The sequence below is a fragment of the Hippocampus guttulatus genome, chromosome 1 (genome assembly GCF_054856545.1).
Source record: "Hippocampus guttulatus isolate MCC_2025c chromosome 1, RoL_Hgut_1.0, whole genome shotgun sequence".
Taxonomy (NCBI): domain Eukaryota; kingdom Metazoa; phylum Chordata; class Actinopteri; order Syngnathiformes; family Syngnathidae; genus Hippocampus; species Hippocampus guttulatus.
The window spans coordinates 19,113,934-19,232,293 of NC_141261.1; the positions used below are offsets into that span (position 1 = coordinate 19,113,934).

The 118,360-nt window shown below is 41.7% G+C and overlaps 6 protein-coding genes across 19 annotated transcripts; 3 read left to right on the forward strand and 3 right to left on the reverse strand.

Moving 5' to 3' along the window:
• Nucleotides 1-4,187: 4,187 nt before the first annotated feature.
• Nucleotides 4,188-18,669, forward strand: LOC147210806 (dipeptidyl peptidase 4-like). 3 transcript variants are annotated; one of them, XM_086116738.1, is made up of 28 exons: nucleotides 4,188-4,323; nucleotides 4,464-4,682; nucleotides 5,497-5,638; nucleotides 7,994-8,081; nucleotides 9,246-9,344; nucleotides 9,460-9,551; nucleotides 9,756-9,830; nucleotides 10,825-10,877; nucleotides 10,956-11,028; nucleotides 11,183-11,303; nucleotides 11,671-11,825; nucleotides 11,981-12,078; nucleotides 12,157-12,286; nucleotides 13,498-13,536; nucleotides 13,622-13,720; nucleotides 13,810-13,880; nucleotides 14,516-14,569; nucleotides 14,651-14,763; nucleotides 14,845-14,892; nucleotides 14,971-15,069; nucleotides 15,390-15,459; nucleotides 15,534-15,728; nucleotides 15,802-15,856; nucleotides 15,935-16,034; nucleotides 16,933-16,991; nucleotides 17,061-17,133; nucleotides 17,683-17,756; nucleotides 17,832-18,669. In XM_086116738.1, exons 2-28 carry the CDS (start codon nucleotides 4,618-4,620, stop codon nucleotides 17,922-17,924), a joined length of 2,433 nt encoding a protein of 810 aa, XP_085972864.1. In that variant the 5' UTR covers nucleotides 4,188-4,323; nucleotides 4,464-4,617; the 3' UTR covers nucleotides 17,925-18,669. The 3 variants fall into 3 exon arrangements, with proteins under 3 accessions (XP_085972864.1, XP_085972863.1, XP_085972865.1); XM_086116737.1 differs by having other exon boundaries at nucleotides 14,651-14,892; XM_086116739.1 differs by lacking the exons at nucleotides 4,188-4,323; nucleotides 4,464-4,682; nucleotides 5,497-5,638 and adding an exon at nucleotides 7,798-7,912 and having other exon boundaries at nucleotides 14,651-14,892.
• Nucleotides 18,670-20,791: 2,122 nt separating this feature from the next.
• Nucleotides 20,792-23,659, forward strand: LOC147210807 (uncharacterized). Of its 2 annotated transcripts, XM_086116741.1 has the most exons (6): nucleotides 20,792-20,957; nucleotides 21,048-21,145; nucleotides 21,229-21,357; nucleotides 22,243-22,362; nucleotides 23,190-23,336; nucleotides 23,405-23,659. In XM_086116741.1, the coding sequence occupies exons 2-6, from the start codon at nucleotides 21,057-21,059 to the stop codon at nucleotides 23,427-23,429; spliced, it is 510 nt and encodes a 169-aa protein (XP_085972867.1). In that variant the 5' UTR covers nucleotides 20,792-20,957; nucleotides 21,048-21,056; the 3' UTR covers nucleotides 23,430-23,659. The 2 variants fall into 2 exon arrangements, with proteins under 2 accessions (XP_085972867.1, XP_085972866.1); XM_086116740.1 differs by lacking the exon at nucleotides 20,792-20,957 and having other exon boundaries at nucleotides 21,039-21,145.
• Nucleotides 23,660-25,601: 1,942 nt separating this feature from the next.
• On the reverse strand, nucleotides 25,602-63,140 carry LOC147210808 (sodium-driven chloride bicarbonate exchanger-like). 3 transcript variants are annotated; one of them, XM_086116745.1, is made up of 27 exons: nucleotides 62,225-63,137; nucleotides 59,280-59,309; nucleotides 43,190-43,271; nucleotides 40,087-40,230; nucleotides 39,852-39,993; nucleotides 38,838-38,998; nucleotides 38,452-38,640; nucleotides 38,098-38,186; nucleotides 36,690-36,847; nucleotides 36,508-36,595; nucleotides 36,115-36,261; nucleotides 34,426-34,526; nucleotides 33,774-33,948; nucleotides 33,320-33,453; nucleotides 32,984-33,229; nucleotides 32,705-32,810; nucleotides 32,149-32,310; nucleotides 31,942-32,055; nucleotides 30,983-31,144; nucleotides 30,654-30,905; nucleotides 30,509-30,577; nucleotides 29,689-29,862; nucleotides 29,412-29,534; nucleotides 29,213-29,277; nucleotides 29,011-29,115; nucleotides 28,513-28,550; nucleotides 25,602-26,789 (listed from the first exon to the last, which is right to left on the reverse strand). In XM_086116745.1, exons 1-26 carry the CDS (start codon nucleotides 62,270-62,272, stop codon nucleotides 28,538-28,540), a joined length of 3,279 nt encoding a protein of 1,092 aa, XP_085972871.1. In that variant the 5' UTR covers nucleotides 62,273-63,137; the 3' UTR covers nucleotides 25,602-26,789; nucleotides 28,513-28,537. The 3 variants fall into 3 exon arrangements, with proteins under 3 accessions (XP_085972871.1, XP_085972869.1, XP_085972870.1); XM_086116743.1 differs by lacking the exon at nucleotides 28,513-28,550 and having other exon boundaries at nucleotides 62,225-63,140; XM_086116744.1 differs by lacking the exons at nucleotides 28,513-28,550; nucleotides 59,280-59,309; nucleotides 62,225-63,137 and adding an exon at nucleotides 50,482-50,760.
• Nucleotides 63,141-65,650: 2,510 nt separating this feature from the next.
• Nucleotides 65,651-74,481, forward strand: LOC147210809 (serine/threonine-protein kinase 24-like). 8 transcript variants are annotated; one of them, XM_086116750.1, is made up of 12 exons: nucleotides 65,651-65,742; nucleotides 66,141-66,288; nucleotides 66,513-66,746; nucleotides 66,848-66,904; nucleotides 67,442-67,550; nucleotides 68,067-68,224; nucleotides 68,455-68,640; nucleotides 68,719-68,867; nucleotides 69,850-69,973; nucleotides 71,024-71,092; nucleotides 71,178-71,314; nucleotides 71,433-73,728. In XM_086116750.1, exons 2-12 carry the CDS (start codon nucleotides 66,253-66,255, stop codon nucleotides 71,518-71,520), a joined length of 1,347 nt encoding a protein of 448 aa, XP_085972876.1. In that variant the 5' UTR covers nucleotides 65,651-65,742; nucleotides 66,141-66,252; the 3' UTR covers nucleotides 71,521-73,728. The 8 variants fall into 8 exon arrangements, 6 of the variants coding, with proteins under 6 accessions (XP_085972876.1, XP_085972875.1, XP_085972879.1 ...); XR_015101526.1 differs by adding an exon at nucleotides 74,347-74,481 and having other exon boundaries at nucleotides 65,660-66,288; nucleotides 71,433-71,599; XR_015101525.1 differs by adding an exon at nucleotides 74,347-74,473 and having other exon boundaries at nucleotides 65,660-66,288; nucleotides 71,433-71,766.
• On the reverse strand, nucleotides 72,314-81,142 carry donson (DNA replication fork stabilization factor DONSON). Of its 2 annotated transcripts, none has more exons than XM_086116747.1 (12): nucleotides 80,655-81,142; nucleotides 79,301-79,375; nucleotides 78,618-78,818; nucleotides 78,373-78,551; nucleotides 77,699-77,774; nucleotides 77,159-77,261; nucleotides 77,007-77,094; nucleotides 75,998-76,135; nucleotides 75,190-75,388; nucleotides 74,774-74,843; nucleotides 74,556-74,686; nucleotides 72,314-74,474 (listed from the first exon to the last, which is right to left on the reverse strand). In XM_086116747.1, the coding sequence occupies exons 1-12, from the start codon at nucleotides 81,048-81,050 to the stop codon at nucleotides 74,334-74,336; spliced, it is 1,797 nt and encodes a 598-aa protein (XP_085972873.1). In that variant the 5' UTR covers nucleotides 81,051-81,142; the 3' UTR covers nucleotides 72,314-74,333. The 2 variants fall into 2 exon arrangements, with proteins under 2 accessions (XP_085972873.1, XP_085972872.1); XM_086116746.1 differs by having other exon boundaries at nucleotides 75,998-76,138.
• Nucleotides 81,143-81,980: 838 nt separating this feature from the next.
• Nucleotides 81,981-91,468, reverse strand: runx1 (RUNX family transcription factor 1). The gene is made up of 8 exons (XM_086107848.1): nucleotides 91,116-91,468; nucleotides 90,016-90,155; nucleotides 89,824-89,934; nucleotides 87,659-87,815; nucleotides 85,540-85,644; nucleotides 84,344-84,592; nucleotides 82,938-83,084; nucleotides 81,981-82,862 (listed from the first exon to the last, which is right to left on the reverse strand). The coding sequence occupies exons 1-8, from the start codon at nucleotides 91,141-91,143 to the stop codon at nucleotides 82,330-82,332; spliced, it is 1,470 nt and encodes a 489-aa protein (XP_085963974.1). The 5' UTR covers nucleotides 91,144-91,468; the 3' UTR covers nucleotides 81,981-82,329.
• Nucleotides 91,469-118,360: the final 26,892 nt, after the last annotated feature.

Here is a 118,360-nt window from a genome sequence, read left to right on the forward strand (position 1 = left end):
CCAAATTCGGATTACCAGTGCTTTAATGGGACAACATATCACAATGTGGGCTACCAACAATGTAAAGAACAACACGTAGAAGAGCCCATATGCGGTCTCTCTTTTTTTCTTTTCTTTTTTGAGACAAAACAAACATAACAAACATCCACTTATATATAATTTCATCTATGAACTGAGCCACAACAAATAATAAATGTACAGAACATAAACAAAACATTTAGGATATTTCAAACTAGTCCTACATCAATTAAATACAAAAAAGCCTAAATGCCCAATAGTTACCAAAAATTGTTTCTTTAAAATTAATATGCAGTGATGAATGACAGAAAGATTGAATATATCACGTTTGTTTGTTATGTAAATATGTTTGAGGGTTTATTTGGCCTATAATGCTCGCAAACCCATCGTAGACACACAAAACAACAGAGATCAGTGATTGCCATCGTTTCGAGCGCCAATTGTACGTCAAGGACAACGCCGTCGTGGATGGGGCAAAGTGAAGCGAACAAATGTGGCAATAGACGCCTCATTGGAGCAAACTGGTGTGACGTACCGGCGTTTCCGCCATGTTGGATGTGGCAGATCTGCTCGTAGACTAAAGCGAGTACTGTAATGGCTTGAACGTCATAGAGCGACAGCCTACAAAATTAATACAGTAACCTGCTCACACACGCGCACACACACACACGCACACACACACGCGACCCTAGTGAGGATGGAGCGGTTTGGAAGATGAATGAATGAATGAAGAATCGAGGTTGCTGGCTTTGACTGTGATGTTCAAATTTGGCACGATTGTGTGAACGTGTGTTAGCAGAACTTGCTCTCCGCGACCACTAGAGCCTCCCCTAGAGCAATTGAACACCGAGTTCGTCAACTTTTGATAATGAAATAATTATTGTCCCCTTTTTTGATGTACCTCTGTTAAGTTATTTTAATAGCTTAACATTTGTTTTTGTATTTCATTTGGGTTTCCACTTATTTGTTCTGGTATGACAAATAATTTTTAGATGTTACTGTTTTGTGTGTGTGTGTTTTCAACCAAAAATAATAAAACGTGACACTTTTACATTAAAATAGAATACTGGTTCATTTTTGTCACTTTTAGTGGGCCAAGACGACATTCAGTATCCGTGAATACTTCATCACTTGGAAGATGATGTGAATCATTTCCAGTCCACTCATGGAGCTGCCACAAGACATTTCAAGATGACGATGGTGCTCCAGTTTCCTCCCACGTTCCAAAAACATGCATGGCAGGCTGATTGAACACACTAAAATTGTCCGTAGGTGTGAGTGTGAGCGCGCATGGTTGTTCGTCTCTGTGTGCCCTGCGATTGGCTGGCAACCGGTTCTGGGTGTCCCCCGCCTACTGCCCGAAGACGGCTGGGATAGGCTCCAGCACCCCCCGCGACCCTCGTGAGGATTAAGCGGTTCGGAAAATGGATGGATGAATAATACAGTGTATGGTTCAAAGTAACAACATACTTCAGGAGATTTTTCTGGTATCTGTACTGTTTGAGTCTGCATTCTTATGATGATGTTTTACTTCTACAGTACTCGCTACATTTGAACACGATTATCCGGACATTCAGTCAACATGGACTTTATTCTTTTTTCAACATCTGCAAGATGACAACCCAAAATAGATGTCAATTAGGATTGACTTATTGATTACTTTCTTGGGGCCGGTACGGCGGAACATGAACAAAAGGAGCTTTAACTACAAAGATGATGCAAGAAATTCAGACAAGCAAGATATTTCCCATGCATGGATTTAATGACAAGAGTTGTGTATTTTTTTATTGTTATTATGAGATCATTTAGGTTTTTTTCATTTCATTGAGAAAGCAAAACAATATTGTTAAATAGAGTTCATTGTGACTCAAAAAAAGGCCTATACACTCAGTACATTTTAATGTCACACTGAGACTTGATGTGGTCAAAATGTCACCTATAAACAGGTTGTACTTGTCCTACAAGGCATGCTTGCATTAGGGAAGATTTGTTTGCAGAGGATGTCCGCTGTCAGTGGAACAAGTTTTGAAAATGGTGGTTATTCCCCATAAATGCAGCACTTTTCTATTTGTTAAGCTTTCAACAGGCTTTTACTGTTGACTGTGCCTAATCATCGCTTCACACCTTCCGGCAGGATGGAAATAGACTTGCATGCTTGCGTGTCTGCTCTGAGGAATGATGCTCTCCTCACAAACGCTTCGGTCACTTTTGTTTAATGTCTTTTTTAATGGTTCATCTATAACTTTTGTAAGGCAAATACAGTGTCCATGATAAGTCTGCACAATCTCCGTTGAAATGCCGCCCTATTGTAAAACAAATTTGACAACAACAAAGCATTTCAATTTTTTTTCCAACAATCATGTCACCTACACCCTGTACAACTCAAATGATTTTTTTTCTCTTTCGTTTTTTTTAGGGAGGGGAAGAAAAAAGAATCAACTGCAAGAATGTGCTTGCGCAACCCTGGTGTGTTTGTGTTTAAAATTAAACAACTAAATTCAAACTCTCGGGTCTTTGTCAAGGTGGATGGAATTATGAAAGTGGCATGAAGTCACATGCCAATTTTAAGACTATGAAAACGGTGTTGCCATGTTGGTCGACCATTTGATTGTGCCTAAAAGTCCGGCATTGCAGCAGATGGACGAGTCAAAAGTCATCTCGAAAGTGGTCAATTGGACGACGAGATGCCAAAATCATGTAATTAGCGACGTCAAGCTTTAATCGGTTCAATCCCTGCTTTAAGCCCAGGAAATAAACTGGATACTGTTGGAGGCGGGGAGGGAGAGGTTGTTGTGGTCACGGCGGGATCCTTTCGCCGTCCTCTGCGTCCTCCAGGTCCTCCGCGTGTTTGTTTGAATTCGGGCTGAGGTGAAGTGTGAAATCAGAGGCTGGAAATGGAGAAGGTCTTGCAAGACGTTTTATCTGAACGTTCAGGACACAAGTGTGATACAAGCAATCGTTGTGGTCAAGGCACAAATGCGCAAAAGCAACATCTCGAAATTTCCCCAGTGTGGGACTAATAAGGATATCTTATCTTATCTTATCTTATCTTATCATAAGGTTCAGAGCGAGGTCACGCTATAGTCAAAGTACTGTATATCTGTCCGCAATGAGTCGTTAAGCTAAACATGTAAATAGCTAAATGATGGCTTCAATACCAATTTGGAGAAGGACTTAGAGAAAAATTTAGAAGTGACAGTAGATTTAAATAAGAAGGAAATGACAGACACAGGCAAAAAAATGTCCAGCAAAAGTTCGGGTTGAAAAAGCTAAAAATAAAAATAAAAAATAAAAAATCCAGTGCCAAGCTCTCAGTGTAGACAGTCAATCTTCAGTGCGTTCTTCTGGATGTAAAGACAAAGGTGCAATGTCTTGCAATCGCTCTTCTACCATCACAAGCGCATACGGAGATCTGACAATGAAGCACGATGTCACCAAAGCACCAAACTTTGTGGTTGCAGGCGACACCCGAACACAGTGTGAAGGCGTACCATCAAAGATATTCCCACTCCACAGTGAATCCATACAAGGTCACCCAGCTGTACCTCACTGACATCATGAAGTTATGGGATCCATACCACCAACATTCAACCGTTGGCAGAAAAATTGGTGACCTCACAGTCTGGGCCTTGGCAGATGGTGGTATCCTATCCAACAGGGGTCAACAACTCCGGTCCAAGAAGGCCCTGGTCCTGCATGTTTGAGATGTTTCCCTCCTCCAACACACCTGAATCAAGTCAATTTGATTTAGACAGCACTTAATCACAGAAAAGTCTCAACCCACAGTTGATCAAACATGAAACGACATCCTCTGCCCTTAACCTCCGGGAGTCAAATGATCAGAATCATTAGCGGGCTTCTGCCGCGCTTGCTGACGAACTGATCATTTGAGTCAAGTGTGTTGGAGGAGGGAAACATGTAAAGCATGCAGGCGAGGGGCCCTCGAGGACTGCGGTTGCTGATCCCTGCTGTACAAGCAGGAGTTTTGAGTCTGACTGGGAACCCGCTTCAGCGACTCGGCATCCCCAAAGAGCCATTCCACTCAGTCCCACTCTTTCCCGCCCAATCGCCAAGAGGTACTTGGCACACAAGGCCGTGAGGTCATATCCGTTGCGGATCATACGGTTCTCCTTTTTCCGCTTTTGCGCCATGTAATAGCCACATATTCGCCTGTATAGCTCTTGTCGCAGAACCTGATTTTCTGGATACGGCAGTCCACAAAGGAAAGTTCAAGTCAGGGAGATGCAAATTGTTTCTGCCTTTGGATTACCGAGGTTTGCCGGATCCGTGGGTAACATTCGAAAGGTAAGAAGGGGGGAGGCTGCCTGTAACGTGAGGCGCCATTTGCACTTTGAGTTTTTTTGTGATGCTTCATGACTTCTTGTCTGCTCATCTGTCCGTCTTCATTCAACACGAACACATTAAAGCCTTTCTCTAATTTGCAGCTCAGTGCTTTGGAGTAAGAGTGACAAAAACGGCGTGCTTTTGTGGCGATTAGTTAAGCCCAGTCCTGTCAAAACCACATGTGGAAGGATACCATTTTTTCAAAGCTGGAGATTGTGTGCAAAGACTTTCAAGAAATTCAACGACTTGCAGGCGATGAGCAACCAAGACTACCACTGGCCTCCCTCATCAACAGACCAAAACGAGAGTTCACGCAGCAAGTGAGTGGTACTTTGGATCGGGTTAGAGCTGTCAAATTACCTGGGTAAGGTTAGACAAGAGACAAAACGAGGTTTATGTTTAGGAACGACTCTGATAGAACTGAAAATGCCAGCTGCATGGCATCTTCTGTCAAAGTCAAGATTTGTTGTGTCGTTAGAATAAGAGATTTTCTGGATGGACTGCTACGCGTTGCCGTGGGAATGTGGCAAAACACACACAATAAACGCGGCAGGACGTCACACAGCATGAGAGGACCAAATTGAGAGAGGGAAAGAAAGGCGGCACAAATGCTTCACGTCACACATGGAGCGCTTTCAAGTTGTGTGCCGCTCTATGAAGTGGTCTTCAATCACTCTTTCATCCAATCTTGTTCCTCCCCTTCCTCCATTCCTTCCTTCCATCCATCCTTCCTCCTTTCCTTCCGCGTTCAATCTCTCCTCCCTTCTTCCTTCCACCCTTTCCTTTCATATGTCATGGTTTTCTCCTGGTTCTTCCTTCCTTCATCCCTTTTAATTCCTTCCATGCCTGCATCCTTTCTTACCTCTCTTTGTTCGCTCTTGGGCCCCAAAAATCTGTACCCGTTGTCTCTCGTTAAAAGTTTGATACACGCAGGGAATATTGGTCCAGTGTCCAGAAAAGCGGCATAGAAATCTGATGCATTATCACCAGATTCTCTTCAATGCAATAGATAGGACCAAGGTGGGGCACAACATTCCAGTGCCCTAATCTGCCTGTCACATCAGAATGTTGTAGCTCTGTCTCCATCGCTGTCGATGAACATCGACATACTGTATGTCTGTGCTCTGTCTCTAGTCATCCCAGCATCTCTACGTTCAGCATTGGCATGCCAACTACCTGGACGAGAAAAGCTCAGAAGCGGTCACGCGCTGTCTGCTGGAATTGCCATTTACTGATTTTAAATGTTGCATCCTTTTGTTGCACTGCAATTTCAAAGGTAAGTTTGCTAAAATTGGTTACTTGCTTGTTTTCATGATGACTTGGCGTGGTGCTCACTAACAGACGTGGATGCGTGTTGCGAGACAGACAGACAGGCAGACAGATGGGGAGGGAGGGAGGTACACCTCTCACCACAAGAGGTCGCTGTTTGTTTTAACAAGGAATCGGCTGCTGCAAACTGTCCTCAGCCAACTAAGTAAAATATCAAAATGAGTTCAAGAAATTATACCAAGAACAGAATTTTATTTTGGGGAGCGTAAGATTATGATTAATTAAAAAAAAACAGACTGCAAAAACCTGTTGACTGGTAAAATCAATTTCCCTCTGGCTTGCATGTAGAGGTAAGATCGGGCCGCCCGAGCCCGACCCGAAATTCTTAAAATGTCAATCATTGGTTCGGGTTCGGGTCAGGTCGGGCTTCTCTCTCGCTGACCGTCAATAGTTTTGGCCACGAGAGACCGTGGTTCGCAAAAAAACAGAAGTCGCCTCATCACAACACGCACTGTACTAAACTCTTGCAATGACAATTCAAAGAACTCCTTCCTGTCTCTGTCTATGATCCACACATCATTATTCTTTTTTGTCTCTCTGCTTCGCTCTCTTATAGTGCCGCGCTAGATTCTCAAGGACGTACTGCTGCGGTGGTTCACGGCCCAATTTTCAACCCGTCAAAATGATGGACGGCCTTAAATTTTCCCCGTCCACTCTTAAAAAAAATACATCAAAGACAGAAAATTGTCGGTAAATGTAACCTCTTCAGAAACAGAAATATAAAAGATGTAACTGTTTATACCAGGGGCGGCCCGGTAGCCCAGTGGTTAGCACGTCGGCTTCACAGTGCAGAGGTACTGTTCAATTCCAGCTCCGGCCTCCCTGTGTGGAGTTTGCATGTTCTCCCCGGGCCTGCGTGGGTTTTCTCCGGGTGCTCCGGTTTCCTCCCACATTCCAAAAAAACATGCATGTCAGGCTGATTGGACGCTCTAAATTGTCCCTAGGTGTGAGTGTGGGCGTGAATGGTTGTTCGTCTCTGTGTGCCCTGCGATTGGCTGGCAACTGATTCAGGGTGTCCCCCGCCTACTGCCCGGAGATGGCTGGGATAGGCTCCAGCACCCCCCGCGACCCTAGTGAGGATCAAGCGGTTCGGAAAATGGATGGATGGATGGATGTTTATACCAGGGGTGCCCAAAGTTTTCGGATCTACTTTTCGATCAACTAACCTCCCGGGATCTATTCTTACCAGCACGCGCGTGCGCGCACACACACACGCACGCACGCCATGATGTGAAACAGACTGAAACTGAGGCATGCGATGCACTTTTGCAGCCTGTTAACTGTCATAGCTCCCACGTACCGTTTTAAAGTGCTTCCCTGGACCCTCCTCGATTCCAATTCTTTGCCCGTGCCCTCTGTGAATTGTACACGAAGGCGGACTGCTGAGTGCTAACAACTTCCGGTGACGTAATCAAAGGCCACCGTAAATTCAAGATTTACCTGCTTTATTTAATTTTTTTAATGTTTTTTTGGTGAAAATGAGACTGATAAGATGATTAGGGTGCAGCGTACACGAACACCAAAAAAATATGTTACTAACATGTACAAAGACACACAAATGGTTGTTTGTTTTTTTTCTCCTCGACACTCTTCGGATCTACTTGGGACCTGTCTTAGATCTACCGGTAGATCAGGATCGACGTAATGGGCACCCCTGGTTTATACAGTCTTGTTTAACTTAGATTTCGTTCCAAAAGACAGGCTTTGTTATCAGAAATCACCCCTCCTCCTCCCGAGTCCTCACAAATAAAATATGAAATGTCGGGTTTGCTTCGGGCTCGGGCCTGCAAATCAAGCTAAGTGATCGGGCTCGGGCCGGTTCGGGTCGAGCTCGATTTTTTAGAACCGATCTTAGCTCTTGCGGTGTTCATTTTTGATAACATGCAAGTTGCATGTTATCAAAAATGAACACCACAAGCACACTTTGAAAAATCTTAGACCATAAATTAACATTATTTGGAAAGGCGTGTAATGAAGTCTCATTTAACGGCTTGAAGAAAATAAAACCTTTGGTTTCTACAAAGTGGATTCAATTTGTCAAACTTTGCTCGGCTGTTTCCGCATTTATTGGCCTACCTTTGAAACCTGAGGTAATATTTAACAGCAAAGTCGGATAGACATCCAACTAACTACTCGTGAGCACTATTTCTTGGCGCCGCGTGCGTGCTGCTGTGACTTTTTGGGACCCGTATTGTTGATTCTTCTTCTTTTTAAAATCATGGTTAGTTAAATGACAGCACGTGCTCTTCTATTAGTTGGCGTTTTACAGGAGGACTGATACATTTTTGCCTCATCTATTCAGGTCTCCATTGCCAAGGTGGTCCTTGGAATTCTTGGACTGGTGGTGGTTGTTGTTCTGATCACAGTGCCAACTGTGATTTATTTAAAAGGTAGGTTTTTTGTTTTTTTAACCCCAATCGTTATTTGAGGATGCGTAGATGATTAAATTTGTCTTTCAAGACCAAACACAGAACAGAAGTTAAAGTTAATTGTTAACATTTACGTATCATCAGCAGTTCCAAGTTGTTTGCAACCTTCAGAAGCATCTATCCTTTCCACTCTCTCTTCCCCCCTGTCGTTTATGGTCATCATCATAAGGATCGCGTGAATATCCAATATCGGAAGATCTTCTTTACTCACCATTGGAACAAAAGCAAAGCAACAGCGCACTTAAAATAAGGCAATAGGAACGGGTCAAATCTGATTTTGTGTCAAGAAGACGGGAATGACATGAAAACCGATGGCACAAAGAAAACATATTGTAGTTCCAATGGTAAAATGACAACAAAACATACAGTTAGAGGGACCACGCACTTAAGATTTTAAAGACACAATTTGGAGAAGACTCTCGAGCGCCTCCTCGAGCAGCATTTCCAACAGGCTGTAAAGTACAAAGTCGAGTCGAGCTATTTGACCGCCGACTGCAAGTCTCCCCCCCCCCCCCCGCCCCTGATCCTTTAGAACAGTTGAATGAGGATTTTATCATTTTTTAAAATACTTACCAATTATTTTACAAGCTGCTGTCAGTTTTAGACTTTTTTTTGTGTAATCATTTCTTTTGACGGTATGTTAAGAGACTTTTTCTTCCGACCATCACGAAAAGTTTCAGAATTAAGAAAAGACATGACACCGGCAAATTTTTAATCTTCACTCCACTATTTTCTGGTTTATGGAGAATGAGGCAAGATGTTAGAACATGAATTAGCATTTTAGCAATCATTTGCATTCTGGAGTGGACAGAAGAATCCTTTTAACTGAAACGGTAAGAGGAGAAAATCAATTCTTCGATACGCATTACCCATAATTTGACCCAAATGTCATGTGATCTTGCTTGATGCTCTACAACATTTCAAGTTTTGCTTAGTTTTCTTGCTACACTAATAAAGAAAGAAGAAACAATGGATGGTGATCAGACCGATACTGTTGTCTTCAGCTCATTCTTCTTCCTTGGACCAGAGCACATTTGCCCACAAGTGTTTAAGAGATCGAGAAGCTTGAGTAACAGTGCAGAGTGTGCCACATCCAATTTTCTTTTTCCTTTTTTTTTCCCCCAGAGGAGCAGATTGAAATCGTGGACAGAAGGACTTTCACACTGGAGGACGTGTTCAACAGTTCCCTCAAACCCAAATCTTACAACATCTGGTGGATCTCCGGTGGGTATCAAAGACGTTCGCCGGTTGGAATTCCAGTGCCAGTCAAATAGAAGCACCACATTTATTTGTTTATTGTACCTGTAATTCTAAGATAATAAGGTCATTTTCTTTGTAGATGATGAGTACCTGCACAGGCGACAAGGTGCCGTCCATCTTTATAATGTCACCACGGGACAGTCGTCTGTCTTCTTGAGCGCGGACACGTTTGTAAGTTATCCCTCTCGTTTTAGCAACTGCTTCCATCAATGTCTGAACGTTTTAGAACGTGTGAAATTAGAATTGTGACTGGTGGGGCCCAGAAACAGATTTGATCTTTCACCTTAGCAAAATTTGGGCCGATCAGAGTCATCCGCAATTGACCCTGTATCAGGCCATTTGCTCATAAAATGTTGTCGTTTCCCATTCAAACAGAGTGAAAAAGGCGCTTCCGACTTTCAGCTGTCTGCTGATGGCAAATATGTGGCATTCATGAGCAACTACTCAATGGTGAGACTCAGCTTTTGTTTCAAGGGTCAACGTCACGACAAAGTGCCTTTGGTGATGTTTATTTTATCTTTGTTTTCAAAATCATAGTGAACATTTTGCGCATACGCCTGAAAAGTAACGTCCATCCTGTCATTCTGCGGTAACGTCCCCTTTCAGAAACCCCCAAGATGTTTTCAATGACATAACGACCAACGTTTTGTCTTCCTTCAGCCGAGGCTAAAACAGTTGCTAATTAGCAAATATTGACACATTTGTTTCCCAGCATACCTGAGCTTAACTTAACCCGTCCACTCTGTTATGAAATTCAAACTATTTTTGTTCAACAGTATACGATCGGCGTGCGAACGAAATCATGTCGCGAAATGAGGGTCGATCGCGTTTTCATTGAACGCTAGCATGAGCCAAGAATGTCCACGTTGTCAGCAAACTCACATATTCATCCATCCATCCATTTTCCGATCCGCTTTATGCTTAAAAGGGTCGTGGGGCGTGCTGGAGCTTTTCCCAGCTCTCTGCGGGCAGTAGGCGGGGTACACTCTGAACCGGGTGCCAGCCAATCACAGGGCACACAGAGACAAACAACCATTCACGCCCACACTCACACCTAGGGACAATTTTGAGTGTTCAATCAGCCTGCCAAGCATGTTTGCGGAATGTGGGAGGAAACTGGAGTACCCGGAGGAAACCCACGGAGGCCCGGGGAGAACATGCAAGCTCACACACAGGAAGGCCGAACCCACGACCTCTGCACTGTGAGGTCAACGCGCTAACCACTGGAGCTACCAGGCCGCCCAAGCTCACATATTTTGCTTTGAAAATCTATCGCAGAAAACCTACCGGTACTTAAAACAATAACTTCAATGAAAAATCGTAACTTTTCGAGGTTTAGATGGGGATTTATCATTCCGCGGGCAACTTGTCGGTCTTCTGACTTGTATGTTTGTTCCACTTGTTTTTGAACATAATGACAACTGCACATTTCCTGTCCGAATAGTTGTGGAGGCATTCATTCACAGCTTCATACTCACTTTATGATCGGGCTTTGAAGTAAGTATGCGGAGAGATTGGATTTTGGATCTTTTTATTACGGTACTTTCTTTTGATACTGTCATTTGGTCACCTCAGCAAGTTTGTGGAACCTTCCTACCTGCCTGAAGAAATCCAATATTTGGCTTGGGCGCCGGCAGGCAACAAACTGGTGAGTGCGACTGAATCAAGTTTGAACTCACGATGTCGGCTTTGCGTGATGGATTAGTGAAACCTTGATCTGCCTTTGCCAAACACATATGTCAGCTCCCAGGTAGAGAGGGATGATTGAGCCGTCACACACTTGTTCTGTTTTGGATTTCTAGGCCTTTGTGTGGAAAAATAATGTGTACATAAAGACCAGCCCAGATTCATTGCACCAGCGAGTGACGTTCAATGGCAAGGAGAATCAGATTTTGAATGGAATTCCAGATTGGGTGTATGAGGGTAAGTAAGAAGTAGTAAGAAATAAAGATGCACCTCCAAATGCTGATTATTTGACAAGAAACAAATTCCATCAATCATGCTTGCATAATGAACTGAGCCATACTGAATCGTAATGCCACTGAATCGAACAGAATTGAATCATTCCACTTTAAAATGAACTGTCCTTGAAGCATATTGCTCCCCATGTATCAAGGTACGTCTGGAATCAACTTCTATTGGAGAGCTGCACATGCCTAATTATTACGTTTGCCAGTTTCTGATGATTTCGGTGACTATTGTGGGAGTTCCGTTTGCCAGAGGCTACTAATATTTATGTCCAAACATGTAGACTTTTATTCAAAACACACATTGTTGTTCCCCCTACCAGAGGAGATGTTCTCATCCAATCAGGGCCTATGGTGGTCCCCAGGAGGAAAATATGTGGCCTATGTTGAGTTCAATGATACAGGGGTGCCCACTGTCGAGTTCTCCTGGTATGGAGATCGTCAGTATTCCCGTACTGTTTCTATCCCATATCCCAAGGTGGGTACCCGTCCATGAGCCGAAACCTTCACGCATATCCAATGATGGCTAGCCATAAAGTCTGAGCCCCTTAACCCTTAGCACATATCCAAAGATGGGTACACTCTCCATGGCCTTCACACCTGATGCCATTTGTTTTGTATTGTCGTCTTCAGGCAGGTTCCCCAAACCCAGAGGTAAAGCTGTTTGTTGTGGACACAGACGACACGAAAATGATCACTGAGGTCCTTGTTCCAGAAGCATTCAAGTCGCAGTAAGAGAACCGACACGGCGCTTAAAGTTACACAATGTGTCGGCTGAAGATGACATTTTGCCATCTCGGAACAATTAGGGAGCATTACTTGGCCACAGTGACTTGGGGGACTGACCAGCGTCTTGCCATCCAGTGGCTAAATAGGCTCCAGAACCACCTCATCCTTCAGATCTACGACCTCCGGGGCTTTACCTGGGAGCCAGTTCAGGTACAAAACAAGTGGCGTGCTGTTTCCACATTCTTTTGAGTATTACCTTACATCTTTACGTATATTTGGTGCCCTGGGATGCAAGTAACCCGATTCTTCATGAAAGAGACTCCAAGCTGTTTCAGGACTATCCCAGTTGAATTTTACGCTCTTGAACAGCAAGAGCGACGTGACAAAAGTTTGACGTGAAAACAAACCACTATCAAACAACAGAGGGCAGCAGAGCGAGTCTCATAGGAGGAAGGTCAAGGAACAGATCAAAACACAACAACAACAAAATACCTCTACAAGGCAAGGAAAGTTACACATGAAAATCACAGTAGTTCTACAAGCATGGGAAGAAGCACAAGTGTATCCAATAGGCAGAAGCATTTTTCCAGCTGACGAGAATGGAAGTTGCGAATCAAAATGAAATCCTGTAGCAGTGCACATTAATTTGATCCTCCAGCAAATCCCAACGCATCACTGGGACACGGGATGATCAATGATGGAATCCAAAGCAAAAATAGGTCCATGAGAGGGACAGGATGAGCAGAGGATGCAGCAGACCATTGAGGACTGGTGAGAAGCCTTGTTGCGTGTATAGACGGAGTAGGCGAAAAAGAACATGCAAACTCATCACAGGAAGGCCCAAGCTGGAATCATACCATGCACCTTTGCACTGTGAACCTGATGTGCTAACCAGTTGACCGCCGTGCCACCCCCCCCCCTACACAATTCAAGACAGACAAAAAAATAGCATCAAGATGGCAGTGTTATTGAACATTATTTAATGCCACTTGAACACAAATGGTAAAACAATGCTCACAGACATATCTTCTTTATCCTCTGCAAAAAAGAAGAAGACTAATATTACTACAGCTTACTGTGGAGTTGTGACAACCGTTTCCATGTATGTCTGTATTAAACTGCCCCCAGATGGCCGAGAGATGTACACTAAAAATAGCAGCACAGAGTCCATGGAATGAAAGCAAAAATATTGCAAAAACTGTTTAACACATTTTCAGAAACTACAATATTATTGAGTGCTATTTTTCTTATGAAAAAACACATCACAAACATTTTTGTATTCTACTATGCTGCCCAGAAAGAAAATCACGGTAAATACATTTCTGATCAACAAAGTGGGATTATAATACCTTGATACTGTTGATGAACAAATATCTACGTGAGAATTATAAAATGAGTTCTCTGTCTTGCTTTTTTTGTAGCATCTGGATGTGAAAAGCACCACTGGTTGGATTGGACGGGTAAAAATTAAACAACTACATGCTCTACTCTGAAACAGAATAATGGAAGACATTTTGAGCTATGCTAACATCTTTTTCTGGGTAGTTTTCTCCATCACCTCCAGTTTTTGCCGAAGATAAGATGAGTTACTACGTGTTGATGAGTGACCCCAAAGGTTACAAGCACATCCATCACGTTGTGGAGGTTGGCGAAGTAGAAAAACTAACATGAAAGAATGTAAGATGGTATTAGAATGATGTTTTGGGGTAAACTATGACAACTTTTCTTTGCAGGGCACCGCAACGGCAATTACCACAGGAGAATGGGAAGTCATTGCCATTCAGAAAGTAACGGCAGATAGTGTGTGAGTCCATTTTGAATATTTGCGGGGCATTTCTACTTGTATTTGGATCCCTGAGGGGAAAAAACTATTTTAGGTGTGTTAATCTTGTTGCAAGGTGGTTGATGTGAGTGAGTTGCTCCTGGTTAGCGCATCTGACACACAGTTCGCCTGTTTGGGGTTCGAATCTTGGCTTCCTGCATGCACGTTGTTTTTTCTCTCCATGCTGGTGTGGATTTATTCGGTCGACTTCTGTTTTCGCCTACACCCGCAACACATGCACCTAAGGTTAATTTGAAGTCTCTAAATTGCGCATTGGTGCCAATGTGAGTGTGAATGGTTGTCTGTCTAGATGTACCCTGCAGTTGATTGGCGACCAGTCCAGGGTTTACCTCGCCTCCCGCCTAAAGTCTGCTGGGATAGCCTTCCGACACAGCGGTAAAGAAAATGGTGGCGGCGGTAGACAGCGCGGTAGCGTAGTGCTTAGAAGGTTTTCCCCACAGACAGTGTTGGGTGCAAATGCATTGCCCATTGGGTGCGAATGTGAGCTGGAACGGTTGACTGAAGAAAAAGAAATCCAAGTGTGATATTTTATATTGATGTATCTTGCAAACCTCTGTGAAGGTTCTTGATACTTTAATATTCATGATTTTCCATAGATATTTCTCGAGCAACCAAGAGGGAGGCAGACCCGGAGGAAGGAATATTTATAGGTAAGGCATTCATGCCATTGTGAGTTTTGTACGTACTTACTTTTAAATGTGCAGCTGATATTTGGTGCGTGCTTGTTGCAGATGGAGCAAGGGAGCAGTCAAGTGCCTGACTTGCAATCTGAGTGGTGAAGTCTGCCAGTATAATTCCGCTTATTTCAGCCAGAATGCGAAATTCTACCTCATGAGCTGCCGTGGTCAGTTCTTGTCTTTTTGTGTCCAATATGTTGATGATACATTGTGTGACATATCATCAAGTTGTTTATTGTTTATCAAAGGTCCTAGTATACCTTACAGCTCCCTCATGGATAACAAAGAGGGCAAAGGTGAGAGCTGCTTGCATAAGGAAAAGAAAATGTATTTATTTATTCTTTTTTTTTTTTACTAATTTATTTTATCATAAGAGCTGAAGCGGTTGGAGGATAACAGCCAATTCACCCGAGGCATTTCTGACATCCAAATGCCCACCATGCGTCGAGGAACTATCAAGATTGCTGGATACAGTGAGTTCATTCAGCTGGGTCTTTTGCGTTCGGCGGCAGTTTCTGGCATGCACATTATGTGCATGGCGACACGCCTCAAAATAAAAAATGACTACAGAAATGTTTTTCCATCGTGTAATGGCATGATGATGTTTTTGAGATTCACTACTGAGGCAATCATACTAATAATTAGCATTATTATCTGGGTTGGTTTTCTCGAATGATTGATTTGTATCTAAATGACTGAATGAAATATGTTAGGGTTCGGTCACTTCACTAAAGACTAAATTGCCCATGGGTCTGATTGTGAGTAAATCTCGTCTTTTTTTTGGTCATGACAGAGCTCTGGTATGAGATGTTTTTGCCACCAGGCTTTGATGAGTCCAAGAAGTACCCCTTGTTGCTGGATGTGTAAGAGTACATCACCAGCCCCGCAAAAACTTGGAGGCAACATCGTACATCATACCACTAATCAACCTTTGCAGGTATGCCGGTCCCTGCAGCCAGAAGGTAGACTTCACCTTCAGCGTGGGCTGGTCCACATACCTGGCCAGCACAGAGAAAATCATCATTGCCAGCTTTGATGGGAGAGGCAGCGGTTACCAAGGCGACAAGCTAATGCACGAAATCTATAAACATCTCGGGTCCTATGAGGTGGAAGATCAGATAACCGCAGCCAGGTAAGGAGGCTGAAGGGTCAACAATCCTTTCTCCTCCTTCTACGAGAAGGCCTTAATTACATTTTTGTTTCAGGGAATTCATCAAAATGGGATTTATTGACAAAGACAGAGTTGCTATATGGGGATGGGTGAGTAGTCAAACTAGCTAATGTTTAAGTCACTTTGCACCTAGTTGGACTCTAAAAAATACATCTATTTTTTGTCAGTCTTATGGTGGATATGTGGCTTCCATGGCCTTGGGATCTGGAAGTGGAGTCTTCAAATGTGGAATGGCAGTTGCTCCAGTCTCCAAATGGGAATATTATGGTATTGTATTTTTCTATTGACATATTTCACATGAAAGTCATCCCCCCCCTCCATTGTAAGGGTTACCTTCCACACCATGACCGCAATAAGCAAAGTCTGTGATATCTACTTAAATACGCCCTAGAAATGTTTTTACGCACGCTTTCAAAACACTGTAATGCAAATGCATTTAAACACATATCATAGATTGAGAAATTCGAGAGCATTTGATAACACAAAAATATTGCACAGTGCACCAGAGCCCTCTATATGTTTACAGTCAACAAATCCTGTTTCTACAACCTAAAAAAAAAAACGTATCATCTCACGATATACATCAATAATCATGCCCAAAGATGTACAGTTTGAGATGAACCCACGTCTGTCACTTTCTGTAGGGGTAAAAAGCAGGACTACAGAGGATGACATTCAATCATTTTTAACTCAAACTAGGCGGTGCTGAAGTACTTCCTGTTTTTGTTGTTCTTTTTTCAAACTTACACCGTCTCAAATTAGTCTGCCTTTATCTCGTGGTCAACAGTTGAATGTCACACAAAACAGGCGAGAGTAACACCAAAATAGTTATTAACTGCACAAACTAAATCCACAAAATAGCAGGACCCTGTGTCCAGAACACAGAGGTGGCATGGCTCAGAGATGGCGTGGTCGTCTCCCAAGCCAGAGGTTGGGAGGTTCAATCCCCGGTCATTGCGACCTTGTTGAAGTGTCCCTGAGCAAGATACTGAACCCCCAGTTACTCCTGATGCTGCGTCATCAGTGGGTAAATGAGGGAGTGTAAAGCGCTTTGAGTACCAAAGGTAGAAAAAAATCGATATAAGTGACTTCCCATTTACCATTTAGATGGAGAGGGGGTTTGCAATACATCAAATATCAACAGCTCACTTTGGGTTCTTTCCAGATTCCATCTACACCGAGCGGTACATGACAAAGCCAGTTGACAATCTAGTCGCCTACACTGTAAGTTTGCATGCACACTCTTCAGCTGTGTAGCTACTGTGTATCCAAATTCAATCCCATTCTGCACAGAACTCCACAGTTACTGCACGGGCCAAGAACTTCCATTCAGTGCAGTATCTCCTGGTTCACGGAACAGCTGATGGTGAGTCATATTACTTAAGGTTATTTAGAACAAGCATGATAGAATAATACTTAGCGCAAATGCCTGACAGCAGAGAGGTCCTCAATTCCACTCTCAGCTCGGGCCATCCTGTGTGGAGTTTGCATGTTATCACCGTGCTTACGTGAGCTTTCCCCAAGTATCTACTCCATCCTTTTCCCACATTCTGAAAATGTGTGCATTAGGTTCATTGATGACTTGAAATTGTCCATGGGTGTGAATGGTTATTTATGTGCCCTGTGATTGGCTGGTGACCAGTCCAGATTGTGGCCCGTTTGTCGCCCAGTCAATTGGGATAAGCTCCACCATAGCCACAAAATTAAAAAGGACAACCAGTATCAAAAATGGATGCATGGATGATAATAACAACAAGTTCATTTTAAATAATCTCCACCCACGATGACCAGACTATTTAAAGGTCTGAATGTGGACAGCTGGGTGTATGATCAAGTAACCACTCTCCACCCCAATTACCTGGACACAATCGAGACTGTATTATCTAACATATGTTTATGTGTTTCCACTTGATAGACAACGTTCATTTCCAGCAGGCAGCTGAGATTTCTGAAGCTCTGGTGGATGAGCAGGTCGACTTTGAGGCAATGGTGAGCAAACTAGTCGTGCTGCCGATATGCGGGATGTCAAAATGAAATTCTGAATGTGTTGATGTTGTCCTTCAGTGGTACACGGACAAGAACCACGCGCTTCCTGGTTCTGCCAATCAACACGTCTATACCCACATGAGCCACTTCCTACAGAGGTGCTTTGCATAAAGTCTATTGGATCAGCACTCCAGAACTGCATACGTTGCACAAGGCGGACTGTACATAGCATGTTTACTTGTTTGGTTGTCTAAATGATTACTGTAATTTGAATGGGGCGGCACAGTGGCCGAACAGTACAGAGGTCATGGGTTCCAATCCTGGCTCCTGGCCTTCCTGTGTGGAGTTTGAATGCGCTTCCCGTGCCCGCGTGGGTTTTCTGTGGGTACTCCGGTTTCATCCCACTTTCCAAAAACATGCATGGTAGGCTAATTGGCTAAACACTCTCAATCACACCTAGGGATAAGATAGGAACAATATAGACTCTAGGTGTGATTGAGAGTGTTTGGTTTTCTGTGTGCCCTGCGATGGGCTGGCAACCAGTTCAGGGTGTACCCTGCCTAATGCCCTAAGACAGCTGGGATGGTCCCCAGCACGTCCCCGCCGTGAGGACAAGCGGTTGAGATAATGGATAGATGGGATTTGAATGGAGGCCAACATTGTAGCAATAATGGCTAAAAACCTAAGAGAAAAAAAATGCACTCCACAACTTGGAACTGCTAATCCGCCCAAGTTAGAAACAATGACTACTTATGTGACCTTCAAATCATTTGAATGCTGCTTTAGCTTGTATTTATGATCTCTGATGTTGCCATGCATGGTTGTCCTTTGCCCAGATACCCTCTTAAGTGGTCTACAATATTGGTGGACATTAAAATGTGACGTATAAACTAAATAAAGGTATTTTTAATCTTTCTATTATTTCAAAATGTTTTATCGTCTGAACATGGAAGAAGGAATAGTGTTTGAAATGTTTAATTGATTGTTGTGTTTTTTACTTACCGCATGTTCTCAGGCCACTCTTTAAAATCAGTGTTCCTTTAAACCAGGAGTGTCAAACTCATTTTTGTCACAGGCCACTTTGGAGTTACGTCTTCCCTCAGAGGGCCGTGATGACAGAAGCCGAATCAACGTTTCATCATCACATCATATTATTACTTGAACACAAAAAAATGGATGGCTTCCTAGTTTTGAAATCAGTCAACTATTTGTTTGTTGTTTGTTCAATTATTGTTCAATTGAGTGTAAACAGGGTAACAAAATTAATGCAAAATCTCAACATTATTTATTACACATGACAATTTGGCATCTTGGTACAGATTCTAGCAGGCATCATGGAAGTTGCCACCCACGATTTACTTTGGCGGGCCACATAAAATGACGTGGCGGGCCGAATCTGGCAGCCGGGCCTTGCGTTTGACACCTGTGCTTTAAACTATGGGTTTTCATCCATCCATGTTGCTGTGCACGGCTCAAAAAATGAACAACACCAGAAGTACAGGATGTGTGGCCTTCAAGTCAAAAAAAAAAAAAAAAGGAACGTGACAAAATGTGAGCTGGAAATGCTTGTAAACAAAGTCGAGGTGTGCAAAAAAAAACATATTTTTGGTCAACTGTTTGAGTCAAGTGAAAGACAATATACACATGACAAATAAGGAATTATCCAAATACATTTTACAAAGATACATCCATTATTTTTACAGTATAGTATATTGCTTCACTTACTTATAGTGCTTGGGCTTGTTGTTTTCGGTATAGGACATGAGTGGAAGTCTTTCCATGCAGCTCGGTGGGTTTCATTGCCATAGGAGGTGTTTGCAAATGCCCCGTTTCCACCAACAAGCCCAGGAACCTTAAGTTACTCATAATACAAAGTTCCTGTGTGGTCCAGGTGGTTGACTTCTCCACCGCAATTCACTGTTCCTGGTAGATAAGAACAAACAAATGAGAAGGATTCCGTATTCATGGAGGTGGTTTTGTGTTACTCACGACTGACACCGTATGGCTCTTAAACATCACTGCAGTTAACAGACAAAATTTAAGACGGGGAAAAGTTCGAGTATTAATGGATATCCGAATCTAAGTTTAAATCATATTGGATAACAGACACTTCCTTTGACTTTCATGCTTGGTTTATGCTCTGACATGCACTATAACCTGCGGGACCTGATTGTGCCTTTACCAAATCATATCCAATGAACTTAATTTACCACAGGTGGACTTGATTTAAATTGGAGGAACCTCTTAAGAATGGTCAGTCAAAATTTTGTAACAATTTTAATGAATTCGAAAAAAAAAAGGTTTTCTTTTTCCCAACACTGTCATTATGGTGAGACACAAACATATGACTTGCCACCTATATGACATACTGTATGTGACTTACTTCCACCTCTGCCAGTTTGAACACATACGCACCCAAGCTCACTCAATGGCATCTTACTCCAAATCTGTTCTCCTGGACTGCACGGAACAAGCCACAGCCCCTCCTTTCCCCGCCCCATCGTTCAAGTCCTGAGCCTTCCTGATCATCTGATAGCTCTGTAAACACAGCCACTCGTAGCATGTTAGCACGGGCCCCGATGTCTGTGACACATGTGACGTCTGCTTCTTTTGACTTTTCGTTAGGGATCTGGCATGACAGAATCTAATTTAGCTACTCTGCAATAGACAAAAAAAAAAAAACTCTCAGTCAAAATGTATGACTTGGTTTTATTTCCTTGACTCCAATTACCACTTTACCCATTTTGTTATGAGAAGTTCAAGGTCAGTTAGTTTCCTTACAGCTCTCTGCAAGATTTATTGCTCGCACTGGCGTAAAATGCCACCCACTCTTCCCATCTGTGTAAACATCTCAAGGATTCTCACTGACTGACTCATTGTGTCCACATCAAAACCCACGCACACGCTGTCCACTGGATATGACAGTAGCCCATTTAAGGATCACGTCCTGCTATCTGTTTGCCAGGAGTGTTCGGCTTATTTGTTTGAACTTCGCACCTAAGGCACCAACTGGCATCACGCCCCACTGGCTTTCCCAACGAGCTGAAACACATTGGAGTAATGGCTCGAGAGTAATTGGCGGGCCGTAAATAGGGCTGAGCCCTATCCACCTGAGCAGATCCACCTTCAGGTATTCAAGAGCTACAGGCAAAGTCGGGAAGTAGTCCAGGAACTATTGTCGTTCTTCTGAAAGAGGAAAAAAAGGTGAGATGCGCTTTAGTCAACTTTTATTCACATATGTTGCAAGCTTTAGAGTACTTACTGTGTATGTGCTCGTCTGGTTCAATGGGACAGGTTGTCGCCATGACAAACATCCGCGCCCTGGCTGGCCTCCTTGCCGTCCTCAGCTTTGTCCAGAGTAGCTGGCAGGTTCCTCTTCATGCAATCTCAAGGTAGAACCCCAACCGGATAGATATCGGGTGAGAATGCATTAGCCTCTGTCTCATTGCGAAGGACGTGTTCTTCCTCCCCAAAGCTCGGAGAGCGACGATGATTTAATGAGGAGACATTCGGAGGGAACGTTCTCCAACGATTACAGCAGATATCTTGAAGACCAGAAAGCTCAGGACTTTGTTCGGTGGCTGATGAACAACAAGCGACCCGGGTTAGTGGTCCATTCCTACGGTTTGTGGCTTGTCCTGATGTGATCATTCATCACTTTTAACCCTTTTATGCACCCTGCTATCTGATAACATGATAAGCTGTCCATTGTAGTGACCACTGGGTTAAGATTTGCTGAATGTAATGGGTGTTCTTAGACCTAGCAAGTTTCAAATATTAAAAAAAAAAAATAAGCAAGTCATTTTTACATCAGATGTCAAATCTACGCCCCAAGGCCTGAGCTGAGTTTCAAACTCACATCCTAACCTGAATGTGTTGCTTGAACTTGACTCCAACAGCGTCACAAAACCAGCACATAAGGTCTTGCTTGATATAAAGAGACTTTTTTTCCCTCCTACCTCACCTATCATAAATGTCATAGGGAATTAAAAAGTCACCTTTTTTTCTCGATGAAAAAAATAGTGCTAAAATATACATTGTATTTCGTATAAAAGGTCATTTTTTCCCAACAGTATAGCCCCTCATTTGCCAGCATTTCTCTTGGCCGCATTGCTTCCAATCAGTACACGTGGACGTCGATTTTTTTTTTTTTGGGTGGTGGTATGTAAATGGCATCTGCCCAGGCATTCCGAATCAGTTATGTAAAATATATCCATTCACCAGTCAGATTCCAAATTTGGCCTTGCAGCTTTTTTCCATCTTCCGATTGGTCAGCCAGAGCAAAATTTATTACAAGCCAACTTCGTCTCGGAAATACATGCCGGTAGCGATCTGCACACACTGTTCCATATCATAATCAGCCTATCCGGTGAGTATGTTTTCTTTCCTTTAAAGTGTGAATGTTTTTGTCACACTTTTAGATAAATATTCATTCAGAACGGATGCAGATGTTCTACTTTACATGGCACCATTTTTTTTTTTTTACTAGCTCCATTGAAAAGCGCCACACCGATGGGACTTACACCAGCGACGTGAGCTCCTACCTCCAGGACCAGGCCGCAAAAGACTTTGTCACCTGGCTCATCATGACTGGCCAGACCCGAAGAGAGTAGGGGCAACTTCCTGCTTCTTTGCATTCCTTCAGTGCCTGATACCACTGGGTCAACACCTTGGCTGCTTTGTCCTTGCCCCGCTTCACGTTTGACCTCGATGTCCCTTTTACCCTTTCCTTGCAATAATAAATCACATGAATGTGTTGAGTGGGGTGAAGAGAAGTTGCATTTTACAACATGAACCAGGCGAGCTAAGGCTTCTTTTACATCAAATAAGTAGCTTCGAACACATACTGTACATACGATATATACTCTTTTTTTTCCCATTGAAATTTAGCAGCTTCCAAGTAAATCAGCTATCAAACTGTAATGAGATGAGTGTTCAGTATACATTTGTTCAGTTTAACAATGTCTCTATATGAAGTCCTGTGACTGACTGGCAACCAATTCAGGGCATAATCTGTCTTTTGTCCAAAGTAAACTGGGATAGGATCCGGCTGCGCGTGAACCTGAACGGGATAACCGATATAAAAAAAGGATGGCTGGTTTGTAAATAAGGACGGTCAAATGAACATTGTTAGTTTTTTTTTTTTTAAATGAAACAGCAGAAACAACTCTTAGAAAGTGCGAAAGTGATTGATTATTTAAATGCATATTTTTAGATCAATTTAACACAATGGGAACGAGACTTAATGCTTCCTTTTGTTTTAAGTTGATCTAAAAATATGCATTTAATTGTCAACAATAATCACACAATTGACATAAAAAAACAAAACAAAACCAAACTAAAAAACACCAGGGGATTTGTTCACAGGCACAAATCTGGACACCCCATGGGCCAGTAATGGACCCGTAATGGTTTCCATGGTATGCATGTACCCAGATGGGCGGTCAAGATGCACGATCGGGGGTTAAACTGGAGAAGGCACGTGGACGGAAGCTTCACCAGCGACGTGAACAAAGTCCTGGACTCCATGGCGGCCAAGGAGTACTTACTCTGGGTCATGAACTCCAAGTCTTCAGGGGAGAGGTAAAGACGACACAGTGACTCAGTCGTAGTTGCCTTGGCCAACCAGCATGATGTTCTGTGTATTCCAGTAAGAGAAGACAAGCCGATCACTGAGGACAAGCTCTCTATGAGGACGACGCAAGAAAACAAATATGAGGAACAGGAAGCCATACAAAAAAAAACAACAACATAAAAAATGAAGATTCTTCCATTGTTTTGAAAGTAACTCCAGAATTTGTTTTTTTTACACATTTAAATTATTTTCTATTTATAAAAGGTACAAAAAAAGTAAAGCTCAGGTATAAACTATTTTGCTCTGCAAAATAAATGTTTTTTTTCATTGAGCCTTGGCATTACTTCTCCTGCACATATAAGAAACCTGTTTTGACACTTTCTTTGTACATTTATAAAAAAACTGAAGATGACAATATATTTTGTTGCTGTATATCACTTCAAAAATTCCAATAGTGTAATCCCTCGTTTATTGCGGGGCTTATGTTCCAAAAAGAACCCGTGATAAGTGAAATCCGTGAAGGAATTGTCTTTACTTTTGACAGTTATTTCCTATAGAATGCAATATGGCAGCGATTCCCCCAAAAATAGGACACAAAATGTCAATTTCATACTTTTTGCCATCTACGGTTGACATTAGTCCACAGTCCCTAAACCAATCAGGATGCAGAACACAATGCACCTTAAAAAAAAAAGCTGGGAAAAAATCCATGAAACATCAAAACTGTACAAAATGAACCTTGTTATAGCGAGGAATTACTGACATATACTGTGTATATATATATATATATATATATATATATATATATATATATATATATATATATATATATATATATATATATATATATATATATATATGTGTGTGTGTATATCTATATCCTCTTTCGAGGAGAATTGTTCAGTCTGCCAGGAATGTGTTGAATTTAGGTCATGGCCACCGATCAATGATCTTATCTTGTCACAGCAAAAAAATATTTCTCAAGATAACCGAACGACTGCTATCTTGAGAAATCTGTAACTCAAGGCACCCCTGTGAACAGATAGATGTAGAAACCACACACTCCTTGGCTAATCTTCAATTAACTTATTCCCAAAGAGAGGAATTTATTCCCTTTTAATGACTCAACTCAACTGTATTTATAGAGCACTTTCAAACAGCCATCGCTGCAAACAAAGTGCTGTACATGGAGCAACTAACATATACAACAGTAAAGCAACAAATCGGTAACAAAGACGGTAGAACGCATTTTGGACCAGCTGAAGGCGCTTAATGGAGGATTGGCTGACTCCAAAGTAAAGGGCATTGCAGTAATCGAGCCGGGATGTGACGAAGGCATCAATTACTGTCTCAAAGTGTTCATGTGAGAGGAGAGGTTTTATTTTGGCCAGCTGTCTAAGGTGAAAGAAGCTGGATTTAACAACGGCATCAATTTGCCGGTCAAGTTTGAAATCACTGTCCAGTTTAATACCCAGGTTTGAGACTGTTGACTTAAGATAAGGAGACAGGGGGCCCAAGTCTACAGGATGGGATGTACAAGGGCCACTGGGACCAAACAGTATCACCTCTGTCTTCTTTTCATTGAAATTCAAGAAATATTTTGCCATTTTGATTTCTTCCAGGCAGGATAGAAGTGGCCTTAATGAGAAGGAGTCTTTTTTGCTCAGTGGGACATAGATCTGACAGTCATCTGCATAGCAGTGGAAGGAAATACAATGTTTCCTTAAGATGGAACCCAATGGGAGCAGATACAGTGAGAACAGCAGAGGCCCCAGAATTGAGCCCTGTGGAACACGAGTCGCAGGGGGAGCCAGATGGCTTCGTCTGGCGAACTACATCCTCCAAAAGCGTCAAGGACACAGTTTCAAAAGAATTTAGCACAGCTGAACACGGAATGTGGACAGAGGGGTCAGATGCGGTATTTGAGACCAGAGTCCTAGCAGTAGAAACCTTATCATTGAAAAACTGAAGGAATCTGTTGCACATCTCGGGTGAAGAATCCGAGCAAGTAGACAGAGGGGGTTTGAGTACAGAATCTATGGTTTTAAATCGTGCACGTGGGTTGTGACGGTTAGCTTGAATAAGGTCCGACAGATATTCTTTTTTGGCCTCTTTTACTGTAATCTGGTAGTTATGCCAGCAGTCTTTCCAAATTTGATAAGAGACCTGCAATTTGTCTTTCACATCAAGCTTAATCAGATAATCTGTTTTATTTTTTCCTGGTGAATGATCTTGTGGTGTTCAAGGGCAAAAATAGACATAGAAAAAAAGAATAACTTCATGTATGTTTATTTAAATGTTTATAGACACTCTTGACTATATCCTTCTCGTTCGGCTGAACAAAACCACAATTTAACAAATTGAAACAGATTACTTCACAATTTCCGGTCAAATTGCCAACCAAATGCAAATGGCGATCATCTCTCAAAGATTAAGGCAAATAAAATACAAATCAAATACACACGGATGCAGTCAAAATATGTGATATCGATATAACTGACTTCTTATTAGTTTGTCGAAGCATAGAGAGAAGCGTCAGACATTGAGGGGAAAAAAACATCTACATCAGAAAAATGCCATTTTTAGTAATATATTAGTAACACTAAATGAAGGAAAATATAGGATGCATTATACAGTGTTAAAACTGTTTAGCACATATTACAGGTTGCCCTTACTTTGCAGAAAAAATATATTATTGCATCCCTAGAAGTACTAAAATCATTTTGAACGCCAACACAACACAGAGGACAGCGTAGGTGCGTGGATGACACTGCTGACAGCGGTGAAGACTTTGGAACAAGCCACTCGAAAGATCAGCAACGATGAACAAAGAAAAAGACCAAGTAGCAAGTAGCCAAGGGAGGCTAAGCTCATGTGCTACCTTGACAACAATGAAGGGAAAACCCCCCCAGCTCTAACATCACCCCCCTCCCCAAAAATATGCAGAATATACTGTATATGAGATTTTATATAATATTACCCCCCTGCCCCCCACAAAAAGAGTTGCTTGAGACACACTTTCCACAGAAATCCTAAATTCTACCATAACGTCCATCACGTATTTAACGATTTTGCTGAGGCAGGATTTTATAAATGGTACAGGTTTGGCGAAACATATAAAATGCAATGAAATAGTTTTCAAAAAGTGTCTTTTTAGTTGGCCCGTTTGTTGCTGGTTTCACACAAATGTGCACTGACTCTTTAGTATCATCGCTGACGTTGTTTCTAATGTCATAATTTATTCACAAGTTGCACACGACACGGATAACAAAAAAAAAAAAACAGTGTATCACACACAGTACAAAGGTGGTGGAGTGTGGCACAGTTTTTTTTTCTCAAAGAATAAAAGAGACAAAACAATGGCATTGTCTGCCAGTGTGTGTCATCACAAACTTGTCTCCCGGTCCAAGCTCTTGTCGTGCCTCCGACGCTTGTGGCGCTTCTCAACTTTTTTGGGTAAACTGGGCAGGTAAGGGGAGAGAAAAAAAAAAGACAACACATTGACATACCAGAAAATGACGTTTTGTTTTGTAAATGCAGAGGAAGGCTGAGGGGAATGGCCAAAGGAACAAATTATTTTGTGATTAAATCGCTGGATAACGCAGCTCCGCTATCATCGCAGTACCAAAACAGCATGCAAACATGCCCCCAAGTGGTTGTTAGCAGAAATGAAGCAATCTGATTGGAGAGCGAGATAGATGAGCAGACAAAGGGGGGGGGGGGGGGGGGGGGGGTCAGATTGTCAGACAGACAGACCGACAGCTAGAGAAATAGATTATAGATACACTTTACCAATTTATTAGATGGGTTATAACCAGTTTTGACAGGGTCAACTTGAAAAAAATAACTTACTTTATCAATGACTTGATTTGAAATGGAATTAAATTAGATTACAAGTAAATTTAATAGTTATACGATGCAGAAAAAGACAACCCTGCTTCACAGAAAAATGACACCTGGTTTTGCCACTTAATTAGAAGTGCACTTTTACACTGACACGGAAGAATAAAATCAGTTTTTCTTAAAAATAAAACAAAGACAACCTTTTGGACTTATAATGTCTTTTGTGGATTTCACTGAACATATATGCTTGTGTTTTATAAACAATTTTGAAGGTCTTTCTAGACTTCACTGAACATGAATTCATTTAAAAATGTACTGTAAATCTCAAATAAAGGCAGTCTTTTAACTTGACATGTTCAACTATTTCCGTTGTAACGCCAAAACTCAACATTATAAAGTACAATGTTTATAAATATAACGATAACATTTGGGGACCACCTGCAGTCCTGCAATCCGGTGGGACTTTCTTTTCAAGATTGAATGCATAATGTGCTGCAATCCATGTTTGTTTTTTGACACAGTGTTATTGCGGCTAGATAACACTCTGTCGACAGCACATTGTGTGCAGCAAAAAGAGTGACTGTATTTCCAGCTTGAAAACGTGACTGACTCTCTCTTCTTCCAACATTATGTGTTATAGTATGGACATGTGAGTCGTCAACTGCACAACTCTTCGAAATGTTGACATCGCTGTCAAGTTGAAGTGAATACATTCTGTCGTGATGTTTTGTGAGATTTGAAGAGTAAATGTAGTCTGATTACTTGGCTAGAAAAAGTAACGTGTTCAATTAGTCGTTACTGGAAAATGTGCACATCACTGTTTATAACCCGGTGACACTGATGATATTTGTTAGCCCATCAATGGCATTTTGCATTGTGTTAGAATTACACAAATGGGCGATTCTTTCTCAGTTATGTTTTAAAACCAACACATTTAATTCTCTTTTTAAGTCTCACAGTAAAACTCAATTTGGAGTGGCAAAAAAAAAGCTACAAGCTTCTTTTTTGAAGAACTGCTGTATGTTGTGAAGTGAAGTGAGTTGAGATCACCGCCACCATGCAACATTTGGATTAGAAATTTTGGCTCACAAATCAAAGCATAAAAAAAAATTGGCCAAGCAACAATTTGGATCTCAACAACTCGTAAGTTGGGTCACTGGTAAGTCGCGCTTCCGCTTTATTCCTTCTAACATGCAAAGGGCAAACATGCACGGGCAGCAGAAGAGCATGCGTGCCCAGGCCAGGTGTGGACATTTTCAAACCAAAAGCATTCATTTGAGATCACCGGGTCAAAACTTGCAGCTATTCCAAACCCTGAACAAACAACGGGACAAGACTCACCTTTGGCTTCTCAGCTTCTGAGAGGTTAAGAAGGGGAGCTGGATAGGTGGAATGAGGCAGAGGGAGGCAATGCAGGACATTCTATATTAGTCTACTGGCTGGACAACCATTAGGACAGGGTTTCTCGTAAGTCATGTCCGCACACACATATATAATTTAAAAAAAAACAACAACAACAACTCCAGGGTGACAAAAGGTTCTGTAAATTCATTACAAAAATGTTTGGAACAGGCTGATAATCAAAAATTAATCTTGTTTGGTTATTTTAATTGTCATAAGAGCAAAGAGGGACACCAATAGGTGTTGTAAAACTAAAACTAAAGCCCAGTTTGTGTGTGGACCAAAGGCAAATAACCATGTGAGTTCAGACACAAACCACTTGAACCTGAAACATAGCATCCCCGCAATTTCCTGGGAGAGATTAAAAAAAATAAACACGGGCAGGTTCACCCAAAAACAATATTCCCTTCTTTTTTGCTGTTGTTTTTAAGGGCATACCTTTTAGCAGCCGGATCCTTTTCCACGGGGTTCACAACCTTCCAAACATTGCCAAAGGAACCTTTCGACATCTCATCGGTGATGTTCACTGTAGCAGGGTCGCTCCTTGAAAGACATAAAGGAACAAAATCATATTTGAAATTACAAAGGTAAGTGTATGGCGATGGTTCTGTGTTTTAAGACAACGTGATCGTGAGCTTACTTGTAGTGGCCTTCAAGTGGAACTTGCACAATGCCTTCTTCTTCTACAATAATACTGTGTTCCTCCTGAGGAGAGACACAAGTGATCGTCAGCAAGAAGTAGTGGTCTCCACAAAAGAGATGAGATTCTGCTTGTGCAAGTGCGTGAATTCAAACTGCAAATGATTTCACATTGTCCTTTTTGGCCAGTATGACTGCACCTCTTGTGCGGCATCTTCTAGCTTCTTTTTCTTCCACTCTGGCATCAAGTCATCCAACCAGCTCAGATCTCTCTTGGTGAAGATGAAGTCCAGGAGCTTTCGGATGAAGACGAGTGCCAAGACCTTGTGCAACACAAATACACAAAACCCACTCGATGTAATATTCAATCACCACTTTTGAATCTGTGTCCACACAAAGGGTAAAGCACATTCTTTTCAACAGTGGACGCTCTCAGGGACAGAGGACTTATTTATGACTTTAAAAAAAAATTGTTACCATCATTGGAAAAACGATGGCGGCTCTTGAGGTCTTGATGACCCACAGCAGCACCAAACAGCTGAGCTGGATGATGGTAAAGAGGTGCACCTTCCTCAGTGGAACGTGGCGAAGGTAAATGAAGTCAGGCTGATGTTTGGCCGGCATTCCAAACAATTTGAGACGGTCAAAGAACTGCCAACAGAGAAGTTAGATACAGCTACTCATCTTTTTTTCAAAAACGTGTATCAATCAATCGGCGCTACCTATGTCCCCATCTGTCTATCTTTCTCTCTAAACCACTAGTTTTCAAACGTTTTACCCCAAAGACCACCTAAACAAATACTATACTCTCCAAGTATCACCATCATGCCCAAAATTAAAATGCTGTCACAACAGATGTTGGAAAAAAGGAGACAGAGGGTTTATTCTAATATCTATTTAATAGTATCATCCATGAGCTGCTGTAAGATTCTGCACACTTTTAACATTGACACTGCGCTTAACAAACATTAAAAAAATGTAATTAAATCATAATGTGGCTAAAATTGAATGCACATAAAAGTATAAATGTTTTAAAACAAACAGTTCCGAAAGGTCGAATGCAAATCCATTGAACTTAAAAAATAAGTCTAACTGAAACTTGGGCCGTGATTCTTTTGCGTGCCAGTGCCACTAGAGGGAGCCTGCGTGCCACCCTTTGAGAACCACTGATGGAGATAATGTTTTGGTGGTAAAGAACAATAACAAAAAAGATGTGACCAATCGGAGTCAAATCATTCGGAGTCCACCGGATTCACATTGTAAAACAAAAAAGGCTGGAAAAACTTCCAAAACTCACCTGGATGCCTCTGAGTGAAGATGCCCCCATGTAGAGAAACACTCCATAAAGCACGGGCATCGGGATGAACTGGAAAAAGCCAGACGAGTAATTTGTGAGGTGTCTATATTTACACAGCATGCATTTAGTTGTTTATTTTGCTGACCTTCAACACAGAGGTCATAAAAACAGAGCAGCCCATCAGGGTGAAGATCATGAGCCCAGTAAAGCGCTGCTCACGGATGCCCAGGAACTTGGGCTGCTCTCCGGGTGCGGAGCATTCAGACTCCAGCTTCAAGCTGTTCACGTGAGAGATAGAAAGCACAGTGGCGGCCACGAACCACGGCAGGCCCATCACAGAGCACACGCCCAGCATCACCCCGACCACGAACAAGTCAAGGTGGTAGCCACAGCCTTTCTGAAAGACCACAGCCAATACCAGAGCATTTTATCCGCAAGTCCAAGCGCTTCTTCTGAAGTCCTTTACAGGCGTACCTTCAGTTTGTGTTCCTTCCTGTTGATGATAACAGCCGTGATTTGTTGGTCCATGAAGATGAGGATTGTGCACAACAGAGCAGGAATGAAGGTGATGATTGTGGTCCACCATGGGTTGGGGCCCACAGGGTTGATAATCCAACTTCGATCATCCCTGGTTGGCTAAAAACAGTCCAGAAAGGAACGAGGCTCTTACTCTTCAGAACAGTATCTTTCGTTTTCTTTTAAGATGTGGGATGATGGTTGCGTGAAAGCGGTGAGTAGAGAGCTGTGGCTGGTGTGCTGAACCCCTGAGATGCACTTCCCCAGTCCTTTTGTGTTGAAAATGTCACTATGCGAGCATTGTCTACGTCACACCATATAGTCTGGGCATCTTCATGCATCTAATTATCTGTTTGCAGGATCCTGTGTCAATAGTCAACTTGAGCACAGATGAGGCAATGTCCGGCTTTTTGAGTTCTGTCGGAAAGGCACACGCAAATAAAAGCCAAATTTATGGTCGCATCTCTGCTGTGACAATTTTGGGGAAACTGAAAGGGATTAAACAGTCAGTTTATGAGACAATAAATGAGAGTGATCCCCAGTCCCACAACGCAGACAGGATAACCAGGAAGACCGAGCGAGACGAGCCATGACCAGTGAGAAAAGCTGACCTAAGGAAACTAGAAAACTTTGAGGACTGCCTCAGAGATGCCCCTGGCATCTCACTGCTTTACCTGTCTGATTTCCATCCACATCAGTCTCCTGATTACAGTTTTCAACTATGTTCTTCAAGAGATTAATATCATACAAGGACTTTGATATTACAAATGATAGCCAAGTACAAGATGGCAAACCAGATGCACCAATAGTAAAATGCACTGATGGTAAAAGGTTAGGACGATGGCAACTTCACACACTTACCGTCCTTGCTTTGAATATTTCATCCAAATTAATTGTGTGGACTGCATAAGACTCACCTTAAACTTGTTGGGAACTTGTAACTTGGGTGAGGGAATGCCCAGAGCGTAGTCAACCAGAACCATGGTCAGGATCGTGATGAAGACTGCAAAGTCACTGATGATGGCCCGCACCTGAAGGCAAACACGGTCAAGATGTTCTTTTAGATAAAAACGGCATAGAATTCCATGTAGCTTAGATCACTAAGTGGCAACGCTGGCACTGGCCTTGGTAGGAAAGTAGCGCCTTGTCTTGAACTCCTTGAGGAAGGCGGACATGAAGACGGTAGAGAAGAAGAGGACCACACACCAGAATAGGACGTCAGGAATGTAAGGGCCGTGGGGACCACAGGCGCTGCCCACGAACTCCCCGTGCAGCTCTTCGCACTCCTACTGGCACCAGAGGGCACGATGAGGATGATGATGGCAAGCAAGTGGATCCATTGAGTGGTAACCTAATCTGCCAAAAGTCTTGCCCGCAAGTTTTGATTTACAATTTAACGGTCTGGTTTCGTTTGCACTAAAAAAATGCAACCATATGAGCTCATTTGACTGTCCTGCACAGGTCAATGCCTTCGGATAAGAAAATCACATTCTTTTGAAGACAGATATTTTTGACACGCAGAACAGTTTGTGGGAAGGCGTGTCTCTCAGTAATGACACAATTAAGAGATCGACTGTCGTGATCCCAGCACTGAGAGTTGTGGTCCTGCTAAAGGAAAAACTATTGGCCGGCTGTAATTGGATTGTTTTGGAAAACCTGACCTGAGATTTTAAAGATTACCTGAACTTCCAACGTGGTCCAGTTGACCTGGGAGGCTGTGATGTTCCTCTCCTCCCAAAACAGCTGGGTTTCATTGCTGGGATCTCTGGGCTCTACACAAGTGCAACTACACCATAAAATGGAGACCATTTAGCTACTTCGAGATGATTCTGAATGATTTCGTTTCATATTTAGAAAAAAACAATCCCAAAGATACAGTTATTTAACCTTTGTTCTCAGCTCAGGCAACCATTGTAGCTCTTCCTTACTTTTAAGGCAACAACATTATAAGGCACTTACGCATACTGTGTTAGTTTCTGAAGGTTGTTGTTTTTATTGATGGGGTAGTGCACGCCCAGGTGGATCAGTTTCTCCAGGGCCTCGTAGATGAATATGATGCAAATCAGGGCGGCAAATGCCTCCTCTGTGAATCGTGTGATGTAACAAACAAGCGAGCTGGCATCTGTGGCCACAAGCAGGAGACAGAAAAAGGACGTCCAAAGGCCTATACAGGCCCTCAGGGAGAGGTAGGAAAGGCCATAGTCCCTGCAAGAGGATATGAAATTCTTCAGAAACGACATGACTTTACCAAATAATTCAATTATGAGGACCGTCAACTCAAAGAAAATGACACACTTGCAGAACTTGAAGAGGATCTTCTCAAACACAAGGACTGGACCGGTGCTGCCAAGGATTGTAAGTGGCTGCCCAGCAAAAAGCGAATAGGCAATTCCAGTCATGGAAGCCCCAAACAAGGACTCGATAGCACTCTGAAAATACAGAAACATTGGTTATGGCTCAAATACTACATTATCATATTGGAACTTTGATGCTAATTTCCTGTTGCGTTATACAGTATGTTAGCATTAAACTAAATTATACGGGTTGATTGAACATTATGGTGTTTAAATATACAACCTTGAATTCTATTTTGCTTCATGTGTTAGTTTTATGGTAAACGTCCCATGAGAGCGATAAAAACGGATGTTTTGATTGTCATCTATTGCGGGTGGGTCTGCAACATACTGCATATAAACCACGATAAACGGGGGTCACTGTATTATTATTATTATTATTTTTATTCTCTTACCACACGTCCTTCGGTAGCCTCACCGAGAAGACCTCCAAAGGTGATGACAGGTGACATGCAAGCGCAGTAAAGGAAGAGGAAGGAGGCCAGACACTGCAGGCTAAGGGCATCAGTGTAGTCAGAAAGGTAGTGAGGAGCCTTCCGCTTGATGTCAAAGATTAAACCGCCAAACAGCCTTAGAGGAGAAAGGTAAGTATAACATTTTGAGCTTGGCGACAGGAAAGAAACTACTTGCCACCACTGCTCAGTTTGCCATGAGCCGCTGACACACTGGCCATCTCAGCCGGTTTTGTCACCAATCTTTATACTGTATGGAAGGTATGCGGGTTGGGTGTTAAATCCAATTCCCCATTTTTTGAGGTAGCATCAGAGAAGGAAAGCTGCCAGTGTGCAAGCCGAGTGTGAAGTTCAACACTTGAGACGCGCTATAGGCCTTTGTATTGAAAGCAATTGTTTCTGTCACACTGACATCCCCGCGGATTTAATTAACTAATTGCGCAAAGCAGGCTGGAAAAGTTACACTTAGGACGCGGCAATGTCCTGCACAGGTGATTTACAAGGCGAAGGAATCGACTGCTACGCAGCTGATGCAACACTTTACGGGGAAAGCCAGAGTGAAAGCGACGACGGTAACGTTCTCTCGTCTACCTACATTCCAGTGCGTTGAAGCTCAGGGCCACCGTGGCCTCCGTGTTCCTCTGACTCAACCAGATCTGTGACTCCATTTGGAAGAGGAGGAATCTTGCGCTTTTCCTGTACGATTAAAAATAGTAGAGTTTTGTTAAATCCAACCTCCACACTTTTTCAGAAGAATGTAGACTTTCAACAGTGTTGTGTTACACTCAAAACACTCACCCGGAAAGCATTCATATTTAAGTGTGACATTGTAGTGGACAATAATTGTGTCACCCTTTGTTCGATGTCACACGTGTCATTGATTACAGGGAGTAACACAGTAAAGCAGTATATTTTGCTGGTTTTCATGCAGCTGGCAAGGGATCAATTTACACTTGATACACTCTTCATATTTTTGCAATGAACAGTTCATCAGAAATGCCGCTTGCCCTGAATGAGAAGGATAAGCAATATAGATTAAGGATGGATTGTCATGATTTTAACTCAACTTCATCATTGTAAGTCATTTACATCCAGCAAAATACATCCAATCATTATATTAGATCCATGTGGGTTAGGCTTTGAAGAAGCGACATTTTGAGCAACTTTGGGTCCTTTGAACGGTGCTATAAAGCTCATTTAGGATTATTTATTGCAGATGTCCTCATCAACATAATACAATACAATACTGGTGTGATCTTACGTTTCAGGACCTCCACGTCAACTCTCCCTGCTTCAAATTAGTTTCATAAATTAAACACTTCTCATAACAGTTGGTCAAGGTTGACCAACTCTCTTTATTTAAAGAGAAGGGTAAAGGCAAAAAAGGCAAAAAAACCAAAACAAAACATTCGCTGTGGCACAATAGAGATTCATGTGAATTCTAACAAAGTAGTGTCTAGTGCCAACAGGGAAAGATAATGATAGCTTGTGCGTTTATTTTGCTATTTGAAATGTTTTTTTTCTTTTTCTGCAATTCTCCATGCTTGTGAATACTCACTACGAATGCATCAATGATGAACCTGTCCAGCCGCTGTGACTTATGTCATACGTACTGTATCAGTATGTCCCGCACCGAACCCCAACTGACTAATGAAAATTGTAACTTGTATCTGAGTATCTTGTGCTGAGGTGTACCAGCGCTTGCTTTTGACAAAGGAATTGCATCAACAGGCAACTGTGACGAATAAGTACTATACAGTGGAAAAGGAGCTTTATCAACCTTTAAGTTGAGTAATTTTCACTTGGCAACACTCCTGCAGAAGTACAATATCTCAAGTACAATATCCCAATCCCCTAAACTTCTACATCGACATGTGTAGTGTCGAACTTAAGGTACATTCATTGATTACGGAAATTTTTTAGTGGTGGTCATCAATGGTATAGTTCAGTGATTCTCAACACGTCTGCCAAGCCATTTACCTTTATTTGGTCCGAAAATTATGATTCATTGATTACAAACAATGTGCCTTTTTTCATCTATCTTAGCCAGCAACATATAGTGACAGGCAGAAAAAAAAGTAAATGCTCTTCCACTATAAAGCAATTGCCTTGTGTAATCCAGTTTTTGTGACATTGTTTGGTTGTGTGCAGTGAGATTTTTTTTTCCTCATGTACCACACGCTGGTAAAGTTTAAATGTAATCCTGCTAACTAACACACAAACGAAACTCGTAACGGGTAAAAACAACACCTCTGCTCTTGCTTTTGTGGGAGTGAGAATTTACCTGAGAGGGCACATTTTTGGGAGGTTCTATTCTGATGGAGGGATCCCATTCCCCAGGGGGTAACACTGTCACCTGGTCCAAGAACTCATCAATACCAGCCACAAGGTCATTTCTGTCTTTGGCTTTATAAGCCACATCGTGAAAAACCTGGGGAGGTAAATAGTTTGGTTGGTATCCAAACACTTTTATTGAGGTTCATTCTGAGGGAGGAAAAGCAACAGCTGGCATTATTGGCTGCACTGAGCAAAATCCAGATGTTTATCATTGCGTGTTGCGCATTCATCCCTTTGGAGCTTGCTTTTTTGGTCACACTTCATAGGACAGCTTGAGCTCAAGGAAGCAACGGAATCTGTCATTATTGCTGCTTCCACATTGCCCGGACCAGAACCTCACCTCGTCAGTCATTAGGGTTGCAATAGACCGTCCAATTTCATGGTACTGCGGACCTTTTCCCAAAGGCCCAAGCAGGATGAAAAGAAACCTGTGGCATGAACAGGGAGTACACAGAGGACAACAGTCAGGGAGTGCGCTGGATCATCTGTCCAAGAAGAAACACAGAGGTCAGCGGGAGGAACCTGGTGGTGATGGGAACCTCAGCCAGGCCACTGAGCAGCACAGCAGGTGCCAGGCGGACGAAGGCCACCACAGGGCGTTCGAGAAACTCCAACTCCCCAACCAGGATATTGGAGGCCTCTGCACCAGGTGGGATCTTCTTCATGAAGTGAAGGTCAATCTAACAAAGCAAACTTTTTAATGACTGATGACATCAGCAGTGGAAATGAAAACAACAGAACTGAATTTAAAACTTTGATGCAGGTTAGGTCAAATCAGCATAGCAATCTCGGCAGAATAACATAGCTGCCTGCTCCACATGTGGCTTGGGTTTACTAAGCCAATGCTCCATCCTGAGCGTGTACCGCACCTCACCCTAAATCAACTGGCTTGAGCTCGAATAGAATACATGACAGATCAAATGGATCGCTGATTGGTTGGCTATAGTGTCTTGGGATTCTCCGAGTGCAAATCCAACCGAATACCTATACACAATCAACTTTTCACCAATCTTTAAAACATTATGACGACAAGCTACAAAACTACCTGAAAGGCACTTGTGAAAGTATGGAACAAATGTTATGTGTCTATATACTGTAAGTCCAGCGTCACAAAGTGAAAACCTTATTAATACAGTATTAAAAGGTATAAATTCTCTGAAAGCTAAAATTAGCCACGGAGTCCCAGAAGACTCAATACTAGGAACAATATTATTTATAAATTGCTTTTAGCAAAGATGATAGTTTAATTTGGAATGATCAAGTTCAGTTTAATTTAGCGAACGCAATAATTGCAAGACCTGACTATCACTATTTGTTCACACCCATAATGCTGCTTCTATATATTGATAATACGTTTCTCTCTGCTGTAGGTACAGTAATTCTGTCTCGAAGAATACTCCTTCCTCCAGGCCAAGCTGGTACAACATATGATTTTACTAGCCACTCATAAACACAACCATTCACACTCATACTAACACCTCCGAGTAAAGTCAGCGCACCTGGACAAAACCCACGCAACATAGTGAGGATGTATTTTCACACTCTAGTTGAATCTAATCAGACAAGGCAGACTGAGCACTGGTTTTGATTTTGTTGGTTCTTTTGTTCTGTTTTGGGTGTGAGGAGTATGGACTTGGACAACTTTATGAAAATCATCTTGGATACCGTCCCTATTGAAACTGCATTATACAGATAACAATTAATTTTATTGGATAAGTGAAAGCTAAAATGTCACTATTTTCAAACTGCAACACAGAACTACGAGTGGGTCAATGATTCTGTAAATAGGACGGTCCTCCAGTTACACGTTGTCCACTTTCCCAGGATAAGCTGCAAAAGTTGACCATTCCACATGGTACCCAATCTTATATCAATAATTTGGCCCGGTCTCACTTTCCACAGATAAACAGCAAAACCAGCGGTGGCTCACCTTGCTGAAGTCGACGGCGCTGTTTTCTCTGCTGACGTCCTGTTTGCCCTCGGTGCTGACTGACTGAGACTGAGATGAAACTGTTTGGCCTGTCAAGAAAGTACTGCTGTCAGGTCAACCAAAATGATGACAAAAACATGACGGTGAAAAGAATGGAAAAAAAAAAACCTTTAGTTTTTTTGTGTTGTGAAAATTACAATCGTAAAACGGGTTATTGCCACAGCGCTTTTAACCTTTAATGGCATTGTAGTAGCCAATAACTAAATCCGACTAATTGTTGCAGTCCTTGTCCTGGGATCTAATTAGTTTGTTTGCGTGAATATTACCTGTGGTGTATGGCGACCACACACTCACCATTCTTATCCATGGAATGAGGCTCTGATTGCTTCTTGCCAATGTCTGCAAAGGAGCGGACAATCGGGATTCGGTTGGCAAGCTTCTTGTGGTTCTGGTGATGATGCTGCTTGAGCAGGGCCTCACGGATCCTCCTCCTGGCATCCTGACCCAGTTGGCCAGATACTTCGTGCTGATCCAGGACCATATCTGAAAAGAAGAGGAAGCTGGGGTCGGTTTTGTTTTACCGTATTTTTAAGGTATTGCCAATTCATACTGCAAGGCAGACTGTGTTACAAGAGTCACAAACAACCTGATATTACGGATGGATATGGAAAGTGCCAAAAATTTGAATCGGTGAGCTGCTCAGCAAATAGTTGAGGTTAGGTTTCACAGTCATCCTTTACCTGCAATCTCCTCCAACGAATTTGCTCTCATGTCCAGCATTACAGTGCCATTCATAATGCAGCTTCGCAGCTCAAATAAACTATGTAGAGACAGCGTGGCCACGTAAGGCTTACTCCATCGCTCGCCGCCATCCTCGACATCCTCCTCAAACTTCAGCCACCTACACACGAGCACAGAGATCATTTCAGCTGGAGCCAAACGATCAAAATCTGGATGAACTTTAGAACTGATAAACACATAGAAGCAGGTTCTTTTGTTAAACTGAGTGATGTTTGCATTTATTTAGTCAGTATTGCGGTCTGAATTGGATTCACGTTAGGATTGTTGGAGACCGCTTTTTCAGGTTGATACCAATACAGGTATTCATTCTTAAGTACTCACCGACAACAATACAGAGTACTGATACCACTAGTACTTTTGATAAATACATTTTGAAAAAACACAATAACAGACAATTATGAACAGTCAGAGATATTTCTTTCTTTTTGACTGTTCTGATTTCACCCTCATTTAGATTGCCCAGTCAGTTAACCACAGAGTTCAATAAATCCACTTGAAACCGCAACTTGTTTATCGACATTTTACACAGCCACAGTATGACACTGTCAGAGATGGGCACTTTACTCTATTTTGCCAGTCCATCCTCTGTCCTTCATCCGCGACCTGTGTACCCTTCCATCATCATACCTCCGTCCTTGTTCATATCATAATCGTCCGCCACCCCTGTGCTTTTAAAGCACTTCCATCACCCCCTTTCAAAAATGCTGTTATTCTCAGTACATGGTGTCTGTACTCGCCCATCCCTAATTAATTCAGATTATTATTTTGGGGGGATTAAATCAAAAAGTTGAATGTTTGTCTGATATTGCAACACCAAACACAACAAGAGGATGACACCGTTTTCTGTTAAAGTCAGCGACAGACAATCACTTCCTGCCATTGTTTGCAAACATCATGAAAAAGGTTTATTGGGATGATAAAAATGGAATGTGGTGCAACCAAAACAGACCCACCTTGCAGTCTCCTTCCATTCTGCATCCTCCCCCTCCCTGAGGCAGATTTCATCCAGCTCAGTGAACAGGGCGTGCGGGATGTGCTCCTCATCGCCATCCTCTGTCCCCAAGAGGAACTGCACCCTCTGGGCTGGTGTGTCTTCTGAAGCAAACGACAAGGCTCCATTTCTGTTAAAACTGCAGCTAGAGTATGTAATCAGTCATATGCAAATCGAATGGAAGGAGGGACACCGACTGTGTGAGGGGGATTCTCGTCCGTCATCAGTCGTGGAGTCCCTCTCCTTGGACCGCTTCCTGTGTCTATGGCCGTGGTGACGGTGGCGGCGATGTGATCTCCGACCCAGAGGAACATGTACCCCAATGTACAGCGTACGGTGACCTGGAGCCAACAAAAGGGAGAGAAAAATACGTCATATTCCAACTACAGACGTTTGGGGAGTGAACATTTAATACTGCAGCCTCCTTGCTCTGGGGATCCCATTAATCCATTAACACCTTACCCAAGAAACAAAACAAACAATTGCAATATGTTTTTTCAGTAAAAAACAGCACTTTGTAATACTGAAAATTATAAAACATATGGTAAAAACCAAAATTAAATATAACGTCAAGAATTCAACAGCTTGTGCATCATGATCAAATTTACTGCGTCTCCTGCTTGTGTGCGCAACTTGGGGCCAGTGAAATACTGCAATCCAGACAAAAATGAAGAAGACTCTCACAACTACTGTAAGTGACTCAGTACTTGCATTGATATTAGTCGTTTTTCACAGAAGATAAAGAATATATGCCTATGTCAATATATTGTTTGTCTACATGTGTAACTGCACTGTTGGTGTTCAAATATCCATTGCTGAAAGCATCGATTTAGTTTTGATAGCACAATAAAAATGTATACAATTAAAAAAGTAGTTCAAATCAAGATGTAAATAGTCTGAGTATTTTTTTTAAATCACATAAGCCTTTCAACAATGTTTGTATTATTTAAAACAGTTATAATGAATTAGGTATAAAAATAATATTTAAACATTAGATTACTTCAACATTAACATGAAGTATGGTACATATTTTACATGTTTTATTCATTTGTATCTAATCTACAGAAGATTTGGCCCATCTGTCCATTTCAAAAAAAAAAAAACCCTTGAGCACAAAATGTTGTCCACCCTTGATGTAAAATGGGTAGTAGCCTGGAATTAGACAGAAAGCGCCTACATTTCCACTAAATTTTGAGTCGAGGCATGGACAAAGTAAAATCCATTTAGATTCAGATTTTTTTTTATATATCACTGACTATACCTTAATAAGTCACTGTAGGCATATTGAGGACGTTGTTATCTGTGAACATATCCAATTTGGAGCTGATCAAAATTAGGATTGGACATTGATATCGATTATTTCCCATGAATGCAGGCTAACCAATAGCACCTCTAGAAAGCCCCCCCCCCCCACACACACACACACATTTTAGCAGCCACACTTGTGCGTGCAGAACTTGCATGCATGCACAAGGTTAGAGTGAAGATAATCTGAGTTGACTGTCTCCCCTTTTTTTACTGCAGTCGAGCTGACTGGCCTGTGCTGCACACCCCCTCCCTCCACCTTTGCCTGGCCCTCAGCTGAGCGGTCAGAGAACTGTGAATGCCCTGTTCTTGCCTCCTGCACCATATGAGATGCTTCAGTATTCAGTCAAATCGAATAGATCTGCATCACAGATTTTAAACATCCATCCATCCATTTTCCGATCCGCTTTATCCTCAGTAGGGTCGCGGGGGTGCTGGAGCTTATCCCAGCCGTCTTCGGGCAGTAGGCAGGGGAAACCCTGAACCGGTCAACAGCCAATCGCAGGGCACACACAGACGAACAACCATCCACACTCACACTCAGACCGAGGGACAATTTCGAGTGTTCAATCAGCCTGCCATGCATGTTTTTGAAATGTGGGAGGAGACCGGAGTACTCGGAGAAAACCCACGCAGGCCCGGGGAGAACATGCAAACTCCACACTGGGAGGCCGGAGCTGGAATCGAACCCGGTACCTCTGCACTGTGATGTCGACGTGCTAACCACTGGACCACCGGGCCGCCAGATTTTAAACATATACTTTTTATTCCAGAATTTTGCACCATTGGTAAAGTACTGTACAGTGGCACCTTGAAACTTGAGTACCCCCATTTATTGAGGCAATTTTCAGATTTTTTTTTTTTTTGCTACCTGAACACAAACATGAGAAACTCAAAGGCTGACAATTAGCATCTATGTGGCAGTTTTGAACCAAATGGTGCTGCAAAACATGTAGACAGGCAATATAAACAACATCTTAATCACCACACTGCCAATTATATCTGACCCTGCCAGATGACGATGAAACCCCCCCCCCCCCATCAATTAGGCATGTCACAGTATTAACTGTATTAAAAATTCCTTGCTATCATTGTGGTCTGGTTTCGTGACATGTATGATCCGTCCATCCATCCATTTTCTAATCTGTTTATCCTCACAATGGTTGCGGGGCGTGCTGGACCCTATCCCAGCTGTCTTCAGGCAGTAGGCGGGGGACACCCTGAACTAGTTGCCGGCCAATTGCAGGGCACACAGAGACGAACAACCATCCGCGCTTACACTCACACCGAGGGACAATTCAGAGTATTCAATCAGCCTGCCATGCATGTTTTTTGGAATGTGGGAGGAAACCGGAGTACCCAGAGAAAACCCACGCAGGCACAGGGGGAACATGCAAACTCCACACAGGAAGGCCGGAGCCGGAATCAAACCCTGAACCTCTGCACAGTCCAACACGCTAACTAGTCGACCACGATGTGATCAGGTCACTGATGATTGACTGACTGGCCCACGATATATTAGTTCAGTGAGCTCGGTAAACAAAAGCCAGCTCTATACTAACTGGGCTACGGAAGGAGTGTACATTAATCTGCCAATTAAAAAATAAAGACAACTAATGTGTATTGAAGGACAGGTTCATTACACAATATTTTACCAAATGGTGTGGGGTTTATTTGTAATCAGCGATGCAAGTAAACTTTTCTAAATGAACATTTGGCACTGATTTGAATCTGCCCTGTTTTTTAATCTAGTGCATCAGTTTTTTGATAATAATAAAAATAATAACAACAGCAACAATAATAATAATAATAATAATAAGGCACTTGTGCTTTGTTAACACAAATGATGTTTTTTTTGCTTGATTGATGAATTGACTGATTGGGTTAATATTTATTTCAAACATGCAGTACAAATTCAATACGTGTACAAACCACTCACTCTAAATTTAGCATTCGCTTCAAAGAATGAGTTTATGACACTGCCAGGGTTGTTACCTTCTAGTTCTTCCTTCTCAAAGTTGGTGTTCAGCATGGAGCGGGTTCCGCCGCGGTCCACCACTGCTTCCTCATCAGTCCTCTGACACAAACATGCACAGACAAGGCTTGGTTCAGGGCTCGATTGGAACTGTATGGAACCTAGAATTGAACATTTTTCAACCTTACACTCTTCTTACAAAGTGGGAAGATATGGCCAAAACTGTACCCACAGTGTGAAACTAGCTGTCCCTAGCTGTGGACATAACAACAAAGCCAGCCAAAGAGAATCCAGTATTTGAAAGCTGCTTTCTCTGCTTCATGTGTTCATGTGATTTTGCTCCGCTACATGTGCACTTCTCGTGCATTTTTTTTTCACACTTCACACTCATCAGTAAGCCATTTATGTTGACAGATAAGATTGTCAGATGAGTTTAAAATGATTTTAAATGTTTTGGGAACATAGTTTGTGGCATACTTCTGGTTTAAAAGATTAATTTGGACAATGTTTTAGGTGGCACAGAGTTAATTACTTGCGGTTTTTCACTAGTCACAGCAGGACTTTGCCTATATCCCCTGCAAATTGCAGGGGTTCATTGTAATAGTGGGCCTTCAGTGGGGACTAAAGTGACCTAATATACCTCTGAAAAGCACCACAATCTTGCAGCAAAATAATATACAAAAGCAAATTATAATTATGCGGGGCATTACAGAGAGACAGAAGCATTTTCCTGCATTTGAGGATGAATACAATTACTACTAAAGCAAGAAACAGAGTTGACCCTTTCCTCTTCCAATACATCAACTCCAAACCTAGACACTCTAATATATTATTTCACAATCAATATTTGCTGTGTCTAATAATACGACTAAAACAACAAACTTTAAATAAAATAACTATTCACAAGTAACGTCTATTATTAATGGACAACATCCGTCCTCTTTTGCATTTCACAGTAAGACAGCTTGTTGAGCGCTGTTTTGCTTTTGCAAAACAGCTAGCAAGGTGTTGCTGCTCTGGCAGTGGCAAATAAATCCTTTTTGAAGGTTCAAACAAGCCTCCCAAGCAATGTACTGGCCAACCTCCAGTATCCTCACAAAGTGTGTAATTTGTTCCCTAAAAAGTCCGTCGTCCCAATCCGTAGCTCTAATCAACCAATCAAAGAACAGAAAAAAGGCTGATATCAGTCATTTGCAAAGGCGAACAGAGGTGAATGTGGGAATCTGATTTGTTAGTCATGTCAGATAATGTGTGTTCTACATACTTGGCCAATAAAGATGATTCTGATATTCGCACCAAATTTTGAAGGCCCTGGTGTAAGTAATGGTAACACAGATGCAAAAAAAAAAAAGAAAAAATCCAACAAACACACAACTGGAATCTGGGCAGCCAAGATGCATGTCATAAAATGAAGAAAACAGACATCTTTAATGTACTCAATACAATTTCTTTTAAGTTATAAATCGATAGGTCAGTGTTTCCGACAGTGGTGAGTGCAAAACAGAAAACTTTGAAGCCCTGATAGCATGCCACTGCGTTGCAAGCATGTAGCATTTGTAGGAAGGCTTTCATATGCTTGCAGCTGCAACTTCACAAAGACAACAAGCAGCCGCTGCCTCAAATGAAGTAAACTGTGTCGGTTTATCGGTCATTGCGCCGTCATTTTAACACAGTGGCCCTTGGTGCCAAATTTTGGCGAGTGAAAAATGTCCAAGGAGGAAATAAAGAACACCACCAAAAAGAAAGCAGTCCAGTTGTGCTAGAGTCCATCCCCTGACAGAGAAATGACATGCATGAGAATATTCACAAGCAACCCCCCTCGAATAATCCTCATTTCAGCTTCCCATCAGGTGCGACGTGCGTCTTTACATCATGCCTTTTCATTTCTGTTCCAGTAGCAACTTGTGACAAACTACAAGGTCTTTTTTAAATTTTATATTTGGCGTTGTGTCCATATACCACAAAAAAGCTTTCATTGTCTCGGGCGCTCATTTATTTGCCACACGCTGAGCTCGACTTAGGCGAGTTGAGTAGAAGCAAACAGCTGACCGCCATGAACACTCGCTGCCGAACGAGGCGAAAGAAGCGACAGCGCAAAACTCCAGCAGGCGCACAACGATGAGATCCAGCCCCATGGGTGACAACTGAACGAAAGCCGGGCTTGCCATTGCCCAGGGAAGGGCAGGATGAGGGCTGGCTCACCGCAGGAGACAGATCGGGCCCTAATACAAGCCAATTCCAATATGACAACAAATATGCAGTATGAATGTCTGCGATTCTTTGTCCTTGGGGTATTTTGATGAAAACATGTTAAGAGACACAGGAACATTTGTCATTAAATATTTAATGTCTCTTTTAAGATATTTATCCGATGCCAAGGGTCAAAGTCAAAGGTCATACACCAATCAACAGTGTACCTCTCTGCTTTGTGAAACAACATAAGTACACATGCAGTACATCGTGACAATCACAGAGTGGCACTTTCTGAGCATCCCACAAATATTAACGGGAAGCACGTCACTCTCAAACACACGGAAGAGCACGTGGATGATGAGCCAGAAGATCAAGTGTTTGGTGAACAGACACAGCAAGTGCCAGTCTCAGTTCATCAAGCCAGTCTCAATATCTCACAAAAAGGTGAATGATTTTATTTATAAAGATTAAAAAAAACATTTTTGTGGCTCTATGTGGGAAATAAAAACTCATTGCTTCCTTCTTAAATCATGAGCTGACTGTGATTAACTACATTTTTTGGAAAGGTGATCTTAATTTTCTTGGTCAAACTCAGGCGTGATTATTACTGCAAGATTTGTTGACTCAACAAGTCATTTAAATATTAGACAATGTGAAGTCAGCTACAAGATCTGATAAAGAAACGTGCCATGCCACGATTTACTGCAAATGAATTAAGCAAAACAAATAACAGACAAAGTGATTGAAGTTTACCAGTCTGGAAAAGCTTCCAAATCATTGCCAAGGCTGCGTAACTCCAGTGAAGCACAATCAGAATACCTTATCGACAAAAACTGTGGTGAACATTTACAGGTTTGGTAGGGCAACCAAAATTACTCCGAGAATGAATTGACGACTCATTCAAGCGGTTACAAAAGAACCCAGAACAACAACCAAAGCCTCAGTTAAGGTCAGCGTTCATGACTCAGCCACTCAACCAGGATCACAGACAAAAAAAACCAAAAAAACACAAAGGCTTGCTTCACATTTACAGCACATCATGCTCCTGCAGCATTGAGTAAACCTGTAAAACGTGTATCAAGTGTTAAACTGTTTTGCGTCTGTACTGTTTTTCCCCTTTGCTTGTATATGTCTAATTACGGAAACTAGGCATTACATATTCCAAAACAACTCTTGTAATAACGACCTACAAATAAATTTGAAACTTGGCAGCTATGCGACAAATACGCCGGTTGCAAGTGGTCCTGACATTCATAATCAATGTGTGTGCAATTAATATTAACATCCACATAGTTAGCTTAGCACTACGGAAAAAAAAAAGAAACATTAAGTTGATCAGCTTCAAATTGGACAACACACATGACTGATCTTATCTGACTATCCCACATTGGGTAGCGTTCAGTTTTTGCTCTGTTCTGTATAATGGTCAGTCATGCTTAATGCATAAAATGGTGCCTAGCAAGGAAATGTTATTCATCAAAATTGTCTTCTGCATGGTAAGTGAAAGACAATCAGTGTGCTAAATACAATTAAAAATAAAGATGTCAAATATATTTCATAATCCGGTTGTTCAACGGTGCTGTTCAACATTTCAAGCTTCATACAATACAGTGCCCTGGGCTTAAATGGATTAATGGACGTGTCGACACATCGACTTTATCACTCTGCAATGACAGTTATAGCTTGAAACCGTTTAACAAGACAGATACCTCACTCAAGCAACAGTGTCTCAAGTGTGCTGAAATATTAAACTAAAAATGGGATCGGGAGCACGGTCACATGGAAAATATGCAAGTCTAACAACTGTAAGCCTTTCTGAAAAGGCACTAGCGAATGCTGGCTAATGAACAGCCTTAAATCCTCATGGAAGCCATTAGCGAATTAGCCAAATGTCCTCCTGCCGCAATGAAAAGATACTGTATTTTAGATAGTGTAGCGTCTGGTCAGACGGCGAAACGGAGGCAAGCGGTGGCTGATCACCAACTACTTCGTTGTGAAAATGAACATCAAATGTTCCAAAAGACCTCCTTATTCAACTAGCCTTTCTCTGAACTATCAGCTGTGGTCTTGGCCTTATGAGTTTTACAAGGTCCAACTGTGTGCAAGGCCAAGACAGTGAGCATGCTTGTGTTCGGAGCTGTGCACAGAGTTGATGGATTGATGGATTGATGGATAGATGGATAGATGGATAGATGGATAGATGGATAGATGGATAGATAGATAGATAGTGTTGAGGAGGGGGAGCTGTCAATTTGCTTTTGGCCCTCCTTGGACACAGGTTCTTTTATCTCTCTATAAGGTGGAAGAAGACCCAACACCACGTCGTCTTTTCTTCAGTTTATCACAACATAACACGAATCGATTCGGGCTCCTGTGAGTCTCAGATTTCATCAGGAAGCCCCGAACAACCACAGTAACACGTATATATAGGCATAGTATGTTAATTATGTTAATTAGGGGCGGGCAGTCCTTCCCCCTATGTAAAAATCAGAAACAAAGAAAGTCAAGCAAAGTTCGATCTTGACATGATGACAAAGTACAGGCTATATCTGCTGGCCACAAATCTTGAGATTAGGGTTCCTCTTCGAGGGCACTCGACACCCTTCAGGGACTTTTACGAGGTGGTGGAGGCAAGAAAACCCTTGGGGGGCTGCTAATTAACCAAGGGGAGATATGACCCAAACTTCACCCTACATTCTTTGTTTTAAGTACTTCAGCAGACGTTTAGGACAGAGACTAGTATCAATAGTTCTCATAGCAAGGTGACATTCCTCAACAATGTTCTCCTACTACTTCTAGAGGAATAATTCCTTAACAATAGATAGATAGATATGTATGTATACAGAGAGAGAGAGAGAGAGAGAGAATGTCATCAAATAATCAAAGTTGACTCAAATCTCATCGCCTTATATCACCTGAGCATCAACTCCCAAAAACCTGAAGTCATTCAACTCCACCTAAATTTGTTGATACAGACTAGCATACGTTTCGAGTGTGACGCATTTGTACTTCTTGTCCCTGCACTAACATTTTTCGTGTGGTAACTCGGTACACCTCTGTACATTACCGCATGTTTCCTACCCAAATCCAAATACTTGTATCATAACCCCTATTATGTAATGACGAGCCAAAATATCCACCCAACAGGCCTGTGTTTCTATTTATAGGCTGCAATGATACTGCTACCTGAACGAAATCTGACAGACTTTGAATGATTAGAAGAAATACTGTGCTGTGGCCAAATAGAAGAATCGAAATGGTGAATTTCTTGAGTGTGCTGCAGGCTTCAGGGAAGAAGAGGGAGCATGTGAGCAAGACTGCAGGGGGAGTCGGGATGGATGGAGTGGAGGAGGGGTGGACCTGCAACCAAGCGTGATTAAGAGACACGCTCACGTGTTTCTGCATGTACACTCCATCATCACTCCAGAAGAATTTTTACGTGCCAGCCAGCCATAATTTCATGACCACTGGCACGATAAAAAGGTCATCGAGTGTAACAGCTGAATCCAATGTTCTGTCTTTACAAAGAAAATAAGGTACAGTTTTGCTCTGGTGGAAATTACTCTGAAAAGATTCCAATTTCAATGTCGCTCTCCTGAAGGTCATGATGTCTGCACATCCATAAGCACACGTGGCTGGAGATCAAGACACAATTCACAATCCACACATGCCACCCATATTCATTTTTTTTAACAGCTGTCAATAAACACTGTATGCAACTTTTTTATTTTCATTGGTTCAAAAAGTTAATCTGGGGTTGCTGCGACAACAACAAAATATGATATTCATGTTATTACTAAGTGATGTAGTATCCAAATGTTTGGCTGAACCGCCAAAGCAAAAATATTTAATTTGGCTACAATTCAATTACGGTACTTTCAAAAAGTAATGTATGATTCATCCATTTTGATTTTGCCAATTTGTGAGGATTGTTGTGCATGCAGTGAACCCGCATCGCCAAACACAACAACATCACTGAACATTCAAGTATTTGTCGGTTATTTCAAACTAATGTCATAACTTGGTTGGCTATTGCCAGACTGTGCTAACATAGCAGCCCTGGTTACCTTTTGTCTTTGACATAAAAATGCTTCGATGTATTCCGCCGCCCGGAGCCATATCGTCATATAGCGGATCTTCACTCACCCCAGCTGCCAAGTCATGGGCAGCTGGAGAGAGTATAATGTGCATTAGCCGCACTGTTACATCACAATCAGTAAAGAACAGCTCACTTGATTAGAAAGCTTTAAGTTGGTTGTTTCATTCCATGCACTCCAGAGAACCAGCTATTTCTCTACAAGCAATTAGAAATGCCTATTTCCATATCATGTGCCCTGACCAGCTGACCTCGGGTCATATATTTCACACATGCTCCTCATAAGTCATCTTTTCCCAATATCATGTAACTCTGGGATACAGGTACAATGCATGACCTGATTTCTGCGGTAAGCTATTCACGGGTGTTCACTGGGGAGTAACAAAATGAAGGTTAAATTACTATTGTGGGAGCTACTTTGAAAGTATAGGGGATACTGCCCTCCAAACATTCACCACAGTTTTAGGCCTACATGTTAAAAAGGCTGGCAACATTATGCAATCTTGAGGAAAATCACCCGAAAGACAAAGCAATGCAAATCTTTTGCCATTCAAACTGCATTAGTGTACATATTCCATACAGGACAATTCTGTGGCTTATAGTTTGCAAAGACGAAGATGGATTATCGGTGGCTGGAAGGGTCTCTGCTATTGGTGAGTGGTTTTAGTTGTCATGGTTTTTCATCCCTACAGATGGTTACCGTGGCAATGATAACTACTGAGAGCATCACTACTTATAAAAACAGAACTATTCCTTCTGTGTGAAAGGCCTGTCAAAACGGTGTAAACACATGAATATTTTTGTTTTCTTCTTGTCCATATATATATTTTTTTTTTTAAATGTTGATTATTATTATTACTATCCCTATAAAGTAACCGGGATCAGTGCAGCAGGTATAAGCCTCAATCTCAGAACAGAACAGACCCATCTGTCAAGCCAAGCTCCTCGGGATCTCTCGCATGCGCGTCGCTTTTCGTCACTTTGGCAAGAACTTTCCGAATAAAATCAATTTCGGGGGCCTACCTGGTCACTAAATATCTTGTTGCAGTCCACCGAGAGCATTTTGGGTCCCTTGGGATGGGACAGGATGGTCGCTAACCACCCTTGTTCTGCGGGCAACGGCAGGATGAGCGGGTCAGAAGGGTTATGTGTTCCACACGGAAAGATGACGTAGCTCGCCTCGACGTCAGCCCGGAATACAAGGAGGCACGCTCACATCCAAAAAAGCCCAGGGAAGAAATGAGGCTCAGCTCAGCTCTGATTCAATCATGTCGCCTCTCATCCAGGGTCAAGTGTTTCTGACTCGCATCCATCCGCCAATCCGCCCATCACCCCCACCCTTCAACAGGGATTAGCGCTGTGACATCAGCGATGCTACCATGATTTGAGCGCAGCTTGTTTCTCTCCGAGCCTGGGAGATTTGTCACCTCACATCTTGGGTCAGGGACTGCACCACAGTTGGAGTCCCAAAAAGTTCACAGAGAGAAAAACAACAACAATCAATGCTGCCTGATACCCATCAGTCTGTACAGCCCAAGTGCTTTTGGATTTTTCATTATAGTACTTTTTTATTTCGTTTTGAGGTTTTTTTTTAAAATTGAATTAGTTGTAATGGGTTTTCAGAGCGAGTTTGTTCATTTTTATTAGTTGTAGTTTTTTTCCCAAACCCCCCTTCATTTGAGTTTAGCTTTTGTTATTTTTTTTGGGTTAATTTTTTGTGTGCGAGATTTAAAAAAACATCACCGTATCTATTGTGTGGTAAAAACTCAAGAAGAAAAAACCCCCTGTAAAATCAACAAATCAAATACAGTACAACAGTCCATAGACTTTGAAGTGCAATGCATAATGCTGCTCATCAAGTAAGATGCAGCACAACCCTCACGTATTAAATAAAGCCAGGATGGTCTCGCTTTCCATCCCTTGTTTGCCAAGTTGACAACTTGGAAAGGTTGAGAAGTATTCCACACCACACACTACAAGTCACATGCCCACTTGGTGTGATCTGTCACTCATAGTCAAATTGGATGGATGGATCGACAGATACAGTAGATAGATAGCTTTACTGAAACCCAGTTGTACTGTACTTTAATTATGAAGCATGACATTCTTTTTCTAGAAATTTTGAAAATATTTTTGAGATGAAAAACTATTTCCAACCACTAAAACCGTTGCTGAACATCCGGCGAACAACTGCACAACCTTGAATGAATCCTGACAAAAAAAAAAAACAACAACAACAACAGTATTTATAGAGCACTTTCAAACAGCCATCGCTGCATACAAAGTGCTGTACATGGAGCAATTTAACATGCACAATAAACAGTAAGACAAATCGGTAATAAAGGCGGTAGAAAGCACCAAACAGTAAAACCAAGAACAAATCTAAGTCATGCTGAGTCGAATGCCAAAGAATACAAGTGAGTTTTGAGGAGGGTTTTGAAGATGGGCAGCGAGGAGGCTTGCCGAATGTTCAGTGGGAGGTCATTTCAGAGAGAGGGACCAGCAACAGAAAAGGCTCGATCCCCTCTGAGCCTCAGTTTAGTTCTTGGTACTTCTAATAAAGTCTGGTCCACAGACCTGAGGCGCCGGGCAGGTGTGTAGGGGCGGATGAGCTCAGAGAGGTAAGGTGGTGCGAGATTATTCAGAGATTTGAAAACAAATAAGAGGATCTTGAAAATAACTCTAAAATGAATGGGGAGCCAGTGAAGGGATGCCAGAGTAGGAGTTATGTGCTCCCTCTTACGAGTACCAGTCAAGAGGCGAGCAGCGGCATTCTGGACCAGCTGAAGGCGCTTAATGGAGGACTGGCTGACTCCAAAGTAAAGGGCATTGCAGTAATCGAGCCGGGATGTGACAAAGGCATGAATTACTGTCTCAAAGTGTTCATGTGAGAGGAGAGGTTTTATTTTGGCCAGCTGTCTAAGGTGAAAGAAGCTGGATTTAACAACGGCACCAATTTGCCGATCGAGTTTGAAATCACTGTCCAGTTTAAGGCCCAAGTTTGAGACTGTTGACTTAAGATAAGGAGACAGGGGGCCCAAGTCTACAGGATGGAATTGTCATGATTCGGTTTAGGGACCAACAGGTGGCACTGTAGGGCTGCCCCGGCAGCTGCACACCTGTTGGTCATAACTAATTAAGGCTTTAAAAGGACTCCCAGCCCGAACACTCAGTGTCGGGTCAGTGTTGCTTCTGTCATGTGTGTTGCTTTTTGCTACTGTCATGTGTGTTGTTGTTGCTTCTTGCTACTGTCATGTGTGTTGCTTTTGCTACTGTTTGCTCTTAGTTTCTGTCATGTTTAGTTCATTGTTATGTTTTAGCATGGGTCATGTTTTTTTTGTTTGATACTTTGGACTTTGTGTGTTTGGGATTTAGTTTTCTTTGTTTTAATACGATTCTTCAAATACACCCTGCTCCTCCCTCCTGCCTGCTTTTTGGGGTCCACCACCACCTGCTACGTGACAGAATGACCCGACCACCTGGACCCCGCAGGTACTAAGGACTGTTCCCTATTCCACCATGTGCCTGGCGGAGCGCGTCTGCGGCCGACACCCTTTCCCTTTTCAGGCAGCGCTGGGGATGTGGCTGTCCTGTTTTCGTCTCGTCAAGCCGCGTCTATGGTGGGCCGAGCCCCGTCCGCGTCTACGTTGAGCCGAGGCTTGTCACGTGTCTGTTGGAGCAGAGTCACATTCACGTCGACGACGAGCTGTGCCACGTCCACGCCCACGTCAGGCCGAGCCCCTGTTCACGTCCGGCTGTTCCATGTCCCCCGTTACGTCGAGCTCCGTCCACGTCAGGCCACGCCCAGCCAAAAGGATTGCCGTTGCTTTTGTTCCTGTTCCCTGGCGAGGTGAAGGTCACCGTCGCTTATCGTTCATGTATTTCGGCGAGGCGAAGGTCGCCGTCGCGTGTGTTCTTGTTCTGCGGCAAGGCAAGGGTTGCCGTCGCTTTTAGTTCCTGTTCCCCGGCGAGGCAACCCTTTTGGACAACTTTGGGACGTCTGGGATCCGTCCCTTGAGGGAGGGGTACTGTCATGATTCGGTTTAGGGACCAACAGGTGGCACTGTAGGGCTCCCCCGGCAGCTGCACACCTGTTGCTCATAACTAATTAAGGCTTTAAAAGGACTCCCAGCCCGAACACTCAGTGTCGGGTCAGTGTTGCTTCTGTCATGTGTGTTGCTTTTTGCTACTGTCATGTGTGTTGTTGTTGCTTCTTGCTACTGTCATGTGTTGCTTTTGCTACTGTTTGCTCTTAGTTTCTGTCATGTTTAGTTCATTGTTATGTTTTAGCTTTAGTCATGTTTTTTTTTGTTTGATACTTTGGACTTTGTGTGGTTGGGATTTAGTTTTCTTTGTTTTAATACACCCTGCTCCTCCCTCCTGCCTGCTTTTTGGGGTCCACCACCACCTGCTACGTGACAGGAATGTACAAGGGCCACTGGGACCAAACAATATCACCTCTGTCTTCTTTTCATTGAATCTCAAGAAATTTTGTGCCATCCAGGTTTTGATTTCTTCCAGACAGGATAGGAGTGGCCTTAATGAGAAGGCGTCTTTCTTGCTCAGTGGGACATAGATCTGGCAGTCATCTGCATAGCAGTGGAAGGGAATACCATGTTTCCTTAAGATGGAACCCAATGGGAGCAGATACAGCGAGAACAGCAGAGGCCCCAGAATTGAGCCCTGTGGAACACCACATGACAGGGGAGCAGTGCGTGACTCAGAGCAGCCAAGGCTGACACAGAAGGTTCTGTCAGCTAAATAGGACCTAAACCACTCAAGAGCACTGCCGCCAATGCCCACCAAGTGCTGCAAACGAGTCAGCAGAATGTGATCCACGGTATCAAATGCTGCAGTTAAGTCCAATAAAACTAGACACACGTGGTCTCCAGAGTCATTTGCCAGGAGGATGTCATTAGAAACGCGTAACAGGGCTGACTCCGTGCTATGCATCGTCTTGAAACCGGACTGGCAGACCTCCAAGATGTTATGTTCATCCAAGAAAAATTTCAACTGCATCTGCACCACTTTTTCCAGAATTTTGGAAATGAAAGGCAGTTTGGAAATGGGCCTGAAGCTTGACGGCACATCTGGATCAAGACCAGGTTTCTTGATCAAGGGTTGGACCACAGCATGTTTAAACTGTTGGGGAACTACACCAGAAGAGAGGCTGCTGTTGATATCCAAGACTGCGCCAACACTCGGGAGAACCTCCTGAAAGAAGTGCGGGGGAAGAGAGTCGCAAGGGGAGCCAGATGGCTTCGTCTGGCGAACTACATCCTCCAAAAGCGCCAAGGACAGTTTCAAAATAATTTAGCACAGCTGAACATGGAACATGGACAGAGGGGTCAGATGCAGTATTTGAGACCGGAGTCCTAGCTGTAGAGACAAATCAGAATACAATTCTCTGCAAACAGAAAGGGTCTGGCTTGTTTCGGCAATCGGCATCGTGTCGCCAGACGCACTTCCTTAGGATACACTGTGCGGGCTTTTACTGCGTCAACGCTCCCTGCACTGAGTCGACGCCCCCTGGACTAAGTGGTGCAGCTTGGACTGTGCCAAGCAGCCGATGCAGTCTAAACTGCACCGGTGCAGTTCACGTGTCAATTAGCAGCCTGGACTGTGTCAACGCAGCCGATGTGTCAATTAGCAGCCTGGACTGTGTCAACGCAGCCGATGCAGTCTAAACTGCGCCGGTGCAGTTCACGTGTCAATCACGTGACGTAATGAAGCAGCACATGCACCGACACGTGGTTTGCTCTGTGAGCCCGGCACATGCGTCAACACATCGGTGTCGCTGGACCCATCACTAACTGTTAGCAAGCACGAGGCGACGGGGTCGAGGGCACACCAAGCCGGAGCGATCGAAGTGTGTCTCAGATCCCGTTTTAGCTTCACGAGCTGACCGCTACGTTTGTCGCGGCGACGGCGGCGGCGCTTCTGTGAAGGGGGCGAGCGAACGCGGAAGAGATTAGCCGGCAGGTTAGCCAAGAACAGAGGTAGCGTCTTTTCACCACCGTCTTGCCAAAATGCGGCCGAATCTCCGACGTGTTGTTGAATCAATAACAACGATCGGCGATCATAAACCAACCGAGACGCTGTTAGGGAGGTAACAAGCATTGCGAAAAGTAAAAAACCCGAAATGGCAGGAGCGTCGCCGAACACACTGGCGTACAAGCGGCCATCTTGGGCATTCAATTCAATTCAAAAAATTTAGCACAGCTGAACATGGAACATGGACAGAGGGGTCAGATGCAGTATTTGAGACCGGAGTCCTAGCTGTAGAGACCTTATCAATGAAAAACTGAAGGAATCTGTTGCACATCTCGGGTGAAGAATCCGAGCAAGTAGGCAGAGGGGGTTTGAGTACAGAATCTATCGTTTTAAATAGTGCGCGTGGGTTGTGACGGTTAGCTTGAATAAGGTCCGACAGATATTCTCTTTTGGCCTCTTTTACTGTGAGCTGGTAGTTACGCCAGCAGTCTTTCCAAATTTGATAAGAGACATGCAATTTGTCTTTTTTCCACTTGTGTTCGGCTTTGCGACACCCCTGCCTAGCTGCGCGGATAATGTCGTTAAACCATGGCTTGGGTTTAGGTTTTGGGAGCACAGTTTTTGAAGGAGCCACCAAATCCAGGATGGCACAGCATGATGAGTTGAACCAAGAGGTGAGTTCCTCTGTGTTCGACGAGGGTACGCAAAGGTTATTAAAGGCATCAGAGAAACGACTAGCAGTGCGAGGGTTAAAAATTCGGCGTTTAAAACTAGGAGCGGCAGATTTCACAGCAGCATGCGATAAGACTACGTCAAATAAAACTGCCATGTGATCAGAAATCCCATTTTCAAGGACTTCCAGATTTGACACCGGTAGACCATAAGCAAGGACAAGGTCTAAAATATGACCTTGTTTATGTGTCGGGCTGCTCACATACTGCACGAAATTAAAAGAGTCGATAAGTCTTAAGAAGTCCTTTGCTAGCTTTTTTCCGGACATCACACATGGATATTAAAATCCCCCATTAGGAGGATATGATCATATCTCAGCCTGATTTCCGCAAGAAAGGTTGAAAAGTCGCTTAAAAAGTCTTTGTTGTATTTAGGAGGATGGTAAATGACAGCACAGAGCACCGGGAAAACACGACCGACTTCAAAGAAGGTTGCTTCAAAGCTGGTGGCCGATATGGTGAATGTGCACCGTTTACATTTGAAATTGTTCTTAAAGATGCTCACCGTTCCTCCACCACGGCCTGATGTCCTCGGGGTATCGAGGAAACCAGTCAGGTGGCAACAATTCAAGCAAAGCGTTGTACTCACCAGTACCTGCCCAAGTCTCCGTCAGACACCGAAAATCCAAGTCATTGGAAAGGAAATACTCCCTCAGAATATGGGTCTTGTTCGTCAGCGACCGGGCGTTTAACAACGCGATCCTTGTGGGAGTAGCAACGGGAGGGATTGCCTCTTCCGATCGCCGAGCCCGGGGGAATTCCCTCAAAAGCTTTCGCTGGATTCCTCCCCGAGAAAGGCGTGGAGGGTAGAAATGCCGTGGCGCGATGGGAGAGCCAACGACTGTTAGTAGTGATGGGTCCATGAGGCCTCATGAGGCGTGTCGATACAATGACACACTGTGTTGATACTGTACTGATACTGTGTCGCTGGACCTTCAAAATCCCTGCAGCCAACCCATTGGCAGACTGAACAAACTGATTTGATGATGACGTGTATACAATGCACGACCTCACTCTACCCACAATAGCCACAAGCGCCATTGTTTATGCTGTTCATATTGTTTATATTGTCTATACTGTTCAGATTTACATGCCTTTTTTATACAGTGTAGCTGCTATCCTTTCTTAGCTGTGTGTGTATGCACTGAGGATTGAGAGGAAGAAATTTCATTTATGCTGCATGTCATACATAAAGCATATTTGACAATAAAGATGACATTGACCCTTGACAATATCATTCACATCCATGCATTCATATTGTATCATTCAATGTGTTTCAATAATGTTAAAATCATGTGAATGAGGATGCTTGTGGGCTTTGTCTTCACAAATTTTGATTTAGAAAAATAAGATGCTCCAGTGTTTTAAATTTCAGTCTGTTGCGTTTAATGCATGCTATTTCCCCTGTTGTGGAGAACACACACAGTGGAATAAGACATGTCAAAAATCCGAGAGGCACTTGGTGAGACAAGGAGATTTTAATAAATACCTTAATCTCCAAAAGGAGATCAAAATGGCTCTACACGGTGGACAATTTGTGTTTGTCCGGAAGCTGCTCCATAATATGCACGTACTGTAGCAACGTCACTCGAGTGAAGCTCGTCTCAGCAGTCTAGTCTGCTGCTCTCAGCTGTGCGCGCGTGAGCGCGAGCACGTACTCGCGGCGCTGACCCAACCCACGCCACATATTAAGCTTTGAACTACGACAACAGCTAAGATAGCCTAGCCGATGTAATGATGGTCAGCAGACAAGGTTTACGTTTTATGTGACTTTTAATAGCAACGTGGCAGAGTCATCAAACGTGCGGTGTGCTCACTGCAGTCACTTTCTGGAACTCCCCCTTATAGGCGGGACCTCTCAATCAACTGGAGTATGACGTACAGTACAAACGTCCATAAAGCACTTCTCATATAATAATAGCCTATTATATGACAGCCGACATGACACTCGAAGTCAGACGGACACATTTTTTCTGATAATCAGTGTGTTTTCCGTATTGCCCAAACATATATTTTTATTCGCGCGAGGGTGAGGTCTGGCTTGTTTTTTTTTTTTTTTTTTTTAAATCTTTATTGAACAAATCAGAATACAATTCTCTGCAAACAGAAAGGGTCTGGCTTGTTTCGGCAATCGGCATCGTGTCGCCAGACGCACTTCCTTAGGATACACTGTGCAGGCTTTTACTGCGTCAACGCTCCCTGCACTGAGTCGATGCCCCCTGGACTAAGTGGTGCAGCTTGGACTGTGCCAAGCAGCCGATGCAGTCTAAACTGCACCGGTGCAGTTCACGTGTCAATTAGCAGCCTGGACTGTGTCAACGCAGCCGATGTGTCAATTAGCAGCCTGGACTGTGTCAACGCAGCCGATGTGTCAATTAGCAGCCTGGACTGTGTCAACGCAGCCGATGCAGTCTAAACTGCGCCGGTGCAGTTCACGTGTCAATCACGTGACGTAATGAAGCAGCACATGCACCGACACGTGGTTTGCTCTGTGAGCCCGGCACATGCGTCAACGCATCGGTGTCGCTGGACCCATCACTAACTGTTAGCAAGCACGAGGCGACGGGGTCGAGGGCACACCAAGCCGGAGCGATCGAAGTGTGTCTCAGATCCCGTTTTAGCTTCACGAGCTGACCGCTACGTTTGCCGCGGCGACGGCGGCGGCGCTTCTGTGAAGGGGGCGAGCGAACGCGGAAGAGATTAGCCGGCAGGTTAGCTAAGAACAGAGGTAGCGTCTTTTCACCACCGTCTTGCCAAAACGCGGCCGAATCTCCGACGTGTTGTTGAATCAATAACAACGATCGGCGATCATAAACCAACCGAGACGCTGTTAGGGAGGTAACAAGCATTGCGAAAAGTAAAAAACCCGAAATGGCAGGAGCGTCGCCGAACACACTGGCGTACAAGCGGCCATCTTGGGCATTCAATTCAATTCAAAAAAACAACAACAAAAAATAATCAACATCTGCTCCCTTTGCAAACACTCGCAAACCTTCGCTGCTCTGTGGGATACAGGCTTAAGAAATTCAAGCCAGTGTGTGCTAAGTGCAAATGGTGTGGATAAATTAATTGAGGGAATGAAAGTAGTGTACTTACCACATTTTTAGCTTCTTGCGAACTTTGTTCCTGCAATCAAAGGACATCAGTCAATAAGACTAAAAGAAAACCAAATGCCAAAATGTTAAGATGCCAACAACTGGTGCTAGGGTTGCAGCGAATGTTAATTTTGATAATCATGTCATCTGTTGATTATTTTTTTGTTGATTATTTGATGAATCTGATATTTAAAATGTGCTTTCATTCCACACCTTTTAAAAAAGAACATTATTTCAAATTGACATGAATTAATGATGATTCAGTTACTTGGTTGGTCCGTAACATTTCAGAAAATAGGCAAAAATGTTGATAATTGTTTTCTAAAGTAAAAGTATTTTTCTTTAACACAACTTGCATTACCGAATCCATTTAGTTTTGTCTCCTGGTAGACCTTCAATATTAACCTTAAACTCCCTCGACAGTCTCTCAACAGGATTGTGATTTGACCACTGAGAGAACACTTTATGATGCGGCCATGCGGCTTTACTGTTGGACTAGAGTTTTGAAGGGTAAAAGCCTCACAATTCCTTCTCCAAAGAACTTTTCAAATTTGGATTCATCACACCAACATACCAAAACTCATTTCTCATGTTTCAGATATTCAATGTAGCTTTTGTAGAATAATAAAATGGAAGTCCACCACAATGAAGGACCCTTACAACAGTCTTACGTGAAATGCCAAGTCCCGTTCGGCAAAAAAACATGAAGTCCAATCCGGAACCAATCATTGCTGCAGAGGTCATTTGTCCCACAATTCAGTGATAATTGACAGAGCAGGCACACAATCACATGGAGGCTAATATTTTTTCTCAGATTACAATGTAAAATTGGATTTATTTACTTGTATTCCTGAACAGATACAGTTTTAGTGGTTGAATGGGATGTTTGATAAATTTCTGACTTATCAGAAAAGCCAAGTTCAAATTTGAGCACAAAAGCAAATTCAACGAATTCCTCCATCCTGTTAAAATGGTAAGAGGTTTAGGAAACTAAACAAGTCCCCATTAAGGATCATGAAAAGTTTTATGTGGACACTTGGAAAGAGTAGATTGTTTCAAGGTGTCCACTTTTCACCTAATTATTTCAGCGTCTCGAAACTTAGCCTGTTTTGAAGGGGCAGTAATGGCTCATGAAAATGATCGACGGGACACCCAAGTATGGTTTTCATTACCATGATGACTGGGAGCAGAACTAAGCAAAGAGGCGAGCAGCTCCTACTTGTGGAAGCCCAAGCCCAAGAGTGCTCTCGATGCATTTAACCATTAGAACAACAAAATTGCATCATTGGATAACAATAATGATAATTTAATCATAAAAATCAGCAACTCTGTTCAATAGTCTCCACATGATTCTGTATTAAACATGACAGGGACATAACTTTTTTGGTAGTGATAATACATTTGATTTATAGGTGCCTTTCTCAAAGCAAGGTGAGTGTCATCTGCCTAACAGTGCAAATAGACGTTATACAGTGTTTATGGAAGACATTACCAAGGGGAAGAAGAAAAATGATAAACAAGGGGGCCAATCACAGAACCCTGTGGAACACCGGACATGACTAGAGATGAGCGGTATTTGAAAGATTTGAGCTGGATGAACTGAGTGTGGTTGTTAATTATTAGTGCTGTAATTTAGGTCAGCTATGGCATCAGCCTTATACTGGGTGGTGGTCTAATAACATCAACATTTGATACTTTCCTTATGTGTAAACATTCTTTCACTCTTGATCCTGTTAACTTTTAAAGCAGTGATTCATCTCACTGGTCTGAACATTATTAACTGACAATAACTAATTTTTCTTTGCTCATCTATCTATGACAGCAAAGTATCGTACCTTCTCTTCTGCCTGCCACAAAATTAACCTCGATATAATTGTTTGGTAGGGTACCGTACATTTTTTCAGTGTAAAATACATGCCGTGGCTCAATAAAGGTTGGCAAATGTTGCTTTAAATCACATTGCATTGCATCAATACTTGCCTCCTGGAAATAATCGCTCCACATAGAGATATGACAACATGCTGACGCTATGACAACACAAGGAAGAACAGCGAGAACAAGCATGCAATGTATCCCCAAAAAAATCTCTCTCAGCCATGACATATATTTTTCCTCTATTTTTCAAGCACCTGAATATTGATGAGATGACGCTATTGGCGGGGTTCACAATTAATTCCGACTTTCTTGTTTGGATACTTCAGTTGACTATATGGAGTGAGCCACTGACTTTAGTGGACAGGTGCTCAATCTGACTATGCCTCACCTAAAGATTAATCCCAAAACGAAGGTGGATCTCAGAAAATTTTGCATGGGCCTTTTTGCTAGCTGAAAGTATGCGTGGTAAAACCAAGTGAAATATGCCTCATCCTAGCTCACAGGTTGCATAAGAGGCTGCAGGTATTAGAGGGCGCATGAAGTACACTCCCCGGGCATTGGGTCCGCGATCTACAGATTTCTATTTCTAAAAACTGCTCTGTGCTAATGTTTTGACATACACTGACAGCATTTTATCAGTTAAACAGTATATTTATTATTGTAGTGTATTAATGTATATGTGAATTACATCTTGAGATGTGTGTCTAATATTTTGTCTACCATAGTTGGTTACTTGAGAGGCAAAACGATACAGATCTCACTGGTACAGAACAACCACAATTAAAATATTGGTAAATTGATATGTCTATGTCTGTGGCAGTCCAAGCAGAACATTTTTTTCCCTAAACGCCAATGAATTTGGCATGTGTGACTAATGAATTGGCCTGTGACTGTAAATACCAATTTCCCATTGCAGTGAATCACTTAAAGATTAGAAATGCTTATTTATGCAATGCAAGCATTGGATAACAGTCAAGGAATCTTAACAAATAAATTGACCGTTTTGTGTTTTATTCTTAGGAGTAATAGCCAAACGTGAACCTTTCGTGCATGAATGAAGACACAACTCACCGCTGGCAATAGAGGCTCCATTTGAGCACCCTGGTCGGAAATGTCCATCTTTTCTTCCTCCTCCTTCCAAATGTGTTGCTCTTCTTCACTTGAGACGCTGATAAAGGTTGACGACGAGGAGGGTAGCTAAGATGGCTCGCTCTCCCTTCCACTCGCAGTACAGTATATTTACCGGTTTTGGTTTTCTCAAATGGAGGTGGCAAAGCATGCCCTACATATTTTACGCATGGAGGAGGGAGGTTGCGCCTGCCCACACAAATGCGGGGAGGGGGGATCGTGCCAGAGAGCCTCCGTACGAAATCATTGAAACAGTGATACGGTCGTCATTCCACAATTTCTAATAAAACAAGAGAAACGGTGACTGGTGCATTGCCCTTGTTCTTCTGATTGAGGCACGAGCACACACTAAGGTTTCTTGCAGCGCTATGTAACTAATTTCATTTATAAACAGCCGACATGTGGTAATATTAAGGAAATAAAATCACAACAATATGTGATCATGTCCATATCTCAGTGTATGCGGCACGCGATCAAGTGCCGCCGCCATCGCGTACCGCACCATGACGAAGGATGCTGCGGCACAATTCTTGTACTCTGGCGCCTCCCTCTGGTCAAAAATGGGAAACGTTAATTGTTGCATGCAATAATGGTGCAAGTCGAGACGTCGTTTATCCGACCGCTATACGATGCCAATATGCCCCAGTTGGTATTAGAATCCCTGCAAAATAGACATTATCTATATAAAGTTATGCGTGCGATTTTTTTAATGCTCAATTTAGAAACATTCGTTGGACTAAAGCGTGGCTTGATCCTTGTAAACTCATTACAAATAAAGTTAGAGAATTGCATTTAAAAATACTACATAATACATACCCAACTAACATGTACCTTTCACGTATTATGGATACTGATAATAAGTGTTGTTTTTGTACATCAGAATTTGAAAGTGTGACTAATTTGTTTTTTGACTGCCCAATTAGCAGTGCATTTTTGAAAGATTTGGAAAACTATATATAATGTAAAACAAATTACAGAATTACATTGAATGGACAACTAATTATTACTGTGATCGAATCTAAATTTTAAAAAATGTGTACTATTGTTAAGTTATACGTTCTGTTAGGGAAATTTCACATTTAAATGGATTTTTTAAAAATCCCACCCCGTATTTTCGACTGAGGTAAATAATTACTTGAAGTCCCTTGATCTAATAACAAATTTTAAAAATGTAGATTAATAATTGCTATACAATTAGAAATGTTTAGAGAGTACCTCAAGGATAACCCTGTTTTGAAAGATATATTATTTTTATTTATTGTCTTTATTATTACTCTGATAATTGTGTTTATTTTTGAAATATAATTTATTGTTGTCAGACTGTTATGTATGTAAGTATGTATGTAGTGTATGTATGCATGCATGCAAGTATGTGTCATGATTCTGTCTTGTTTGCTTTGCTTTCTCAGTCTCCACATGGAGAATGAGCATGCCCTCACAAATCGCACTTTTCTGTAATCTGCCTTTGTTACTTGTCTGCTTTAAAAACCAGGCCATGCCAACAACTGACTGTCGGATTATTAGCCTAGCTCACAACTCTCCCCAAATGCTTAATATTCGAGACGTCCTTGACATTTTGCCTAATAGATTCTCGCCATGATTTTCTAAGTACCGGTAGTTCTTGTTGTAGTTCGGTTTGTATTCTCGCATATTGGATTTCCTTGTCCTATGGGTTTGAAAAGTGATTTACGTTTTTTCTCATTCCTTGCCTTTTGTAAGCATTTTTGGTTTTTTTCTTTTTCCTGGGTCTAGGTTGCCAGCGTCCTTTGTTGTACTTTGTCTTCCTTGTGTTCTTTGAAAAAATATTTTTTGTCGTCAAATCTCTTGTCTCTGCCGACAGTTGTGGAATCCAATTCTGCCCAGGGCATTCCGGACATCTGACAGTATGTATGTAAAAGATTTTGATTTGACTGCCTGATGTTGAATCGTACATATTTTGTCAATTAAAAATATAATTCATGCTAAACGATCCATCAATTTACATGGGTTCAGTTCTACTTTTTATACTGAGTACCACCTGAAAAAAACATCGCCAAGTTCCACGGTAACAGCTCACATTACAATACAGTAGCAGTGGACCTAAGTGTTTATCGAAAATGAGACAGGTTTCATTCCCAAGATATATAATTAATTTTGTTAACTACTGTAATATCATGCACAGTTATTAACACTGGTGTTAGATATAGGAAAATTAAAATGTACTACATGTGAAATTAATTTTTTTAAAAGCCTCTTATTAAATGTTTGAAACACAGTCCTCATTGATTCAATGTAAATGTACAGCACTTATCTCTACCGAGCACATTTACTGTACTGTCTATATTTAAATCAATTCATCTGTTGAAATGTATATTACAGCCAGTACTCTTCTTTTCAACTGACACGTCACACCTTCAAACTAAACAGGACGAGAAAGCTATAATCATTCAAACCATTTAACCAAGTCGATACAGTACTGCATTTGCTCTTTAGTCCCTGTAATTAAGTACTGTATACTGTACTATGGTATTTAATTGATTTTGCATTTGTTGGAGTAGTCCGATTCATCTCTGCTGCAAAAGATAATTATTCAGCAGGCCAAAAGTGCAGTAGGTACGTACAGTACATTTTAAATAAACTTTGAGGAAGAACGGAAGGTTGGAAAAAAAGACGGATGGAAGGATGGAAAAAAGAACAGAGGATAGTCTATAATGTGGAGGAGGGAGAGGAAAGCTGGAAGAATTGCAAGTGGGAAAGAAAGATGCAAGAAAACAATGAAATACGAAAGAAAGGAATGAAAGATGAATGGATGAAGAAAGGAATGCTAAGAATAGTAAGAGGGATGATGGAATGTCAGACAGAAGGATGAAAGGAAGGAGGAGGAAATGATCAAAGATAGAATGATAGAAGGAAGGAAGGAAAGGAGGAAGGAAGAAAATAATTATGGAAGGAAAGATCTGTCTTGAAACCTGACTTTGAAGTCCCAAGCCTCTCATACAACGCTTGCCTTGAATCCGTATTTTGGAACGCTAACCTTTAGTTGATATAAAAATGTTGTCTCTGAAGATTTTCTTGTATTGTTAACGGCTCGCAATTCATATGGTGCTGGGTATCACAGAGTTCTGGAAAAGGGTTTGAAAAATGTTGCTTATGTTGAAAAGGGAGACTGATGAAATGAAACATTTTTCAAATGTAGTTAATTGTTCCATTCCTGTAAATGAATTAGTCACAGCATTCACACAGTATTTATTTATTTTACGCAAGGACGCATATTAGCTAACTATGTTTGAATGGTGTGGTATTAACATTTGAACGTACACTTATAAAAAAATTAACTTGTTCGGCGGCTCACACCAGTGTTGTCGTCCGGACCAGAACCGCCCTACGGTACGACGTCATAACTCTGACAAGATGGCTGGGAGTTCGGGGCTAAAGTGAGGAAGGAAACCAAAACACTGGCTGTCTCGACCACATGACGACGAGTTAGTGCGAAGATATTTGCGTTCGGACTCCGTTCTTTCGAGTTCCACATGTGCCATGCCTGGGTCGTTGTTCTTTGAGGCCACTCCTAGCAGACAAGGTTCGGTTGTCTGCTATGATTGGCTAGCTATATAGCGAGCTAGTACTAACCGAAAGACTTCACTTTTACAAAGTGACAGCGGGCTAAGGGCTTTGTAAAAACGTCCTATTGCGTCCCGAACAACATGAGAAATTGCTGCTATCGCTTAACGTCTTCCGGGCGTCAAATTAAAGGAAGGAGTTGAATACCTGAGATCATCGCCTGTCTAACTGTTAGCAAGCGTCTGTTAGCTTGTCCAGCCTTTTATGATGCAGTTTATTTTGGAGGGCAGGGTCTGACACTATTTGAACCCCACAATAGCGGCTAAACAGTATCCGGACCGTATAGTCCCGTGGGCCCAGCTGCCCACACTTGCGAAACATAACGAGTGGTGGACATTGGTGTAGCCAAGGAGCCCTGAGCCAATCCCACTATGGCCCACCCCCCTGGGAACCTGCCAGGCATGCAGGTAAGCGCAGCCTTTTTAGGTCTTTAATATTAGATATGTGTGAAAAATGTCAAATATTAAGTGATTGACACGAACCAGCATCAAGAGAGCTATCTTTTACAGACGATTCCGGTGATAAGTGATTTTCCTGTGACAAATATCAAGAAGGTTATTAATCTTTAAAGCCACGATTTTTCCCCACACCCCACCCCGCTCTGCATGTACCAATACTCATCCATCCTAAGCAGAATGTCAGAGTGGATCCAGAGGAGCTCTTCACCAAGCTGGAGCGCATTGGCAAGGGTTCGTTCGGCGAGGTCTTCAAAGGCATTGACAATCGGACTCAGAAAGTGGTGGCCATCAAGATCATTGACCTGGAGGAAGCTGAGGACGAGATCGAAGATATTCAGCAGGAGATCACTGTGCTGAGCCAATGTGACAGCCCATTTGTCACCAAATACTATGGCTCCTACCTGAAGGTGAAGCTTCAGCCAATTAGTTCCCTACAATTGGGGATGGACAGAACATCTTCGTCACCCACATTTGTGATTGATTCTTGTGATGTGCCTCAACTGTATAGGATGCCAAGTTATGGATCATCATGGAGTATTTAGGAGGAGGCTCAGCTTTAGATTTGGTGAGTTGAGTCACTCCACTGAGCTCTTATTTGATTGTTTTTGTTGTGTGTGTGGGAGTATGTGAAAACTACACAAAGTGTAATACACTTGTGAAAATCAAAAGAACATTGTGTGGATATAGCTCTGAAGATTCTAACACTTTTTCAGTTACAGACTTGGTGTCAGACTTTGCGGCATGCAATCGAAGGAGACATATGGAGAATGAGTAGATGCACATAAGTGCTGTAAAATGCACATTTTGGTTTTGAAGCAGAATAATTCCACTCAAGATGCTCCAATTTCCTTTTGTGCATGTCGGTGCGGGGTCCTCTTCATTGGTGCTAGCAACCTTTAATTATCTTTCTAATCTAAAGGCAGAATATTAATGCATCTGTTCTACTGGATATCACACATTATGGAAGGGGTTAGGGATAATCCAGTGTAAATATCATTTGTATCCTTTGCCGAATTTTTTTCCCAAATGTTAAGTATCGAATTATTCCATAGTTTATCATTTGTATGTGTTGTTTTTGTGATTTTGTTTTTGTCTTTCTAAGATGGAGCCTGGTGCTCTTGATGAGACCCAAATTGCGACCATTCTGAGAGAAATCCTCAAGGGGCTGGAGTATCTGCACTCTGAGAAGAAGATCCACCGGGATATCAAAGGTATGTTTTCATGCAATTTGGTCAAACTGTCTACAGTATGCTCGCCGTATACACTGGAAGAGACTCAACTTACTGGCAGAAGAACATCCTAAATAAAACAGTTGACGTGAAACTATTACGCATATGATTTTGGACCCCATGATGCGCTCGAACATTAAGCATGATTGGCTAATCCCCCCCCCCCCCATTTTTTTTTTTATGGAGTTGGTGAACTGTTTCCACTATTTTGGGAAATTCATACATTTTAGATAAAGAAAACACTGCTGTCTTAGTCATTTCAAGTCAATTTCATTGGGGTCTTGCTTGTATGAAAATTACTTTGGTTGTTGCTGTTCACAATGTCTAATGTCCAAAAGTGCACAGGCTGGCAGATTTTTACTTTTATTTTTCTAATCAAAATCAAACATGTTTGCGTTGCTTTTTTGCTTAAATTCATTGTACTAATTAAAATAATGGTGATAAGTGCGGTGACTTTAATCTTGAATGTTCATTTTGTTTCAACTCTGGTCACCCCAGCCGCCAACGTGCTACTTTCTGAGCAAGGCGAGGTGAAGCTGGCAGATTTCGGTGTTGCCGGCCAACTCACCGACACTCAAATCAAGCGCAACACATTTGTGGGCACGCCTTTCTGGATGGCTCCTGAGGTCATAAAACAGTCTGCATATGATTCTAAGGTGAGCAAAACACAAACACCTAATGATACAGGTGTTACAGGGGAACCTTGAAGGTCGAACGCAAACTTTTCCAGGACCATAGTCTAAATTTCTTTAGATTTTTGATTTTGTTCATTTGTAATTGAGTGAATCTGTTATAATTGTTATAAACCCCATCTTCACTGAAATTTTGTGATTCCAATTATTTTGAGCCAAAATTGTGGCAACATCTCTGAACATTTACATTTAAGGCAGATATCTGGTCTCTGGGCATCACAGCCATTGAGCTGGCGAAAGGAGAACCGCCACACTCGGAGCTCCATCCCATGAAGGTTTTATTTCTGATCCCAAAGAACAACCCTCCGACTCTGGAGGGAAACTACAGCAAGCCACTCAAGGAGTTTGTTGAGGCTTGCCTCAACAAGGAGCCCAGTTTTGTAGGTATTTCCATTGGGCCATTATGTTTTCCTTCAGCCTTAAATTTAAAATGTTTTTTGCGTGTTTTATTTTTGCAGAGGCCGACTGCCAAGGAGCTGCTGAAGCATAAGCTAATTGTACGTCACGCTAAAAAGACATCCTACTTGACTGAGCTGGTGGACAAGTACAAACGGTGGAAGGCGGAGCAATCAAGAACCACAGAGTCCAGTTCGGATGAGTCTGACTCGTAAGTGTTTACTGCCACAGTGTACGGTGAGGGGGTGGACTCCCATCACTGGTTCCGGATTTACATTTTTATTTTTAAGCCAGCATTTTGCGAAATGCTTTTTAGTTTAAATCTCACTTGTCCCGAAAATATACATGTACTTACTGATTCAACCAAATAGAGCGTACCTATCGTGTTGCCAGCCGCTGTTTGGTAGTGGTGTTCTGTTACTAGACGCATAGCGTGCCGCTTGCTTAACCGATTACTTGTACCTTTTCGTTTCCTCTACGTTATAGAATGGGAGCCGAGTGGCATCATGACTTGTCATGCAAGTCCAAAACAGCAGTTCCAAAAGAAAAAACAGAGCCAGCCAGCCAGCAACTACTCACAGCCATGTAACAAAAATTCGATAAATAGTCAAATAAACAGAGTCACCAATGTAGAAGGGCCAAGACCATGTTAATGCACAGTTGTACCGCAGTATATGCTCACACAGGTGCAACATTATCCATAACAATAACAACAATTTTGTGTATTTTTTATTTTATATTTTTACAAATAAAACACCTTTACCTCAGTGTTGGAATAGGAATATTTGGTGTTACGGCAGCTTTGTCATTGTCATGAGTACACGTATTACTTTCTTTATACAATTTTTTTTCATCGATTTTTATTGTGTTTGTGTTATATTCAAGGTGTGTTTAAAGATCTTTAAAGAAAAGGTGCCATAAATGCTAATAATAGAATGCCTACGGTGTCTTTCTATATTGTGGATTTCACATATTGCATTTACGATATTTGTTTTTATAGTGCTGGAAAGTAAAGAACAAATAGTTGCTGTACTTAATTAGATTGTACCGGCGTGTGTACGTATTCTACTCGAGTATTGATTTTTTTTTTTAATCACTCTTCTTCATCTACTTTTGCCACCACTGTGTATTTGTATATGACTTTGCAATGCTACATCACATAAAGCTGATGAGTTGTTTGATATGTACGTTAGGGAGCAGGATGGGCAGGCATCGGGTGGAAACGACTTTGGCAGTGATAACTGGATCTTTACCATCCGGGAGAAGGATCCAAAGAAGCTACAAAATGGCGAGGGACAGTCAGGGGCAACTGAGCAGGTGCCGTGCCACGTAGCTACAGATATATCTTCCAAATCAATTGTGTCCAATACTTGTTTTGGTTTTTTTAATGTAGGGTATCATCTTCTTTTCCTATTGACCTTAACCCTATTCAGGAGTTGCCACAGTCATCTTTCTTCCATCTCTTCCTGTCCTCAGCCTCTTCAACTCTTGTCACAACAGGCTGTCTATTGTCTACCATCTACAAGCCTTACAAGTTACATTTTTGATCTCACTTCCATCCTTAAAACATTTCCTTTCCACTTTAGCTGCTGCTCTTCTGTCACACATCACATCTGACCCTTTCCATCACCCATTCGATCATACCTGTACATTAAAGCCCTGCCATGGCCCACCTTCCCAAGAAAATTGACATGGATCTATATTGATGGTTTAAACTGTAAATACATGTATACCACAAACTATGATCCTAACGCACCTAAATATCACTTCCAACTTACAACATTAAACAGTTCAAATGTTTTCAGAACCCATTAAAAAATAGCAATTGTCAGGCAATAATGAGACTTCTGTTGTTTGTTTGTTTGACAGAGACTCCTTCTTACAATCACAACCCAGGCTAAACTTAGACCCTTCACGACATACAAAAATCCTAAAAACTTGATGTATGACTTCAACATACTGTACCTCCTTGACACTAACTGTTACTGGGCGTAAAAGTACAGCATTATTCATGGGCATAAATTCTCTGTGCTTCGTAGGGGACTTTTCTGGCTCTTCTTGCGTCTTATGTTTTTCTTTTTTCCAGCAAAGCTTAGTGCTGCCCATCACTTACAGTACAAGGTTGCATGTAACTCTAAATTTGGACTTGCCTAAACAATATTAAAACCTAGAAAAAAACAATCACTGTAATGTCTGTGATACAGAGTAACTTCACCATAGTCTCCCTCACCTGTCTTCCACCCTAACCGTTGTTCCAAACACTTGATCCCTAGTACAACTACTGAACTTGTAAACACAGATGATAGCGTTGTTGTTCACTATTGTTGACTTTATTGGTCTTCTCTCACTTTCCATTATTCTCTGCAGACTAAAGACATTCCAAAGAGGCCTTATTCACAGAGCTTGTCCGCAGTCATCAATCCTGTGTTAGCCGAGGTAACAATTCAGCCTCCAAATGCACAATAAATAAATAAATCAAGAACCCATCAGGTTGCTTCTAAAGAAGTGTTAATATTTTCAGCTCAAGGCCAGACATGAGCAAGTGAACCGGAACCCTGTGGTCCTTGACGACTTGAAGGAGGCCATCTTGCGGGCTGAGCAAGCCTACCCTGGCATTTCGGATTCACTGGTGGCGCACATGATCCACAGGCTTCAGAGGTACCACCACCACCTATTGTCCTAATTGCAAATGGCCTGCTTTAATATGAAGGTATTTTTTTTTGTTTGGTTTTTTTGCAGTTACTCCACAAGCAGATCATCCTCTTCTTTCCCATAGTAAATGGCTGTATGCTACCCACCCACGGAACCATCTCTCCTCCCTCCCAGAGGCACCCCCTTCTGCCATTGACCCGTTCACTCAGTAGCAGCTGATCTCGATCAACATTTATTCTGCCGGGACTTGTGCTGACTTTGTCGCTACATGGCATTTTTCCCAGCCAAGAGGTGAGGCTCTCAAAGCCCCAAGGCAAGGCTTAAATCCAGGCTCTGTCTTTTAACCCAAGCCCACACCCTATCCCACCGGAACCTTTTGACAAAGCATGCATGGTGTGAACGTCCTCTTTGCACCAACATGCCTAATGGTAAACAGCGTTCTTCATGGAAAAACTCAGGTAAAGTGCTTTAAGTTGACTGTCAAATGGGTGGTGGTGTCAGTTTGCAGGAGCTGAATCACTGTGTACAAAATGCCCCCCCACACTTCTACTGAAAAATAACAGAATAAGCAGAAATGTTTTTTGTTTTGTTTTCATTTTAAGGCGCATGTCACTTCCTCACCATTTGTATTATTTGATTAATCAGTCTAAGTTATGGAGGCCCACACCTAATAGTGGCCACCAAAAAAGGTATAATCCATGAAATGCTCATTTGTAGTCATGATATTTACTGGAATATCCGGACTACAAAACAGACCTGATTAAAAGTCGCAACAGCTAATTTTAGCCATAAAAACTAATTTGTGCATACATAAGCCATTTCGGACTAATAACCGCGGGTCTCTACATTATTAAATAGGGTATTATCTATATTATAAACACCAGTAGATGCTTTTCCTCACTCCAAACAATGCCCAACAGACAAAGTTACACAGCGTACCAGAAACCTTCTCAGACTCTTGGCGTCACACTAAGCAAATTCACAGATGAGCTTAGACCAGTGTGGCACTGCAGAGACAGCTGTATTTATTGCACTTGTTCCCTTTGCTGAAACACAACGTAAGACACTTATTTTGGCTCTCAATTGCTTCGTCACATAGCCGGGCGTGCCCCTTCTGTGTTTTTGTCCCCTTCGAGAGTCTCTGTCTCACACTTGTCCTTTTCTCGCAGCTATACATCTTGCTCCAACTGCAAATAGCTGATGAGCATTCAGTATGAGGGTGGACTTGGACACTTGCATTGATCCACTGTGACGTATTTGCTCATTTCATTGGTCAAATATGACAAGAATAGGTAAATCCATTGATGGCTCGTCGGTAAAAATCCACAAATATACCACATTACTGCAGGGTTCAAAGTTTAGGGGAGAAAAAAAAAAGCGACTTGTAATCCGAAAAATGCAGTATACAACATGCGCATAAAATGTGACCTCAAAATACTAATTTGTGGACACAAAAAGAGTATCACATGCACAGCAACCACAATACTAATTTATGGATTAAATATCATTCCCAAGAGCAATTTGTATGTCTGAGTAAGCAAATGGAGCACACCTAACTATAACTGCAGTACACAATGTCCTTAAGATAAGGTTGTTGTTTTTTTTTTTTAATATTTAAAAATGCCTCTTGATAATAATGATACCTTGCAATGCCAGGCTTTTCAGGATATCTTTGTAGTTGATCCCCATCGGAAACTATCATTCAAGCATACCCCTATCTCTGACATGTGTAGTTTAAAACCTACCCTCTACCATAACCATTTCAAGAGAAGGTGCACTTTATGTGCTTACTGGCCGGAGCCACCAGATACTGGTGGTCACAAATTAGTGTCTTGTGTGCGTAGAATTTCGAAATGTTGTGCCACAATATCCAACCCCCCCATGTCATGTCATGTCATGTCTGGTACTCCGTAGTGAGTCGATGTGAGGGGACTTGTGGGGCAACACAGCCAAACAATACCATGCATCATGCCCACTTCACTTGAGAAGTGCATTGATTTGTGTTTTGTATTAACTGTTATACTTTCCATTTCATTTTTTTTTAACTCCATGAAAGTGCAGCACTTTCTGAAAGCAAACATTTTTACAGTTGCTAACAGCCATGTGTTTCTATGTTTACTCAAGAGCTCCACAATCTACTGTGCTAATGCAGCAATAATGTTGATAAGTTGTACCACTTGTCAGCACAAGTAAGAAGCGAATTAAGAAATATATGGTATTTTTATAACTGCAGTTATGGAATTATGACATTTTAAAAAAGTTACACCCCAAAAAATAAAGTTAAGGAAATGATTGTGTACATTTGTTTATCATAGCTGGCAGTTTATAGTAGTGTATATAATATTTGCTCAAGTCATTTGAGAAGTTAAATGTAAGATTTCAAAGTGGCATATGAAATAAAGACACAAGTGCATATTGTATGACTCCATGTGTAATTTGTGCATAAAAATGCAATATTTGTCTAATAATTTATGTCGTACACAGACCATCAATTTGATTTTCTATTTGTCCCGATGGGGTCAGCTGGGTGAGGTGAAGCCTAATACCAAGCAACTTTAAGCAAAAGGCGCAAAACACCCTAGACTGGTCCCCAGTCAAAACACGTGCCACAGAAAGACATAAGCGTTCAGTCACATCAAATAGACAATTTAAAGTGGCACACGGGCTCCCTCTAGCAGTAAACAAAGTAATGACTGCCAAAAATGTTCAATGTAACTGAACTGTATTTACGTTTTAACACATTTACATTTAATCAGTCCCCCCACCACTCGTTTTCCAATTCTTTAGGCACAATGTTAATGTTCAAACTGTGCATAATGTTAAAGTTGCTGATATTACTTTATGCTTTTAGTATTAAAAACGTTGCTCTTGTTTTTGATAAACACAGCAGCATGTTTTTCCATGTAGTTGAAGCAATTAAAGTCAAAATTTTGAGTAGATATGTAAGTGCACTTTCATTTTAACCACAAAAGCAGAAGGTGGAAGCACGCACCCGTTTGGCTATGCTGAGTCAACCAGAACCAAATCATGTCTTCCAGGTGTAGCTGTACTTGTTCATGGTGATCTGTGTGAGCGCTGCCTTCCCCAGGCTGGATGGTTGCTGCAGTTGCTGGATGGTGGCTGGATGGAGACCAAATGCAGAGAGGTCCTCTGACCCATTTGCGCACTATCCCAAATAAAAATGCAAAAACATTAGCAAAGTGTACTGTATATTTTAAGTTTTGACCCCCCCACCCGGGCACTTTACTTGTTGCTTGGTTCCGTGAATGTTCAAGATGGCTGTGGGTGCATGGGTGTAAAGAGTGGCCGAGAAGTTTCCTTTCTGGGCTGGCCGTAGCAGGGTTGTGATAGCATGCAGAGAAGATGGCAGAATAGGACCTGAGTGGGGGAAAAAAATAGATACATTGTTTCCCACGGTCTCAGTTGCCCTTCTGGCTTGGGACCGCTCCTGTGTCTGCTATGTACCTGTTACCTCCATACTGCTAGTGTTCTGGTAGGAAGAACCAACCTGGCTCTTGACATTCACACAGCGGGCCTGAAAGGATCACAACGCATTCGGGCTCATCAACTGGGATTGCAAGTCGTGACATTTCACATCGTTTATGGTCAATGGTGGGAGTTGTACTTTGTTTCTGCACCTATGTAGATTCTTAAAAAAAAAAATTAATGAGTTAATTTACTGATTCTAGGTTTACCAGTTTTTTTTTTAAAATAAATATCTGGTCTTCGTCTTAAGGTGTTTCCAGTAATTATCTGGAGAAACAAATGTAAATACACGTTACAGGGTTGGTCAGAATTGACTTTACTATATTTTTCAGTGCAGAATATATTATGTGTCAACTTAAGTATAAAGCGGCAGTACTTTTTCCACCTGCGCTTACCTTTAGCGAATGCATTCCAGCGCCTCTAAAAGCAACAGGGGCCAGGATTGTCGGCGGTAGCCCGGCCTGAGACCCAGCCGCTGCCACCACGCTCTTGCAGTTGATGAGGAAGTTGATGAGCGTGAATGTGTGCGGCCCCTCCACACACACCACCGACTCCGGCCTGCGATCCACGCTCACCGCTCGGCCCTCCTTGCGACTGCACTCAAACCGTTAAGGATGACACCTGAGGGGAAAAAGGGGCGCCGCGATGAAAAACTGGAGAAGTAGTAGAACTTAATTTTATTTTGCAATAACGTGTATTGCAAAACAAATTTTTACAACTGTTTCTTGACCAATTATTGTTGTTTATTTGGTATTGTTTAGTGATCAAGCAATATCACAGGAAAGGGATTGATGTCATACCAATCTTTGTGAAACTAATTCAGTTACTGCTTCTGTCATTGATTTCCGAAGTAAAAGCAGATTTTGCAAATGTCTTAGTCAGAGGTGTCAAATCCAGGTAAAGCCTGCCCCAGTTGGGCTTTAGCCACAAGTGCTCCTACTCAACCGACAGGTTAACAAGCTACCCCAGGAGTTGAAGTGCCTAAAGCAAAAGTGTGACAGGGTTTTTACTTTCAGGACCTGGATTTTTTGTTTTTGATTAAACAAAACAATAATCAGTATGCTTTCAAGAATGATGACAGAAATCTGACAAAATTACTGCTGAGAGGCAGAAAACAGAATTTGGACGATTTTAAGAAAAATAATGGCTCTATATGATTATTAAAATAGTTGTCCATTAATTTCATAATGGGTTAGAGGATACAGTTGGACGCTGATGCGGTCTGGCTTCTTGATCTTGTCCTGGACTCCCATCTCCTTCAGCCACGAGAGGCTGCCTCCTCCATCCTCATCGTCAGCTTCAAGGCCATCTGAGCACAATTCATCGTCTTTGTGCTCACAGCTACTGTGTTGGATGGATAGATGGATTACTATATTATTCAGTGTTCCAATAGTCTCCAAAATGAAAACAAGGGGCAGAGCAGGAAGGCCAAAACATTAACTAAAATATCAAGTGTACAGTATTCGCACGAGTCATTTTTTTAAGCACAAAGATGTGATGGCAACAATAAAAATCTCAAGACTATTTGTCTTGAGCCCCTGACGACCTCCCACTGATCAGTCTCATAACCCCAGGTTATTACTAGTCAATACAGTGAAGTCCCACCTATTCATGGCTCACCATTCAGCTATTTGCTTCTTTTTTTTCCCTCTGCTATTCATGAGAAAACTAAGACATCCAGATTTGTTGTGCTCTCTGTAATGCCTTAGGAAGCAACAAGATGGCATCAAAGACCTGGCTCACAAAGAGAAGGAGTAACCTTTTGCACAGTAATGCATCTGAATTGAGAGACTAAAATTTTTGTATGTTGGAGAAGAGCAAAATTTAGCTCAGATTGATAGCATGAGTTATGGAGTTTCTATCATATGTTTTGCGGTGCTACATGTGTAGTACAAGTGCATAGTTTTTAATGTCACTGATGGTCATGTAAGATGTGTTTGAAATGACAAAGTGTAACTGGAGCTGAATTTGCACTACATTTACACTTTTACAAAATCAATATTGTCAATTTATTAGCGGTGCTTCAATTATTTGCATTTCTTTTTTTACTTTTCACGGCAAGGCATAACTATGTCCAGTGAATCCAATTTTCACATTTTTGTCAATAAAATTGAAATGGAAAAAAAAAAGAAGACTACCGGTAATGCTAATTCAGGAAAGCAACAATTCATTTTCCTAGAAATGAAGCTCAAGGTACAATATCACATCTCACTCTTTTTGCTGACATTCCTCATCGCAAAGATTCGGTGCCTCTCTGCTCATCGTCCTTTCCTCCACTAGAGGCAGACTGAACTCGATACCTGACCACCAATAATGGCAAGAATTAATCACACAAACATCATTTTGGATTCTGCAATAACTCACCTTCTGCCTTCATGGCCTCCCGGAGGCCTCTGGTCGTAGGGGAAATTAGGGCATTCATGCTGCCTGAGCCTCCGAGTCCGGCGGCCCGAAACAACACTGTGAACTGACCGTGTGTGCGCGCGCGCGCACACACACACACACACACACACACACACAGACACACACACACAACCCCTCCAAATTAAACAATTACTACAATAATCTTTACTGTAGTTGTTGCCCTCGTTGCAAGTATGGTCTAGAACAATTTAAACTTGTAAGACAACCTTGGGACAATTTAGACTGAGTGTTCCGTTAACCATGCATGTTTCTGGATTGTAGGAGGAAACCAGAGAAAATCCACGCAAGCACGGGGAGAACATGCAAATTCCACACAGGAAGGCCAGAATCGAACCCTGCACCTCTGCACTGTGAGGCCTATGCGCAAACCAGATGTGCTGTTCTGCAATCGGGAGGATTGCAGAACAGCACATCTTTATTCTTCCCCTCCACATCTGCAATTAAGATGCTATTTCTTAAAGCTATAAAGAACATCTGTACCTGATAGGAGCAGACATAGAAGTAAGGACAAAGTCTGGCCTTTAGTAGACTGTAGATTGATGACAGACTGGCTGACCTGCACAAACATACAGAATTATTTGATTCATGTGCATTTGTGAAACACTCTGTGAACCATGAACTTAGCCCAGTGATTCCCAACTACTGTGCTCTGGGAGATCATCAGGCATGCTGTGGGAAATTCACCAATTTCACTTAATAAGTCAGAAAACAATGACTCATTTACTACAGATAATTAGGGCCCAACTGATTATTCAGCACATATAAGCGCTTTTTACATTTTTGCATTTTTTTGACACATTGATATGTTAAAATATAAGGCAAAGATAATGAAATTCAAAGATTTGCCAAGAATCTGCGATTTTTCTCTCAGTTTCAATGTGAAACAAATACTAAAGGAGAAGGAATTGTAAAACGGCCAGGTGTTATGCCTTTGATTCAAATCATTGTACGGTTAAGACGCTGATACGTTTTTGTAATCTATCGGACTATTAATCCATTATCTCCATTTTACTCTGCCAAATAAAAGAATACCTATCAGCCTCAGCACTCAGAAAATGCATATGTTGAGGCACTTGGAGTCAAAATACCACTTTTGTGACATTTTTGTTTGGTGGAGTGCTGTGAGATGACTCCGAAATGACATGCATCCTTACCATTCACTCATGAGACACCGCTGCAGTTCTGTGTCATGTGCCCAGGGGACGCTCTTTCCAGTAAATCTGCGCTCAGCCTTGATCCTGGGGAATAGTGGCACCCAAGACAGGGTGGGATGCTGCCAATAGATCAGACTCTGCTGGAAGGCACAGCGAAGCTCCGTGCACGACCTAGAATCCTGAAGGCGGCAGAAAGGAACCAAATACAAAACCTCCCTTAGGACACAACAGAAAGGTCGCTGTACCTGTAGATTGTGCGGCCATGAGCTAAACTGTGCTCGGCAGTGCTGGCTGAGCCCAGAGGCTTCCTCTTGAGCTTTAGGCTGCTCAGACCAAGACAGCGACAGTGATGAAGTAAAAATGAGACGGGTCTTCAAGCTCCAGTCGGCTGGATACTCTGTGCACAGAGGGGCTGCTATGGAGAGAGGGGAAATGGCCTGTGGGCTCTAGTTGGAGAGATGGGAGAAACAAGTAACAGAAATGCACCGGAATGTCAAAATGTTGATGTCCCTCAAGAAAATTCAATGGGAATCTATACAGTGTGCCCTCGGTTATCGCTGGGGTTTCATTCCAAAAAGTACCTGCAATAAGTGAAATCCGTGAAGTACAGTTGGATGGAGGGGGGGGGGGGGGTAGTTTTTCATGTGCTACATGTTTATTTTTTTCAAAGAAATTCTGATTTGCGCAGACACATTACTTAGTGGAGGAAAATAAGCTATAGTATCACCCTCTGAAAAAAAATACCCGATATGTATACACACACACACAAAAACACACACACACACCCCTCCCCCGCGTCATCTCCATAATATATATATCGCACAACCCTACTGGTATTCATGAAACATTCAGAAAATGTCATGTCATGATTACTGTGCACTGTTGCATAAAACATAGTGGAAGGTTAGGACATTTTATCCCCATTTACCTTCAGCAGCGGTGATTTAACATCTTCCTCACTTTCCTCGAAGAGAGAGTCATCTTCAGAGAGGGAAAAACCTTTCTGGCATGGGAAAAAAAAAGATGAAGAAATGGACAGCAGGAGCAAAGCAAGGTCACATATCAAATCTTTAGTTCAAAAACTGGGGTCTCTGACACATTAGTTTTGCTGTGTGAAGTCATCAGGTGTGCCAAGAGAAATGACCCAGTAGTCCTTGATGGGTCCCAAAACTATTAGTGTAGTTATTTTAAATACTCTAGATAATATAGAGGCGGCCCGGTAGTCCAGTGGTTAGCACGTCGGCTTCACAGTGCAGAGGTACCGGGTTCGATTCCAGCTCCAGCCTCCCTGTGTGGAGTTTACATGTTCTCCCCGGGCCTGCGTGGGTTTTCTCCGGGTGCTCCGGTTTCCTCCCACATTCCAAAAACATGCATGGCAGGCTGATTGAACTCTCTAAAAATTGTCCCTAGGTGTGAATGTGAGCGTGGATGGTTGTTTGTCTCTGTGTGCCCTGCGATTGGCTGGCAACCGATTCAGGGTGTCCCCCGCCTACTGCCCGAAGATGGCTGGGATAGGCTCCAGCACCCCCCGCGACCCTAGTGAGGATCAAGCGGTTCGGAAAATGGATGGATGGATAGATAATATAGCCACCACTATTCATTTATGTATCCATGCTAGCAGTGTATAGTGAGAGACAGCAAAAGTGAATGCTCTTGAAACAGATGGCAGAAGGGCAAATGAACCTGCATATCCCTGAACATTCACTCTGCTTCATTTAAGATAAGAAAACCTTTATTTGTCCCACAATGGAGAAATTCTCAATTTATTTTAATTAGTAATGTTTTTCTGTATTGTATGTTATTCATCGTGTTATCTTTAATATGTGCTTTGTTTAGGGCAGGGTTTACTCCTTTTTAAATGTTCTATATGACTAAACCTTGACCAAACCTTGCGAATATACGAGAAGGAGCCGCACAATGATGCAAACACTGTTTAATTCTTTACATTGCATTGAATTGAATTATGCTATTACTGTATAGTTTCATAACGTGCAATGCTGTGGAGTGCGATTTTTCACGTTGTAACAATTTCTGTTGGTGTTTTATGAGGGATGAGGGGCTGGAAAGGATTAATGGCATTTCCATTTCAATGCGGACACATGTCTTGGCATACGGGTATTTTCGATTTCCAGACGAACTAGACTTAGAAGGCAACGCACAACTGTAGGTTTGTGAATAAATTAGGACGAGGGGAAATCCGTAAACATACTTCTTGTGACATTTTGTCTGTTGGTGTGCCGTGAGATAGGTCGCATGAAAAATGTGTGCCTTGCCTCAATCACCTGTTTATCGTTATCTTGTCGTCCGGTATCTTCTACTTTGCTCAACAGTTCGGAGAAAGCCAAGTCGTCCCTTTTTGTTGTGAAGTCTCCGCCGGCTTCATCGTCGCCTTTTCCGCCAAGGTTACGTTTCTTCCTTGGGCTGTGTCTGCTGTCAATGTTTGCGAACGGGTTCCTGCGTTTCATCCCACCACCGGAGCGTGTGTGGTTGAAGAAAAGCGGCCCGGGCGAGAAGGGTCGGACACATGACGACGACGGGGAAGAGGCACTTTGCTCAATACCGCCCGTGTCACCACTTGGGCTCGAGGAAAAAGCTTCGCTGCGGGCTCTTTTCCGTCGCATTCGCATAATGTCCGACGGTCGTTTGAAGCTGGGAGAATAGCCCAACTCTTCAGACATTGTGGAGACAGCAAGTCAAGCCGCTAAATACAAAACGTAACGATAAAGTCATGTAAACAGAATGGACCGAGAATTCAGTGCTTTGAAATCCTGGCGCCTCACCGAATGACGTGAACATTTCTTCTTCGTCATCGTCTTGTTCTTTGTTTGGTAAAATGGTGGTTGGTCAGCGCTCATACGCATTACTGCGACCAACCGGCCTGGAGTGTGGATCAAATTCCGAAATTAATGGAGACATTTTATTTTCAATTGTATATCTGTCTTAAATTCTTGCATTTTTCAGTCTCACATTAAACATGTTTTTCATTTTCATTAAAAACATAGCTTTTCACGAGACCCCCCAAAAAAGATGTTTGTTCAGTCATAAACATTAGATCATCAAAGTCCGCAATCCATTTTCCACACTTTAAATTCTTCAAAAAATTGAAGAAAAAAAAGGGACAAATTAGGTTTTGCCCTTACGCCAACAATATCTTGTTTATCTATAATTCAATGCTTCCATGATCACTCGGATATCCGTATTTGGTTTGCAGATCTTTGGAGCCATCTGTGAAATGTTTTGACCAGGAAATGATTGTTTTCAATAAATACTCTTTTCTTTTTTTTTTTTTTTTTAAATGAGGCTGTTTCTGAATACCAATATTGTAACTGGAGATGTGCTCAAAATATATTATTAAGGGCTGTTGAAACCAATGTAGAAATTCTGAGCCGGAAGAAAGATATGTTTGCCGCAAACACAACACTCATCACCAAAGGAACACCAATACCTACAGTGAAGCATGGAGGGAGCCGTTATTCTTCAACTGGGTCAAATCAAAATATTAGCAATATACTGTATGCCATACATGATATAAGACATTAGGCCATTATTTTAAGAGGGTGGCGATATAATAAAACAAAACAACATTTCAGCTTTTATTTCCAGGTATTTACATGTGAATTTGATACAGCTTGACAGCATTATTTGTAAGAAAACAGCATTTTGGGGGGGAATGGATTCATGCCATTTCCATTCATTTTAAGAGGGAAAGTTGATTTGAGACAAGTGATCTGAGTTACGAGTCTGGTTAACTCTGGAGTCAATGTACATCTGAAATAAAACAATCTGCTTGAAGATCATCTACAAAATTTCAAACTGCTAATATGACCTTTGACCTCAAACATTTTGACTGAACAGTCCTGAAAATCTGTAGAGCTGCTGACCTTCATACAACTATCAAAACCTTGTGATGATGGTGCAGCCACACTTGGCATTGATGAAAATGCTTGTTAATTCCTGTCAGTAAGGTCTCCAGACAGCCTCCGCATTTGCCGGGGAACTACTATGACTGGACTCCACCTCTACAGCTACGCCCTCATTCTGACTGGGCAAAGACGGGTGCAGGAGTGGGGAGCCTGTCGAGGCGTTAGTGCAAGGCGGTAGGATTCTCGGAGGGGAATGACCGTCACCGCTGCCTCCCCCGGCCATCATGGAGAACTGGTACGAGCCCGCAGCCGTGGAGTAGTACACATGATATGGTGAGGAGGTGGACTGGAAGGGTCTGTTCTGGCCCTGGTGCGGCGTATTTGATGGGTATGGAGGCGGCAGGTAAGTGTGATATCTCCCGGCAGGTGTGGTGGCCATAGCTGTCGCCATGGTGATGCCGAGGGCGCCGTTGGTGACGGGATTGTGCGGGGGCGTGTAGGTGAATGCAGCCGTGGGGGGGTAATGTACACGCGGGTCTGAGAAGCGAGTGTCCGGCAAGGAGGGGACAGAGGTGAAAGATCGTTCCAAGGTCATCCTTGGGTCACTAAATGCGGTCAGGTCGGGACCTGAATGAGGGCAAAGTTCAAGGATTATGATTTGGGTCTTTTGGTGTCATTATAATCTTGAAATGAGTGTGTTACCTGTTAGACGTGAGGACAGGTCACCTAGTGATGAGCGACTTGGTGAAAGGGGATTTGTCGTGTGGATGTTAGGTGTGCTTATCTGTCCAAGATAGGGATAGGATTGGTCATAGGACCATGATGGAGATGACTGCATCTGTCGCCCTTCTGAAAAAGGACAGAATGAACACATGTTAAATACTTGTCACATCATTTAAGTTTTCGTTTCTGAATTGTCAACACTTAACTGGTAAGTCACATTAAATATTTACTTTCCAATAATATGTTTTATGTTCCCTGATTACACAGAAAAAACGTACTTGATTTTCAGTTGCACATGATTAAAATTTATGAAACTAACTGTCATTTTGCCACCTGCTGTCAACTGAAAATGACATTGTAGTGGCGAAGGGGTTGGGTGGCGACAGAAAATAACATGAAAACGTTGCGGAGAAATCATATTATTCAAGTAAGGCATACTTAGCGAATGGCAATGCAATATGGCCACCGGTAGCTTCATTTCTCACGATGGCCAATAAGCGGTTAGTCCATTATATATCAATCCGTGGCCTTCGGACACTGTGATCTTATTTTCATTTTCAGCAAATGGCAAAATGGCTGCCCCCTGAGCTGGATTAAAATGGGTCAATTTTGCGCCTTAATTCATATTTCACAAACACAATATGAAGTTTCTGTGGGGCCACACACAACATCTGACTGAAAAAAAAGTTTGACTTTACTTCCAATGTAAATCGCACCTTTGGTGGATGAAATATTCCACTTGAAATATTCCACATGGTAGCCACCAAGGACCACATGAGTAGCGCGCGGGCCTGTTCTAAAAATAGCCCACCAGTGATAGACGTTGTGATTTCCTAGGAATGTCGTAGAATTGATCTTTGCGAAATGAAACACCTGTCCGACTTTACCTATATAGAACTACAGTGCTACATATTGATATTGATTCATTTATATTGTTAAATTGTTGTGAGAAATTGATTGAATTGATTGATTACGTCCAACCCTGACAGTTTGATAATCCGGAGATGTGACTGGCTGGAAGTTACACAACAATGAGTGGCTTCCCTTTTTGTTGGAGACGTATATTGTGCACGTGTGTTAACTTTTAGTTTGACACTTTCAGCGTCACTACCCGGCCAAGAAGAGGAAACGATACCATCGTTTAGTGCCTCCGTGAGCTTCCGCGATGCCACAGAAACACTGTTTGTGTTTCTGTGACATCGCGGAATGAGGAACAAGATTAAAAGAAAAAATGAAGTTTGATGTATTTTTGTGTCTGTGTCATTCATCTGAGTCTGACATGTTTTTCTTGTGATAAAGAAAATTGTTTCATCAAGTCTGCTGACAGAAGCAGCTTTTACTTTTGATCTGAGCCCCTATCTTTTGCATCACGTTGTTGTTCTTACCAGTCGCTATCTGGGTGTGCGCGGGGCTGGAGAACGTGGCCGAGTGCAATGTGGCCGCTGCCGTCGAGTGACGCGCGTTACAAGCGGAGGGCTGATGATGGTGATGATGAGAATGATGAGGATGAGGATGATGATGATGGTGTGGGGGAGTCACTCTCATGGAGCTCCGCCTCAGCTGCTCCAGCTCTGTGAGTCTCTCGGAAAAGGCCAACGAGCCGGGTTTAATGTCATCCATCTTCTGGCGATGACCTAAGAGATGATTTCGTTACAGAGCTTAATACAGCTTTGTTCGTGTGTGCGTTTATGTTTATGCACGCATGCACATGTCTGCGGTGTTGGTTACACTTCAAAGCTACTAATGGATGTGTGTGTGTGTGTGTGTGTGTGTGTGTGTGTGTGTGTGTGTGTGTGTGTGTGCGCGTGTGTGTACAGTAATCTCCCCGCTATTATGTAGCCCTGCCACAAATCGTGAAAAACTTTGAGTAATTGACAAAGCCACCATCCCCCTTGCTCAATAAATTTGATAACTTCCTATAGATGGCATAAGTTGGCGCCAAAACACAATTTTTCCAGTAGACAGGCCAAAGTCCTGTATCGTACCTACACTTCCTTGGCACCCAGATATCACAAGATTGTGTCAAAGAACTACATTTTTACTAGACATGGCTTTGTAATTATAATTGCACATGTTAATACTTTAAATTGTAAATATACCACAAATTCTCATCACAAAACACTTTCACATCATTTCAAACTCATCTTGCAACCCTCAAAATAAATGTTTTTGAAGGTTTTGGATGAATAGCTGAGGATTGACTCCACGGACAAAAAAGACCAAAAGGTGAAGTGGTGAATCGTGAACCTCAAATAGGCAGGGCTTCACTATATCCGCATGAGCACTTGTATGTTTAAGTGTGGGAGGGACCAGCGACAGTCGTGCACTAACTGTGGAGAGGAGAGCTGAAGTGAGAGAGGAAGTTCACATTTGCATCAGTGACTCACGTAACTGTGAATTCAGGAGCAAGGATTCCAAGTTTTTCGAGCTTACCCAACAAGACAACAAATAGACTTCTCTCAACTAGAATTATGGCTACAAAATGCTATCATTTGATCTCGATCGCTTCAAGGTGGTGTGTTTCCGAAATTTATTTAAAGAGCCCTGATGGGTGCCACACGGTATTTCATTTGTTACTCACGTCGGGGCTCTCTGGGACCATCCACTGTGATTTTGATGGCTCTCTGGTATGTCGCCACCTGAGAGGGGTTGGTGAACACTGTGATGGTCAGGGTGAAACTCTTGCCTGTGAAAAGTGGAGAGGGAAAAGAAAGCAAGCGATGATATGAAACAAAATGGAAAAATACCTCAAGTGTCTTCTAATTGTTCAAACCCATTTTATTTGACCTGCAGACATTCTTTCAATAGCCGTAATTATGCAGTGAAGTTGCGTCTCTTAACATACACGCAGCCCTCTTACCAACGTTTATCCATCCAGAGGAAGAGAAGAAAATTGCACTACATGACTCAGCAAAAATCCGTTTAATTTCCTACCATGCTGCATCCATACGTCTGTCTCAAATAGGCGGTTCAAGTGTGCGTCTTTCTGTGTGTGCCTGTGTGTGTGTTATTGATACATTGTTGATGAAGGGAAACTTTAGCTCAACAACTTTTCAATATTTTGACAAGGTTTGGGCACATTCTTTCATATAATAAGAAATGGCCACTCACCCATTTTTGATATGCTTCCATCGATATTTCATCATTTATATTTATTTACATACTTTTTGTTCTACTTCTCCCGTTCATAATTTTGCTGCTGTAATTGGGAATTTCTCCATTGTGAAACAAATAAAGGTTTTCTTATCTTCTTATCTTACATGAATCGTAAAATGACGACACACATACGCTAATAGTCCGATATGGACGTCCAATACAACATGCAGCCCTTTATGAGATAGCAAGGTTGAGTTTTGACTGAAAATGTCAGAAGATAAACACTTGACTTTTACCATGTTTATGTGCTGAAATGCACGCCAACAATATAACATTAAACACCCTTTTATGGATTAAAGGAATTGTTGTAATTGTCGTATTTTGCTAAGTGCGACAGCTATTTGAGGTACCTTATTTCGCTGCATGAGAGAGCAACAATGCCCCTTTTTAGTAGCTATTGAAGAGAGCAGCTGAAACATGTTCGGAAAAAAATGAAGTAATGAATTAAAATAAACAGTAACAATATGGTCAGTACATTTGACAAGACCTTATCAAACAGTGTATGCGAAACAACTTCTGCTAAACGGGAAGCTCTGACTAATGATGAGTAAGTTTATCTTTCCTTCATCACCGTTACGTCATCAGACCTACCAGAGGCGTTTACAAATGTGTAAATGTGTTCGGTCAAACAAATTGCCAGCTGACTTGTTTTCGTCGTTTTTTGGTCAACCACTTTTGTGTTGTGTTCGCATTTGCAAAATGTGCAATCATTTGAATGATTCTGAAGCAGCGTTGTACATTCCGGTGGGATAAAATGCCTGTTGTGTCTTTTAATGTTCCAAACGAATATTATACAAGAATGAATATTACCTGGGTAATTTACATCACATTATAAATTCATAGGCAACAGCAGACGTCCTCCATTGGCTGTAGTTATTTGTATGTGTATAACTAAATAAAGACATTTTTACATAAATAGATGCAGTTGTGTTCAGCGTAAAAATACTGGTTAACATTTTTAACTAAATTTTTTAAGTCAGAGATGTAGGTTAACTTTTCAAGACAAATTTTATTTGTGAATATATTGGAAGAATATTTAGGTGTTGAAACATCGTTTGTGAGCACTGCTACACAACCATGTTGCATGGAATCCAATCGTGGAATGCTGTCCCATCGTCCTGGACTGCAAATCATAACAAATCACAGGTGCCACAAGTTGGCGAAATCTTCCAGCATTTGTCCATAAATGTTGGAGTTGTAAGGGAAAATACAAGCACGGGAGACTTGTATTCGGCTTTGCGCGTGTGGAGATAAAAGCTCTTTGTTTTCTTTTTCTATTTTAAAACACATTGTCACATACTGTACCTACACACTGCTGTTTTAAATAGATATGTTCAACTATTTGCCTAACAGTTGGGCGTGTGCACTGTGTGTGTGTGTGTGTGTGTGTGTGTAACAGAGGGGGGGAGGGGAATGGCTCGACCAGGAAGTTCATTTGTATACTAACTTGTATTCACTTGCCCTTTCCCGTGTGTATATGTCAGTGTACTGTGCATTTTTTGCACAAATGAGGTGTAGGTTTGCACAAGTAAATAACAGCATACCCCTCCCGCTGCGGCCGACAAAGCGCAGGTCATTGAATCGGGCTACTTGGTTTTTAATAGCAGCCGTGGCATTACGGAGCTCCGCCGAGTAGTTCTCGTCGTTGCCTGCCATCACTGTCACCATGGTGCCATCGGGGACCTCGCCAAGCGCAACCACCTGATCAAGCCGTGGAAACCCCCCCCCAAAAAAAAAATCGTCAATTAATAACAAAGGACATGAGAATCTGATCAATAGTGTTCAAAGTTTTTGAGTTAAGGATTCAAACTATGGCTTGGGGGCTATATGAGTGCCGCCATCTGTTTTTTGCGGTCCACGGAATATACTCAAAACAGAATTTGACTCGGCCGATGTCGTGATTGAAAAAAAAATAGCATCCTCCATTGATGTGAAGTTCACAAAGCTACCGCTGATAATACTTCAAACAACACATTAATTTAATATGGAGCTTTTCTCGACATGTAAAAAAATGCAAGAAAAATATGCTTTGAGGAAAGATAATTCCACTTCAGATTAAAAATGTGTAAATCATGATTGGTTGTTTCACTTTCTGCTGTGCGTCAAAGTTTGATTTGTGAAAAATATGACACTAATGACACTGATGAGGTAAACACTCAGCTTGTCAGTGTAACCCTTTAGCATCCCAATTCAAAAAGGACAGTTACAGTCGAATAAAAATCCAACCTTTTAAAATATGAGCCTTTGACAAATGGTTCAGATGTCAACTCAATGCAGTGAAAAAAACTATATATATATATATATATATATATATATATATATATAGCCATCATATTCTTGCATCATAACAATAATCGGTTATCGGCAATGTGTAACTGGTGCTTCATTAGGATGTGTGACACAGCACACGCGTGCATGTGCATGTTCGCAAGTGTGAGCGCCCGCGAGCGAGCTAATGCAGCAAACCCACTAAATGAGTCGGGTCTGTGGCTAAAAGCCACTATTGCCACAAATGCGTTTTTGCCGAAAGTGCAGAAAAGACGTGTGCAAGAGTCAACAGGATGTAACAAGTGAATTAATCCCACACATGGAAAAAAATACAACTACTGGAATCAATGGCGTGCATCGAATGGCGTTAGCTCAAATGTGCGTTTGATAATGTAGCAGTTAAATAATTGGGGTTTTTTTTGTTTTTGTTTTTTTTGCAGTCATGTGACTTGTAGTTTACTGTTAATCCACTGTGGGAAAGGTACATCCAACAACACAATAGCCGAGCAAAGTAGATCATGATGATGATGATGGTGGTGATGGTGTCCATGGAAACGACAGACTATTCTTTGAACAGGCCAGTGCTGATGCCAAGAAAAAATTATGTATTACTACATTGTGTTTTGCTGCATTCTGACACTGCATAAACCAGTGTTTACCAACCTTTTAATGAGCCATGGCATATATTTTACATGAGGAATAATCTCTCACGGTCAAGAAAAATGTCATAAAAAGTATATAAATGGAAATAATCATTTTGTCTTGTTATACTAACAAAGTGTCAACACAAAGCAATGAATGGCAACAAGTGGGTACACAGGTTAAATGTATCTTCCAGCATCTCGTGAAAGAGAATATCAGTGTTCTGCCTGTCACTCTACGTCACTGGGAAAGACAGACGTGTAAAGATAAATTCCAGTATTTGTCCTAAATAGATACTTTCAAATGAATTAAGTGCAATCATACATGCATCATTTCACACCTCCCAGTACATTGACACAGTGGTTTGGATTCGCATGCAAGTGAGGTCAGGCAGTGGTATGAAACTCAAGGCCCAGGAGCCAGATCCAGACCATCACATCACATCACTTGTTATGGCCCGCTAAAGCAATTCAAATGCTCCCTCTTCATATTTTTTGCTGGAATAAACTATAAATGGTCTTCGGGTTTAAAACATTGAAAGCATTTTTGGTGACAACCAAAGTTAATGTTTTAATTTTAAGTTAACTGAACAACAGTTGAGCAAAGTCTTTTCCTTGACTTCAGATTAGAAAACTATATGCTATTTGTCATAATATGAGCAAATGATGACAAATTTCCTGTCATAACTGCTCTGTGACTCGCGACAAAAATGACACTCTTGATCTCGGGTCTTCTTACAAGCAGCAAATATCATCCAAATGTGGGCAAAAAAATAGAGGACGCATGTAAGCTTTCTGACCTTAAAAGCAATAGGCAGGGTTTTGTTGCACCTCCAATGTGTGGGCAGCACTGAACACAAGAAGTTGGGACTGTCTGTCTTCACCAGCTCGCCTGGATGATCTGACAGCACCTGCCAGATAAATGATCAAGTATTTAGTTTTGCTAAAACATAATAAAAACATGAACAAGGGGCCACGAGCGTTCATCTTACCATGTCACGGTCGGCCATGCGCAACTTGCCCACCAGCGATGCTCCGCCTCCGGCCTCCTGGGCACCCAGGGCCTCGGCCATCTTTCCCCCCGAGGCAAGGGTGGTGGATGGGGGAGTATAGCGCCGGCCAGGACAGGGGTCTGGAAGAGACATTGATTGACAAATCAGAATGAAAATGTGCTCCGGAATAATTACGAAAAGCTGGAAACACAAATACAAGATATATATGCAGACCTGGAATATGAACAGTGAGATATTTTCACAATTAAGGCAACAACATGAAGCAATTTCATCACACTTTAAAAAAAAGTCATCTTGGTGCTCATACTGTATCTCATACCTAAAATTACTACCCAGAGTAAGACAGACTTAGCGCACATTTCAAACTCGCCGGTCACAATATTTGGTCCACATGCCCACTATAATGATAACGAATGCATGGTATCGGCTTCAATCCTTATTACAATAATGAGTGTCATTGTTAAAAAATTAAAAAATAAAAAGGACTTAATTTACCTGCTGGGATTAATAAAGTATGCATCTATCATCAAAATAGCACATATAATAATAATAATAATAATAATAATAATAATACATTTTATTTGTGGGCGCCTTTCTAGAAACTCAAGGACACCTTACAACAAGCAGTTAAAATTACGAATACAATGTTAAAAACAACATCAAATAAAATAAGAAAAAAACCATGTTTTAACATAGCAGTCAATTCAGTTCTACTTCAGTACCGATATTGCTTTCATTGTACTTGAATAAACTAATATTTTAACATTATCGTTAATAAGTTCAATTACTTTAAATCATTCTGTCAAAATTGACATTTTTCCCCCTCCCCCAACTCCAAGTAAAAAATAAATTGTGTAAAAAAAATAATCACTCTGACTACCCATTAATGCATGATCTTTTTTTAATTACTTTTTTTTTTTTGCACTGGTGGTTTTTCTTTTTGTGCTAAATTTGATGTCTGTCATTCAATTTACCTCATTCGGATCGATCCATTTCAAAAACACCTCACTTGAAACGAAACCCTTTATAATGTAATAATAGAAATAATAATCAATAAAAAAAAATAATGAGTAGTGTACCGTATTTGGCGTCCCAAAGGAAGACCATTTTTGCGATTCTTTCAGTCAATAAACGTCCCGACAAGTCTCCGTTTCCCTTTTTCTGTCTTCTTATGAATGATATAAGTCCGTTACAACCGGTGCGGTCTTCAATAACAGCTTCCTATCGTTTGTTTCCCCTTCAGTCCGCGAGTAATGGGGAAAAAAAAGCTGCCACAATCTTCAAAAAAACCTCAAGGCTGCCACAGTTGAGCGTTCAAACACGCAGACGGGAACGGGAGCGAGAAGGGTGAAAGAAAACACGAAGCTCTTTTCAACACACACAAAAATGGTCATACTAGCAGCCAACACACTCGCGTGAGTGTGTGCGTGTGTGTGTCTTCCCCGTAAATGACCATTGACGCTCACAGCCACTGAATTTTTAGCGGAACAACTGCGCGTTTGAGTCTCATCCGGGGTAGTGCGGCGGTTGCTCTGCCGCCAGCTGATTGGTTGTTTAGACGCTAAGCGCTGTGATGGAAGGTGGAAAGCGCCAATCAGATTAGCGTCCGTCCGCAAGGGTGGGAGGTGGCTTGGCTCCATTTTTGACCTCCTCAAACAGCTCATTAAGGACATGACGGAAACTTTTTTTACATTCATGAAAACACTACTTTCCCCACAATTCCACATTTCCAATTAAAAAAAAAATCCCTTTAAAATGACGAGAACAATTTCAAGTTTAATTCATAGATTCCTATTGCTCTACTTATTCAGTTATTATCCACACTATTTCTGTTTCAAATTGTACGGGTCATTCATGATTTGTTGTTAACTAATTTTCATATTCCTTCAAATACCTTTTTTACTACTTCACTTTTTTTTTTTTTTTTTTACAAAATCTCAAAATGAAAATCGCAATTTTAGCTAGCCCTGTCTCATTTCTCTCCAGAATCAAATCATTCCAACATAAAATTTTTCAGCTGTTCTATCCTGCAGTTATTTTTCAATATTTCTCACAATTCCAACCTTTTCAGTATTCTATATTTTCCAAGAAAAAAATCCAATTGAAGTGTCAAATGTTGAAGAGTCAAGTAGAAACTTGAGACATTTTACACATTTGCACCCATGTTCTACATTTCACACCGAAACAAGGTGAGAGAATTCTCTGTTCACTGGAAGAAATGTTTTGTCCGGAAAAACAGAAACTTCAAACCTATTTTCTACATTGCATTTAATAATATGGCTGTTCGGTTCAGTATCATCCCTTCTATAGTCCTTCAAAAACCCCATTCCCTCTCTTTTTTAAGAATGCCATATCACTTTTGAAGGGGCATGTGTATATAAACAGTGTGATAAAGCTGGCCTGTCTATGCAAACACAGGGAGAAAAATTGAAATTCGCCGCTTGCAAAAGTCAACGGGGGGGGGGGGGGGGGTTCTTGTGAAGCAACCAACACAAGAGATCCAACTGACTCTGTCTGACTGCTCACTTCAGTCAAAGGAGTCGTTCTGTTGTTGGTCAACCACGGTGCACGTTTGATGAAATGATGAAATATCACAAGGCAAGGTGAAGCTGAATCGTTTTTCTTTTTTAGCCCCCCCGCAAAGCACACATTTAAATGCCTCTATCCTGTCGTTAAAAACAGGCCAGTACCAGTTTACGGCCAATAGGGGACAGTGAGGGATTGAAGGCATAGCTGTGTTCAAGTCAATCTGCTGTACACACGATTGATGTTTTCTTCGTAGCTATTTGATGCACACTGATGTTGGGAAATTCTAAAAACAAGCCTGTCATAAAATACCGTGGTCAGTGAAGGTGGATATAGTCTGAAAATCCTTTTCATCACACAGAAGTTTGAATGTCTCTCCTTGCTTTGCACAGATTTGACTGGTAGACTGACTTGATGTATGTGAATAAATGATCGCCATCATATGATCCATTTGGTTATGCTGAAGAAAAAGATTGACCCTTGTTGGTGGAAGATCTTCCTGATGTTACACACAAATCGAAAAAAAAAATAGACAGACAGATAGATAGATATAGATAGATAGATAGATAGATTTAGTGTTAGATCAATGATATCAATTATTTTCTGGTTTTCTATCTTTCTTTCAGATTTCAGATTTCAGATGAACAGATATCTGGCAGAACTTTGTCCACCAAATGCAATCCAAAGTTTGGCAGGCCAAACTTTATATTGAATCCATCATTGAGTCCATATTTGAGTGAAGCCAACATTCTATTGCCTTACAGCTGCTGTCGGAAGTGTTTTAAGAAAACGCCAGTCTGCCCCTGTGGCCAAAGGGAATGATAAAAAATGTAAATGCCTCTTTTCTTGTCTGGCCCAGAGCTGAACGGGATGTGATTTGACCTCGGAAATATTTATATTCCACTGTCTTGATAACGGCTCTATTTACTCCCCCCAAAAAAGAGAGAAAATAAAGTTATAGTGTCGTCTTTATATGTATTTAAAAACAACAACAAAAAAATCAATTGCACAATTACTGATAATACTTTAAATTTGAACATTAGATCACTAACTGAAATGGAAATTTACCAGTCTGCCCAGCACGCCGTACTGGGCAGACTGATCAGATACTGTATGTTCTATCGCCCTGGTTTTATCACCTTTCAAACCAACAGAAGACACCAATTGGAAAGATGTGAAGGAAAGTTGCCGCGAAGGTGGACGGAAATGTGGCCAAGCAGGCTCAGAGAATTTTTGAGGATTCCTCACAAATTCTCTTTTTGGAATTTTAACTTCTGCCCTCAGGTAGGCGATTTTGAGCCTGTAAATTGGATTTATTCCTTCCAACATGAATCTGTAGTTTGAACATGCGACTTGCTTAATCAAATAAATTACCCACATTCCTCCCCATTTATTAGTATCAGCAGAAATGTAGCTTTTTAAGCTAGGTTTTGTTATTATTGGTAAGAGGGACTTTACTGGTTTCCTGGTCAACAAAGTCTTTGTTGCTCCTAAACCTAAACAAACTCACAAAAAAATCCTCACATCTGTCATTGATTCTTACAATACGCAGCATTTCATCATGTCGAAGTTATAAATGTTTTGGTAACATCCTAAACAAGTATTGGCACACCTGCACAAGCTAAAGAGAAAAAGAGTTCAAGGATTTTTCATACTCGAAAAGGTCAAAGTGATCAGTCTCGGCATGAACGCTGAAAATCAGATCAATGAGAGAAGTTGTGGCTTTACCAAATAGTTCGCTGCCCGATCGGCCTTTCCTCATCAAGAACATGGCCAAGGACAGTGGACCGGAACCGGAGAAAGCTCCGGGATTCATGCTGGGATCCTCGGCAGGTGACGGCCACTTGTCCAATTTCCAAGCCAAGCGCAATGACGACAACCGATGATAACAACAGCCCAAAAGAATATTTCAAATAAAACAAACAAAATCAGGTTAATAAAAATGTAGGGAGATGATCAACCCTGAAGAGGAAGAATTCAGTCACCCTCATCAGCAGTTTTTATACTCTCATTTATCTCTCCCTCCTTCCCCCTCGAGCATTTAAAAAAAAAAAAAACACCAATATGCGAAGGAAGAAGAGCAGCCAGTCAAGCTGAATTCATCCTCGCCTCTAAAGCTCGTAGCCACGGGGGACACGAGTCCACTTTGCCCCCAGGCACTTTCACAGTAGCTAATTTCATTTTCACTTGCTACTCAGTGCCGTATTCTCCATATTTTTGGTTCACTCCCATAATCTCCAAGCCCTTCCCTTTCATTTTCATCTTATTTGAAAGCTGCAATTTAAAACTGAGGTGGCTGACAAATGTTAACAGCAAAAGCATCTTATATTACAGCAGCAGTTTGGAATACTCTTTTTTTGTTGTTTTTGTTTGTCTGTTGTTTGCCATACAGCTGAGTTTTGTTTTTGTTTTTTTTGTTCCGGCTACAGTTCAACAGGATTTCTTTTTCACCAACCTTTCAATAATATGAACAGGTGCATTTCAATGAATGAGAATATGGTGGAAAACATCATTTATTCCAGTACAGGGAGTTGAATTCATAAAGTAAAACCCTTGTGGTACACAGGCTCCCTCGAGTGGTATGTGAAAGAATCACTGAATCAAATGTTCAAACTGTGTGTCATGGTTAATGTTTTATTTTATTTTTGTCCGGTAGAGTACATTTTTTAAGTACTGTTCCGTTGTATTTAACTTTTAAGTACAATACATTTGCATTCAACCAGTTAGAAATGTTTGTTTTCACACATTTACATTCACGTTTCATTTTCTTTGTCTGTTTAAGCACACTGCATACACTCTGCATAATATTACATCCATCCATTTTCTAATCCGCTTTATCCTCACAACGGTCGCGGGGCGTGCTGGAGCTGATCCCAGCTGTCTTCGGGAAGTAGATGGGGGACACCCTGAACTGGTTGCCAGCCAATCGCAGGGCACATAATATTACACCGGCTTTCAATAATATGAAATGTACTCTTTTGTAATAAAAACCCATATGGTGACCATATAGGCCCACTACATGACTATATACTGTAATAGTGTTGGTCCCTATGGGGTCACGTTTTTCGAATTGGTCGTTGGTGTGAAATGTTTGAAGTACATTGCTACGCAAACACGAGGGAAATATTCCAAGTGTCTTTCTTTTAATTGTAATAATTTTAACTTACAGCTTGTAAAACAAGAACCTGATAAAATTGGAGTGATGTGAAATGTTTCCACATTCCAAACTATTAATATCACATGCTAATCGCTTGATACTCCTTACTTTGAATTGTATCCAAATGTGGTTCTAAATGAGCATGCTTTTCGAAGGCCAACATTCCTCGAACAAAAATCACTTTGAGTGGTTGTTACGTAACAGAACACAGAAGCATTAGCAATGCAAATGTTGGACTGGAAATTTAGACTCTCAGGAAAGCTAGCATATGTGTTTTGGGCTGTGAGATTGGCGCTGGGAGCCCATGCAACCAGAGTGAGACCACAAAAACTCAGCACCAAATCATGAATGTCAGCGATGGATTCATGTGGTGCTGTCCGTGGTGCTGAAGGAACGGCTTGCTCTGATGACTTGGACTTGGGTATTTCAGCGATATCGCAATATATCTTAGCATTAACATCAGGTATCTATGCTTTTTTTCCAAGTGTACATGACCAATAAAAGCTTGATCTACCACAGTCTTGGTACTCTAATACTGTATAGATAATATAGATAATAATAATATAATTGAGGAAGAAGAATGCTAAATTAGCCAATGATCCATCCATCCATTTTCTCATACGCTTATCCTCACAAGGTGCTGGAACCCGTCCCAGCTGTCTTCGGGCAGCAGGTGGGGGACACCCTGAACTGGTTGCCAGCCAATCGCTAGGGCACACAGAGATGAACAGCCACAGGGAGAACATGCAAACTTCAAAACGAAGGCTGGAGCGAAAATCAAACGCTGCAGCTCTGCTGTGAGGCCGATGTGCTAGCCAGTCGACCACCATGCCGCCTTTAGCCAATGATATCAACTGAAAAAAATACTAATTACTTCTCGGTTGCTTTATTTTTTTTCTGTTCCAGATTCAACAGTTGGTGGTTTTTAGGCTGGGACAAAACACAATGCAAATCACTCTTCTAGCAAACAACATCAAACAATTCTTTTAAATAAGGTCATAGATGGGGAATATCTTTGCTTTGAATCTGTTGCAATCGTCACTAATCACTAATCGGTCCGCGTTCCTCCATCTCACTGCATTTCCATTTTTCCCCCACTTACTTATAAGATCCCACGCTCCCAATCAATGACAGTTGACCTCTGTGAAAATGAACAAGCCTACTTTGACAAAGTAAGCAGCAGAAATTACAGGTATCTGTTTTCAAACAAGGAAAGGAGTACAGTAACAGAGTATTGGTCCTTCATTTGCCTCACTTCTGTGCGGGCTGCGTGGGTTCAATTCACATTCACATTCAATGACGGTGTGAATGTGAGCGTCAACTGTCGCCTGCATCTAGGTGGCCTCTGGGGGACTGGCGACCAGGGTGTAGTCTACCTTTAACCCAAAGTGAATTGGGACAGGCTCCAGTTGACCCTTAATGAGGACAGGCTGCATGGAAAATGGATGAATGAATTTTTCTTTCACGCGCATAAAAAGCCAGCAGCTACGTGTCCCCTTGGCTGGAGCAGCCTGAGGGCAGGTTCAATGGCAGGACCCGGATCAATATTGGCGTGCGACGGTCACAAAAAGCTCTACACAACACAACTTGGCCACCCCGAACGAGGGATTGATCGGGAGGCGGCCGTGTGGCTCGTGGGGATGAGGTGAGGACAAATAATGAAAAGTGGTTCCTTATTTTGAAGGTGCGGTGCAAAGTGGTTGGCTGTTGATTCGTGGAATGGATAAACGCAGCCTTCAATTGCTCTCATCAAAGATGAGTGTCAGAGGTGTCCCTTATTAACAGGTCAGCCAGTTCACACACACACACACACACACACACACACACACACACACACACGCACACACACACACACACACACACACACACACACACACACATACACACACACAGACACACACACATGCAACCTGTACAGTACACAGACTCACACACCTTTTCTATAATTCATGGGGAGTATTGTGTGGATGCAGTTAACTGCCGCTTCAAAGTAATTAATTGATTTTCTGACATAGCAGTTTGCAGGTCCAGCAAGTGACAAACAAATACACTGCAAAAATACCCCCCAAAAAGGTAATTACAGGAGGAATATCATTATTTAATTTAGGCAAAAATGATCTGCCAATAGAGCAGGAAAATTTGACTTGGCAAGAAGCAAACCATGAACATACTGTAGCTAGTCTTAAAAGCAGTGCAGTTATAGTAGGTACTGCCTTCATTGATAAAATGGCATTTTTTGTCTTAAGGTAAACTCACTCAAATCTCAAGTTGCATCATTGCAGGAATTTTCAAAGTTGGAAACTTCCAAAGCAAAATTATTTGACATTTATGGGAATCCATTGGAATAAACAAATGATTTACAAAATTAGTGGTTGACTCTTAGTTAGGAGCTTAAATATAATTGGGGGAAATAGCATCTATCCATTAACGCGTATCCTAACGAGGGTCGCAGGCATGCTGGAGCAGCAGGCGGAAGAAACCCTGAAATGGCTGCCAGCCAATCGCATAGCACAAATAAGCAAACAACCATTCACACTCACAATCGCACTGAGGGACAATTTAGAGTGTCCCATTAACCTACCATGCAGGTTTTTGGAATGTGGGAGGAAACCGGAGTACCCGTGGAACCTGCAAACGCCACACAGGGAGGCCTGGGCCCAGAATCGAACCCATGATCTCTGTACAGTGAGGCAGACTTGCTCACCAAACACCCACCATGTTGCCAAGGGAAATAGCATAATCCTGATTTAAATGAATTTGATTGAGGTACAGCAGCATTGAAAACGTTTCGCAAAAAATGCAGAAGTTTTTGTTTTTCTGTTTGTTTGTTTTGTTTTAGAGGACAAAGGGCAGGGACATTATGAATGGGACTTTGTTGGGTGTAATGACACAACACATGCAAAAAGGCAAGACCTGCTTTTGGAAATACCCTGAGATCTGCACCACAAGCTCCCCTCCCACTTCCTCCTATCAGCAGCTTTAAGGCTTGAAATTTGTCAGAAGAATGACTTTTAAAAAATGCCAAAACAAGTCTTCATCCTTTGTACGTACTGTATGTGAGTGTGTCCATATTGAATTATTTAGCCAGACGAGCGGCTAATTCTTGCTAAACTAACGATTGATTTTCTGACACAAGAAATGAAGGCCAGAGAACGCTGAACACCGGGCTTTACTTGAACAGAGCCGACATCGTTTTGAAGGGTTGAAAGTGGGAGTAAGATGGGGACGGACAGGGGGAGTCAAAAGTGGGAGCGCATGTGTCGAGTGACACCGGGGCAGGGTGAGAGGGCCCAGGAGATGGAGGCAGGAAGACCGAGGAGCCTCCGGCAGTTTGAATAGCTGAGCAGGTGCATTAGGCCGAGAAACTCTTGAGCGTGCAAGCGTGGACTCTCTCTCTCTCTCTCTCTCTCTCTCTCTCTCTCACACACACAGAGTTAAATTGAAATTATTTGTCTTAAAATAATCAATTCTGAGCCCCCCCCCCACACACACAGGAAATTTGAGCTCAGTGTCTATCAAAAGGAAATTAAATCCACAAGTGTGTTTTGCCTTGTCTTTTGTGTGTGCGCTCCCATGTATCTTACGCGTTTTAAAGGTTTCTCTCCTCCAACACCCCTGATTCAAATGATCAGCTCATCAACAAGCTCAGGCAGAAGCCTGGTAACGATTGTGATCATTGGAATCCGGTGTGGTGAAGGGGGGAAACATTTAAAACATGCAAGATACCGGTGCTCAAGGATCGGAGTTTAACCCTGTAGCCTTAAGGGGCATGCAATCAAGTTGTCATCGTTCTCTCACATCAAACGGTGTCTCCATATGTAACAAGCAAGCATTTTCGTTTGTGAGTTCAATAACCATTAACAGCACATAATCAATTCATACCCTCCAAGCATTAGTTACAGTATGTTGGCATGGACTGCACGGCATACGATTGGGCGTTTGCATGCCAAGTACGCCAGAAGACGCCCTGTAACGCAAGCGAATCATTAAAGTGGAAGCACCCGACCAAATTAGCCAATCAGACACTTTGAAAGCGACCGCACATAGACGCATCAAATCCCAAACGAGCCAATGAATAAATCAGAAGGCGCCGTCAATGTGTGGAATTTACAAGAATAGAAGGATGCTAATGGGTGGCTGCCACATACGTACACATTCACATCATGACAACGCTTTCCCTTCATTTTTTTTTAAACCACAAAGTGGGGACAAATGGGGCGCGCGCCAGGCAGAGTGGGTGAGGGAGAATGTGAAAAGGGTGAGGCGACTCTTTGCATGACTTCTTTGTTAACCGCAGCACTGATGGGACCCTGCCTCGCCTCGCACGGGACAGCCGCCCAAGCCAGACTTTGGCAAACACAAAAGCCGCCATTTCGCCCATTAAGGGTCGAAGGGACCCCGTGTGGTTAGGAGACGTTGGAAACATCCAGAGAGCTGAGCATGACTTCATCGATCGTCAAATGGCTGTTCGCTGTTGGCGGTTTCCACTGTTTGTGCTGGAAAACTTTGACGCAAGTTCAAATAAGCTGGGAAGTGTCGCGAAACAAGCGAACAGCACATAAAACACAGTTAAGAATAATGCTACTGTATGTGTCAATTCTTGCGCCTCCAGGCAAATGTATCCCTGAACCTAAATGGACATTTTCTTCAAGTACGTCCCAAAGCTATCGTAAAAAAAAAAAAAGGGACCATAAAGGGAGTACCACTCCAATGACAAGCCATATTATCCCTTAAGCAGCAGCTGGTCTTGTCTGACTTCTTTGTCAGTTTAATTTTTAAACAGGAACTTTGCCCAACTCGAAACACACTTTACAGTTTACTCAACCAAGCAAGTCAGTGAACTTACAGTATGTGTGAGCCTGGTAGTTCATTTGTGTCTTCGTTTTTCGAAACACGATAAGATAAAATGGATGGATGAAGACTATGTTGTCAGATCTCAACACAGAGAAACCACGGAGGAAAGTCAGCTTAAAAAAAAAAAGACATGGAAAACTACATTTTGAGCATTTCTAACAATCATTCTGCCACACACATCCTCCTAACTTGCTTCTGCCATCACGATTTGCGTTCTCTATGACCATACAAATACATGAGGTGCTAATACACTCTTTAATCTTCGGGATAGGTCATGACACATGTCAGACTGCAGACAATTGCAGAAATAGAAGCCTGACAAGAAAAAAAAAATACGGCAGTGGTGAAAAGTCTGCTGCACTTGCCTACCGTGGGCAGAGACTGGAAGCAAAACAACTTACGGCTGCCTTAAAGTTGAATTATGGAGTGCCAAAGTGTTCAGTTTGCATCACTTCGTCTTAAAATCAGCCACCAGCAGACCTGTTGAGTTTCCTCTCTTGTCGTTACCTGACACACACACGCACACAGGCAACCCAAGTGTCGCCTCCAGATAACCACAATTAGCTCCCTGTGCGCTGAGAACAGCGAACAATGTCGGCAAGTGGAAACAGATTGTGCAGCACTCCACATCATGTGGCAAGAGGTGTAGATTCATGACAGAAAGGTAGAAAAACAACCAAGAATGCAGCTTGATATATGAGGACCCAGCACCGAAACAAAATCCAAAACAATACCATGCCACATTGATGGTTTTATTCCCATCAAAACATCGAAGATTAATGGAATGGGAACTGAGGAAAACAGGAGAAAGGAAGGATTTTTCATAAATAGAGTGAAATAAATATGACATGACACGGCTGTCATATTGGGGAAGGAATTAATATTTTCATAATCGTATGAAAGAAATACATTTTTCTTTCATGTGAAAAAGTCAAATGTAATATTTTCTCAGCTAAATGTCGCAGCCTACTATACACACACACACACACGTATACATGCATATACAGTATATACACATACATACACACATATATATATATATATTATATATATATATACATATATATATACTGTATATATACACAGAGAGAGAGAGAGAGAGAGAGAGAGACACACACACACACACACACACACACAAATATATTTAATATATTTATCCATCCATCCACTTTCTCATCCGCTTTATCCCCACAAGGGTCGCAGGATGTGCTGGAGCCTATCCCAGGTGTCCTCCATATTTATGTATTTAATTTCTTTTTTTTCCCCTACATTTCTCCAGGTCCTCCTTTTTCCTCCCACATTCCAGAAACAGGTATGGTAGGTAAACTGATCAGTCTAAGTTGTCCCAAAGTGTGATTGTGAGCGCAGATGGTTGTTCATCTATGTGTGCCCTACGATTAGTTGACAACCGGTTCAGGGTGTACCCCGCCTACTGCCCGAAAACAGCTGGGAGAGGCTCCAGCATGCCCTTGACCCTCATGAGGATAATTGGATTAATGAGAAAATGGATGCATGGATATACATCTCTATCTATAAATGTAGTGAATTGATAATTGATAGATTTGGGCGAGCGGGGACAGACAGACAGAACTTGACGCTGAATGGACAGTGGAGAGACTGGTGGAACTTGGCTCAGTGGACATCCTACTGCGTGTGTTCTGGGAGCGCTCAGTGGGAGAAGGCTCAGTTTTGACCCCTCCCAGACAAAACATGACCCCCAGCTGCAACTTCCTGGATCGAGTGAGACGTACAAGGCCGAAGGAGCTTCTGCTGAAGATAGAAAATCGGTCCACGGTCACAGTAACTAAGGTCACTCAACAAATGAAAAGAATAATTCAATAATTGGGAGTTAACTTCCAAATGAATGAATGACATGTTCTTTGTGTATGATCATATTTTTTTTCAAACCAACCAAAACCCATCAAACAGTTTTTCAAAGTACTAAGTAAAAAAATGGAAAGAAATTTAAAAAGCAACTCTTATCTGGAACCCTCCCCTCCCCCACCCTGTGCTCCTTTCGTCATCCTCAGCACCCTCGAACACATCTCCCCCTTGCCGGCAACCCCCACTGAGATCCCACGACATCAAACCAAATCTGACTGAATACAGCTCACATGTCTGTGCCGAGTCACTCTGTGTGTGTTCTTAGCAGCTGCTAAAATACAACAGAATGAATCCACAAACAAAAGTAAACATTAAAGTGAAGTCTTTGGGGAAGGTGGAGTGAGTGGCAGTTTTCCAGTAAAATTCAGGACTGAGTCATCTACTACAACGTCAGACTCTTGTTGATACACTTTGTCCAGGCAGTGCAGTGCGATGCTTATCTCTTTGGATACATGTCATTTTTTCATTTCACTCACAGTTATTTATTTTTCATCCTCCACATCGAATGACTAATATTAGTGCTGTGCTGATGAACTTACAGGAGTTGAGCCAACTCAGTGAAGAGTATGTCCAATTGTCTGTGTATGGCCGCGAGGTGACCAAAACAGGCACCACAGAGACAGAGAGAGAGCGAGAGAGAGAGTACTAGCTTCAAACGATGCTGATTTGCTGTGGCGATGGTGAAATTGTCTCAACGAATGTAAACTTTCCATCCCATGTGTAGTAAGTACCACGCAACTGTTAAATGTGTTGATCCTTTTCACCCCTGCAAACACATATTGTAAGGTATCACGTATATTATCATCAGAATTCACTTTTTAAAACTTAAGGATTAGTTCATGGATATGTTGTGCACTAAACAATTCATGAGACAACACAAAAAAAAATTTTGTCATCCCAGGCTAATGAGGTGTGTTTACAGTATCTGTTCCATGCTGTCTCTGTCAGTTAGTTTGGGGTGTCAGCAAATGAAATAATTGGTCCCATGAGGTTTTCAAGAGTGTGGAATTTGGTGTGTAGCTGCTCCGTGTTGGCCTTGGCCTCTCTTGACTTTATTTTTTGGACTGGATGTCTGAGAACCTACAGTATGTCTTCTTGATATAGCTCACATCAATTGCTTTAAAACAACATGTTTCATTTAAAGTAGAGGTCAACGATAATTATTGTTGTTTTCATTTTTTGTCAACTTCTTAATTATGGTGATCAATATATAATAACATAACAGCACTTGAGGTGGTGGCATACTTAAGGCAGTGTTTTTGTAATCACTTCACAGTGGCTGACTTTATATCATCCAAAATTAGATATCTTCTTGCAGCTCTTTATAAACGTACTTTGCGCGCGCCAATCTCCTGCATGGACTCCAGCAAGTCTGTTCAGCTTGCACCATGTCGAACACGCACCTCACCTGCGCTAATTTAAAGGGAATGAGGGAAGCCACTTCGATTGGCCAGGAATCAAGTAGGCTGTCTTCAGTCCCACAACGGCGCAAACGCCGAATTCTAACTGCACCCGTCTCCGAAAATGCCAAAACAAACAAAACTTCACACGTGTACAGTAAGACTGCACTGGATGTGCAGTAGACATTTTCTGAGCACAAAAATAGGGGCCAACGATCATTTCTGACCAAATTGGGGAAAGAAAAAATAGTAACATGCGATTTTTGCAACACCCAAACATTTGTCACTCTAAGACAACAACACTGCATTACCCTAACTTTGCAGTTTATCTCACCAACATAGCCAACTACGACTTGCTTGAAATTTAGTGGAACCCAACTTGACCCGTTTGGTTTTTTGCCAGAGTAACTTGGAGCTTGGTTGAAGCTGGGAGCTTTGCACATATGTGACTTCTTCCCAACTCTCCCATAATGGTACAGCTAAAATCCAATTTTATTGGCCTGGCACATGTGCGCCTCTTGAAACTAACGGCGTCTTAACAATACTGACGATCCTGCATTTTGGATTACGACATGTTGCGTGGCTTCCATATTTATGACCTAACGACTTAATTTAAAGGAACATCTTGAAGTGATGAAACACTTTCAGCATTGTGTGTTGTCCTCTGTGCAGCTTTACAGTCCCAGGAATTTCACAGATAATTTAAAAAAACTAAATATGATGTATTGCCCCCTCATTGCTGCCCCTGCGGTAAAATTGTCATGACCTTTTTTTTTTCCCCGAATTATGCACTCTAACTACATTGAGCTTCTTTGGTGATGGACTTCTGGTTTTAAATATCTGGGCATTTCCTAACTATCGCAAATTCTAACTGTGAGGTCCAATCAAGTGACACTCAGAGCTGTTTTTGAAAAGACAATGCAGCGCACGTTCGTGGTCAGCTTAATGCCTCAAGTTAGGCGTGGACAGACCTCCTTGCATCTGTCACTTCTCGCACTTCCAACTAATTATTCAGCACACACACGTGCAAACTGTGCAATTGATGTGTAAATGGTGGGCTGTTTTCTGGCACAAGATCGTTATGCCTCCTCGAACAGCGGCATTATTGCCAGCGTGGATATGTAATTAAAGGTAAGAGAAGCCGAACAGAACGGCAGATGGCCGCCGTATCATATTTTCGGATGGCTCTGATTGCACACAGCCGAGGCAAACAGACAAGCAAATTTGTCTCTATTTCAAATGTCTAATCACTATTTTGCAAAAGTGAGGTGTCATTTGCCTGCGAAAAATATCACCTTTACTGTAAGCATTCTTTCTCTTTGACAGTGTGACAACTCTTTGCATTTTAACAGAAAATGGCAGAGCAGCCAAAAGCATTGATTTCAAATTATATCCACAAAGTGGCTAAGGAAAGTAGGTAAGGTACAGTCGCCAACAAAAAGTAGGAAGGCCAATTACTTTATTCTTGCTGTAGATTAAGGGGGTGGGGGGGGGGCTGACAGCAAAAGTTGAATATACAACATTTTACATCTAGTGCTAATACTCAACCTAGAAGATTGGACTTTTGTTTGAATCCACTTTTTTTATGTGGGGAAAAAAATGTCTTCTGAAAAAACAGGGCCTAAGGTGTAATTTTTTTAGATGTCATCACTAGCTAATTTCTTTTTGTTAGTCAGTTCAACAACATTGGTAATTTTTTGCTCTGCATTTTTTTTTATTGGTTAGTTCTTAGGTAGCAAAGCTATGAGCACGTGTTTAATCAGCAGCTTGTGGTTGTTTCAACAACAATACGATTTATTTATTTATTTATTTTGCTGCCAAAGCTTTTTCTGAGACGGTCGCAAGCAAAACTTTGGGAACACAGTAGCCATTTCTCAATTCGCGTTCTATCTTCTGAAACGTCATCAGTCATGGCCCAATACAACAGCAGAGGAGAGGACTCATGTTTTGTAAGTTGTTTTCATCCCCTTTTATCAGTTTTGTGATGAATGACAAGAGTCAAAGCGGGAGTTCAAGGAAGCCGTTCCAATTACATGGAGATTAGCATTCTCAGGAAGTACGTTAGTGAGCATGTTCTTAGGAGGACCATAGTTGCTGAGTTCACGAGTACAGACCGTATTCTGCATTCTTGACATTTGGAAATTGACAGGAAAACATTATTTGTACTTGTTACTTTTGTGCATTTCAGAGACTGAAGTAAAGGAACGTAATAATTTTTACATGTTTTTTTTCTGAACTACACAGTGTGAATATATTTATATTTACCACCTATGACTGTGCGGCATGGCGGTTCTATGATACAGGCTCGCGGGTCAACCAAGCAATGCTGTTACCCCTCCTTGCCCACCATATCTCCAATAAGTCCTGCTTTGTTTTTTTTCCCTCCTCTGATATAGCTTCAGAAACAATCAAACTTATTGACCAGACAGACACACACAGATATACACACACACACACACACTCGTGTGTGTGCGTCATGCAATTGAGAAGTGCGGCAGCTGAGATTCTGTACTGTGGGTCCAATATGCAACATTATATGCTCCCATGCTGACTCCTCAATGGACTAAACGTACTGGTCTCAGCCCATTGATCTCACATTTGGTGCCACCAAGGTTTCAATGCATGACCGATAAGAAATAGATGCACTTTGTTTCTTGTCGCTGTTATATTATCTACCCGTCTGCACTGTAGATATTCTTTTCCAAAATAAGAACACATTGCACCACATACCGGTTCAGACAAGTGCATGCTCTTTGCGGACCGGAAACCATTTGTCCGCAGGCAGTTGAGGGTATGGGGGTTGGGGTTGGGTGAGGGTGCTTAAATTCCAATAAAAATCGTAATTGTTACCATGGATTTACACAAGTAAAAAAAACCCAAATGAAAAAGCATTTTTTTCATTCATTTCAAACATTCATATCCAACAATACAATGAATGTGGAAAAATCTAAAATACCGGGAATTAGTAATTACGGTAATACAGTGGACTATTAAAAATGTACCCGGGTCATTCCAAAATTGCAGGACATTTTATGTCCCGTCGTTCAAATGTTAAATCATCCACATACAAAAACCTGCAGTTTCTGAGTATCGTATTTTCCGCACTAAAAGGCGCACCTTCAATGAATAACCTATTTTGTAATTTTTTTTTCATATATTGGACGCACCGCATTATCAGACGCAATCTACAATGCATCCACTAAATGAAGCTATGCTCCTTCCGTTCGACTCGAGAGGCGTTCATGACCGCCTCCGAAAAAACATAAATTAACGATTACTTCAAAGAAACTACGAAAATTGAAAATAATGCATCAAAACAGAAAATCAAGTGAGGAAATCACAAAATAAATTCTATAGCCCCCCTCCAGAATTCATTTTGGCATTTCCTTGAACGTAGCTCCAACAGAACGATCAGATGTCAGTAAAATGTAGGAGACTGGACTGGTTATTTATTCCTTTGTTGTGTATTGTATTCACAAACTAGGAAATCACAAAATAAATTCTTTAGGGGGGCTATAGAATTTATTTTGTGATTTCCTCGCTTGATTTTCTGTTTTGATGCATTATTTTCAATTTTTGTAGTTTCATTGAAGGAATCGTTAATTTACGTTTTTCGGAGGCGGTCACGAACGCCTCTCGAGTCGAACAGAAGAAGAGAAGGCACAGAGACGGACAAAGACGTACCTGTACTTGTTGAGACTGTGAAAACCATAAATAAAGTGTGCGTTTAAAAAAAAAACACCACAGCTCTCCTTTTTTCGGAGTTGCAACAAAAACTTATTTAATAAAGCAGCGACACAGTTCACTGAACCAATAGCAAGTTATAACATTGTAAACATGTCTCCAGGAAGGAGCCATCTTAGGGTCGACATATTACCGTTATGACCATACACAAGGCGCACTGGGTTTTAAGGCACGCTGTGAGCTTTTAAGAAAATGGAAGACTTTTCGGTGTGCCTTATAGTGCGGAAAATACAGTACATTTACTGGTCCTGCTTACAGTACCACCCTGTGTATTTTAACGTTCTCCACTTCATAACTGGTGTGGTGCTTACTTAACACTTTCATTCACCCTGTAACCTGTAACATGATAAGCCGTCCACTGTAGTAACCGCTGGCCCTGAAAGGGTTAGACCAGTGGTTCATAACCTTTGTAGAGGGACCGAACCCAACCAGTTAATATGCACATTCACCGAACCTGTCATGAATGAAAAATAAATAAATATTTTTGAAAAATAAATTCAAGATATTAAAAAAAACACATTTTTTAAAAACTGAAAAAAAGTAAATAAAATTTCAAGAGATAAGTATACTTTTTTTTAAATTGTACGACGTACTATCACGACAGTCACACGTTGACGACTAAGCAAATTAAATTTCCCACAGCACTGATTGGACAAACAATGTCATGTGATCATCCGCAGCCAGTGATGGCCAAGTGGGCATGTCATAACTAATTAACACGTTGAGTCGAGTTTGTATTACACTCCATGGCAAAGGCTCCGTCGAACCCCTGAGACCGACTCACCGAACCCCTGGGGTTCGATCGAACCCAGGTTAAGAACCACTGGGTTAGACTCTGTCAAGGCTCGATGCTGATTAAAACGCCTCACACTTTGTATATCTAATTTGTATATGTTATCTGGGAAATTTTCTACAGTCATAGCCAGCAATTTACAGCATTCAAGAGTCCATGTATTATGAATAGAGAAATGTTAATATTCTCATGTTCTACACTACTTGATAGCTAATTTACTATCTACATTTGCATGACTTACAGTACGAGCCCAACATTAGTCCAGAAGTTGAAGTCATTCAAAATCAACAGTCATTAGTGTTTTTGCTGACAAAATGTCTGCAGTATTTGGGAATTTTGTTTCAACAGCATCACTATCTGTCTTCAGGAGTGAGAAGAATGGCATCATGTTGTCCTCCCCGAGGGGCAAATGAGACCCTTTCAAGGCTTGGCTCGCTCTCTTTTTTCTCTGAATCATCTCTTTTTCTTCAGGTCTATGAGGGCCATTCGTTTTTAATGATAAGTAGAATATCAATTCGAATCAGAGAGTAGTATTTTACAACAATCGTCCCACAAATGAGCTACATAGCATAATTGCTGAAGCCATTCTGACTACTGTTGGAAATAAAATTTAAAAAAAACAGTACAAATCTAAAAAGCTCATGTAAATCCTCCACAGCATGTGGCATATTTCTGTACTTAGGCAGATTAGGGAGGGTTGCGCCACTGTGGGAGAGGTCACAGCCGACTTCAATCATTGCTAACCAGAATGGCTCCTTTGGTGTTTGTTTTTCAAATGCGGCACGCGACTGGCAAACTCAAGCCTTGATATGGCCAAAGGACATCCGCGCCGTGAAGTGGGCACTTGGAGACTTGATTTGAGTTCATTTTGTGCTTGCAGTGCTCTCACAAATGTTCCCACCCTATAATAAAAATTGGTCCGTCCACCATTTTTACATTTGTTGCTAACATCTGTTACAGTGAGTGAAACGCAATTTAGCACCTGCTATTTGTGATATTAGTAAACCAGGCCCTCAGCACCTACTCAGATTGTTGACATATCACCCCAATGCTACTCATATCTTCTAGGGGCACATTTGTATGGAATCCAGTGCTCGCAGTGATATACTGTGATGCATTACCCACGATTATAGTTTTCATATAATTTATCTTCTTTGGCCTTCTAATGTCAACAATCTTGGAGGGGACTGCAATCACTCATCATCATGTCATGAGGTGAGGGAGAAATGTAAATGTGCCCTCCCATTAACACAGGGATCAGTGCATACGACTCAGCATCTCCGATTTTCACCCACCTACCGATATGGGAATATTTATTCATATTTGATGCCACTTTGGATTTTTTTAAAAATCAATTAGGTAATCAAGTTTTCACAATGCACATAGCGTTCCGGTGGTGTTTTGCATATTGCCTGCCACTCATGTCATTAAAAACACATCCGTCGATGTCATCGCTTCCAAATGGCCTTTGATTAGTTCCAGCAAATATATTGAACGTCATCTAGCATATGCACTGAAACAGGATTATGCTGAATCTGCATGAGTGATATGAAAAAAGGTGGCCTTCTGAGAGTGCAAACTTTGCTCATGCCAAGCGTCAATGGTCCCGAGGTTCTAATGTTAAGCATTATCCAATGCTGTGTTCTAAAAATTATGGAAAGTGCCACCGACCATACTGTGGTCGCACAAACAAACAAATGTGGCGCTACATTTTTGACATCTACTTTTCAATAATTCCTCTTTGAGGAATCCACTGTTTTTAGGGTGATTCAAATATTTCCGCTTTGACTGAAGATGGGTTCTTCACAAATTCACCTCTTACAGTCTTTTATGGTCTGTGGAGGATGCTAAAGATGGGTGAACAAATAGCATTCACGAGGCAATGTTATAATGCGAGGCGATGGTTATTTGAGAGCAAACGGTGGTGCAACACATGTAGACATATGAAATGACAAAACTCACATGCATATATTCTTTATCCTCTATGAAAAGTAATATTAAAGAAAGAAGAAAAAAGCTGCAATTCATTCATGATGATGGACAAACTCTTACATTTGTCCATAAGATTTAATTATGCTATGACTATGTTTTTATAAAGTACAAGATCAGAGAGAGAGAGAGAGAGAGAGAGATTTTCGCTCTTAGAAAAACTTAAATAGTACTGTAAAATAAGTTTGAAATCATGCATGGATGGATGCATGGATTGAGGAGCTGATGATGAGAAGAAAGGAGCGTCAACGCAGAGCACCGATGCGTATGTGGAACTGGGAGTCGCGGCTTGGAATTGAAGCGGTCTTACATGGGACAGGAGAAGAGAGAGAGACAATCTCTCTTTTTCGTTAATGGATGCTACAGCTTCTTGTTGCTTTCAAGCTTAGCTTGTAGCAAACGTGTGCACATTGCAGCAGGACGGCTTTGATCCACTGGTGAAAAGGACACTTTGATTCGCTCCTTTATAACTGCTTCAGACAACAAAGTGTATGCAGGAAAGTGGTTAAGAGTGCACGATTGTCTGTGTCTCATGTGTTGTTTTGTATTATGTTGTCATTTTTTTTGTTAACTTTTCTTTTCATAGCGGCGCGGACACCCGCAGCGGCTCCTCTTGTTTTATGTTGAGAGGGAAGAAATTTCATCTGTGCTGTATGTTACACATACAGTACATTTGACAATAAAGTTTATCCAATCCAATCCAAAAACAAAATCATGAAAATCTTTGGGGATGATAGTAAAATGATTGTTAAACTATTGATGTATCCAATTAACGTTTTTACAGGGGGTGTCAATTTAAGGGCTCCATGTACAGCACTTTGTATGCAGCGATGGCTGTTTGAAAGTGCGCTATAAATACAGTTGAGTTGAGTTGAGTCAATTAGCCATTGTATTATGGTCAAGGCAGGGCTCAGAGGGTTTACTGCATTGGCCTTCCCTGCTTGCAGTGAATTGCTGTGTTTTGTGATCTGTTGGATATTTTTGTCTGGGGAAGTGTGATGTGAAATGCAGACCAATAGGAGGATCCCAGGAGCAAAAAAGAAGATAATTTATTTTCAAAACCAATGTGGTTTCTCTCAGACAGAGGAAATGTGTTTCAGATTGTAAAGTGTCTTTGAGCTGGTTCACTCAGCTGGTGATGGAAAATAAAATCAACCCCCCGCCCCCAAAAAAAACCCCTCTCATGTGTCAGAAATGACCGCATCACCTCTTGCTGGTCACACACACCCACAGTCGCTCGCGCCTTCACGTTCCCACAAAGCCACAATGCATCTTGGGAACCATTAAGGAAACCAGAGACCACCGCAGTGGGCAAAGGACGCAAACACAGGGTGAGAGGCTGAGGGCAAGTGAGACCGAGATGGGGTAAAGTGATGGATTTATTGGGGGATTTTTTTTCATAATGATTTGACTATTTCAATTCATGGAAATGGCAGTGGGTTTACACCGAGTCTAAAAGTATGACAATAAATGTAGAATCAGTCTTTATTTCAATCCAGATCACAAAATAAGCATAACACTACTTTGTAATAGTAGCAAATGGGATTCTGAGATCAAGACAGCCTACACAAGATGACTATGGACCAGAAAGTAATACCGTACGTAGTGCATTAGGTGCATGAACTCCTGAATAAATACAGGAGTATGAACAAATAAACTCATTAGTCTTCTCCTATTTTGCCTTCCGACAGCACCATTAATGAGTAAATGACCGTTCTAAAAAGAAAACAAGTTCTACATCTTTCTAATCAAAAGATAAAAATGGGCATCTCATCAAATGGCAACTCATCGGATGATTTTTAATTATTTTTTTTTCGCTCTGATATGCAAACTCCATTTTCCTGCAGACAGCACTCATTCATGTGAGGGAACTGCTCAGAGATGGACAGCGAATGAGATGTGTCATCTTGAATATTGTAGATCACATCATCGACAATGTAAAGTTGATTCCGCTGTCATGTTGCAAAGTCTGCCTATGAAATGACTAATCTGTGCAATTGTGATTATAGATCTGCTCCAGCAAAGACCTCTGATATGTCTAATTATAGCAGGTCGTCACGGGGGGGGGGGGGGGGGGGGGGGGGGGAATATGATAGCCAGGAAGTATCGTTTGCATGGAGATACATTTTTGCCAACTGAGCCACTTGATAATCTTAAAATCCTTTGAGGTTTTAAGTGGAAATCAATGTTGACTTTTACTTTTTTAATTTGCTGAAATTGGTCATTTTTGTGTAGGGGAATTTCAGAAAAGATTGTTTTGTAACATCATCTGCAACAGCATGCGACGTTTAAAGCTCCTGTCAGGATGAGGGGCAAGTGAAGACGCTGTTCAGACCACGCAAATGGAGAGTGTGCCTGTTTTGAACAAATGGAAGAAAGGAAGAAAAAAAAATGAAGGGCAGGGTCGAGCGTCCTCTTTTATACAATTAAGTCTTACAGTAAGCCTTTTTCAGGAAGACATACTGGAAATCTCATTTCTATCCTTTTTCGTAAACAATTACCAGAAGACGTTTCCTAAGAAGTTAGAGTCCTTTTCTGCATGACAGAAAAATCTTTCATGGGTCCATTTTCCATGCCTTACTCCATCTCCGTTCCATAATTTGGACTAACCTGGTGGACAGACCATAATGCATCATATTGAGATTAATAATAATCTCAAATTCATGGGTCTTCACAGTTTTCTTTGTTTTTTGTTTTTTTATGTTGGCGCATAACATTTTAATTTCTGCTGTTATGGTCTTGAAGCATTGCAGGCCTTTTTTGCTTCACGAGTTCAGGGTCACCTAATCAGGACCTATTGAGTGAATTCCTTCACTTGGTGACAATTGACAGTTTAATGGTCATAGTAATGTGAGCGTCTCCTTCTTTTGGGGGAGCCAGCGCCATCAGTCGGAACTGTGAAGTTGCGTGTGTGTGTGCGTGTATCAGAGGTGGCAAAAGTAGTCACACATTTTGTTTCATACTGTATTTCTTTTAAATTCTTGACATTTCAGTCCAATGACTTGATCCTTCCATCCATTATTTGATCCACGTATCCCCACATAAGTGGTGGGTGTGCTTGGGCCATTCCCAGCTGTCTTCGTGCAGTAGGCGGGGTACACCCCGAACTGGTTGCCAGACGAGCAACCATTCGCGCTCACAATCACAATCAGTCCTGATGACAATTTAGAGTGTTCACATAGCCTGCCATGCATGTTTTTGGAATGTGTGAGGAAACCGGAGTACCCGGAGAAAACCTACGGACACACGGGGAGAACATGCAAACTCCGCACAGAAAGGCCACCACTGTGAGGAGGGCGTGCTAACCAGTCGCCCACCATGCTGACCATACAGTTACTTTTCATCTTTACATTGCTATTTACTTTAAAAAAGATGCCAGTACTCACTGTTGTCACAACAACAGACAGGAGTCAGCAACATCAGTGACAGCTATGCTCTCGGAGGCAGTCACAACAATTCGACTAAGTAATTAAACTTTTGGACCTTTTCAGAAGATCCAACAGTAACCATTTCTGATCAAAACCACAGATTAAAAGAAAATGAAAATAAAATGTTCATTCCACATTTTCCAATGAAAGCAAAGCATGTTTCAAGGACCAGCATTTGCAAATTCTTCTATCTGACACAGTTGTCAAATCCAGGTAGGGAAAGTAAAGCCTGCCATGGTTTGTCTTTAGCCACAGCTGCTTCTACTCAACCTGAAGCACCTGTGGCTAAGAACAAACTTTACAGAACAAGAATGCAAACTCTATATTCTCAACCAAACATGTCAATTGTGATGGAATTTAGCTCCAGATCAGGCTCCATGAAAGGAATGATTGCCACTGGGCAGGCTTAAGCAAGAGAGACCATTGCCTCATCAAACGGACCCGTAAAAAAGGCAGATATGACCCATGGGATAAAAATGTGCAAAATATGAAAACAAAATTATTACAAGCGGGAAAGGTTTAAGTACATATTGCAAGGTCAGCTGGATCTGGTTGCACTTTCCGAGGGGAGTTTTCATTACAGCTAGTGTAGAAAATATGTATGTAGTTATTATTATTAGAAGAAGAGGAGGACTTTTTTACTTTCTGGTAAAAAAAAAAAAAGTGCCATCATCTGTCATGAATGTTGTGTCTAATGATGTGCGCAAACAAATCTCAATGCCGCTGCTGAGAGTGAGACAGATACATGGATAGCACTTTAACATTTTATCAGAGAGAATAATAAATTATTATCCATCCATCCATCCATTTTCCGAACCGCTTGATCCTCACTAGGGTCGCGGGGGGTGCTGGAGCCTATCCCAGCTGTCTCCGGGCAGTAGGCGGGGGACACCCTGAATCAGTTGCCAGCCAATCGCAGGGCATAATAAATTATTAGAGAATTATTTTTCAATTAAAGATGTGTGAGAGGCTATTCTACCATTATAGTGGCGTTGTCCGTAGATTCTCCAATTCTGCTTTCCGAGAAGCATTGTTGTGTTGGTCACCTTCTGACTCCAAGTGCTGTATCTCGGCTACAATGGCATTCAACATGAACAATTGAATCAGGTGTGTTGGCGTAGGGAGGGATCTAAAACAGGCAGGATAGGGCTCCCCCGAAGAACCGGAGTTCCCTACCCCTGGTTTCAATAAATTCCACAGGACAAAGGCCAGAATGTATGCCAAAACATTTTAATTTTCAAAGTGTAGACATTGTCGCCGTGTGTGACTGTATGTCCCGAGAGCCCATCTGTCAGGGGTTGTGGAGGAGCACCGTCACACACGGTCTGGCTCATCCTATTTTTGCAATCCCACACATGTTGCCAGAGGATAAGTAATCATATGCTGTAATCCAATGGAAGTTTGGATCCAATTCTTATTCTGAAGTAGAAGTACAAAGAACAAATTCATTTTTACGGACAGTTACACACTGCGCATTTCTCTGCTCACCAGAGTTACCCCACTAACTTGCATAGTGATCGTTCTGAAACGAAGAAAATTGATCACATGAGGTTACATTATTCTTGCGCTAGCTAGTGCTGGCTCGACTTTCATGCTATCAAGAAAATCTGTTCCCATAGCTTGACTAACGAAAGATGCTCACTTAGAAAATGAAAACAACAGAAAAAGATGTACCTTACTTGTGTTTTTTTTCCACATTTGAAAGAGTTTTTTTTTTTTTTAATGCCAGACCGGCACAAGACACAACACAGATGCGTAAGTATGCAGTAGTGTATATGTATTCTTTTAATATCTGTTTTCAAATGTTGGGAGAAAGTCCGAAAAAAAATATTCAGACAAAGCGCAGCTACCTGAAAAATCTACTGAAGTAGAATAACTTCGTCTTGCTTCATGTCTTGAAGGGTAAAAGCCAGCCAGAATCAGGATCTCACGGAGGTACTCATTTCCACTTGATCCTGAATAAAAATAAATAAATAAATAAACAAAAGAATTTGGATCCACACCCATGGCAAAAAAAAATTTTCAAGTTCTTCAACAAAATCTCCTGCCTTGTTGCGAATCTCTTCATGGGCTGCCATTCGTTATAAATTGCCGTTTCTTCAAACCACACCCAAGTTGATCTCGAGGATCCCGATTCGTTAAATATTTTTGACAGCGTGCATCAATCAGGCCGTGAAAAGTCTGCCAAGCAACTTTTTTGTCCCCCCCTATTTTTGGATTTACAATAAAGACTTCAATTTTAAAAAATAAATAAATAACCAAGGTAAGTACAAAGTTGCACAAATGAGAAGAGTTGAATTGTCTTGTGTTTCTTTGGAAAGCAGGTACACCTTGTTGCCCGGTAACTTGATGATTGTTATTGGGAGTTGTTTAAGGGAAAGGGCTCTATGGGGAACACAAGCACTAGCTGCTGTGTGATAATATCAATTTCTTATGGTGCGAAACATGAGCAGAAATCTTTAAGAGACAGAGAGGGTCCACATAGATCTCCAGGGTCACTTCTAAAATATTTCTGGCAAGGACGATACGCGACGCTCTGCTCAGCGCTAACTCAGGCTTGTTAATTCAGCAGGTTGTTTATCCTCCAGTGAGTCTTGGAATCAAAGTGTATGCCCCTTCGAACAAATGTATTTGTGAAAGAGAACTCCCATTATTTTATTTTTGCCATAAACTTAAAAGTGTTGTACAACATTGTGGAAAACAAGGAAGTTACACAAGGCAATGAAAGTAGTTTTGTGGCGCACGGACATCAGTTCACAGCTCGGTTGTTCCACCCAGCCACACCTTTTACACTATTCTAAGATGGCTTAACATTTGGATATTTTATTTCTTAATATCATTCTGAGGGTTGAGAAGGCGTCTGACAAAATGCATTGCACCGCATTGAATGTACACCGCATGTTGAATGGATATGGGGAATTAATATTGTATGATCCTAACTCCAAAATGTTTCGGGGATTCTCAAATTTATTTGGTTTATGTTTTGAGATTAAAATTGTGTGTGTGTGTACCCACACACACACATACATACATATATATATATATATATATATATATATATATATATATATATATATATATATATATATATATATATATATATATATATATATATATATATATGTATGTATGTGTGTGTGTATATATATATATATATATATATATATATATACACACAGTATAGGGCGGCCCGGTAGTCCAGTGGTTAGCACGTCGGCTTCACAGTGCAGAGGTACCGGGTTCGATTCCAGCTCCGGCCTCCCTGTGTGGAGTTTGCATGTTCTCCCCGGGCCTGCGTGGGTTTTCTCCGGGTGCTCCGGTTTCCTCCCACATTCCAAAAACATGCATGGCAGGCTGATTGGACGCTCTAAATTGTCCCTAGGTGTGAGTGTGGGCGTGGATGGTTGTTCGTCTCTGTGTGCCCTGCGATTGGCTGGCGACTGATTCAGGGTGTCCCCCGCCTACTGCCCGGAGACAGCTGGGATAGGCTCCAGCACCCCCCGCGACCCTCGTGAGGATCAAGCGGTTCGGAAAATGGATGGATGGATACACAGTATATATATATATATATATATATATATATATATATATATATATATAAAAAGTATATATATTTTTAAACAAGGACCAAGACATATTTGTTGGCATAGTCAGTCATATTTTCATAATAAGATGTGAAAGTCAAAGTTTACAAAAGGAAAATACTGTCGTATTTTTACAAGTAAATTTCAAAAACACAGCTTTTATATAATCTGGCAATGTTTATTCATTATTCTGGAAAGTATGAATCCTAAGAAAAAAGGACTTTATTCTCAATACATTTGCTCTGGAAATAACAGGACTTCTTCCTCTAAGAACACCGGTCAATAAGAAATATTAATCAGTGATGGCTGTATGTGTCCCTACACATATTTCTGACAATAATTTCATTTCTTTTTTTTTTTTTGTCTGTTTGTTTGTCTGACCAATAAAAACTTGTGCGGACCTTACTGTTTGTTGTCATTTATAGCTATGACGTTTCAAGCAGAAATGTTGCTGGAGCTAACCCTTAATTTATTAATTTACATCGTAATATTACCTATGATTAATGCTCCCTCTAATTTTCCATCCGTCTGAGTATTCACACAAACTCTCTGAGCACTCCTTGGACCACGTTGAGCAACATCAGACATGCACACAGCGGCCAAACCAGTATCACACCTGTCCAAAACCTGTTAAGGTACGTGATGTTATGAAAAAAATCCAATGACCTCTATATCAAAATAGAACATATCATCGAATGGAGATTTATGACACGAATAAAATTGTCTCAAGTGCGTTGCTTCTATTTTAGCACACGGGTTATTTTAAGCTTAAGCCAGTCTGTATAAAGATGGTCACACATTGTCCACTCATAAATAACGGAAAACATATTGAATAAAACACAAACATTCTGAGTCACCTGACCTTTGAAACGCGCGAAAGAGCCTCATTCAAACTCTGTCCATCTTTGGACTTTCTGAATGGCGCAGTCCACGCATTGCCTGCAGCCTCTCATCTGTGGCGAACT

Coding starts and splice junctions, on each gene's coding strand:
- LOC147210806 (XM_086116737.1), top strand. CDS start 4,618: ATGAGCAACCAAGACTACCACTGGCCTCCCTCATCAACAGACCAAAAC. Junction 10,878..10,955: donor CTTTATGATCGGGCTTTGAA/GTAAGTATGCGG, acceptor TGGTCACCTCAG/CAAGTTTGTGGAACCTTCCT. Junction 12,079..12,156: donor CCAGAAGCATTCAAGTCGCA/GTAAGAGAACCG, acceptor CGGAACAATTAG/GGAGCATTACTTGGCCACAG.
- LOC147210807 (XM_086116740.1), top strand. CDS start 21,039: ATGGGACAGGTTGTCGCCATGACAAACATCCGCGCCCTGGCTGGCCTC. Junction 22,363..23,189: donor ACTGGCCAGACCCGAAGAGA/GTAGGGGCAACT, acceptor GCATGTACCCAG/ATGGGCGGTCAAGATGCACG. Junction 23,337..23,404: donor TCCAAGTCTTCAGGGGAGAG/GTAAAGACGACA, acceptor TGTGTATTCCAG/TAAGAGAAGACAAGCCGATC.
- LOC147210808 (XM_086116743.1), bottom strand. CDS start 62,272: ATGGACATTTCCGACCAGGGTGCTCAAATGGAGCCTCTATTGCCAGCG. Junction 40,231..43,189: donor TGAGAAGGAAGAACTAGAAG/GTAACAACCCTG, acceptor TGTTGGCTCCAG/GTCACCGTACGCTGTACATT. Junction 32,811..32,983: donor CAGAAACTAACACAGTATGC/GTAAGTGCCTTA, acceptor TTTATGGTGTAG/TTGCACTTGTGTAGAGCCCA.
- LOC147210809 (XM_086116750.1), top strand. CDS start 66,253: ATGGCCCACCCCCCTGGGAACCTGCCAGGCATGCAG. Junction 68,225..68,454: donor AGTCTGCATATGATTCTAAG/GTGAGCAAAACA, acceptor TTTACATTTAAG/GCAGATATCTGGTCTCTGGG. Junction 68,868..69,849: donor AGTTCGGATGAGTCTGACTC/GTAAGTGTTTAC, acceptor TATGTACGTTAG/GGAGCAGGATGGGCAGGCAT.
- donson (XM_086116746.1), bottom strand. CDS start 81,050: ATGTCTGAAGAGTTGGGCTATTCTCCCAGCTTCAAACGACCGTCGGAC. Junction 77,262..77,698: donor TCTATGTCTGCTCCTATCAG/GTACAGATGTTC, acceptor ACACACGGTCAG/TTCACAGTGTTGTTTCGGGC. Junction 74,844..75,189: donor CTGGAATGCATTCGCTAAAG/GTAAGCGCAGGT, acceptor TGATCCTTTCAG/GCCCGCTGTGTGAATGTCAA.
- runx1 (XM_086107848.1), bottom strand. CDS start 91,143: ATGGTCTTCCTTTGGGACGCCAAATACG. Junction 90,156..91,115: donor CCTTTGGGACGCCAAATACG/GTACACTACTCA, acceptor TGTCTCTTCCAG/ACCCCTGTCCTGGCCGGCGC. Junction 85,645..87,658: donor TGTCGGCCGCAGCGGGAGGG/GTATGCTGTTAT, acceptor CACTTTTCACAG/GCAAGAGTTTCACCCTGACC.